This window comes from Bos taurus, chromosome 3, assembly GCF_002263795.3.
Source record: "Bos taurus isolate L1 Dominette 01449 registration number 42190680 breed Hereford chromosome 3, ARS-UCD2.0, whole genome shotgun sequence".
Classification (NCBI taxonomy): Eukaryota; Metazoa; Chordata; class Mammalia; order Artiodactyla; family Bovidae; genus Bos; species Bos taurus.
In genome coordinates this window covers 48,854,262-48,976,157 of record NC_037330.1, presented here as the reverse complement: position 1 = coordinate 48,976,157, position 121,896 = coordinate 48,854,262, and the positions used below count along the sequence as shown (strand labels likewise).

The following is a 121,896-nucleotide window of genomic DNA, read 5'->3' as shown; positions in this document are numbered from 1 at the left end:
GTCTGAGTGAACTCTGGGAGTTGGTGATGGACAGGGAGGCTTGGTGTGCTGCGATTCATGGGGTCGCAAAGAGTCGGACACAACTGAGCAACTGAACTGAACACAATTATTAGTTTTGATACCATACTTGTGTGTGGATGATTCCTACTTTTACTGTATGTTTGCCTTTACTATTGAGCTTTCCCGCTCATAATTTTCTTGTTTGTAGCTGTGGTCGTTTCTTTTCTACTTAGAACAGTTCTTGTAGCATTTGTTGGGAAGCTGGTTTGGTGGTGCTGAATTCTCTTAGATTTTTCCTGTTTGTAAAGCTTTCAATTTCTCTGTTGAATCTGAATGAGAACCTTGCTGGGTAGAGTATTCTTGGTTGTAGGTTTTCTCCTTTTGTCACTATAATAAATATTGTGCTGCTTCCTGGTAGCCTGCAGAGTTTCTGCTGCAAAATCAGCTGATAACCTTATGGGGATTCCCTTATATATTATTTGTTGCTTTTGCCTGTTGCTTTTGATGTTTTTTCTTTAATTTTTGTTGTTTAATTTCTTTAATGTTGTCTTTGATTTTTGTCAAGTTGATTATTACGTGTCTTGGCTTGTTCTTTTTTGGATTTATTGTGTATGGGGCTCTCGGTGCTTCTTGGACTTGGGTGGCTGTTTCCTTTCCCACGCTAGGGAAGTTTTCAGCTACTGTGTCTTTGGGTATTTTTTTCAGGCTCTTTCTCTCTTCTCCTTTGGAACCTCTATTATGTGAATGTTGGTGCATTTAATTGTGTCCCAGAGGTCTCTTAAACTGTCCTCATTGGTTTTCATTCTGTTTTCTGTATTCTGTTCCACAGCAGTAATTTCCATCATTCTGTCTTCCAGCTCACTTATCCATGCTTCTGCCTCATTTATTCTGCTATTGATTCCTTTTTGTGTATTTTTCATTTCAACTATTGTATTGTTCAACTGTTCTTTATATCTTCTAGCTCTTTGTTAAGCATTTCTTCTATCTTCTCCCCCATTCTTTCTCCAAAATCTTGGATCATCTTTACACTCATTACTCTGAGTTCTCTTTCAGGTAATTACTTATCTCTGCTTCACTTAGTTATTCTTCTGGGGTTTTCTCTTGTTCCTTCATCTGGAACATATTCCTCTGCTGTCTCATTTTGTCTAACTTTCTGTGTGTGTGACCTCCGATGCTTGGAATGCAGGGTTGTAGGTCCTTTTGCTTCTGGTGTCTGCCTCTTGGTGGGTGAGGCTGATCTAGAAACTTGTGTAGGCTTCTTAGTAGGAAGGCCTGGTGCCTGCCCACTGGTGGGTGGAGCTGAGTCTTGTCTGTCTGTCTAGTGGGCAGAGCTGTGTCAACAGGTGTGTTTTCAGGTAGCTGTGGGCTCAGGAAGACTAGGCAGCCTGTCCCCTGTGTCACCCTCTTTGTTGTCTGCCTGAGGCGTCCCAGCACTGGCACCTAAGGGCTGTTGGGGGTGCCTCTGCCACTGGTGTCCCTGTCCCCACAATGAGCCATAGCCACACCCTGCCCCTACATCTCCCAGAGTCCCTCCAGGACCACGAGGTGCTTCTGGCCCAGGCTCCTAGGAAGTCACTGCTTTCCCCCTGGGTCCTGTGCACGTGAGATTTGTGTGTACCCTCCAAGAGTAGAGTTTCTGTTTCCCCTTGTCCTGTAAACTTCCTTTGATCAAGCCCCACTGGCCTTCAAAACCAGATGCTCTGAGGGCTCCTCTACCTGATGTCAGACCCCCAGCCTGGGAAGCCTGATGGGGGCTCAGAACTCTAACTCCTGTGAGAGAACCTCTGTGATAAAATTATTTTCCAGTTTGTGGGTCACCCACCTGGAAGATATGGGATTTGATTATATCACAAATCTCTCCTACTGTCTCATTGTGGCTGCTTCTTTGTCTTTAGATGTAAAATATCTTTTTTTTGGTAGGTTCCAATCTTTTTTGTCAATGGTTCTTCAGCAGATAATTGTGATTTTGGTGTTTTTGTGAGAGGAGGTGAGCTCAAATCCTTCTACTCCATCATTTTGTCTCAGAACCCAAAGTATACTTTTAAGGCAGCAAGCATTTCTAAACATTAAAAAGGATGTTGCGTAATGATAAAGGCTTCATCAACCAATAACAAAACAAAACCTCACGTAAATATTGAACACAGCTAACCACCTTGACCTAATTAATGTGTGCACCCAACAACTGCAAAATTCCTGAACATGATAGATTCCTCGTTTATTTAAGACTTTTTCAATTCATCTCACATACTATCAAAGGAAGGCTCAAAATTCTCCAAGCTAGGCTTCAACAGTATGTGAATTGAGAATTTCCAGATGTTCAAGCTGGATTTAGAAAAGGCAGAGGAACCAGAGATCAAATTGCCAATATCCGTTGGATCATAGAAAATGCAAGAGAATTCCAGAAAAATATCTACTTCTGCTTTATTGAGTACTCCAAAACCTTTGACTGTGTGGATCACAACAAACTGTGGAAAATTCTTCAAGAGATGGGAATACCAGACCACCTGACCTGCCTCCTGAGAAATCTGTATGCAGGTCAAGAAGCAACAGTTAGAACTGGGCATATAACAACAAACTGGTTCCAAATTGGGAAAGGAGTACGTCAAGGCTGTATATTGTCACCCTGCTTCTTTTACTTATATGCAGAGTACATCATGCAAAATGCCGAGCTGGATAAGCACAAGCTGGAATCAAGATTCCTGGGAGAAATATCAATAACCTCAGATATGCAGATGACACCACCCTTATGGCAGAAAGTGAAGAGGAACTAAAGAGCCTCTTGATGAAAGTGAGAGAAGAGAGTGAAAAAGCTGGCTTAAAACTCAACATTCAAAAAATGAAGATCATGGCATCTGGTCCCATCACTTCATGGCAAATAGATGGGGAAACAAGGGAAACAATGACAGATTTATTTTCTTGGGCTCCAAATCACTGCAGATGGTGACTGAAGCCATGAAATTAAAAAGATGCTCCTTGGAAGGAAAGCTATGATTAACCTAGACAGCATATTAAAAAACAGAGATACTACTTTGCCAACAAAGTTTCATTTAGTCAAATAGTTTTTTCTGTGTTGTGTATGGATGTGAGAGTTGGACTATAAAGAAAGCTGAGCACCGAAGAATTGATGCTTTTGAATTGTGGTGTTGGAGAAGACTCTTGAGAGTCCCTTGGCCTGCAAGGAGATCCAACCAGTCAATCCTAAAGGAAATCAGTCCTGAATATTCATTGGAAGGACTGATGCTGAAGCTTGAGCTCCAATACTTTGGCCACCTGATGTGAAGAACTGACTCATTTGAAAAGACCCTGATGCTGGGAAAGATTGAGGGCAGGAGGAGAAGGGGACGACAGAGGATGAAATGGTTGGATGGCATCACTGACTCGATGGACGTGTGTTTGGGCAAGTTCTGGGAGTTGGTAATGGACAGAGAACCCTGGCAGGCTGCAGTCCATGGGGTCTCAAAGAGTCAGACACGACTGAGCAACTGAACTGAATGTTTTGTTGTTTTCAGTGTAGAGGTATTACATATTTTCATTAGTTTTATTGCTAGGCATTTGATATTTGTTGATCCTATTTTATTTTCTGATTCTTGTATCTGTCTTATTTCCTAGTTGTTACTTTTTATAAATGTGCCTTTGTGACAGATAGTGTCTTCCAAGGATGGTCCCACCCCACATGTTCTTTGCAGTGTGGGGTCAACATACTGCATCGGGAAGTGAGGTCTCTATTCCCTCCCCTTGTGCCTGTAAACCTTTGTAACTTCTGGTGGTAAGCTCGGGGGCTTGGGAGTTGATCAAGGAGACAAGATCATGGGAGGCAGTAACACATAAACTTTATTTGGCAGCACTTGGACAGGATTGCATGAGAGGAAGCCCTTCAACATGTGAAAACTGACAGAACTAAGAAAAAATTAGTTCCAGTGATGGTGGCGTGAGACCACCGCCTATAAGGCAGTAGGACAAGGGGACTCCAGGGGGGTCGTGGAAATCAGAGAAGGGTTCACATGTCTAGGTGATGTCCCTCAGCAGCAATTGCTCTGTGACAACAGTGGTTTGACAACAGGGTTATCTTACCTATGGTTATCAGATGTTCAGTACAATTTCATGGGATATGTAAAGTAGGTAGGCTCTGATCAGCTAAAACCATGGTTTGGGACTATATTTAAAGCAGTCGATGTGTGAGGGTTTGATTTTGTCACAGGTGGACTTTTAGCTTATCATCCTAACTTCCTGTGAAGAAATAAGCAACACAGGAGCCGTTATAGATGATTACTGAAGAGCTGTCTCTGGCTCATTTATAGAATACTTCTGCAATTGATAGAATACAGCAGAAGTTCCAGTTAAATCATTTAAAATTAATGATCAGCGTTTGTTTCTTTTTTTTCCAGTGTTTTTCTGTAATGAATCTGTAATACTGTTTACTGCAGAACCAAGCAGAAAACTGTGTCCCTTTCTTCCTGTCTTTCCCCTCTAGGTTCTGATTGCCTTCCTTTAAAAAAAAAATTTTGCCCCATCTGCTTTAATTGTTAGATAACAATCTTTAATTATTCCCAGCTGTGCACCATGTCAATGTTTCTATTACTTGCCAGAGATAGTCTTCCTGGGCTCCTCTGTCCCTCTTCACTGTGGTTCTGTAGGCCCACCGAGCTGTCAGCCTGACACTGAGCTCTCTTGCATTGCATCCCACATCTTCCTCTGTTTGGGATTTACTCACTTGCTTAGTGGAATGTGTCCTACAGCAGCATCCTGGGAAAGAAAGCATGGAAGGAAAATTCTGTAAAGTCCCTTATGTGTGAAAATATCCTGTTCTGTTACACTTGGTGGGAAGTTCAGCTATAATAACTGAACTTAAGCTTAAGATCATTTTCCCCTAAATATTTTTTATAGCCACTGTCCTTCCATTTATAGTCACTGAATATAGTCTCAAGAATATCCTCTGCCATATCTGGCAAGTCGGAGTGTCTGAGCCTCTTGAGAGCTCTGTGAAGACAAATTAATTTTCCTCTCCTCCTTTCCTCCTCTGCACACAATAGGGTATGACTCCCCTTTCTGCGTATAAGCTTTTTCTGTGCCTCAGTGCATTATTAACTGAGTGCATTAATTTCCTCTCTCTTTTTTTCTTTGTCCCTATAGATTATAACCTTTTAAGATTACTTAGTATCATGGTAGTGGGGTCTTAGGAAGGAGAAGAGAAGCATGTTTCATCTTTGGAAGTCCATAAAGACTTTTAAGAGTCATTATATTCATTTTTTTTTTTCACAAAAGTTTGCTTATTTTAGCAGTAAAGAGGATAATACATTTAAGAAAACTCAAAATGAAAAATCGGGCAGTGATTCTGTGGTGTTCTTTAGAGTATCATATTTCCAGTGATTATGTAGAGAGACCCATGATATATAACTTTTTTAGAATGTTCTGCTGACTCAGGTAAAGCTCTTTTTGCTAGTTCTTCGAATGAAAGAGCAAGCTCTGTGACCTGGTCATTCTGGTTCTTTGAAAATGCTTCTTAAAATATTAATGATCATCCTAAATTAAAAAAAATAGAGCTAGTACTTTCTAAAACTTTTTTAAAGAAAGATATATTTTTATTTTTTAATTGATAAAGGTCTCTTTGTTGTTTTAAACCTAGATAATAGTCTTCTAATTGGAGGTTGTGTGGGGAAATGGGGAAGCTCTGTTGCAGCTAAGTAACTAAGAATTGACCACACCGTGTAATGATGCTCTTCTAAAGGGGAGGAAACTCCTAATCAGTGCTACTTCTGCACCTGCCCCGTTGAAGAAATCACTGGGTAGATAGAAGCAGGGCGCATGAATCTGTGAAATCGAGGCAGGAAAGCTTTTGGTCTTAAGAAACTTGTGAATTAAAGCAGAGGTCCTCAAAATACTATCCTAGTGAAATGTGTAGTATTTGAGTATTATCATGTCTCTGCTTTTAGTTTTGGCATGGATTAATAACTTGCTGATATTTAAGGTTAATAAATGGCATCTTCTTGTCAGGGCTGTGCACTTCTGTCCATTGCTTAAGTGTCTGTCTCCCTTCTCCACCTTACTTCCCCTACCCTGCCTTTGTGAAATCAGAAGAGTGAGCTAAATGATTGGGGAAAGCACAGAGCTTCCCAGACATCAGTGTGCATACAAAGTGCCTGGAAAATGCAGATTCTGGTAGGACGGGGGTAGGATCCGAAAATTTCTATCTGTGCCTCTCAAATGATGTCCCAAGGCCACACTTTTAAGTATTGAAAGCAGATTCTGGAGTGGAGCTGTCTAGCTTTAGACTAAAGAGACCATCACAGGTAGACTTGTAGCACCTTGGAGAAGGTTCTCTGGTCCAGTGATTCTGACCACTCCAACCCCCATGCTCCTTCATTCTTAACCATTTATAGGTGTTTTATTTACTATGTATGTGTGAAAGTCACTCAGTTGTATCTGATTCTTTGCAACCCCACGGACTATACAGTCCATGGAATTCTCCAGGCCAGAATACTGGAGTGGGTAGCTGTTCCCTTCTCCAGGGGATCTTCCCATCCTAGGGATTGAACCCACGTCTCCCACACTGCAGGCAGACACTTTACCAGCTTAGTCACCAGGGAAGCCCAGTTCATGAATTCTAGTCAAGTTGCAATCTTTCTCAGGAACCGAAGATGGCGCCACAATCTTGGTCTTAAAGGGTACTTCCCACCCAGATGCTGTTATGCAAAGGAAAAGCATCTTCCTGCCCCTCTGAAAGTTTCTTGTTCTCTGACCTTATAAACTTAAAGAAGACGTGTTGCTTCGCAGATGGAACATAGATTGCCAGTGATTTTTGAAATTCAGGCTACATTATGTCAAAAACCTTTCTTAAAGCTTTTTTAGAACCCCGTTCTAAATGTTTGTTGGATTTTGTGTGTTCAAGGTGAATTGCAATTTCTGTTACAAAACTCCTGGATTGTTATAAAGTATTTCCATTTCTGCCAGAGGTACTGTTATCTTTCAGTTGGTAATTATTTGTGCTGTATCTAATAACACATAATCACAGAATTTAAGCTAAAAACTATTGAACTTTCGAACAACTAGCTCACTTGACAAAAAGAGAGAATAGTCCTCCCAATTTTGCTTAAGTTCTCCTGAGTTTCGGCACCTTACAACAGGAAAAGTCCTAACAGACCATGTGTGATAGACCTTCCAGTGCAGCAGCCGCAGACTGAGGATCTTTGCTGCTGCTGCTGCTGCTAAGTCACTCTAGTTGTGTCCGACTCTGTGTGACCCTAGAGACGGCAGCCCACCAGGCTTCCCATCCCTGGGATTCTCCAGGCAAGAACCCTGGAGTGGGTTGCCATTTCCTTCTCCAATGTATGAAAGTGAAAAGTGAAAGTGAAGTCACTCAGTCGTGTCCGACTCTCAGTCATCCCATGGACTGCAGCCTACCAGGCTCCTCCGTCCATGGAATTTTCCAGGCAAGAGTACTGGAGTTGGGTGCCATTGCCTTCTCCGGAGGATCTTATCTAGGCTCTATGTATTCTTCTTTTGATTTAGGCTTCACAGCAGACTGAGTTCTGACATCTCTCAGGGCTCAGAAATGTCCCGTTTGAGAATAAAACTATTCCTAGTCTCTCATGGCAGTATATTAGAGATTAAGCCAATGGTTCTGAAACTTTACTGAGCATTAGATCACTTGAAAGACTTATTAAAATATAAATTTCTAAGTAAGTCTGAGGTCAGGGTTATGAATTTACTTCGCTAATAAGTTCTCAAATGATGCTCATTCTTATTCCATCACCTGCAATATGGGACCACACTTTGAGGACCATTGGATTAAATTGTGGCTAACACATTTTTTCATCATGTTCAGCAAGAGAGAGAGCATCCTGACATTCTCAGAAAGAGCCCCGAGAGTCACCCTTCCTAGACCAGGTTAGCACATGTGCCAATTTCTGCAGCCACGAGGAAGGTATGTGCTGAATGGCAAAGCCAGAATCACCTCTGTCTGCAGCTGAAAAGCAGGGGTATGGGAAAGAACTAGAGTCCCTTGAATGCGTGTGGTATGAACACTGTAACTGTCACAATGCTTCTCAGGTAACTACTGGAGAAAAATCACACATGCTACCACATCAAAACAGGTGAAAACTGCATTTGGAAATGAGTTTATTTACTATGTGGTTGAAGTTTTTCCTTTGTTTATTTGAGACAAGTCCTTAGGTTACTGCCTGTCAGCTGTAACTAAGGTAAAATATCTTTGGATTTCACAAATATTAGTCTCTTATATGTAAGTCAAACTTGGTTAATGATTTAAGATCGTAAAAACCTGTCTTCAAAGCACAAAGGTTTAGTTTACTAGCAGTTCGCTTTTCAGGACACTTTAAGGGGCCAGAATAAATAACGAAGTATGATTTGGCCCACTGGAGGGCAGCAGATCCTGGAGAACAGTCAAAAGTTTATTTTTCTGCCCCAGCACTAACTATGATGTTGATGATGTTCGGAGTAGCTCTTTAGTCTCAGCAGTAGGGACGGGTGTGGAAACCCGAGTCGTGGTTAGAATCTGCAGTGTTGAAGCTTCCCAGTCATTGCACTGTAGCCTTGTTTGGGTCTATAATGAATTCCTTCCCTGTGAACAGCCAGACATCTCATTTCTACCCAAACCAGCTTTCAGTCTACCAGTACTTACTTTAGTGGGACCACTCACATTCCTTAGATTATGAGGCCACGGGATTGCATAACGCGGTGCTAATTCCTGGCAGGGAGAGAGTAGCCAGATGCCCTCTCTGGGAGCTTGTTCTACCCTCGTGCGCTAAGCTCTTTGTCCCAGTTAGCCCCATGGGAGCAGGAATTCAAGATAACAGCCAGCACACACTTCTTTCGGGACATGCCCCCATGCCAACCTCTCTCTGCTGCAGATGCACACCCTCCTTCTCTGGTGTGAATGCCACTTCAGCACTGACACAGATTGACTATGGCAAACAACCCAACCAAACCAGCCCAATGAACCAACCACGGGTCTGATTCCCTTAATTTCTCTAAAATATCTACCTTTTTTTCCCTTCTTTCAGGCTGCCATCTTTATGAAGACGTGAAAGGTTTGTTTGGCCTGTGCTTCCTTAGAATATGGTGTTATATCCAGCATTTCATGTTTAGAATTTTACTGACAATACTTAGAGTTCTTTAGAGCAAAAGAACAAAATGCATTTAAAATTCATGAACAGGTGGGCAGTGAGCTGGGTGTTTGCGGAGGGTCTCCTCTGTGGGACCATGTGCAGGTTGGGGTGCCCTCTGAGACCTTCTCTAGGCAGCACTATAGCTTCCCCCCTGCCCCTCCGCCCCCCCCCCCCCGCCCCCGCCCGCCTCACAGGAAGCAAACAAGACTGTGGCTCACTGGGGTGCCAGGAGTCTCATTTTCATCTCTTCTTAGAATCCTCTTTCAATACAGTTGTGAGATCAGGACCCATCTGTTAGATTTTATTTGCATTTGAATGGAGGACTCACTTTCTACATTCCAGACAGAGGTAGTGAAGTCAGTTCGACCCAGCTGTGTCTAACAGCCCATTGGCAAGGCCACAGGGCTCTCAACCGTGTGTGTGTGTGTGTGTGTGTGTGTGTGTGTGTGTGTGTGTGTGTGTGGCCACAGGGCTCTCAACCGTGTGTGTGTGTGTGTGTGTGTGCGCGCGCGCGTGTGCACACAGTCATGTCTGACTCAGTCATGTCTGACTCTTTGCAACCCCATGGACTGTAGCTCACCAGGCTCCTCTGTCCATGGAATCTTCCAGGCAAGAATAATGGAGTGGGTTGCCATTTTCTACTTCAGGGGATCTTCCCAACTCAGGATCGAAACCATGTCTCCTGTGTCTCCTGCATTGGCAGGGGAATTCTTTACCAACTGTGCCACCTGGGATGCCCCTCAATCTAGTTTGCTTTTAATTAATTCTAGAAACCCCACTCCACTTCTCTCTCTTCCTATCTTACATTGTCCTTTTATCCAATTTTCTTTGAACAATCCAAAAATTTTTCTTCTGTTCTCCTCTCTAACCTTCATGTGCAACTCAAACTAATGCCCATGGGAAGAACTCTCTCCCATTAAGTCGGTGGTAGATGGCAGGCAATTTCCTCCCTTCCCTGGAAACTATACATCCATGCCCATTGCCGTGTGACCTGTGGTGCCTCCCACAGGGTAATGTCAGGCTTTGTCATATGTCCAGCCTGGACCAATGGTACATAAGCAGAAGTGACATATTGTCACTCTGGAGCAGAAGTTTTAGGAGGCAGCTTAAGTCTCCTGCATTGGCAGGTGGGTTCTTTACCACTAGCACCACCTAGGAAGCCCTAGGAGGCAGCTTAAAGCCTGAAGACATGGCTGCCTGTTCTACCTGTTTTTTGCTTTGCCCTCTGTGAGAAAGAAACGGCCACCCACTCCAGTATTCTGGCCTGGAGAATTCCATGGACTGCATAGTCCATGGGGTTGCAAAGAGTCGGACACGACTGAGCCACATTCATTTCACTGTCCTGATCCTAAAAGGGGTTTCACCTTTGATTTGGGTCCTGGAATGAATGAGAAGACATTAAGAAGAGCTGCAGTCAATCCACAGCCACCAAACCATAAGTGTAACATAAAGATAGCATTGTCATAAGCCACTAAAAATTTCAGGGTCACTTGGTACTGCAGTAGAATCAAACAATACAAAGGCCAAACCATAAATAATAACTGGAACATGTAATAGTCATATTTCCCAGTCACCTTTATTATATAAAAGTATATTAAATAAATTATCTCAAAATATACAAACAACAATATTACCTCTATAAATAGAAAATCCCCATATATAAAACCTTTTTTCAAATTATATAAATACATACAATGTGGACCATAAAGTCTGAAGTACCTTAAACCTTAAACTCGATATGATTTGTTGGTAGAGTAGTCTTATAAAAACATAGTTAGCTGTCAAGTGTTTCATCAACAGCGCTTGTCAGTTAAAGTGCTAAACTGTAATGCATATTAAGAATGTGCCCCAAATACAAGTCTTCTGCTTTTAACAGATTCATATAAACGTTTGCTAATTGTTCAAACCACCAAAAGCACTCAAAAAGGAAAAAAAAGACCTTAAACACCATATTACAAAAAGACAGACATACGTTAGAAAGTCCACCCGATTTCCACCTTACTTTCCCACATGGTTTGATGTCAGCCTCTCAAAAGTTCTCCAAAAGTCCATGCAGGAATTTTTAAGGCATTTGTTCATTTGTTTTTCCTTAGATAATCTGGCTTCAACTTGAACGTAGAAAATATACAGTCTGAAAGCAGGATACGTGCAAAAGGTGCCTTAGTGTTAAAATAGCAATTTTAAAAACTTGGAGTTGGTTGTACCGCTCATTACATTCCAAAGTGTCTTAATGCTGATGTTGAAACCAAGATGCTAATCGCAAGAAGAGGTCAGATAAGAACTTTCTTCGAGCCCCAGGCTCTGTATGCTCCAGAACAGTCACTTGTGTTTCCATGTGTGCTACCGCCCTAAGAGCTCTTGGTCACAGTGCAGCACGAGCTCTGCAGCGTTGGCAGAAAGCTCCAAGAGCAGGATCTTTTATGCAGCGTTGAGCGGCGTGTTCTCCTTCCCACTTCGCTCTGCTCTCACCTTCCTGCACTTGTGCAGAGACACAGACAGGACGACGATGAAGATGATGATCACCAGCATCACTGTGCCAATGATGAAGAAAAGTTCTGAAAAATAAAAGGTACCAGGTCAACTCAGAGAGAGAGCCTGAATCTCATTTTTCAGTGAGCAGAACCCCAAATTACACCATCCAGCTTTTGTGTAACTCGAAATCTCTTTTCTCCACCACACATTTCTATTAGGAAAAAATCTCTCAAACCCTAGATGTTTGCAGGCAATTGACAACAATGAAAAAGCATTTAACAAACTGGATAATGCTCACAGTCTAGAAAGATACTTGTAGATGTAACTACATGTAACTGTCAATGTCATTTAACAGGAAAGAATTTTTAAAGTGACTTTAAAATATTTAAACTGCCTCTCAGCAAGGCACTAGGTCATTATTACTATCCTCTCACTCTTCTGTTCCCTTAAAGTACTCAGAGCACCATCCCAATCAAGCCTGGAGGCAGATTCCTGGGTTCTCAGCCTCGTGCACATGTCTGAGCCTCCATGGCACTTCCAGATAAGATCCACTGCTTACCTGGCGTCTGTGCTCTGGTGTGGCACATGTGTGCACACGTGTGTGCCAGTGAGGCACACACATGTACACATGGTATATCTGCTAGCCCCAATCCCTTTGCTTCATGGGTTATGACCCTGGGGTAACAGCAGCCCATGCTAGGTGCTCACAAACGTCTATGGGGTGTTGTTGCATCTGGTTCACCAGGTGAGCTGGTGTATGAACCAGAAGTATGAAAAAACGCCCAGAGAAATCTGTGATTTGATACTAAATCCTAAACGTCTACTGTGGGCCCAGGGCTCGCTCAGCAGAGAGCTTAGCGCATGCTAGGTGCTAAAAAAAAACTAAAAAACACCTGTTAATACAAGGGAACGACACAGAAACTAAATGTCTAAAATCATGAGTATCCCCCGCCCCCCGCAAACCACAAAAAACCCAGGCAGTTTTCCCCCGAAGATAGTACATCTAGTCCTGAGGATGGAGCTAGTCCCATGGAAGGCAGCCCTGCCTCCCAGATCATGGGCAGAGCCTCACCTGTGGACAGAACTTTCTCGTGGCTAGTGCACTTGATGGGACTTTCTGGACTCTTCTGGTTCACCCTTCGTGATAGAATCACTGCTTGAACATGGAAACAATAGTTTTCGCCTTTATCCACATCAATCAAAAACCCATTAGTGTTTGTCGTGGCCTTTTTCTGTTAAAAGATAAGAGTTCTTTATTCATCCAGGCTCAGAGTGAATTCTGTTGCCTTTACTAAGTCACTGTGGTAGTAAAATCAAAGTGTTAGTCGCTCAGTTGTGTCTGAGTCTTTGCGACCCCATGGACTATAGCTCGCCAGGCTCCTCAGTCCATGGAATTCTCCAGTCAAGAATACTGGAGTGGGCAGCCATTCCTTTTTCCAGGGGATCTTTCCAGCTCAGGGATAGAACCTGGGTCTCCTGCATTGCAGGCAGATTCTTTATGGTCTGAGCCACCAGGGAAGCCCAGCCTATGCGGACACATCTGACATAAAGATTGGAAGTCAGCTGGCTCATCAAGCTCCCCCTGATAACTGCTAAGGATTTTTTTCCCCAAGGATGAAGACATCCACTTTCGATATAGTCAACCCAATATTTAGCCCCTTTAGAAGATATCTGCAAGAAAGGAAAAAAGGAAAGAAGTACTAATTGTTGAATGAAAAACAAATTCTGTCTCTGGGATCCTCAATAGAAGAAGAAATGTGGAAGCTGGTAGGAACCTTAGAGATGACTGGTCCTGCCCCTTGGCTGGGAATCTGGGTACCCGAGGCGGACCAGTGCAAAGCAGCTGGAAGTCACAGCAGTCTGCTTGTGACTTGCTTGTGAACCAAGACAGCAGTCTGCTTCCCACTCCACAACACTGCCCTGTCAACCACTTGCTTTGATGTTTGACTTGGAGAAGAAGTGAAATCAAGGATCTGCAATTTAAAACAAGTCATAAAAACAAAAGAATGCTCACCTTTCCTGTACTGGAAGCTTTCCAGTAATAAAGTGTGTAATTCAAGTCCTTGCCAAAAACATCCCGGAGGCTTAGGAATGCGCTGTTCGCTCTGACTAACGTACGTGCATCTTGTACCGTCACATTCAGTTTTGTCCCAACTTGTTCGAAACTCTGAATTGTTGGCTGTCCAAGGTTTGCTGTAACACAGAAAATGAGCTTCGTTGGGACCAAAGAGTTCTATACGAACTAGAACCCCATTGAGTTATCATGGTTAATAACCACCTAGTCATCCCTCACGAAATACCTCAAAGAACCAGCTCCCTGGCACCGGAGCTGAATCACGAGACATTCTACAGCAGAGCTGTCTAGTGGAAATGCACTGGGAGCCACAGATGTCACTTTAAATCTCCTTGTGGTCACGTTAGAAAAAGTAAAAAGGAACGAGTGAAGTGAATCTATTTCATTTAACCCAATATGGCTAAAATATTGTAACTTTAACATTTAATCAATATGAAAACTTTGAGATCTTTCTCAAAATCCAGTGTATATTTTACACATATGGCATTAGCTGACATTTCAAATGCTCAACAGCCACATGTGGTTAACCAAACAGCTGCAAAAGATTCCATATTTTAGACACAATAGAGGCTGTGGGAAAGCCCATGAAACGTTCTTGGTATCTCGAAAAATCACTTTTAACCACCAGGTCTCTTTGATGGCTCAATTAGCTCACGTGCTTTGGTTGAATAATAGTGAAATGAATCCTCATAATTCAATAGGAATTATAGGCAAGGATGTGTGTGTATGAGCACACAGAAATATAAACTATTTTCTCTCTTGCACCAAAAAAGGATTTGAAGTAGCTTACAAAAAGCTCAAGAACAGGGCTTCCCTGTTGGCTCAGTGTTAAAGAATCTGCCAGCCAATGCAGGGGACAGGGACTTGATCCCTGATCTGGGAAGATCCCACATGCCTCAGAGCAACTAAGCCCTTGCGCAGCAACTACGTGCTCTAGAGCCCAGAAACCACAGTTACTGAGGCCATGTGCCCTAGAGCCCATGCTCCGCAAGAGAAGCCATCGAAATGAGAAGCCTGTGCATCACAACTAGAGAGGAGCCCATGCAGCAAGAAGACCCAGCACAGCCAAAAATAAAAATAAATAAAAATTATTTTTAAAAATCCTCAAGAACTATAAAAAGAAATCATGAGGATGCTGCCCATGGAGGGAGAATAAGTATCAATGAACCTGTAGTTACTATAGGTGGTCATGGGTGGGGTCTAAGCTCAGAACTGGGAGAGGCACCCGACTAAAAGCACTAAGGAGTTTGAAGACAGGCTCTGGCAGATGGCTCAGGGTAGGTCGTCCGATTCACCTGGGTGAGGCTGCCCCCTGTTTCTACCCTCAGAGTACACACTAAGGGGAAAGGGGGCTGCCTGTTTCTCTGCCCCCTTCTCTCCACCCCTGCCTGGAGAAGCTCCCCGTGGGGTATCAGCAGGGTAAACATAAAAACACCAATAACACAACACTTTCTTTTTTTTTTTTTTTTTTACAACACAACACTTTCATTCTAAATCTTCTACTAGAGCCGCTGATGTCACTCTTCTCAATGTGCTACATGTTTGTTTATTTAAAATACTTAGTTCAGAACCATAGCCATGATGAAAATTCTGCATCTCCTACTTGGCAGGAATCCTTTGTACTCCCTTAGCAAAGGCTAGGGAGAAAAGCATTCTGTTTTCAAGACCAGCATGAAGGAAGCAGGATGGGAGCTGGCCTGGCAAGTGCCAGCACATCACAGGACTCAAATCCTGGTCAAGCAAGGAAAAAGGTCAGCAGCCCAATGATGGGATGGGAGGGAAACCGAACTTGCCCCGTGGATTTGTAACCTTCTGTGAAAAACCCTAATTGGGACTTCTGGTCTGATGATGGGACACAAAATTCAGAAGATGTATAAAATCTCCTAAATATTGGGTCAGTCAAAAATTTCATTTGGGCTTTTCCATAAGATCTTATGGAACTTTTTGGTCACCAATATATATGGGGAAATACTGGAACTGCCAGCCTTTGTGAATTTCCTACTCTCTGCCCCCTATCCAGCCAGTTACTGGTAGGGTCTGGGGACAGACTGGTGGAGAAAGCTACTTGATGACATTTTTATCAACTCCAAAGTTCACGTCCCATGAGCCTCCTACCACATCCAGAATGAGCGAAGAGGGCTGTGGCACGTACTACTTTCTGAGAAAACAAGATGTGTTTATGGATAAACTTTTTTTTAATGTAATCATTCCTAAGGGTCACAAGCTCACAGAATATTTAGAAGTTTATGAAAACAAGAATGAACAGTTACTACCAATTGAGCTACTTACTCTCTAGGTAGGGTGTGAACTCCGGGGAGTTGGTAAACGGAGGCTCCACTGTGGAACTGCTAGTGTCTGCGGGGTAGGAAAGGACTCTCGCCAAATATGTCTCTCTCACATTTTTCACAATCTCATCAGTGACATCACACTCCGTGTTTGTTGTGTAAAAGCATTTGTTTTTCCAGTTTCCTAATCTAGGGCTGAGGAAAGGAAGGAAGAGAAATGGAACATTGTGATTTGCATCCAACAAGGTAACTGTTTTCTGGCTGGGGTGCTGTGTTCCAACACTGACTTCCACAAGCAATCCTGAGGAGGTCTTTGCTACACTGAGCGCTTCAGGTCCTCTCAGCAACCTTTGGTGGTGGTGGTGGGGGGGGGGGGCGCTCTGTAATTGTCTTTGTTCTTACAGATAAGGCCACTGAGGCAAAGGGAGGTTGGATGACCAGCACAAAGTCACACAGCTGGATTTTTGAGCCAGACAGCAGTTTGACTACTGGGTCTGTGCTCTGAATCATTTTTTTAAATACCTTTCTTAAACTATAGATGATTTGTCATGACTATGTGGGAGAAGTGACAATTTTCCATCAAGACTCAATTATTTACTAGTCTACTTATTATATCATTATATTCTGTTTATCACATTCTGTTCTATGTTGAATATAGTCAATGCAGTCATAGAGTCTATATAATAATACATTCTATTCTATTACATTCTATTGTGACCATTATTGGTGTGGTTACTTAACAGTTATTAAAACTACCATAAGCCAGGCGCTCTACTGGACCCTTAAACATGTTACTTCGTTTGGTATTAATCCTTTCAAGAAAGTACTGGATCTTTCTCACATATGAGGATACTGAAGCTCAGAGCTGCTAGGTAACTTGTATAAGGTCTTACAGCTTATGAGATGAGAGCTGGGTCTGTCCCTCTCATTATACGATCAGTACTTGCCTCCCTCACTTTCACAGGATGAGCCATCAAAAATTATAGAGTAACAATACAGGTAGTGTCTGTCAAAGTCTGAGACTGGGACAGATCTAAGTCTGTCTCTTAAGACAGATTTTTCTTTTGTAAGATCATAGAACAGAAAATGATTTAAAGCACTAAAATGAAAATGAAATTATCCTGAAATGATATAAAGAACTTCTATGAAAAAAGTGAAACTATTCTACAGAACTGAAACAATTAAAATGTCAGTGCCACTTGATGCACGCACAAGTGTCCCACGCAAGTTGACAGCTGCTCTGCTGTTTCCCATCATCAACCCCCAGAGTGTCCTGCCCATCATTCCAGGCCACACTGCAATCCCACCGTCTACAGGCAACTCCAGATCTCCTTGCTCAGAACTGATCTCTCCCTTCCCTGGCCCCAGCACGGATATCTCATTAAAGCACTTAAGTGAGCCTGGTACTTCCACGCCCTTGTGCTCCTCCATCAAACAGTGGGGCTTTAGGGCTTGCACATGGCCAGGATTTGTGGAGCATTAGATGGTTTACATTTAGAGGCTGAACTGGGGAGGAAACGAGCTGCCATAGGGATTTAACTGTCTAGATCCAGGCATAAGAACCATAAATAAGAATCTTTTAAAAGTCTGAACTAAATAACCAGGCTAAGAGGGTGTGGATAAACACACTCTTATTCCTTAAATTCACAAACTAAGATTAAGACAGAAATATGTTTACATACTCTTAGATTTCTCTACTTTTCTGTGATAAAAGTAGAGATGCAGCCTTAATTCCAGAATGACCAGAATGCATTTTTTAAAACTGCATCATTTCTATTTTAAAAAGTGAACAAGAACCTGATGATTCTTCTCCACTGCTATGGCAAACAAGTTGTTCAGATAACAGGAGAAACACTTCTGGGCGCTGTGGCTACATTCCATCTGAGAGATAGCATCTGTGGTTCCTTCAGTTCACAGGAGGAACCACAGACCTCTGGAAAAATTTAGCACAGGTAATAATTACCAAAAGTGATAGAGCTTTTAAGTACTGCAAACCGGTTGGGAAGGGGCAATTCTGCAGTCAGTTCCTCTGACTGCTATTATCAGCATTAACACTATAAACGCCTCCAAGGTTCCTCTGGGTATTGCAAAATCTCCTGATTTGGAAATAATAAAAGTCCCGCCTGAACTAAAAAATCCCAACATAATTCAGACCCACCAATTAAGGAGCAGGTTATTTTCTACAAGCTCTGGAAGTTCCAATTTAGAATTTTTGGAACCAGTATTTCAGGGGATGGTTGGGTGGTAAGGCTTGAGCCAGTAACACTTGGCGACTGAAAACTGTTTCCAAAAGGGAAAAATGCAGTTGGAGCTCCGGGCACAGCTGTGGCTCCCTGTGTCTGGGGACAAGCTGGTGGTGGGGCGGCTGGCTCTGGAGGAGCCAGGTGCTTTCTCTAGGGAGGACGACCGGGAGGGAGAAAGGCGCACTGAGGGGACCAGTGGGAAAGGCTCTCTTTCCTCCTTCCGGCTCTGGAGTCTCACATGAGACTCACGCAACCCACTGAGAAGGTGGGGGTGCGCGCTGCTCCGTAGGCCTTGCTTCCTGACCCTGCTGTGCGCACTCCAAGGTAAGTCCCTTACCTTTCCAGGGCCGGTTTCCTCGTCTATAACATGACTACTATGGTCCCTTTACCTAGGAATCCCATTTACCCGTGGGCTGGTAATGGAAGAGTGTGGGTCCCCGGCAGGGTGTTGGAACCACTCACAGTTCCTCTAGCACACAGGAGAGATGGCCGGCTGGGCCAGAACCAGCCCCACCCAGGGCCTGCGGGCGCCCCCAAGCTGCAGCTCTGCGCTAGGTTGTTTGCACACAGAGGCCATGTCCGCTTAAATAATAGCAGCCTTGCAGCTGAGAACTTGATTTGACACGCTTACATAACAGTAGCTTTGCAGTCTGAGAACTTAGAATTGACAAAGTCTAAATGTTTAAAACTCTGGTAAATCAGAAATATGTTTTCTCACATTCACCAAACTTAAGATTCAATATATTTAGGAGGTAAGCATCCTTCCTAAAATCTTCTTTTCACTACCCAGAAACAAAGTGTCTACTAAGGTAAACTTCAGCCCTGCCTGCATTTGTGGAATTAGTAACTTGCATCGAGTGGAATCTGATTTGACAAGTTTGGCCATAATTGTAATTATTACCTCGACTTCTAAATTCCTCTCAATCTTTCTTTGTATATATACAAGCATGTATGCATGCACACACAAATTTTCTTCCCTGTTGGCTTGGCAATAGTTGTCATGAAGTTGATGTTGGAAAAAAAAAAAAGAACATCCGCTTAAAAGACCCACTCCATACTTAAGAGCTGCATTTCAAATGCTATACAAGACTTGGCACAAGTTAAAACAGCAAAAAACCTTTAATTTTAGTCAGCGACATGACTGTACCTTCTATAAGGAGTCTTAGTTACCATAGCTGCTGTCCTCTACTTAATAAGATCTCTACCAAGCCTCCTAGAATATTTCAGAAACAAAAAACTTGCTAAAACCAAAAACTTGATGGTGTATTCCTTCCCTGCTCAGTGAGTCACGGATTTGACCTCCTCCAAGATCACGTATGCAACGGAATTTTGAATCACGAATCCAAAGATTAATGAATCAAACACTGCTTAAGGGCAACGTATGCGTCCGAACTCCTCCCTACCTCTTCTCTAACATGTTAGATCCAGCTGGCAGTCTAGACAGCACGGAAAAGGCTGTGTGTACTTAGAGAAATGAGGTATCACTGATCCACGACCACATCTATCAGTGCCACCATGGCTTGCTCAAGAAAGTTCACATCTCCACAGCTTATACTCACAAATTTCCCCAATCATCTCCGAAAACAAAACATTCTATCAGTTTAAGGTCTGTCAGTGTTACAGACTTGATGAGTATGACTCAGGCCAGCAAATTACCATGCTGCTACTGCTGCTAAGTCGCTTCAGTCATGTCCGACTCTGTGCGACCCTATGGACTGCAGCCTACCAGGCTTCTCTGTCCATGGGATTCTCCAGGCAAGAACACTGGAGTGGGTTGCCATTTCTTTCTCCAAGAAATTATCATGAATGCCCTCTTATTCTTTGTTATCTGTTAAATAATTTCATCCATCAACCAGCTTTAAAGACATCTGTATTCAGCACAGGAAAGTGGAAACAACAAAAATCTTATTTTTCTTTTTTTGGTACCTAGCTTACCTTATCTGAACAGTGTAGACATGATTGATGGGTTTGGGTTCCCACTCCAAAATGGTCTTGAAATTAGTTGACTTCCAAGTTATATTATATGCTACCACTACATCTGTAGTGCCTTTAAACAACAGAGAAACAGTTATTAATGTTTACATGAACTTCTCAGCATACAATTTTATGTTAATGGTATAAAACATTCCCACTCCGTAACATCATCATAAACCTCACATTAATATTTTCCTAACCACAAAAGCTTTAACTCAATTATCATAAGAAAAAAAATCAGCAATATTTTCCTAAACCCAGAGTTTCCTCATGGCAAGACGACCTGGTGATCTAAGGAAACACACAAGGATCTTGAAGTCCTTGTTTGAAATTATTCATGGGGAAAGCCCTGTGAGAACGACCGAAGCACAGCTCAGGAGCCTTCAGTGGCCCAGGGTATCCACGGACCAACTGGAGAAGGGGGAAGGGCAGGATTCCAGGTTTAACTTAGCAGGGAAAGCTGGCTAGGATGGGTTTCTGTAAAATATGTTAAAGGGCAAAGCCCACACGTGTCAGAAGAGTTAGGACTGCATCCAATAAAAAAAAAAAAAAAAACCAAATCTTGACTTTTTTCACTTTTGTCTAAACCCCATGAATAATTTCAGTCACTATACTGAAACTTCCACAGACACCCAGGAAGACAATAAGCATGTACACTGTCGGCTGTATTCGGTTAGGATACCTTATTGTTAAGGTCTTCTTTGCCAGTTCTCAGGTTAGTCTCTGCCTGCGTCTCACATAGAACAGGCTTACAGGGCATGCAAAATGTGGCGCCTGCTCCAATCCAAACGACATTTTGGAAGGACTGACTAACCCAATCTAAAACACTGACGATCAAGAGAAGACCGAGAGCCGTTTCTCATTAAGGAAAGTTCACATACAATGAAGGATAACATTCAAACATTGCCTGTCGACCCCTGCAGGTGCGGAGCCTTGTCCCATCACTTTCAAGGTGTCGGCTCCCTGGGAAACTAAAGCGAGATTCCCAAAGGCACTTAGGCAACAATGGATGCCCAGAGCAAGCATCTCGAGCAGAAGGGGCGGCGGGTCCCTGGCGAGCCGCACCTCGGGGCGGGGAGAGCCCGCGGTCAGCCAGACCTGTCTTCCCTCCTCCCGGTGGCTCGCCCCAGGGCTCTGCGAGGCGGGTGCCACTCACCGGCGACTCCGGCCCCCTGGATGAGGACTAAGCCGAATAGAAGAGCCCGAGCGACTGCGGCCTGGGGGCAGGGCACCCGGGGCCCGTTGGGGGTCGCCATGTCCCGGAGCTGACGGCGAGGTCTCAAAAATTCCGCTGAGCCCCGGAGGCTGGAGAGGTGAGGATGCTGCGAGGTTGGGCTGGAGGCACCTGGGGCTGCGGGATGAACCGGGAGGGATGCGGGGAGCCCAGAGTTTGTGGGAGCTCGTCCCCGCCGCGCTTTAAAGAGCGGAGCTCACGTTTGCGCCTCCGCCTGCGCTGAGTCCGCCCCCACCTCTCCTCCTGACTCCCCGCCCTCGGCCCGCCTTCGTCGCCTCGGGGGCGGCCCTCAGCGAGTCCACACCCCGCCCCGCCTCCTGCGAGTAGGAAACTCCGGGACCCTGCAAGGACTGATTCACCCGTGATTCAACCCGCCGCCGAGCGTGAGTGTCCTTCGGCTGCTGGCCGGTCCAGGTGCTGAGGGCAACCAGGGTCCCAGCTGCTCAGATCCCCTGACGCCCCAGCTTCCTGACCCCGGGATCACCTATCCAGATGTCCTGCCTGAGTGTGCGGCAGGTCTGTGGGGAAGGAATAAAGGGAGGTTGGATGGAGTTTGGGGAGGAAGAGAGGGATTCCCTCCCTTCCATTTGGCGATGCAATGTCCAGGCCGGTGGGAGCGCAGCACCTACCAAGGTTAATAGAAAGTAGTGGCCGGGGGCTCCTCTCTGGCCCCAGAGAGCATTTCTGGGGCGCTTTGCCCACGTCGGGCGAGCTTAGAATCTGCAGCCAAGTAACAGCATGACGAGGAGCAGAGCCTTCTGCCAGCATCGGCAATTTCGTTGTTCGCACCCAAGGCAATGATACCTGGCCTGCCCACCACCCGGGGCCCTTAGCCTAGGTGTCTTCTATGAGGTGCTGCCAATGCAAGTGTTGCGACCGGTCCGAAGGTCAGTCAGTCCAGGCACAACGCAGACCAATTCGTGTTAGTGAACGAGGAAGGACTCTCTTAAATCTGGCAGTTTGCCTCTGGGAGAATTCCGGCGTGACATATGCCGCCTTGTGGTTCCCGAAAGGATTGTTCTCACGTTGAAGAAGACATTTGTGGGATTGAGTTAGTTCCGCTCAAATTAAAGAAACCATTAAATGAAAAATTTTAATGTAATCAGTCAAGCTTTCTGATTTTTCTGGCTTCCTCTTCTGAGCTTTGCTGTAAAGTTATAAGGCAGGAGAAGGTTAACTCTTATTCCGCTGAGTGGCTCTGTACGGGGTCTTGTCAAACTATTGCCATCAATCATTACTGTTACTCTGTAGTTGCCTCCGAGACAGACTGCTGAGTTTTTAGGAGAATAGAGTCTGTTTTCTCTCCTCTCCCATTTTCCTCCCCGCCAGGGAAATTAGCCCTTCATTTTAGTGCACACTGTATACACATTTTCATATAGCCTCTTGAAGCACAGCATTAAACTCACTTTAAAAGACATACAACTTTGCAAAATTTAATTTTCTCCTATCCTTGAACTGAAATAGCACGTCCAGGTTTAGCAGAGTCCTTCCTTCCTACAAACTGAAAGCTGCACTTGCTGGTTTCCTCTTTGAGCTCTCTTCCAACTCTAAAACCCACAAAGCTTATATTTGCAAAACCAAGCCATGCAAGTCTCCTTTTTGCAGTCTTTGGCCTGAGGCATTTTTCCTAACAGATCTTTGGCCACCTGGGTTGTGATTCTTTGAAAACAGCTGGGAGGAAATGTTGCATTCAACCTAATGCCTTACAACAGTGGTCCCCACCTCCAGGGTCTCATGCCTGATGATCTGAGGTGGAGCTGATGTAATAATAGTAGAAATAAAATGCACAATAAATGCAATGTGCTTGAGTCATCCCGAAAGCACCTACGACCCCAATCAGCGGAAAATTGTCCTCCACAAAATCATCCCCTGGTGCCTAAAAGGCTGGGGACCACTGCCATACAAGATGCAAGGAATTGTTGCTCTGTCTGCACTGTAATTGTATTTGGAGTTGTATTTGGATTGTATTTGGAGCCACCGACTCTCCTGAAATCATGAAAGGCTTTAAACAATGTCAAGATCAGCAATTCGATAAGAAAAATTATGTTCAATGTTATATTGGGATACAAAAGTTGCCATAAAGGTTGGTAAATTAGATGAATATATATTTTGCATATTCACTAAAGTTACTAGGCAGGGAAGAAGAATTTGTTGGGTGTTAGCATGGGTTTTTGAGTGAATATAGAATGACATTTTCTAAGATTCAGAAAATGCTAAAAAAATTTACCATTTTCAAGAAGAAGAGGAAGAAAACTGGCTATGGTAAATTAACATTGCATAGTAAAGTTTTTTTCCTGGTTGATCAGCCTGTGGCCAAATGATTTCCAATGCTGCTCTACACAAAGTACATTCCTAAAATTTCACTGTTGATAATTTTTGCACAGAGACAAATTATTAAAACAATATTTTTATCCCCTTCAATAAAGTGGAGCTCAGCAGTTACCAAAGTTTTCTCCTATATGATACACCTAGGAAATTCAGAAGTTAGAAAAGTTCCTAAGCTATAATGATAGTCAGGCTGGCCTGACCAATCCACTTATTTGAGATTTGGGGGGGGGACCTCACAGACATGCATTCACAGACGAAGATCCCGTGCTTAGCTGGCCTGCGTGAACCTGCTTGTGTCATCTCACAATGCAGATCTGCTCTCTGACCCCAGGAGCTTTCTTTCCACAACCACACTTCCTTCTCTCAAAGCATGGAAGTGAGATTAGGTCGTAAACTAAGGCTCACTTTATTTTATTCATCCATAGGCATCCAATAATGCTCTGCAGTTGGCGTATAAAATATTTGCAGTTTAGGGACCTCATTGTTCTCCAGCAGGAATATTCTGATGGTTTCTCCTTCAAACACACATGCGTGGAGTTAAGTAGAAGAGGTTGCATTTCCTTTGCATAACCAGTGATGAAATGTGGGCAATGAGTCTAAGAGTGGCTGGGGTAATGTTCAGTGCTTCCTCTGTACTTTTATGGCACTTCCCACTGATTTCACAGACCTAATTTCATCAATATTTTACTTGATTTCAACTTGTGTTTGTTGTCTGTCTTTCCCATTACAATCCCTTGGGGGAATAAGGACTAGGTTTTTTCTTTACATTTCTCATACAATTTTAATCACATGGTAGGCTTTTAATATGTTTTGAATCAATAAACACTTTTTGAAACCACTCATTCAGCCAGATATTTTCACTGGCATTCTAGAGATGAAATTTGTCATTGAAATTTTTCTGTCTACTGGCCTGCAGTGGATATTCCATATGAACTCAACTTGGTAAGAAAATACAAATCAACCATGTGTTGTAAAGCATCACTTTACAGTGAGCTCCAGCGATCTAACTAATGAGTAATGGTCCTTGCTACAGCCAGAAAAGCTAATCAGGAGAACCAGCTGAAGACCAGAAAGCAAATGCAAAATTTGTGAACTGGTTTTCATTTTCAGTTTCCTACAAGATTTGATAGTGGAGTGATTCAGAAGATTTTCAGTCATCTGATAGCTTTTCTTGCATAGAAAGGCTTAATAATTCCTTTGAATAAATTGCACAAAATGTATCTCTCCTGGAAAAGGATCAGTTCAGTTCAGTCGCTCAGTCGTGTCCGACTCTTTGCGACCCCATGAATCGAAGCACGCCAGGCCTCCCTGTCCATCACCAACTCCCGGAGTTCACTCAGACTCACATCCATCGAGTCAGTGATGCCATCCAGCCATCTCATCCTCTGTCATCCCCTTCTCCTCCTGCCCCCAATCCCTCCCAGCATCAGACTCTTTTCCAATGAGTCAACTCTTCGCATGAGGTGGCCAAAGTACTGGAGTTTCAGCTTCAGCATCATTCCCTCCAAAGAAATCCCAGGGCTGATCTCCTTCAGAATGGACTGGTTGGATCTCCTTGCAGTCCAAGGGACTCTCAAGAGTCTTCTCCAACACCACAGTTCAAAAGCATCAATTCTTCGGCGCTCAGCCTTCTTCACAGTCCAACTCTCACATCCATACATGACCACAGGAAAAACCATAGCCTTGACTAGACGAACCTTTGTTGGCAAAGTAATGTCTCTGCTTTTGAATATGCTATCTAGGTTGGTCATAACTTTCCTTTCAAGGAGTAAGCGTCTTTTAATTTCATGGCTGCAGTCACCATCTGCAGTGATTTTGGAGCCCAAAAAAATAAAGTCTGACACTGTTTCCACTGTTTCCCCATCTATTTCCCATGAAGTGATGGGACCGGATGCAAAAGGATAGGTTAAACTTTATGACAGAAGATGAAATTGAGAGTAATTTGTGTGAAACTATTATATTCATATGAAATAGTGAAAAGAGCAATAAAACCATTTGGCCCAAAATTCAGGTAAAAGGCAAAATAGGAAAAAGACCAAAGGGAATAAGAGTGGCAACACAGAGTTCTGGGGGGAAAAAAACTGTGACTTAGCAGAACCTAAAAAACATCTGGCAGGGAATAGTCATGGAAAAACTGACAGTCATGATTTTGCATTTTGTGAAAATATATACTAGCCCAACAGTTAACATTTAGACAGAAATTAAAGAGTTGACAGCCCATACAATGGAATATATTATCCTGGTCATTCAAAAATACATCTATTAGCTTACCTTACAAGCAACTTTACCAAATACATTATCCCATAGCACCAGTATTCTGAAAAGCATAATCTTAGAGAAAAAGCTTCCAGTTCAAACCTTGGACTAGATTATTTTTTCAGCACACAACTCTCTTTATAAGCTTAAGGCTTATCAAACTACCTGCCATATTTCATTTTGAGAAACAGTAAATATTCATCATACATTCTCTACATACCATGTTGATAAAATAAATCATAAATGTAAATAGTGGATATTCTTTTAGTAACAAAAAGTCATTTAAAATGTAAACCTTTAACATGTTCTTCTTAATATGACACAGATGATTTAACAGGTTTTATATAGTATCATTTCATGGCAGCATCCCTTAATTCCCCACTTCTGTAAGTCCTTATACCTGACCGTGTGGCTGCACCCTGCGGGCCTGTAAGCCTTGCAGTTGCCCAGCCTGGCGATGCAGACTGATGAAAAAGCCGGGAGACAGTGACAGACACATTAATGGTTTAATGGATGGGGGAATCTTACACGAAGGGTCCTGGAGAGACACCCCACCATGTTCGGCAAACAGTGAGCAGGAAATGGCAGCATTTCCTGTGGGAGGAGGAGGCTACTATTTACAGGGGAAATTGACATCAGGTTGTCTCATCAGTTTCCAGGGACTAATTAAGCCCTATAATTCGGAGGACTGGATAGTCCTGTGGTAAGGCAGGTGCTGGGGGCTTCTCAGGTGGCGCTAGTGGTAAAGAACCCACCTGCCAATGTAGAAGATAGTGAGAGAGGTGGGTTCAATCCCTGGCTCAGGAAGTTCCCCTGGAGGAGGGCATGGCAACCCACTCCAGTATTCTTGCCTGGAGAATTCCATGGACAGAAGAGCCTGGCAGGCTACAGTCCATGGGGTTGCAAAGAGTTGGGCACGACTGAAGTGACTTAGCATGCACACAAGCAAGTGCTGATCAAGCAGAGGATGTACCAAGAGCAAGAGACCTGCCATCCTGAGTGGCCTGGCCTTACACTAACAGATGCACTAACCTGAGGAATAGAAAATCTAGTCAGTCAATAAATGCTTGAGTGTCTTACCTGATGCTGAGTTCCCTGCTAGACTTTGGGTATAAAACAAAAATAATCTTTCTCCTGTTATATAAAAATCACTCCTGTATAATGGCTTTGTATGGTTTTCTGTCAGCATTTTGGATTGGATATGAAAAACCTTAATTATGTTATTTATTAACAAATTTCCTTTCATGCAAATTTTTAAAAAAATAAGCTTTAGGTATATCATAGTCAGTCATTCAAACAGGTGTCTTTAACTCAGAAAATTAGCTGTGGGCTTGAATGAAGTACATATACTTTATCAGGTTGGATGTATTGATGAACTCTCAAAGTTTTGTATGTGGAAGAAAATGAATTGCAATCCAGAAAGGCAATTCTATTAAAAAGGTAAGTCTAATAGTAAAAAATAATTAGATGTGGATTTCCTCAGATGAAAAATGCAAAAAAAAAATTTTGAAATAACCACCTCAGATGAAATATTTTTTTAAATAATGAAATAACCAGTTTAAAATCATTTGCATAGGAAGATTCATTTTTAAAAAATAATTCATTTGCGGACATTTTAGAAAATAGTATAGGTGACAGATGCTCCAAAATTTTAGTCCATACCTCATCCAATCTCTTAGAGAAGGAAATGGCAACCTACTCCAGTATTCTTGCCTAGAGAATCCTGTGGACAGAGGAGCCTAGTGGGTTGCTATCCATGGGGTTGCACAGAGTTGGACACAACTGAAGCGACTTAGCATGCATGTATGCACTGGAGAAGGAAATGGCAACCCACTCCAGTATTCTTGCCTGAAGAGTCCCAGGGACAGAGGAGCCTGGTGGGCTGCTGTCTATGTGGTCGCATAGAGTCGGACATGACTGAAGGGACTTAGCAGAAGCAGCAGCATCCAATCTCTTGCTGACTTTAGTGAATAATGCTCCATCCTCTTCTATCAATTCCTCTTGCAAAACAGAGCTTTCAAGTTGGGAAGTAATTCCTGAATTAGCCAAATTATTTCTACATTGGGAGCATGTTTATAATGTTTGGCTAGTTCTGATTGCCTTCCTAAACCATCACCCTTTAAGTTACAATGTTTCAGCAACTCACAGTTCTAAATCCCGTAGGTGAAAAGTGTGGCCGGAAGCTAGGACAATGGCTCGTGGGCAGCTTTGTGGGTTCTGCTAAGAAGCCTGGACCTGATTCAGCAGACAGAACCTCAGGACGCTTACTCCCCTGGTCACCCTGTGCCAGAAGAATTGAGTCAGGGGGCCACATCAGGAAGCTAAGCCCCTAACCCAAGTGGTGGCTGAGGACTAGGAAGGAAGGGCAGCTGTAGGAATCAGTGTGAAGGAAGAAACTTCAGTGCCTGATTGTGGGTAGGGGCATGAAGGAGAGAGAGGAGGAAGGTCTTAGGGGAGAGAAACGTGGCACCACAGGTTAAGATAGAGTCTGGGAGTTGTTGGCTCAGCAATGAAGAGCTTTACACAAGTTGAAGTTGGGGGGTGGGCAGTGACGTCCAGGAAAAATGCCATGCATGGAGAGTTGGAAATGAGGTACAGGCTTGTGAAGAGATAGAGGTTAGGGATAGAAATTAGGGACCATTTGCTTAGGAGTTTGGTCAAAGCTGTAAAAGTGGACAAGGTCTTGAAGGAGGGTCTATGGTGACAGCAAACCACTTGGCCAGCAGCAGCACCCTGCTCCATCTAGCTCATGTTACAGGGGAATCCACAGGCTTATGAGTCTTGGAAGCAGAAACGAGAGTCTCTAAGACTGTGTCTCTCTCTTGCTCTTGTCTATTCTGTCTCCCATCTCCCACTTGTCAGTTGGTCTCCATTTGTTTCTGCGGGGGAACTCCATGTGGTAGGACCTGGTTGCTGCCAGGGTGACATCCTTTCAGCTTCATCACACCAGGGTCCAGCCATTATGACCGGGAAGGACTTTGTCCCTGCTTGAGGCACATGTCTGCTCCTTGGACCAAGCACTGTTGCCAGAGGAGTACAAGTCTGGCCGCACGTCCACTCCTGGGGTCAAGGGGTGGGTCTGCTTCAAGAGGGAGCAGGCTGATAATGTTAGTGATCTGACAGCAACAATGGCTACCACTAGGCTTAGGACTGAGACTGGGAGGTGATCATGCTATTTTGCTGGGGAGGCTGATGACCTGCGAGCAAGGGGAGATATAAAAGTTTCCAGTGGAATGCAAGAGGACAGGTGGGACCCTAACACTAAAGGAGGAGAGTTTTCGTAAGAAAGAAGAGGCCATGGCAGCTGAGAGTGAACAGAAAACCAGTAAGGTATGTAATTTTAATGGTATGAAAAGATCCAACTCCTGAGAATAACTTGGCTACCAATCTTGTCAAGTCTCTCACTTCTGGATTAAAGCAAGAAAGGCCTCCACAGTTGAACAGGGGGAGAGACGGGAGAGACTCATTAGGCATATTTGTCATTCACATCAATTCAACAAACATTTATCACCCCCATACCCTATGTGTTAGGAGGCTTCCCTAGAGGCACACTTAGTTGGTAAAGAATCCACCTGTAATGCAGGAGACCTGGCTTGATCCCTGGGCTAGGTAGATCCCCTGGAGAAATAAATGGCTTCCCACTCCAGTATTCTTCCCCAGAAAATCCCATGGGCGAGGGGCCGTGGGATCGCAAGAGTCAGACATGACCTAGTGATTAAACCACCACCACCACCCTGTATGCTAGGCATGATGTTAGGTGCTGGGGTCACAAGAATGAAGGAGATTTGCTCTGAAGATTAGGAAATAAAGGACAACATGAGACATACAATACAGCACAGTAAGTGCCGTATCCATTAGTTCCTTGAATGTTTATTGAGCACCTACTATGTATCTGGCCTATGCTGGGCACCAGGGGAGCTGGGTCTGTTCAAGACACAGCCTTCCATCTGGTCGGCAGTCAGAATCCCATACTTAACCTCTTGCGCTGTCACTGACCTGTATTGAGGTTATGAGGATGCTGTTCTCTTCTGCCTTGGTCTAAGCATCATGCAGGTGGGAACATATCTGCCTTGCTCCCTCATTGAAGGCCAGGACCTCCAACGCTTAGACGCACCTATCAAATATTTGCCAGATGAATGGACAACACACTAGACATAGCTCTGACATGATGTCACTTTCTGAGAATCCAGGAAATCTGCAAACTAACTTTGTTCCCTTTATATTTAGCCTTTTATTTCTTCTTAGGTAGTGTCATGGTGCCAGTGGAGAAGCAACTGAGTATTTGGAAATATTCAGTGGCCCTTATCAGCCATCTACTTCTGTTATTTGGAACTAGTAAAAATGTCTGTAAAATATCATTCTAGCATCCTCTAGGTATTAGCTTATTTAATCCTCACAACAACCCTGTAAGAGGTAGGTAGAATTTTATAACTTGAGTTAACTCAAAGCCCAGAGAGGTTTAGGAATGTGTCCATGGTTATGCAGCTGACGAGAGGCAGAGCTGGGACTTGAACACAGGCAGTTGAGCTACAGGATATGTGCTGCCCTCACCAGGGACAGCACTGAAATGTGCACATGGCCCATGAAAGCTCTGTGGAGAACACTTCTTGGATTCAAGTCCTTTTTTCTTTTTTCCTCAATATTTTCTACCTGTGAAAGCTGACCCTCTCTGAGGTTCCAGGCTTAAAAAAAGTTGGGTGGGGGGGGGGCGCGGATTTCCCAAAGAAAGTCAAGCCAAAATCTGGCCTTCTTTGAGAATAAAGGGCTTCTTTTGCTTTATCTCCAACTCACTTTGTCTTTAATGTTTTTCCACATTCAGATATTTTTTTTCCTCTCTAGACCAGTAAAAAAAGAGACTGTACCTTAAAATGGCTTATTTTGCCCTGACAGCATGAATTTAAATGTTCCTCAGCATTTCTGGTGCCAATTAGGAAACATAGGTCATGATTATGATGAATAAATTAAGAGTTTGGGTCAGGAGGCTCCTTCTGACCTACTTTTTGCTTATGGCATAATGGAGCTAATGTGTTTGTTTAATCCATATCACCTCCACTTATCTGCCTTCTACATGCCTTTTCTCATTTACAAATTCATGTCATTGTGATGCAAATACCCAGGCTCAAGATGGAGCTTGTTTGAGTCACCTGTATTTCCACATGTCTCTATCTGATGATGCCTCTTTACTTGAGAGCCCCGGAGGGCTTCTGCAGCTCCATTCCCACCGTGGGGTACAGGGGCTGCCTCCACTATGGAACTGACTCCTCCATGGGGTGTCACTTCCCCAAATGCAGTCCAGGTTGCTTCATAGCAACCTTGCTTGTCCAAGCCTGCCTCTGGGAGCAGGTCATGAGACACCAGTGCCTGGATGTCCAGGCCTTCCTTGCTTATTGAAGTCATTAGCTTTGTGCCCTGCCTATGTGGTCACTTCTGCATCACCTTTAAAGCTGCCTAGAAAAATGTTGATGGTGCCTGAGAACCCCTAACTGAGGCTGATCCTAGGGGAAAAAAATCACCTTGGGTTCTCTTCCTCTCATCAGAAACGTGATTACCCCTTAGGAATAAGGTTCCAATCATCATTAAGGGCAGCCAGAAGAGAAAAACCCCACAGGGGCAACCGGAGTTGAATGAGCTAGTGTGTGTGATGTCAGGGAGCTGTGGGGTCAGATGGAGAGAATTTTCTTTTGATAATGGAGGAGTTTGGAGTTGTCTGTACAGACACAAATCACAAGTTCTTACCAGCTGCACTCACATACCCACACGGAAAGGAGTGCCTTGTCCCTGTACCTGAGAAAGTCACTTTGCCTCCATCTACACAGGGTAGAAATGTCATGCTATAACTGGAGACATTACTCCAGTTCTGCCAGGCAGTACTCATAGACTCTGATTCCCAGCTGCTTGTTAACCTGGTGGGGCATGGATGGTTCCACAGCCTCAAAAGTGGTTGTTGCTGCTGTTCAGCCTCTAAGTCATGTCCGGCTCTGTGACCCCATGGACTACAGCACTCTAGGCTTCCCCGTCCTTCATCAGAGATGGATAGCCATAACAGCAGGCGTGTGAAAGGCACCCTCTCTGTGGTTCTCCTTCATAGAGAAGTCCACCCACTCTTGAGTTACCCAAGAGAGCTGCTGCCATCACTAAAGTCTTGGCTCTGATCGTATCATATCTGATGACTCCCCAGATAACCTCCATTATCCTTGTCTTTGCTTTGATCTCTAACCCTGGTTTGCTGACTCTAACACAGGCGCCCTGACAATCTGGTTCCCAGATCTCCCATCCAAGCACTCTGTGTTGCTGGAAAAGTGTGTGTGCTGGGTCTTTGCTTCATCTGTGCCTGGGGCCTGTTGGGCCAGGCACTAATTCTCTAAGTCAGCATTTCCAAAAGATGATTAAGAACAAGTTAAGCCTTTAGTTCAAATAGCACAGTTAATCCAAGAGCAAAGCAGATTGGATTTTGAGGCCTTGTGAATTAGCCAAGTCTTAAAATCAAAAGTGGTCGTGGAAAAGTGGCACGTGCTCCTTCCAGTGAGGAGCAATGTATGTGTTGTGTGTGCATGGATGCAGCTATGTAAGCCATTTGGTTTCTCTGGATTTTACTTTTTCCCACCTGTAAGACGGGCACAAAAGGCACAGTGATCCAAACCTCACAGTCTATTTTTTGTTATCTTAGAGACTTGGGAACGTGGTCCAGAGCTTATATTCATGGCTGATATACATTGGTTGTATAAAATATTACTATTTCTAAATGACTTTTAAAATTAATATTTATTTTCTAAGGATTATAGTTCAGTTTCTGTGAACATACCTTCTAAACAGACTGGGTTCAAAACACCCAGATATAAACTGGTTATGAGAGTTTGAGACCGAATTCAGACTCACCATTTCTTTGTCACTAGAATTAATTGAGATATTAGGAGCCGTTTGCTGTGGGTCTGCTTATTTTATTTCCTCACTGGCACACACAATGATTCTGGTTATCACAGGCTTAGCAGTGTCTACTATTACTAAGACCCAGCTGTGCAGTTGGCAGACAGTGAATACCCAGGTCCCAGGCAGAATGACGTAAGCAGGTACACTTGAGGAGCACATTACACATAGGAGACAGGTGGACATGTGGGCGATGTCCTAGGGCAAGGCTGGGAGGCCAATGACTGCACAACAGGCTCTGAACCTCCTCGGTATCCATCCCTTTCCAAGTCCAGCAGTGATGTGCTGTCTCGGGAGGGCTTTCAGGAAGACAGAACCTGAGAGGGACAGCTCACAGCCAGGCAAAGAGTGATTTTCAGGGATTCTTTCACTTGCCTGTAAGACTCTCCTGGGCAAGCTCTCTTCAATTAAGAGCTCTTGAGACCTCAATTCTTTAAAGCCTTCTTGATAATACTGGACAAGTAGTGTGTTTTTTCCTGATATCCACCTCCTATCACTCCCATCTGTAGTAAGCACTGGTTGAAATGAGTAGGTTTCCCTTTTCCCCGAACACTTCAAAGATAAGTACTAAAAAAAAAAAGAGAGAGATAGGTACTAATTGTTTTATGAGCATTGATACATTTTTCTGTCTAGGTCATCATGATTTGGTCAAAGGATGTATTGAGTGCTTGCTGTGACCTGGGATTATCTAATCTACTTCTCATGAAATTCCTGAGAAGCAGGTACTATAATTGTCCCTGCTTAGGAGAAGGCGATGGCACCCCACTCCAGTACTTTTGCCTGGAAAATCCCATGGACGGAGGAGCCTGGTGGGCTGCAGTCCATGGGGTTGTGAAGAGTCAGACACGACTGAGCGACTTCCCTTTCACTTTTCACTTTCATGCATTGGAGAAGGAAATGACAAGCCACTCCAGTGTTCTTGCCTGGAGAATCCCAGAGACGGGGGAGCCTGGTGGGCTGCCATCTTTGGGGTCGCACAGAGTCGGACACGACTGAAGTGACTTAGCAGCAGCAGCAGTCTTCTGCAAGGCTAAGGAAACTTGTTCAAGGTCACACATTGGGATGTGTCAGAGCCAGAGTTCAAAGCAGGTACTTTGATTCCGGAGCATGTACACTTCACCATGACCCAGCCTGCTAGCACCCCACCCTCAGCACCCACTATGAGCCAGCTCAGGGCAAGTTACTGGGGTAGTACCAGAAAGATCAAGATGTCCCCTCCGCCCTCAAGGGGGCCCAGAGAGGTGAAGACAGATGTATGTGCTGTAACACAGAAGATGCTGTCCTAGACCTGGTTAGAACAGTAAGTGCTGAAGGTGCTCAAGAGAGGAATGGTCAGTTCTGTGTGTGTGTGTGTGTGTGCGCGCGTGTGCTCTGTTGTGTTCAACTCTTTGTGACCCCATGACTGCAGCTTGCTAGGCTCCTCTGTCCATCAGTTCTTGGTGGGGAGCTATTTTATTTTTTCAATCTCACTTGGCTTTCTTAAATTAATATATATTAAAACAACAACTCGGACTTTGAAAACTAGGGAAAAGTGCTCCTTCAAACAAACAAACAAAGAAGGTGTAGGGCTTTAAATAAAATTCCAGAGGCTGTTTCCTTATTTGCATTCCCTGGTGAGTGGTAGGCAGGGAATGTTTGGATGCCCTTCTGTTCTTTTTTGTTGTTGTTTTCCCTTGTATTGTCTATTCTCTCCAAGGGTGGATTCAGCTTCTATTAACAGCTAAGTTCATTGCTTGCTGCTTGCCGAGGCGTTAACCTTGATATATAACTTTTTAATTAATTCCAGGGAGGAAGAGTAGGCCCTGAAATTGACCCCACCCTCCCATATCTGTTAAACTCTGGTTGCTTTAACTAACACGCCAAAAAATCAAACAAACCAAAAATTCGCCCAACCCTCAAGTTCATCCCCAAACAGTTTTTGGATCAATGTGCAATGTTTTGACTTAGTCACTCCAGCCAATGACGATAGTGACACTGTTTAGACAAAGTCTGAATGTTCACCGATGTCTCCAGGTGTTGAAAGGAACACGAACCTTTAGGTTAGTGTCATGATTAAAATGCTATTTATGAACAGATCCGGCAGGCTTTTTTTTTCTAGACAAATTAACTCAGAATGAGGCAGCAGGAAGCCAGGGGTGAGGTGGGTGAGAAGGTCTGCCCTGGGCTAGAGTAGGTGAGAGGTGCTTCCTAGATGAACCCGCTCAGCTCCAGGCTTAGGGGTAGAGGGTGGGGAAGGCCCCAGCAGGACCCCAGGACCGCTTCTCCTTTCTGGAACACACAGATTGCAAGCTCTGCTCAAGTTGCTATTTACGTGATACTCAATATCCTGTGACTAAGTAAGCAGACACACTTGGCTGGCTATCTACGGCCTTGATTATGCTTACAAATTTAGTTTTCCAAAGCAAATAGATGTTCCAGTAGATGGAGATTCTATACCAAGGATGTCCAGGTTTGGACATGACTTGTTTTATGAAGAAAAAGATTTACAATATAAGAAATTTGTTCAGATATATTTTCCCCCTACTTATTAGTAAATCAAAAAGTAAATGATAATACTGGAGTAAGCTAAATTATTTAGGTTTTTTTGCAAAGCATTAGTATAAGAGGGGGAAATTAGAATATGATATGCCAGCGTCCACCCCCTCCTCCTGCCAGATGGGGAGGCAGAGCTGGCCTGTGTGGTCCTCACGCTGTAGAACTGTTTGAACTTCCTCAGGCCCCTGCAGAGTGGCTCAGGGGCCTGCCTCACCTCTGTCTGGCTGTTCCAGGGAGTTTATTCAGCTGCCTTAACTTCTTTTGTTTATTTTTAGTCATAAAAAAAATTAAGATTGTTTTTTAAAAGAGCCATTTTAGGTTCACAGCAAAGTTGAATCGAAGGTACAGAGATTTTCCCACTATCCCCCCAACCCCCTTGCTGGTCCCTACATGCACAGCCTCCACTGTGATCAACATCCCCGACCAGAGTGGACATTTGTTACCATATATGAACCTGCAATGACATTGTTATCACCCAGAGTCCATGGTTCACATTGTGGTGCTCTCCTGATGGTACACATTCTATGGGATTGGACAAATGTGGTGACATGCATCCATTATTATGGCATCATGCAGAGTATTTCACTGCCCTAAAAATCCTCTGTGTGTTAGTCGCTTCAGACGTGTCCAACTCTTTTCAACCCCATGGGCTATATAGCCCACCAAGCTCCTCTGTCCATGGGATTCTCCAGGCAAGAATACTAGAGTGGGTGGCCATTCCCTTCTCCAAGGGATCTTCCTAACCCAGGAATTGCACCTGTGTCTCCTGCATTGCAGGCAGTTTCTCTACCTTCTAAGCCACCAGGGAAGCCCTGTGCTCCATCTATTTAGAAAAATATGAAATGCTTCATTTGAATTTGTATGTTATTCTTCCTCAGGGACCGTGCTCATCTTCTCCATGTCTCTAATTTTACTGTAGTGCTGCTGAAAAGAGCACTGAACTTCTTTTTAGGAGGCCAAGTCAAAAAACCTTTCCCTTGTTGAGAACCAGCCCTCAGATGGAGTGACTGGAGGGTTGTAGAAGCGGCTCAGGTCAGCTTCACATCGCCCTGCCCACACCACTGCTTTGTGTTGGTGAGGAAGTCACTTTCTACCCTCTGCAAGAACCTGCAGAGGACTCAAGTCTCTGGCAGCAATTTCTGGGTTGAAACCACCTGGATTTTGCTCCTGAGGGCAGGATCCATGCTTTTTTAAGAAAATGTTCATCTCTGTGTCTCTAGTTCTGGGCACAGGATTGATACACCATAAATGTACTCGATGGACATGAGTTTGAGTAAACTCCGGGAGTTGGTGATGGACAGGGAGGCCTGGCATGCTGCGATTCATGGGGTCGCAAAGAGTTGGACACGACTGAGCGACTGAACTGAACTGAACTGAACTGAAATGTTTGTTGGGCTTCCCAGATGGCGCTAGTGGTAAGGAACCCACCTGCCAATGCAGGAGATGTAAGCAATGTGGGTTTGATCTGTGGGTGGGGCAGATTCCCTGGAGGAGGGCATGGAAACCCACTCCAGTATTTTTGCCTGAAGGATCCCACGGACAGAGGAGCCTGGCAGGCTACAGTCCATGGGGTCTCAAAGAGTTGGACACAACTTAAGCCACTTAGCTTGCATGCAAACAGACATTTGCTGAATTAAACTGAATAAACTAGGATCCAGGGGGAAATACTGGACTTTGGAGTATTATCTTTATTAATGACAAAAATGTGTCCCTAGTGCATGTTTAACTGCCATAAATGTGTCTATCAGAACTAGGAGTAACCCAGGAAGTAGGGATTAAATGTTCTCTCCAATCACTCCCTGCCAGGAGCATCCCTCCCTCTCCTCCTCCCAGTGGGATAGATTATACTGTTCTGGCTCCCATGAAGGGTTGAGGCATTCCTATTATTTGCTTGCTTTCTTCTTGGCATTGCTTAGAATAGTTCTCAGTACACTGCAGGGAGTCAACGTGAAATGAGTGACTAAATGATGGTTACTCACCCCAGGGATGGGACAGCCTTGCAAATGTCAGCTGGGATTGCCCTCTGCAATCCTAGAGTGAGACACGTGGGGGTCCAGACCTATAGCCTTCCACTCTCTTCCGGAGCTGGGGCTGACTCTGTCCTGGTTTGGGGCTCCCCCTGAGTCTGTTTTTAATCTCCATCCTTCTAGACCACCTTTATTATAATGAGTTGTATCCATAAGAAGTTAGTTCAGTGCTACTTCTAAACCTTTTATTTTGCAAACCAAGCATGCATTATTCTTTAATACTCCCTACTAGTTCATGCTTCCTGGATTTTTAGCTCATTTTAATGACACTCTCCCTCACTTTCCTAAAAATCCTTTAAAATATTTGATAATCACTTTTGCTCAAGATAAGCAGAAGAAAGTCCTTGTGGGCCACCAAATCCTCTCTTTAATCACTGGCTACAGTAAACTTTCAGTCTCTCTTTTCCCCATCCCCACCCACCCATTGCTATAGTTGTGGCTTACCTACCACTACATTGCTGATTTTTGCATAGTATCTATTTGCTGTTACATTCAAGATTGGCCCTTCTCTGTCTAGCCCTTTAAAGTAGGGAAATGTATTTTCCAGGCTCCCTTGCCTCCTCACTGCTAAATTCAGTCATTGGGAGGAATTGGTAGAAGACTAGAAGGCAGGAGGAAGGGAGAAGCTGAGGTATTTCCACCCATCCCCAGCCCCTACTTTGGTTTGTGCGCCCACTGCTGGCTGCATCTCCTCCATGGACCCAACGAGAGAGTCCTCACCCTGGGACACCACCTGTTGTCTCTCCACCCCAGGGGGAGTAAAAATGTCCACTTTTGTTCCTCTCAAGATTTCTTTCCTGTGTCCTCTTTGGTTTCTAAGCTCTGACATTTACCTTCATAACCAATATGCATATGCATGTGTTCTCAGTTCTGTCTGACTCTTTGCAACCCCATGGACTGTAGTCTGCCTCTGTTCATGGAATTTTCCAGTCAAGAATACTGAAGTGGGCAGCCATTTCCTCCTCTAGGGGATCTTCCCAACCCATCTCAGGTGGATTCTTTACCATCTGTGCCACCAGGGGAAAATAAAATGAAATAAATATTAAAATAATAAAACATTTTAAAAAGAGAAAAAGTTATATGAAACACTTATTCAAAAATAATCAGTATTTTTGAATCAATATTGATTCAAAATCAGTACTGCGGCCAGTATGTAGGAAGGTCAGTCATGTGAGTATGGTGTAGGTGTAGCAGGCACTGTTTGAGCAGAGGATGTACAGAGAGCAAGAGAGCACCCATCTTGAGTGGCCTGACTATACAGCAGGCATGAATAAACTACAACACTGATTTTATATTTTCATACATCAAAATGCTGATAATGGAGACTGACCTTTGAAAAACATCCAAGAGCTGTTTTCAGGTAAATAAACATTCAACTCAGTTTCTTTCTCTTCTCAACACCTTGAGAGTCCCTTGGACTGCAAGGAGATCAAACCAATCAATCCTAAAGGAAATCAATCCTGAATATTCAATGGAAGGACTGATGGTGAAGCTGAAGCTCCAATACTTGGCCATTCCATGTTAAGAGCTGACTCATTAGAAAAGACCCTGATGCTGGGAAAGATGGAAGGCAGGAGAAGAAGGGGACGACAGAGGATGAGATGGATGGATGGCATCACCGATTGGACATGAGTTTGAGCAAACTTTGGGAGACAGGGAAGCCTGGTGTGCTGCAGTCCATGGGGCTGCAAAGAGTCGGGCACAATTGAGAGACTGAACAACAACAACACCTATAGTCCACACAGCTATCCAAAGTGTGGGGCTGTGGTCAGCTGACTGGATTTACAGATTCCAAATTGGCCATCTCAGTCAGACTGGAATGTGATTCTTTGCACTCGCTGCTGAAGACTGCATTGGAAGGCAGTGGAATTCAGTAACACACAGGGGTCTTGATAGGAAGGATGCACTAGCTGGACTTACTGAATCTGCCATTTGAGTAAGTCTCGTGGACTTGAAGACACAATTCATTTAAATGCTTGATTGTGTGAATAAATTCTATGCTCAAAAATGTTGCTATCTTTAACTATTAATTCAATTAACTAACTAGGATAGAAAAATATAACTCTTAGACAGGCTAGATAATCAAATAAATCTCATTAGCACAGTCTCTCACAGTGGAAAGCTGCAGGAAGCCAAATTGTCAGCTGAGTGATCCTGGATTAAGAACCTAGTAGCATATTAATAGTTCTAGGACTCAGATATTGGATGATCTGGGCTCTGACAGCCAGATATGTCCTTCTCCTCAGTTGGGCCCTCTATGTCCTCATTGACCTCTGCTGCTGCTAAGTCGCTTCAGTCGTGTCCGACTCTGTGTGACCCCATAGACGTCTGGCAGCCCACCAGGCTCCCCTGTCCCTGGGACTCTCCAGGCAAGAACACTGGAGTGGGTTGCCATTTCCTTCTCCAGTGCATGAAAGTGAAAAGTGAAAGTGAAGTCGCTCAGTCGTGTCCGACTCTCAGCGACCCCTTGAATGCAGCCTACCAGGCTCCTCCGTCCATGGGATTTTCCAGGCAAGAGTACTGGAGTGGGGTGCCATTGCCTTCTCCACATTGACCTCTAATCCACCTCAAATAAATTCACCCTAGTCTCCTGGGATGATACCAACAGGCACAGTCAAACTTGTTTCTGAAACTCCCTCCTTTCTGTGCTTCTGTGGGTGATTAACTCATTCCTCCATATGTTAATACTTCAGTCGTGTCTTGTTCTGCCCCAGGAATCGTTCTGTCTCACTGACTCTTAGATTGGACATGCACGCAGACCATAAATATCTCTTGAATATTTATTCCAAGATAAGCAATAGAAATGGCTCTTCTTCAACCTACTGGGCGATTTGGCTTTATGATTTAACCCCTCTCACTTTTCCAAATGTTTAGGACACCCTTCTATCTCTCCTACTCACAGTCTTTGCCTACCAAGCAGACTCCAAATACGGATGGATTTGCCCTCCTGAACAATCTCTTCCACAGAGAGCAGAGCGAAGGGATGGTCTAACCCAAATGTTCTGATTCCTGATGATTCCTTTCTTATTAAGTTGCTTTCTGAGTGGGTATGGACACCTTTAGAGAATCTGAACAGTTTAACTTGTTCCTGTAAAGCTTGATTATTCCTGGGAAGTGAGATGTTGGAAAGCTGAGGGGGGACTGGGAGACATACAGCTGAGGTGAGCTCACGTTAGTGGCCGTCTCTGTGAGGTCTGCCCACCCCGTTCCCACACCCAGCCTTGCACGTGTAAAGCCGTTCATCTTTAGCACAGCTTGGCCCCTGCGCAATGGATCCACCCTGTAGCTTGCATTGCCCCACCTGGATTTGGGGCCCAACTCATGGCATAGATACCTTTGGCAGGTAAAAAAATTAATTAGCAAGAAGCCAGATAGAATGACCCAGAAAAGCTTGTCCTTCTGGGAAGTCACTGTTCTCATATGAACTCTTGAGAAATTTGTCCTTAGGAGCTCAGCCAGGAAACCTATGAAGTTCATGTTTTGAACCTGTGAGGCTCAGGTCTCCAGGCCAGGGCCCCTCCAAGGGCAAAGCCAGTGTGGAAGAGCCATTTTACCATCTTTACAAGAACCGGGACACTGAGAGATGTTTAGAACAAAGCTTTGGTGATGCAAAATCACTGACACGCTCAGCTGCTTAATGAAAGTAAGTCCAATTACGTTAGCTATATTTTGCATAACTTTGCCTACTAAAACCAGAAAATGGACAACACATTTTAGAAAAATGTTCAAGTCTTGAAATCACAAAGGATTTCTTTGTATAAGTAAGTCAGTTTATAATACCAGTGATGTCCAACAGAAATATAATGTGAGCCACAAATTTTAATTTTGAATTTCCTAGTAGCTCCATTTTAAAAAGTAAAAAGAAATAGGTGAAGTTAATTTCTAGAGCAGGTTCTTCCAAGTCTAAGAAGGATTTGCTTCCTCCTGGTTGAGGGGATAAATTTTAGCCCTAATGTCTGAATTCCATGAGCCCTAAGGTAAGTCATATTTAGATCCGTTAACGACTGAACTCCACCATAAGGAATGTGATTTGGAGGCCATGGGGTCAGAGGTAGCAGGAAAAAGAGAAAGAGCCTGTAACGGAAGCATTTGACTTCATTTGAAAAATGTGGTCCTATTTTAAATGAGATTACTTCCCTTTGTCATTACTTTGCTAAATTAAATCCTTTGAGAAGAGAGGCCACATTATTCTTTTTATCAAAACTTGTCTACAGCTTGCTCTGTGAATGCCCATGTTAAGACAAACTTGAAAATTCTCAGAGCAGCTTGCCAACAGCTTGGCACTCATGACCTTCCTTTCAATCCAAGATCAAGCATTTAAACTGTGTGGCTAACAGGGTTGTGGTTGTTATCTAGTCACTCAGTCATGTCTGACTCTTTGGCAACCCCATGGACTGTAGCCCACCAGGCTACTCTGTCCATGGGATTTCCCAGGCAAGAATACTGGGGTAGGTTGCCATTTCCTTCTCCAGGGGATCTTCCCAACTCAAGGACTGAACCCGCTTCTCCTGCCTTGGCAGGCAGAGTCTTTACCACTGAGCCACCTGGGAATACAATATATAGTAAAAAGTTAACATGTGACATATGTGCTATTATGTGATAAAAATTCTAAGGAGAGAAAAGAGTATGTTTTATTTAACTCAGTATATTAGGAACATTATCATTTCAACTTTTAATTAGTATAGTATAAAATTTTTAATGAAATGCTTCACATTCTAGTTTCTTTTTTTTTTTCCTTGTTCTTTTCTTTCTTTTTTTTTGGTACCAAGTCTTTGAAACTCAGTGTAATTTACACTCACAGAACATCTCAATTCACACTAATTGCATTTCAAGTTGTCAATATATACATGTGGTTAGCGGCTACTATATAGGACTGTGGCATTTCACAGACTTTCTGATTAACTGAAATTCTATAATTTTGAAATGTGACTCATTCTTAACTCACCTTCACCAGGGCTTCCTGGTATGGCTGGGGAATCTCATGTTAACAACCTGTGAATGATCTAACTCCCTTGTGTCCTCCCTGGGCTATTCCTGCTTCCTCTCTGTTTTGTACACTCAGCCAAAAAGTCTGGAGTAGATACCATCAGTTCTCTGCTCAAAACATTTCCACAGCTCCTATCCCAGTCTTTTCGTGGCTTAACACGGTCCAACCCCTGCCTACATCTCTGATCTCATTCCCTACCATCCTCTCCCTCATTTGCTCAGCCACACAGCTTCTTGCTGTTCCTCGACCATGCCAAGAACACTCCTTGCCCCAGGGTTTGCACTTGCTTCTCCTGTTCTGTGGGAATCCTCTTCCTACATCTTCCCAGACAGTTTACTCTGTACTGTCTACACAGATGTCACTTATCAGAAGGGCCTCCTTGGCCCCTCTAGGCAATATCCCTTAAAGAGGGTTTTTCTGAAGGCCCCCTTGGCATCACCCTGCACCCTCATCCCCTTCTTACCTGCTTTAGTGCTTTTCATAGCACTTGCTTATTTATTAGTCTATTTTCTGTCTCCCCCACTGACTCCACTAGAAAGTGAACTCTGTGAGGGCAGAGACTGTCTCTTTGACTTTGGAGGCACTGATGACAGAGCAGCAATAGTACCTGGCACATAGTAGGAGCTCAACAAATTTTGGTGAATGAATAAAAGGGAGAAACCATCCTTGGTCAGAAATGCTTATGGGAATTATGGGCTCTCATAACAGTGATCAATTTATATCTAAGGTTCTTAATTGAGTTTAGTCTTAGGACTAAGTAAGTGTTCCCCGCACTGGGAACTCATCTGAGGAGAAATGACATGGCCACACATCCGGGTTACTCGGCCTCACACAGGGGTCTCTCCCTTGACTCCCTGATTGCTATTCTTATCTTTCTCCACCTGTTGCAGGCCTGGACTAGAAACACTTTGTTTTATTTGATGAACCACTAACTGATAATCGTCCAACAATCCTAGACATGTTTCTTTGCTGGGGGCTCCTGCTCAGAATACCTCAAATTGTTTAAAACCAGCTCAGGGATCTCACCAAATTCTGTCCTGTGACTTTCTAATTGTCCTTCTCATTATTAGTGTTTCCACATTCCCTTCAGGAATGCAGGGAGGGATGCTCCACATGTGTTTGTTGGTCGCTGGTATTCACAACAATTTCTGTCTGCCCTGGGCATGCACAGACACAGCTCTCCAAGCCTGCTTCATGCTTCTCATGCTCCTGAGAAGACTGGGGCAGCTGCTTCAGAAAAAACCATTTAACTGGACTCATAAGTGCCTTCCTGTATTAACTCTGTGAGGTCCTGAAGTATCGGCCCTAATTCGTCTATGCTCTCCTGTGGGCCTCACAGGACCCACAGCCCAGGGCTGTGAAGTCTCTGGTCAAGGGTGGAATGAGGCCTGTGGCCATGGGACGGACATGGTCACTGGTCTCCAACCCCAGTGTCCCCCAGATGTTCTGTGGACACCACGTTCTAGCCAGGCAAACTGTGTGCCCTGCAAGGCTTCTGCTGGGTGGCTGTGGGACCTGACCACCAGGAGACCACAGCCATCTGCATGCTTGGAACTCCTCAGAGGGATAGATCTCATTGGGAAACACGCTGTCACTCTATCCAGCTCAAATGACTGGTAGAGAATATGCTTCTGGGACACAAAGAACAGAGTGTTGACACAGCTAATACATCCTTTCTGTAAGAATGTACAAAGGTATACTGGCCATGGAAGATCGGAAACTACCTGTCAGTGTTAAGCAAATTATTTAGAATTTAATAAAATTTGTGAAATTCATCCCTTCTGTTTGCATAGCTGAGTCAATGTTTAAAGGTAAGGTGTTCCCTGACCACAAATTGCTATGCAAAATTCTCTCTGTTATTCTCTGTCCTGTATGCTGTTTGTTTCTTTAAAAGAATGTATCATAAGCCAAAATTATGTATTTGTCTCTTTTATTATTTCCTAACCTGTATCCCTGACAAGATTGTAAAGTATAAGGTATAGTAAAGTATAAGGAAAGTAAAGTATAAGCAACAGAATGTGTATATTTTACTCACCCTTGTATGCCCAGGAACATGTGCCATACCTAACACACAGAAGTGCTTCAAGGTAATATTGCATGTGTTCTGAGTCATTTCACTCGTGTCCAACTCTTTGTGACCCTAGCTTGCCAGGCTCCTCTGTCCATGGGATTCTCCAGGCAAGAATACTGGAGTGGGTTGCCATGCCCCCCTCCAGGGGATCTTCCTGACCCAGGGATTGAACCTGTATCTCATTATGTTTCCAGCAATGCAGGCTCTTTACCGCTGAGCCACCAGGGGAAGCGCAAAGGTAATATTAATTATTAATATTAATTCAATGAGTAAAGCAGTGACAGTCTTTCAACAAACATCTTTAAACAAAACTGCTACACCAAGATAAAGCTTTTTCCACAAGTCACTATTGTGAATATCAATGTCAAAAGTTTAAATGCTTTTTCAAAGAGTTGACTAAATCAGTCCAGCAGGGAAAACCTTTTCATTCTTGAGAGGAGATTTATGTAATGAGGCAAAGAATAACTTGTGTTCTGAAATTTTATATTCCTATAATATTGATTTATTAAAGTTTGTATACTTTGCCAAGTTTTACCCAGAGACGGGAGGACAGAGAGGATGCTAGCTTAAAAAGGTTCAGGAATGTGAGTTAAGGTTGGATTGGAGCTCAACACTCTGTGACCCCACTGGCCAGATTAGGACACAGAGCTTGATTCAGTTCAGTTCCCTAGGAGGTCATCAGTGACCCACAGCACTGCAGGTGGTCTGGTAAGAATTAGATAGGGTTCTTGTGCTCTATGGTCTTGTAGTCTGCAGGAGGGTGACAAACGACCATTCTGACAAGCACTCAGATAGAGGATGGACACTTCCCCAAGGAGGTCAGCCCCTGAAGGACCCCATGTTAGGGCTTTGGTACCTGCTGTTCCCACTCTTGGAACAGATTCTACCCCCAGATTTTCCGGACCACCTCAGAACTCTTCAGGTCATCCACTCTGTCACAATTTCTCTGCTTTCTTGTTGGCGCTTACTATTGCCTTGGGCTTCCCTGATGGCTCAGATGTTAAAAATCTGCCTGCAGTGTGGAAGACCTGGGTTCAGTTTCTGGGTCAGGAAGATCCCTTGGAGAAGGGAATGGCTACCCACTCCAGTACTCTTGCCTGGAGAATTCCACAGACAGACTACAGTCCATGGAGTAACAAAGAGCTGGATGTGGCTGAGTGACTAACAACAACACTATTACCTGAAATTATCTTGATATGTGTCTGATGTCTGTCTTGTCCTTCAGGAACGAAAGCCCTGTGAAAGCAGGAAGCTGGTCGTCGTGCTGCACTGGTGGAGGCACAGTGCCCAGAAAAGTGTCCGGTACAAGGTCAGAAACCAGTAAATGCTCTGGGGGAACTGAAGGGCTTGGCCCTTCTTAACTGTGAGGTGACAAGATGAAAGTGTTCTGGAAAATGTTTCTGGCAGTGGAGTGTAGAATAAATTATGTGGGACACAGACTTGGGGCAAAAAGAATAAGAAGATTCTTGAAGTAACTTAGACGTGAGTGCCACAGCTAAGGATTGGATTGTAGTCGGAGGCACAGAAGGCAGGGTGAATGTCGAAAGAAGAGACCCCACTCACGTTGGCCACCTTCCTAATCCTCGCAGGTATAGCTCTTTCTGCCTCAGTTTTTTAAAAAATAATTTTGTGTATTCGTTTACTTATTTGGCTGCGCTGGGTCTTCGTTGCTGCACAGGCTTTTCTCTGGTTGTGGCGAGCATGGTCTGCTCTTTAGTTGTGCTGCATGGGCTTCTCACTGCGGGGGCTTCTCTCGTTGCAGAGCACAGGCTCTAGAGCTTTCAGGCTTCAGGAGTCCCCCTCAGTTTTCATAGTTAGTCCCCTTCCTGAAACACTCCTTCCCCAGATCTTTGCATTTTATTGAGGTTTCTATTCTTTCCTTATCACCTTACCTGAAAGCATCCCCTCCCTATACCTGGGTTTTGACTTTCTTTCCAGCACATTCACCCCTTACCATGTATCACACAACGTGACACGTGACATGGAAGCTCCCTAAGGCCAGGAGGACAAGAATGCCCCCTGCCTTGTTCCCCACTGTATCGCTAACAGATGACACACAGCAGGAATTCAACACATATTTGCTGAGGGAGTAAATGGATTAGATTAGATATGAAGATGGTTAATGAGGGAGACTATCAAGGGAGACCAGCGTTATTAGGAAATTAAAATGACAGAAATAGACACCTTGCTAGAAGTTATGGGTCCATAACTTCATTAAGACAGATTCAGCTAAGCCTCTATTCTACAGCATCATATAGTGCCTGACACATAATAGACCCTCAGTCTAAGGCGAATGAATGAACATCTTGTAGGCTCTTCCAGTTACTGTGTATTGATAAACTAATTGATTAATTGATTAATTAAAATGATGTCCTCAATGAAGAATTTCCTTTCTTTAGAGATTTCACCAATTCATACTGGTTTTACCACTGTTTCGCTAGTACTAGTGAGGCTTTGCTGGATTTAATCATCTGTACCACAGATTATTCCAAAGTTTTCTTAATGGTTGACTCAGAAGTTACAATCATCATCTTAATTTATAACAGTCCAGTTTGAATTAATAGGGTGTGTGCTCAGTCACTGTCATATCCAACTCTTTGTGACCCCATGGACTGTAGCCTGCCAGGTTCCTCTGTCCATGGGATTTTCCAGGCAAGAATACTGGAGTGAGTGGCTATCTCCTCCTCCAGAGGATCTTCCAGACCCAGCAACTGAACCCAAGTCTCTTGTGTCTCCTGCATTGGCAGGTGGATTCTCTGCCACTAGTACCACCTGTGAAGTCCATTTTGAATTAATAACAGCTTAACAATAAGCATACAAACACTTTGCTCCAGTGTAGCTCCATTCTCTCCCATCTCCTTTGCTGTTGCTGTCAAACATATCACATCTTTTTACATTGTTTGCCTGTCAACACAGATTTATAGTTATTGTATGTGGTTGTCTTTCAAATCAAATAGAAGGAAAAAAGAATTAAAAACAAAAAACACAGTTATGCTGCCTTTTATATTTATGACGTAGTTATCTTTTACCTGTGCTCTATGGGTTCATGTTACTGTCTAGAGCTTTCACTTAAGCTTGAAAGTCCTTTTAGTATTGTTTTGTAGGGCAGGTTTGCTAGTAACAGATTTTCTTTTTCAGTTTTTGTTTATCTGGGAATATCTTGCTTTCTGTCTCATTTTTGAAAGGTACTTTTGCTGGACCTAGAATTCTTGATGGACAGTCTTTCTCTCGGTATTTTGAATACATCATCCCACTGCCTTCTGATTTCCATGGCTTCCGATGAGAAATCAGTTTTTAATCTTCTTGAAAGTCTTCTGTACATGATGAACCACTTCTTTCTTGCTGCTTTCAAGATTCTTTCTTTCTCTTAAGCTTTGGTTATGATTTAAGTGTTCTCTTAGATTATGATACGATTATTACCTGTGTTCATTTTTTAATTCATTCTACTTGGAGTTGTTTTTGTTGTTGTTGTTTTCAGCTTCTTGGGTCATTAGTGTTTTCCATCGAATTTGGGAAGTTTCCAGTCATTATTTCTTCATTCTGCTTTTTAATCCTTTCTCTCCTCTTCTTCTGGTACTCTCATTATGCATATTTTGCTATTCTTGTATTGTCCTTCAGCTCTCTGATACTCTGTTCATTTTTCATTTGTTTTTTTCTTTTCCTCAAACTGGATAATGTCAACTGACCTGTCTCAAAGTTCATTGATTTTTTTTTCCTGTTGCCAACTCAAACATGCTGTTGAACTCTAGTGACTTTTTCCATTTCAGTACTGTACTTCTTAACTCCAGAGTTTCTACTTGGTTCTTGTTAATAATTTTCATCTCTTTATTTGGTAAGCCATTTTTCTCATATTTTGCTCTAGTTCTTTAGGCATAGTTTTCCTAAGTTCTTTGAACATATTTCAAATAGCTAATTTAAAGCCGTTGTTCAGCAAGCCCCGCATCTGGGCTCCCACGCAGACAGTTTCTATTGACTGCTTTTTCCTCTGAGTATGGCCAAACTGTCTTGTTTCTTTGCGTGTTTCATATTTTTTGTCGTTGAAAATGGTACATTAAAAAGCATAACACGGTAACTCTGGAAATCAGTGTCTCTCCACTCAGCATCTAGTGTTGTTGGTGCTTTGTTTAGTGATGACCTGTTTTCTGAACTAATTCTGTAGTTTAATTCGGTATATTTTGTCTTGTGTGGCTACTAAAGTCTCCGCTTATTTAGCTTTGTGGTTAATGATTGGACAGAAGCCTGGTTTTTAAAAAATAATTTGATTTAGTTATTTAATATTTGTTTCTGGCTGTGCTGGGTCTTCGCTGCTGTGCGGGCTCTTCTCTTGGGGTGGGCGGGCCGCTCTCCTGTTGCAGCGCGCAGGCTTCTCGGCGTGGAGGCCCCTCTTGCTGTGGAGCGCCGGCTCTAGGGCGCGAGGGCTTCAGTGGCCGCAGCACGCGGTGTCAGTGGTTGTGGCTCCCAAGCTCTCCTGCACAGGCTCAGTGGTTGTATATGGGCTTAGTTTCTCTGCAGCATGTGGGATCTTCTCAGGTCAGGAATCGAACCCATGTCTCCTGCATTGGAATGTAGATTCTGTACCCCGAGCCACCAGGGAAGCCCCAGAAACCTGAGTAAATGCTTGGGACTAGTAAGCCTCACGGTCTTTGCTGAGGAACTCTGTGAGTCTCCGGGAAACACCTTTGACATTCAGACAGGCAGATTCCAAACTCTGTTTTAGCCTTAACTTCCTGCTTGTGTAGAGCCTCAGGGTCAGCCTGGTCCTTCTTGGGTCTTTCCTGAGCATGTGCATAGCCCTGGACATGCATGTAGCACTCTAGATTCCCAGGAGCATGTCAAAGTTTTTCAAGGTTCTCTATAGATATCCCCGGAGAAGGGAATGGCACCCCACTCCAGTACTTTTGCCTGGAAAATCCCGTGGACGGAGGAACCTGGTAGGCTGCAGTCCATGGGGTCACTAAGAGTCAGACACGACTGAACGGCTTCACTTTCACTTTTCACTTTCATGCATTGGAGAAGGAAATGGCAACCCACTCCAGTGTTCTTGCCTGGAGAATTCCAGGGACGGGGGAGCCTGGTGGGCTGCAGTCCATGGGGTCACTAAGAGTCAGACACGACTGAACGACTTCACTTTCACTTTTCACTTTCATGCTTTGGAGAAGGAAATGGCAACCCACTCCAGTGTTCTTGCCTGGAGAATCTCAGGGACGGGGAAGCCTGGTGGGCTGCCGTTTATGGGGTCGCACAGAGTCGGAAATGACTAAAGTGACTTAGCAGCAGCAGCATAGATATCTCATTCCCCAGATGTTTCTTCTAAGATTTTTGGCTAGCCTACTGTTTGACCCAAATATTATTTGCCACCTTAGGCAGCTGTACTGTCTTCAACTAATGCCTCTGGGCAAAGGATTTTTTCACAGTGAGTAAAACTTCAAGTCAATTTAAATAAAGACAACTTTGTGAGTGGGTCTCCCAAGAACCACCAGATAGATCAAATAATAACAATCACCTGGGAATAGGGCTTTGAAGGGGTTCTAGCCCTATTCTGCCTCCTCCTGCAGTTGCCAGGCTGATGATTTTCACTGTACTTGTGGGCTGTTGATTATCAAAGCTACTGTTGAGTTGGGGAGGGGAAACACAGCAAGTTAAAATGTCACAAAACTTGCTGCTCTTTCTGAAATTCAGCCTTGTTTCTTGAGTAAACTCTTCTCAGTTTGCCACAAGTCTTTGGTTAATTTCCAGAGTTCTGAAAAAAGTTGATTCTGACAATTTTTTGCCAGTGTTCTAATTGCTTTATAGAAAAGATTATTCCAGAGATCTTTTCTCTGCTGTTTTTGCTGACATCCCTCTACAGATTCTTCCAATGAAATTCATTCTTGACTGATAATCTGAAGCCCCAAATAGTTTAGGTTTGTTCCGAGTTTTCAAGAAATGAGTTTTCTGAGACAAATATTTGTTCTCGTGAAACCACCAAGGAGACAATGTACATACAAACAGATAAGCCACAGAAAATGATAAATTGATCATGGCTTTCTACAACTTTCATCATTACTCATGTCTTTTTCCTTGTTTGTTTCAGCATGGCACTGAGTAACTTGAAAATACCTGGTGAAGTTTCAGCTGCCTGTGTCAGCTCCCCATCTCCTTTCTGGGCCCAGGCAAGCTTGGAGCAGAAGGAGACTGAGATAGGATTTTCCCCAGAAGCCCCTCACTGTTGTTCATCTTTGCTGTATTAGTTTGCTCAGGCTGCTGTAACAAACTGCCACAGACTCGGTGGCTTAGCCAACTGAAACTGGTTTACTCACAGCTCCAGAGGTTTGAAGTCCAAGATCAAGGTGCCAGCAGGTTTGGTTTCTCCTGAGGCCTTTCTCCTTGGCTTACAGATGGCCACCTTCCTGCTGTGTCTTCACATGGCCTTTTCCCTGTGTACACATTCTCCAGTGGTGTCTTCCTCTTCTTATAAGGACGTCTATCCTGCTGGATTAAGGCTCCATACTGATGATCTGACTTAACCTTAATTACCTCCCTAAAGGCTTTGTCTCCAAATATAGTCACACTGAGGGTTAAGGCTTCAACATATGGATGTGGGAGGGACACAGTTTAGTCCATAATAAGGGCTGACACATAGGAATTAGGTTCTCCATAAACATTTTCACTGATTATATGCATCTTCTTTTGTCCCTTGCCCTTTATGCTTCTGTACCATTCTTTATCCCTATTTAAGTACTTCCCAAACTAGGCACTATGGCTTCTGGTCTATTGGAAGAGTAGCAGCATGTGAAGCTGCCAGACTAATCTTAATGCCAGAGTTCAAATCCCTACTCTGGTACCAAGCGGCTATGTGACCTTGATCAAGACAGTTAAGTCACCAATTTTCTCCTGCTTTTGCATTGCATTCTTGTATGCTTTAGCAACCTTCACTTTCACTTTAGTGACATTCTCTTTACTTTTCTCTATTCTCTATGCCCTAGATTTGTCACCAACTCCTACTACTACAACATTCTTGCATCAGTATCTGTGTGGCATGTCGGGGGGGGGGGGTCAATACATCCTTGTAAATGAACTGGTTAAATAGCTCTGACTGCTCTCCACCTCTGCCCAAGTAATATATATATATATATATATATATATATATATATATCTGTAGGTGCTGTGCTTGCTATTGCTGCTCAGGCAAGAGAGGTATTAGCATTGTTGAATAATTTGGTCCAAGAAGGCAGGGGAGATGCAGCACAGAGATGGCTAATGGGGAGGTAACTGGGATTACACCAGAAGCTGGGAGTCCCCTCACATGTATTTACTCAACCAACTTTCACTAAGAATCTGCCTGTTCCAGTTCAGTTCAGTTCAATCACTCAGTCGTGTCTGACTCTTTGTGACCCCATGGACTGTAGCACACCAGGCTTCCCTGTCCATCACCAACTCCCGGAGTTTACTCAAACTCATGTCCAACTGAGTTGGTGATGCCATCCAAGCATTGTGAAAAAGTGATGGGCCAGAGCACACACTAGGGTCTTTTATGACCTTAGGATTAAATTTGACATGAACCATAGGACTGTAGAAAAAAAAAAAAAAAAAAGATGACCTGGGTTTAAATCTTGGATTTGTTAGTTATTTCTTTCTGAGCATAGGCAAGCCACTTCATTTCTCAAAGTTTCAGTAATTCCATTTTTCAAAGAAGAAATAGGATCAGGTGTCCTACATGGCTACTTCTACTACTTTGGCTCTCACTTTCTAGAGTTCTGTCTCACTGGGATCCTGCCTAACATAAATCTGTTTTTGAGCTTGATTTTAGCACAAGGCTACTCTTCCTGGCAAGATGGAAGGAGAGACTTACATAAATGTGGGAAAAGTTTGTAGGAGAAAATTAAACCTATAGTTCACTCAGAACATTTTCAAATGAACTTTTAAAGGAAAAAAGTCTGCATTCTTATTCGGTCACTTGATGGTGTTATTCATGAATAACTTACATATGGTAGGGAAGAATACACTTTAGCAGTTTAGACAAAGAGATATCTATTATGGATTATTAATCCTTAAGAGATTGACTAGGTATTCATAATAAACGCAGATTTAAGAGGAAAAACAATTTGCCCAGTGTCAAAGATGCAGTGGCCACATGTTTATACGTTTCGATGTAGGAACCAGTTTTGTTCACTTCTCTATTCTTAACACCTAACAGCGCAAAGTAGATATTCAAGGGACATAATACTCCTCACACTCCAGTAGAATTCCCTTCATGTCACCAGCTTAAAAAGAGAGACAAAACCACAACCACATTTTAATGCTGATATTGTCCCCTAAATTGTTGGAGAACTAGTTTTCATTATTTTCAGTAAATTCAGTGGAAGTTGTCTTTACTTTGGAGTTAGCAATTTAAGTCTCTGGCTCTCTCAGGCCTGGCAGTGCCTCTGAGTTCAGCCTTATTTGGCCTCACTGTCAGTCTTCGTGGGCAGCTTCCACGTACAAGAGCAGTGGACGTAGCAGAGGCAGATGCTCAAGCTGCAGGTCAGGGTGGGATTCAAGTTCCAGCTCTGTAACTCATAACTGTGTAATTTCTGCAAGGCACTAACCTCTCTAAGCCCAGTTTCCTCATCTGTAAAAAGGGGAAGGCTCTATTACCTACCTCATAGACTAATTGTGAAGATTAATTTTGAAAGCAAATTAAAGTACACAGTGACTGGCACAACAAGTTAAAAGCACAGAAAGTGTTGGCTTAAAGAACTGACAGTCATGGGTAGGAAGAAGAACTCTCTATATCTTTTATGCTTTCAGGGTCTACACAGAACATTATTGTTATTATTATATTTTTAGATTTCTTTTAAATATTATAGCTATCCTAAGGATTATCATCATGAAACCTAACTGTCCAGTGATGAATGAATAGATAAAGAAGTAGTGGCATATGCACACACACACACACACAGCCTAAAAAATTAGGAAATCCTTCCATTTGCAACAACATGGATGGAACTTGACGGCATTATGCCAAGAGAGGTAAGTCTGACAAAGACAAATACTATATGATCTCAAACTCACAGAATCATGGAAAGAGATGTCAGACTCTTGTGATTACCTGACGTGGAGAGTGGAGGGCGAATTGGAGGAAGGTGGTCATAAGGTGCAAACTTCCAATTGTAAGATCGCTAAGTACTAAGGATGTACTGTACAACACGATGACTACAGCGAACACTGCTGTGAGATACATAGGAAAGAGTTCTCATAACAAGGAGAAACTTTTTTCTCCTTCTTTTCTTTTTATTGAATCTATATAGGGAGATAATGGTGATTATAGCCATGAAATTAAAAAACGCTTACTCCTTGGAAGGAAAGTTATCACCAACCTAGATAGCATATTAAAAAGCAGAGACATTACTTTGCCAACAAAGGTCCATCTAGTCATGGCTATGGTTTCTGTAGTGGTCACGTATGGATGTGAGAGTTGGACTGTGAAGAAGGCTGAGCACCGAAGAATTGATGCTTTTGAACTGTGGTGTTGGAGAAGACTCTTGAGAGTCCCTTGGACTGCAAGGAGATCCAACCAGTCCATTCTAAAGGAGATCAGTTCTGGGTGTTTATTGGAAGGAATGATGCTAAAGCTGAAACTCCAATACTTTGGCCACCTCATGCTAAGAGTTGACTCATTGGAAAAGACTCTGATGCTGGGAGGGATTGGGGGCAGGAGGAGAAGAGGACGATAGAGGATGAGATGGCTGGATGGCATCACCAACTCGATGGACATGAGTTTGAGTGAACTCCGGGAGTTGGTGATGGACAGAGAGGCCTGGCATGCTGTGATTCATGGGGTCACAAAGAGTCAGACATGACTGTGCGACTGAACTGAACTGAATGTTAGCTGAATCTATGGTGGTAATCATTTCACAATATATGTAAATCTAACCATCATGCTGAATACCTTAAACTTACATAGTGATGTATGTAAATAATTTCTCAACAAAACTGGAAAAATGTTATCATCATCGTATTTTTGTACATCAAGCCTTTCCATGAACTTTATCAGGAGACTGATGCTCTTGAACCATAGAATAGGTACTCGTTCAATCTGAGAAATCAGTAATTTGTTTTCCAGATGTCCTTTTAGAAACCACCATCACATTACTGGAATGGGAAATTACAAAGTTTGGGCAAAAAAAACAAGTAAAAAAGCGTATGCAGTAAAGAAAGGCAGAAAAAAGAAAAAATATAATAAAAGCCTTAATTCTTTAAAAGCATCTCATACATTTACATTTATAAACAGTAGCATATTCTTTATGAAATAATGCTTTAAAACTTTGAGGATATACATGTAATTTCTTCAAAGCCTTGGCAAGAAATGAAACATAAATAAGTTCTTGATACTAATATAAATATTTTAAAAATCTTTCTAATGAATCTAAACACTACACTTCCTTGTATTTTCGCAGTCTCCTCCCTCAAATGATTACTCTTGTTTTCTTTAGATCCCAAAGTCACTTGGAAATTATGTACTGGTGATCAGAGAGTAAATTCCAAGAGTTACCTGACTAAAGTATTTAGGAATATATTAAATCACTGCACCCAGACAGACATAAACATTGTGGAAATAAGCTAGCTTTACCTCAAGTTATAGTAAATGAGGTGCGCAGAGAACAGTGAGTTCCCCAAAGAAATCTTCCGCAGGTTAACTGTCGTGTTTCTGAACAAGAGAGAAAAATGTGAGCTGAATGCTAAGGAAGGTTTTGGTCAAATTTATATTGAAAATAGAAAGGTAAATCTATCTCATTAAGCCCCATTGCTTGTTGAATCAAATACACATCTCACGATCTCACTTTCTCTTGAGAGTTTTGGGGTGTGGGAAGTGGCCAGATAGCCTCACTTGTTGAGACACTGGAGACTGAAGTCATAATAACCTTGGGTGGAGCAAGGCATCCCAGCTGCTCCAAGATGTCTGCAGAGGGTTTTCCAGTGACCAGATGGCTTCTCTGAAGTTTCCACACACGTGCAACTTCCTGTGTCTGTTGGAGCAGACCCAAGGGTCCCCTTCATTCTCTGAAATTCCAAATCTCCTCCTTGTAACAGTTATGTTCTCAGAAGCATGACTCACTTTTTTCTCCTGAGACTAGGGGCTGGACGGGGGAAGCAAAACAGAACAAAGCTAGAGATCTAAGCAAGTAAAGTGGTCCCTCTATTATTTTTGTCTATGTTGGCATCAAAATCCTGACTTGTCTCTCTCAAATGTGTGATTACTTTTTTAGAACTTTACCAAATCAACAACAACCATTGGTTCAGAGTATATGGCCCAAATACCCATCAGTAATACACTGAATTCTCCGGGGCGTGTTCCCCACAGTGGAGTGCATTACTGGGGTTGGAAGGAACAGTTCCCACTAGTGCATCACTGTGGTTACTCTCAAACATGGGAGTGAGTGAAGGCAGACAGACACTAAAGGGGAACTCTATGTGCTACCTTTTACAGAAAACAGAAAACCAATCAGTTTGGGATTGCCCTTCATAAAGGAAGTCTACCTGGGTCTTCTGGGTAGTTAGTGATAACCTGGTTTTCTTTGTTCAAAATGCTGGTTACAGAACTATGTTCTTTGTAAAAATTCATCAACCTGTACATTGATAATATGCACCCTTTTTATAATATATGCTTCATTTAATTAAAAAGCAAGCTCTTAAAAAAATGACATATGGAAAGTGAATCTGAATTCATTGGCCAAATTCTTTTCTGCATCCAGTCCAACACCCCCCACTTAAGCTTTCACCCTTTCTGCATTTACAGCTTATATGGAGAGAAAGCCCTTTAGGGCTTCTTAGGTGGCTCAGTGGTAAAGAATCAGCCTTCCAATGCAGCAGATGCAAGAGACGTGAGCTTGATCCCTGGGTGAGGAAGATCCCTTGGAGAAGGAAATGGCAACCCACTCCAGTATTCTTTCCTGGAGAACCCCATAGACAGAGGAGCCTAGTGGGCTACAGTCCCAAGGGGCTGTAAAGAGTCAGACACAGCTGAGTGACTGAGCACACCCAAGCCCTTCAAGACTTTTCAAAATTTTCCATGATGACATCTATGGCAAACACAATCAAGTGTTCATGATTCTTAAAGGCCTAATGATTTATAGCTTTTTATATCAGGAATTTTAGACACTGTTGACAGACAAATTATTATGAACCTTGTTATGAGGTTATGAACCTTTACAGGTACTCTTGCCGGGGTCATGTGGGCTATCAGCTAAACTACTTTTGTTCACAAAGATTTCAGGAAGGCATGGATTCTTTTGGGCAAGATGGCAGTGGTGATTACCAGCTGGCATGGGTTTTATATACTTTACTGTGATCTGAAATTTCTCATAGTCACCTAATCTTAGAGGGTGGCTGAAAAAACTCAGATGCAAGGATGCTGGGACACAGCCCTCAAAAATGCCTCTCGAGCACTGAAGTGCTAGCAGTTCTTTAAGTGTTCTAGTTGTTCTTTATTTTTATACTGATTGGTTGATGATGAAAGTTTTCCCATGGATTTTTAATAAGAATGCAAATAAATTAATTGAATCACCTAGATATTTTCAATGAAAGAACAAAACTGGTTTAATTGGTTTATCTTATGATAGTAATGATGTGGGAATATGGATATATTTTGAGCTTATCAGAAGGAATATCATGAGGTGGTGGAGTCATAAAAAATGTTAAAATGAGGTTAGTTGTGTATTTTTTCATTAAAAATTACATTTAAAAGGAAAATTGAATCCATGTTTTCATTTATTAATATTAAAAGTTATTTAAATATAATTTGAGATACTATTTGACATCCAAGAAACTTAAAGCTGGAAAGAATTGCTGTGGTTGGTTAGTTGCTAAGTTGTGTCCAACTCTTTTGCGACCCCATGGATCATAGTCTGTCAGGCTCCTCTGTCCATGGGATTTCCCAGGCAAGAATACTGGAGTAGGTTGCCATTTTCTGCTCCAGGGGGGATTTTCTTGACCCAGGAATTGAACCCACATTTCCTGCATTGGCAGGTGGGTTCTCTACCCCTGAGCCACCAGGGAAACCCAAAGTTGGAAAGAATGCCTTCTCAAAATTCTTTCAAATAAGAAACTATATTTTGCTATTCGTGTGGGGGATCACTGTGATGTCAGGAACTCTCGGTACCCCCAACACTAATGATCCATTACCACTTACTGATTCCCTCCTTTGCTAAGAAGCATGTGCTGCTGCGATTGATTAGAGTGATACAGGAATCTTTTGATTTTTGCCTTCAGTTCCTGAAATAGCTTCAAAATTACAAGCATGAAATTGATATGTTATTCATAACAAACTCCTTTCAACCACATCTGAGTTTATGTTAATGGGGTGAATTTTGGAAAGCCTCTAGATGATCACAGGATAAGAGCTGGTTTCTAAGAGAACCAACCACACAGTTAGAGGGTTGGAATATTCAGTTCCTCCCCTCCCACTTCTGGGGAAGAGAGAGGGGCTGGAGGTTGACTTAATTGCTAATGACTAATAATTTAATCAATTGGACCTTGGAATGAAGCCTCCATAAAAACCCAAGAGGGCATAGTTTGGAGAGTTTCCTGTCCATAGAGACTCTGGGAGGGTAGGGCACCTGGAGAGGGCTTGGAAGCTTCCTGCCTCCTTCCCACACCTTGCCCTAGGCATCTCTTTCATCTGGCTGTTCTGGAGTTACACCCTTTTATTGTTTAGTAGCTAAGTCATGTCCAACTCTTGTGACCCCATGAACTGTAGCCAGCCAGTCTCCTCTGTCCATAGGATTCTTCAGGAAAAAATACTGGAGTGGGCTGCCATTTCCTTCTCCAGGGGATCTTCCTGACCAAGGAATCAAACCCGGGTCTCCTGCATTTCAGGCAGATTCTTTACCGACTGAGCTACAAGAGAAGACTATATCCTATAGTACACTGTTAATACAGTAGGTAAATTGTTTTCCTGAGTTCTGTGACCAGCTCTAGGATATGACTGAACCCAAAGAGGGGGGCCATGGGAACCTCCACAGTGTGAGAAAATAGAAAAAAAGATATATATTGGCTTCTGTCCTGGGTTCCTCGCACAGAGTTCCTAAAACCCTTTTGATTTCTTAAGTGAGAAAAACATTAGGGACCTCTTTTGATCCCATATTTTGTCTTTGATCCCAGTTCCTAACACAGAGCTCTTAAATCCTTTGGAATTTCCTGGGTGAGAGGAACATTTTTTTTTCAAATGAGGTGATTCTTGGTGGGCTTCTGGATGGGGGCTGGTCATCAGAAAGACCAACTGATGATTAGAAGCTTGGAATTTTCAGCTCTACCCCCCATTCTCCAGAGAGGGGAGAGAGACTAAAAACAGAGTTAATAATCAAGCATGCCTATGGGATGAGGCTTCCACAAAAATCCCAAATGTACAAGGGTTGGAGAGCTTCTGGGGTGAACACACGGAGGTGCCGGGAGAGTGGGGTGCCCAGAGAAGATATGGAAGTGCCACAGCCTTTCCCACATAACTTGTTCTATGAACATTCCATCTGGATGTTCATCTGTACCCTTTATGAATGTATCCTTTTCCAATAAACTGGTAAGCAGTAAGTAAACTGTTTTCTTGAATTCTGAGCCACTCTAGCAAATTACTTGAGCCCAAAGAGGGGGTCATGGGAGCCTCTGATTTGTAGCTTATTGGTCACAAACACAGGTAACAATCTGGACTTGCAATTGGCATTTGAAGTCGGGGACTGAGCCCTTCATGTGTGTGATCTAATGTTATCTCTAGGTAGAGAGTGTCAGAATTGAATACATTGTAGAGGACACCCACTGATGCCTGAAAATCTCTTGGTATGGGAGAAAAACTCACACACATTTGGTGACCAGAGGGGAAGTGCTCTGAGTGTCAGAAGTGAAGTACTGAAAGCAGAGTTTTGAGAGGAGAAACATAGGAGCTTTTCTCCTTTGTGAAGCACAAAGAGCCCCTTTATGGGGTCAGAATGAGGAGCATGAGAGCATAACTTTTACAGGGAGGCTAGGACTTACAGCCCCTAATGGTGATTTTTCTAAAAGAACAAACTGCCACAGTCAAACCTTCCTTTAAGCATAGATGAAGTCATCTGATGAGAGTGTGGGGCGTGTGGGAGTGAGAGAAGGGGCAAGATGGTAAGAGACCCAGCTGTCTGGGGATGGGTGAAGTTCTCCTTCATCTGGACCCTTAGCTTTGACAGTTTCTCTCCCTTGACCCTAGCCCAGAGCTCTTCTTATTTCTCCCAAGTTCCTTGGATCCAAAGTAGAGCTGAGGCCCAAAGTAGAGCTGTAGGACCAAGGCTTTTGCACCAAAGGCTGAGACACTCTAGACACGCTAACCTTTTAGTTCTGTGTGACTGTGCCTCACTTAGGTTCGGTCTTCTCCAAAGACCGGCAATTCACTGAACACTGAAAGCACTTCACAATTTGTTCATGTCTGTACCCTTGAATGTGAAAGTTTTCATGCAAAATGAAATAATCACCCGGATGCTTGCCTACTATCCAATACAGACTGCTGAAAACTGGTGCTATGTTATTCAGCCAGAACTGAAGGGTTGTCTACATTAAACACCAGAAAACTGGGGTCATCTGCTGAAGGGTCTGCCTTAGCCATATCTGATACACAAGATCGTTTTTCTATCTCCCTCCCCAAGGCTGTCCTCCAGCCACAGGAAATGGCCTTGGATAAGTTGCTAACCCAAGGTCATATATATAGTCTGTTCACCAACCTCGGACATGACCTAGCTCAAGATGATGGGCTCACCCAGGAGTTTCAGCTAAAAATATCTAGAGGACGAGTTAACATCAGGAGCAAAACCCAGAAGGGCACATTCAGAAGCAGATGAAGCTGGCACCACGCAGGGTCCATGGTCTTGGCATCCAAAGTTAAGGGGAGTAGAGGGTGGGGAGGTGTGGTAACACCCAAAGCATGAGCCAGGAGACAAAAATAAGACTGAACAGAGGACGAGAACATGATAGAGGTAGAAGAGCAGGAGAAGAGTAGTTGAGAACATTCCATAAATATTCTTTTTCAGGGCTATTGTGCAATTCTCTTCTTTTGATTTGACCTGGATAAATATCTATGTCTTGCACCCCAAACTGGAAAAGTCAGAGTAGACGTCCAACTCTCTCCCCCACCCTTCCTTTCTTCCAGTGACTGGCATGGGCAGGGGCGGGTAAGGGCAGGGATGAGGATCTCAGGTTATTCTTGTAATGGATACTCATGCTAATAGGGTTTGCTAACTCATCAGTGACCCTACAAATCTTCCAAGCCTCACACTGATTCCATCCCTGAATTATAGGGCTCAATAATTACACTCCACTCTCCTTATCTCTGGTTCTCTTAGCAGTTTGTACACAGGGTTCTCCTTCCTACTGAGAAAGGACTAATGGGCACTTCTAAGTGGTTGCTTCCCATGTTTTTTTCTCCCTGGGATTTTTAAGAAAGGAGAGGAGGGAATTCCTCAAGAAGGCATTTTGGATTTTCAGACTATAGGAGACGGAAACTAGAAAAGGCTCATCACCCCATGACACAGACTAGTCTTTGATTTGTATATCAGGCTGTTGGACATTATTAAAAAAAATAAAAGGTTCAGGTAGCAGCTGTGAACTGTAGGGCAGTTTCAGCTCATCTGGTGCTTACTGATCAGAGTGTTATCCATGAGGGACAGTCCCAGCTGAATGGGTGTAAATTCTGCCCCTGTGCAGGGGGAGTGGAGAGCCATGCCTGCTGAGGGCAGGACCCTGTTACTACCGGACATGTCCCAGTGGGATCGGCATACTTCTGTCTTCAAGGAGGGGTTTTGCTGGACAATTGAGTGATTTACGGAATTTTTTTCATTTAGAAGTTCACTGAAAGTTGATTTCTTCAGTTAGTTGCCCTTAGGATGAGTCCTCTAATTGTAAACTTGCATTATGAAATGAATTTAAAACAAGCCAGGCTACTCTAACTGCTTTTTTCAATGTTTTCCTCCTTGCATTTGAAGCAACTGACCCAGGAAATCATGTTTTCTTAAAATGTTGTAACTCATTCCTTTTAATCTTATGGAAAATCGGACAGTTACAGGCTCACCCCTTAGTGTTCTCAACTTTCAAAAGCAGTTGGAATCCAGGCTGTGGGCTGATAGAGTGACCGGTGTTTGCCCTCCCCAGCGTGGAGGGGCCCTGACAGTTCTGGGACGCCAGCTCAGTGGGAACAATCCAGAAACTCCGAGCTCACAGCCCAGGGCAGGTGCCCGCAGGCGCTCTGACTCATCTCCTTCAGCCCCACTTCGGAATGGCTTAGGAGCCTTCGAGTCCGAGGGCAGCGCAGCACTGGGCCGGGACTCAGACTTGAAAAGAGGATTCCAGCACTCTCCCTGCCAAGCCTGAAACAAAGGCCCATTTGTAGAGCTTCTCTTTAGTCACAGTGCTGTTCCGGAATAATCTGCTTCATGAAAAGGGTGGGCAGGAACCCTAAGTTGCAGCTCCCGTCCCCCCACCCCCATCTCCCAGCCCTTCTTTTATCCCGCGGTAATTCCTATCAGAGGAATGTCCCCAGTTTACCTCAGGATAGAACCCCCTTCAGCAAAAACTGTCAAAATAATCCTCACAAATGAAAGCTCAGACTGGCACCGAGGCATTTGGCATTCCTTCCCTGGTGGGAACCGGGGGCCTTGGCGTGATGGCCCCAAGGATGAATTAGCGGCGTCGCTAAGCAACCATCTCTAAACCCAGCCCAGGACCAGCAAGAGGAGAAAAACCAAGGCTGCTTGTTTCCCATTTCTGCTCGTTACCAGTCCTGGGTTTGTCTGAGCAGATCGCTTACATAACTATGTCCTCGGGCTTGCTCTGGCCCTAATGGTGTCTTGGTGACAGAGCAGCCAAGCTCCGCGGTGGCCTTAAAGCAGGCGGGTGCACTTCCTGCAGCCCAGTGAGCTGTTGAGGGCTGCAGAGCAGTACCATGGCCCACCATGTAATATAGTATCATCTTTAAGCCACAGCACCCAGTAAGAAGGTATTAGCTCTGCTTTACAGATAATAGATCCCAAGAGGTGAAGCGACTGGACTAAGATCACACAGAACCAGCTGCTCAGTCTGGGGTGCGGGGCCCATTCCTCCCTGTCCACTGCAGGCGGTGGACTTCAGCCCCACTGTCAGGGAGGAACAGACTGTGTTTATTAACAGACTAAATATTTGCCGATTGAAAGATCCTGTTGAGTTTATCAGCCAGTCATGATTTGATTATCTTTCTGGCCACAGGGGTTTAATATTTATCCACATACTTATGCTCATCGAGTGTATATGGAACAAGTTGAGGCTACCCTGCTTGACACGGAAGGGATGAAGTCAGGTCTCCATGGTGGGTAAGGAGAGAATTACCCTCTCACCTCCTCTCAACACACCGTCCCCAGTCCACCAGGCAACAATAATCCGTGGGCACTATATCTTGTGTTTCTGCCCTTCTTTGTCTGCCTGAAAAGTGGTCCTCATCATCTGGGACTCTTCTCAGTGAAGCCTTCACAATTCTTCTGGGTAGAAGACTAAAAGCCCCTCTGATCCTCACCTCGCTGCTCTCTGAACAATCTGGGTGCTGTGGTGGGCGCTACGATACATCACCCCAGTCCCTCGAATCCCAGGGCTTGTTGCCCCATCTGCTGGATGAGCTGTCAGTAGACCCTGTCCAGCTCCCCAGTGTTTGCCCCAGCTGCCCAAGTCATGCCCCTTTCTGGTGGCCAGATGGTTGATCAGTGCAGATTGTGAAGTAATCTCCGTCTAACTCTGAAGGGCCTTTTAGCACCAGAGCGCCCGTGGGTCACTGACACCATCACCAGGCATGCATTGCCACTGGGCCTCTCCTCTGCCCACTCTGCTTCCTCTCCTGCCCTTCCACAGATGAGACTCCAGGGGCACCCTTCACGCTCAGCTCTGTCTCAGAGTCTGCTGAGGGGTGGGGGTGGGATGAACAGCTGCCAATTCTCCCTTAGACGCTGTCTGTACAGGAGTGTCTTGCCCTTTCTTTTTTTGTTTTTCTTTTGTGTGTCCTCATTCATATCACATTGTACTAGAAGCCTATTATACAGAGTGAAGTAAGCCAGAAAGAAAAACACCAATACAGTATACTAACGCATATTTATGGAATTTAGAAAGATGGTAACGATAACCCTGTAAGCGAGACAGCAAAAGAGACACTGATGTATAGAACAGTCTTTTGGACTCTGTGGGAGAGGGAGAGGGTGGGATGATTTGGGAGAATGGCATTGAAACGTGTATAATATCATATATGAAACAAATCGCCAGTCCAGGTTCAATGCATGATACTGGATGTTTGGGGTGGGTGCACTGGGATGACCCAGAGGGATGGTTCGGGGAGGGAGGATGGAGGGGGGTTCAGGATGGGGAACACGTGTATACCTGTGGCAAATTCATGTTGATGTATGGCAAAACCAATACAATATTGTAAAGTAATTAACCTCCAATTAAAATAAATAAATTTATATTAAAAAATAAAATAAACAGAATATGTAGAATATTAGACCATGATGAATGACATAAGGAGCAAAGTTAGGATGTGATGTAGAAATTAAAATTGCAGCCTGAGCTAATTAATATAGGGTAGGAGAGTATATTAATTAGCTCAGGCTGCGATTAGAAAATACCAGAAACTGGGTGGCTTAAACAACAGAAATGCATTTTCTTACAGTACTGGAGCCAGCAGTCTGGATTAGCAGCATGGTCAGGGTTTGGTGAGGGCTCTCTTTCTGGCTTGCAGATGGCTGCCTTCTTTCTGTGTTCTCATGTGGTAGGGAAAGCGCTCTGATGTCTCTACCTCTACTTATAAGGGGACCAGCTCTGTCAAATCAGAGCTCTACTCTCATAATTTCACTTATCCTTAATCACCTCCTTAAAGACCCTCCCTCCAGTGTAGTCACATCACCATATGAATTTTGAGGGATCACAGTTCAGTCCAACATAGTTCAGTCCATTGCAGGGATTTACGGAAGTTCTGCCTGAAAAGATAGCTTTCAAGGGCGTATCTGAAGTATGCAGCAGAATGATCCAGGGATTATGTGGGAGAGGATAATTCAAGGAAGAGCAAAGTGTAAGAGCAAAGATCCGGAGGCAGGACATGCTGGGCGGCTGTAATGGATGAGAGGAAGAGAAGCAAGAAGTGGGATGAGAGGCAACAGGGAGGTCAGAGTATATTCAGCTGTTAGGCCATTATAAAGATGCTGGGTTTATTATGAGCAAGATGGGAAGCTGTGGGAGCAAATATGTAACAAGATGTGATTAAGTTTTAATGAAATTCCCATGATTACTAAACTGAGGATGGATTGAAGGGGGAACGTTGGGAAGCAGGGAGACAGCTAGAAAGCTAGTAAAATGTTCTAGAGATTACAATGACTTGCCCTTTAGATCTGAGCTTCTCAAAGGCAGGAGCCGAACCTTATTTATTAATATTTCCATCAACACTTAACCCAGCACCTAACCCAGGCCCAGGCATTCAGTAGGTGCTCAAGAGATGTTTGTGGCATGAATGAATTCACGTGAAAGCCATTATGAGACAAGAGGAACTGAGAGGCTGGTTGCCAGTGGGTGTGACATTATGTCTATGTCTTCCGTTTATCACTGTCCACCTAGAAGAGTGTGTGTTCCTGTTATCCCCTCCAGCAACTCCACTGTCCAAACTGGGACTTGAGTGGACTCCTTCCTCTTCCCCCAAACTCTGTGTATATAATCTTTCTGGACTGAAAGCTGGCTTTGGGATGTGGTCTTTCAGGGGCTACTAAAGTAAGGGAAGAAGCAGCCAGGACCAGAAGCTGTGTCAGCAGCCCAGACAAGGTGTGGCTAGAGCTGGTTATCCCAGAGCAACCCCGTGCTTGGTAGATCTCACCATTTGTATTTTTTTTTCTCTTACTTGATTTATATTTATTTTAATCTTTGTAATTAAAAAAAAAAAAAACAAACCCTGTTTCAGGTGTGATGAACATGTTGTTCACACCTGGTCAGGTAAGTCCTGGGAAGCCCTGGTGGTGATGGCCGTAGTGCCAGCCCATTTGAAAGACTGATAGAGTTGGGGCAGAGTTAGCCATGAAGGTGAGGAACCTGGGAGGAACAGCAATTCCTTTCCAGGATCTTTCCTTGAAGGCAGCTCAGAGGCAAGGGTTCCCACCTCCATGACACCCAACAGAGTAAGGAAGAATGAGCAGTCCTCCAAGGTGAAACACTCTCATAAGCTTGACATGAGGAACCCCAGTGGGTGCTTTGAAGCTCCACAGGTCTCAAGTCATAACCCTTCGTGATCTCAGGAATACTATGTCTGGGCCAGCTTCAACCAGCTGTAGAGGCCCCTTGCTGGACCTCCTTGTGGATTAGAAGAAACTGGCCCAAAGAAAAAATCGCCAGAGTCTTGTCCCCTCACAGAGGATCTGCCTCCTCCCCTAGTTGGCCAGGCACATCACCTGTGTCCTCTGAAGCTCAAAGTGGCTCCCTCTGATGTGACACCTGAGGCCTTCCTCAGAAGGGCAGGTCTCTCCAACTTCTTGCAGGGCATCTGTGTTTGTGTGAATATCAATGTATCAACAGGAGTAGCCTGTGTCTTACACAGCAGACTCATAAAGTAATCAAAATGCATTTTTATTTGTAGTCTGTCTGCATTCTGTATGATCTGTTTACTATTGCTAACCCTTCCTGCCCCTGGAGAACTCCAGCAGGCCCCAAGAACATGTTACTTATTCTTAATAATGGACAATCCTAGAGTCATTTTAGGCAGTATCGACTTGACTCAGCAACAAGCATGTCCGGTCCAGGAGAGCAGTCAAAAACTCTGCACTTGATAAGATGTCAAACCCTGTCTCCTTCCCCAGTAGGCCTTTGCGGCCTGGCAGGCAGCCATGGGGATCTGGGCGTTGGTCTGTTGATTTCTCTCTTAGAGCTCTAAGAATTGCAAATATATCTGAAACATATTTACTGCAGAAAACGTTTATTTCTATGAAATTCACTGAAAATATGGTGCACAAAAATGAAAAAGAATAAAATGTTGCACTGAATACCATGAAGGCGATATGTCACATCAATATTTTAATTCCTTGCCAACAATTTGAGAATTTTGGAGGCTTACTGGGTAAAAGAAGACTTTATTTTCATTTTAATAGAATAAAAGACTTTAAGCTTATGGGGGAACTTTTTAAATTTTTTCATTGTTTAGCAGCAACTTTGGACAGATTTTAAAAAAATATTGTGCTAGAACTTAGGTTTGGAAGAGTAGTGGGCATGTGTGGTAACCCCTCATTAATCTGGGGTCATCAGGGGACAAGACATTTCAGAGAAATCATATACTCAATTACTTAAGTCCTATCCTTTGAAAAATTCAGTGCCTACGTTAAACATTTTTGATGGGAAGATTCTCTTGACTTCCTTGTATACTCACTGCTTTCTGAAACACGAGTGCAATGGAAATTGGGTCCCATTTGCCCATAAGAGCATTATGAAAATCAGTTATGGGGTCATTCTGAATTTGCCCTCGAGGCTACTGGAGTGTTTTGGTGTCTGCCCCTGCCCTCAATGGGCTTGTAGCTGTGGTCCAGTAAGCCCCAGTGTCATTTCCTGGACAAGAGCCTGGGGATGTTCTGTTAACTCTAAAGTGTGGCACCCTGTCTGGCAGTGGCAGTGGGGTCTCTGCCCAGAGAGAGCCAGGCTTACTTAGGCTTGCTCTCATGACTCCTAAAGTGAAGTCGCTCAGTCGTGTCCGACTCTTTGCGACCCCATGGTCTGCAGCCTACCATGCTCCTCCGTCCATGGGATTTTCTAGGCAAGAGTACTGGAGTGGGTTGCCATTTCCTTCTCCAGGGGATCTTCCTGACCCAGGGGTCGAACCTGGGTCTCCCGCATTGTAGGCAGATGCTTTACCACCTGCGCCACCAGGGAAGTCTCTTTACTCCTACTTGCTTGTAATATGATATCAAAAGAAAGAAAGTGAAGTTGTTCAGTCGTGTCCAACTCTTTGTGACCCCGTGGACTGTAGCCCTCCAGGCTCCTCTGTCCATGGGATTTTCCAGCCAAGAATACTGGAGTTGGTTGCTGTTTCCTTCTCCAGGGGATCTTCCCAACCCAGGAACTGAACACAGGTCTATAGGCAGACTCTTGACCATCTGAGCCACCAGGAAACCTATGGTCAAAAGTGATTGAAACTCAAACTGCAGTCTTCATCTCTCTTTATGGTCTCAGCTTTGGGTTTCCCACTGTCAAAAGGTAGTTAGAATATCCAGGGTTAAGGATTGAACCCTGTTGTAAGCCATAAGGTGCTGTGTCATGTTTGCTGGTTTAACTAAAAAAATGCCTTCTGAGGCTCACATCCCACCTTTAGCAGATATTTAATCAGAAGTAAGTTTTGAAGAGGAGTTGTTTACAGGAAGGGATAATTCTGGTAGATATAGGAGGAGTGTTCGAAGGAGAAGGGGTCTCCCCAAATTTCCTCCTGTGAAGCTTAGTGTGATGGATGAGAATTGGGGCTCAACAGCATACACAAATTTCTCTTCATCAGGACACAAAGAAGGGGATGAGCACCCAAAAATCTCTCTGAAGTTACACTGGTTTACCGTTTCCATCTCCCTGACATTGTTCAGGGGTTAAGTGTCTATTATTTCAGCATAACTATTCCTTTAAGAGGGCTTCCCTCCTGGCTCAGACAATAAAGAATCTGCCTGCAATGCAGGAGACCTGCATCTATCCCTAGGTCGGGAAGATCCCTTGGAGAAGGGAATGGCTACTCACTCCATTCTTGCCTGGAGAATCCCATGGACAGAGGAGCCTGGCAGGCTACAAGGTCATGGGGTCACAAAGAGTCAGACATGACTGGGCAACTAAGCACTTTCCTTGAAGAGCTCCTGGCACCTCTGGAAAGCAGGCTGTGGGCTGCTGCAACACTAAGTACGTCTGAGCCATAATAGGGTGACCTCTGACCCTAATCCTAGCCACCGCTTGGAATTATGGGCTCCCACTGGTGCAGAGAGGGTGGAGTGGAGGGACCAGTCAAGTTCACCAGATGGCAGATAGGCCTAGGGAGCTGTCAGATTGGGGCTTGTTACATAAACTGGGATCCTGCTCAAAGCTCAGAGCCCATCAGATTCCCCCATTTTGCACAACCCCTGTAATGGTAGCCACACCCTCAGTGCATAAGTTTAGTTGAGACCATGGACCAGCCAAAGGGAACAAGGAGAGGCCAAACCCACTGAAGAATTCTTCATTTTAATAAGGGGGAGGATTTTGTGTGTGGGGGTGGGGGGTGGGGGGTGTTAGAGGCTCCCAGGATTTCAGACTAGGATCCTGCAAGATTTTGTCAGGTCAGACTGTTCTAACATGTAATTAAAATGCTGTTTTAATGCTATTATAAAATGAAATTTTAGTTTGGACACATCTTTAGAAAAACTCAGCCTCCTTTTCCATAAAAGTTGACGAAACAGTTTATAGAGGAAATGCACAGGCATCCAGAGAATTGAATCAATATACGTAAACTATGGAAGCGATTCTGCAAGCTGAGTTGAGGGAAGGGTGGAGGTTAGTAATAAATCTTTGTCTTGAAGTTATAGTAAAAGTAAACATAGTAAATTAAATAGCCTGTGGGTTTTATGAAGCTGAATCATAAAAAAATAAACACAAAATCCTGTGGTTTGGGCTACACAAAGATAAGCAATTGGGAATCTGTTTTTTTTTTTTAATATAAAAGCCTCTTTCCTGTTATGGATAAAGAGTTTATCAAGGAATTGGTGTCAGTGTGTTTCTGCTCTCTATTCTTATATTTCCCCCTTTCCCCTATAATTGCCTACTACACAGGATATGAGAATTGAAAGAGACACTGTGAGTCACTAAGTTTGATACATAAGGAAAACTAAACAAATGTAGTTAAATTCAAATCTGAAGAGAGCTTTTCTGCTGCCTCCTCCTTTCTTCTCCTTTTTCCACCCCCCTCTGCTTTGTTGGGTCTTTTTTTTTTCTGGCTGTGCTGTGTCTTCGTTGCTGGGCCTTGGCTTTCCCTAGTTACAGTGCCTGTGTTTCTTGCTGCAGTGGCTTCTCTTGTGGAGCGAAAGCTCTAGGAAGGCGAACAGGCTTCAGCAGTTGCAGCTCACAGGCTCTAAAGCGCAGACTCAGTAGTTTGGCCCATGGTCTTTAGTTGCTCCTCTGCATGTGGCATCTTCCCAGACCAGGGATCTAACCTGTGTTCTCTGCATTGGCAGGTGGATTTTTATCACTGTACCCACCAGGGAAGTCCTGCTTTGTTGGTTCTCATTGAGAATTGTGTGCTCTGAGCAGCTGTTGATGCGGCCCTGCTCTCCAGGGACTGTATTTATTCATTTACCCAACCAATATTTATTGAGCTCCTACTATGTGCCAAGCTCTCTTCAAGATCCTGGAGACAGTGTAAGTAAGAAAAAGTCCTTGTTTCACTCATCAAGTGATGAATAAATCTTTGGTATAATTTTGAGTACTATTAAATGCTATGAAGAAAGACAAGGAAACCAATGAGACAGAGAACAACAGGTGGGAGTTGGGGTCTATTTCATGGGGGAAGATCAGGGAAGCCTCTTTGGAGAAGGTGGCATTTGAGCAGAGGCCTGAGAGGTAAGAAGTAAACCCAGAGGAGGATCTGGGCAAAGTGCATGGCTGAGACAGAAGAAACAGCCTGTGCAAAGACCCTGAGGTGGGAAACAAGCTTGACGTGATCTTTGGAAAACAAAGCCCAGTGTGGCTGGAACACAGCGAGCTGAATTTTTCAGCATCTTCCACACACTATATTTCCCACATAAAGCAATGAATGCATGTAGTAAGTATAGAGTTGAGAATTGTATGTATAATTGCAAAGATCAATCAAGATTGCACATATAAATCTCCCAGCTTAGTGCCTAGTACATTATGTTGTTGTTTAGTTGCTAAGTTATGTCTGACTCTTTGTGACCCCATGGACTGTAGCCTGCCAGGCTCCTCTGTCCATGGGATTTCCCAGGCAAAAATACTGGAGGGGGTTGCTACTTCATTCTCCTGGGGATCTTCTTGACCCATAGATCAAACCCGTGTCTCCTGCACTGGCAGGAGGATTCTTTACCACTGATCCACCAGGGAAGCCCCCTAGTGCATTTTAAGTTTTAGTAAATGTAAGCTATAATCATTATCTTTATCACTTGGGCAGCTCAATGTTCCTGCCTAACCAATGCACATAACTAGGACTCCACAGGAGAAAACAGGAGACCTAGGATGCTGTGGGTAGCTGCTCTGCACCCTCAGGCCTTAGGTCCAAGTCCTGTTTGTGGTCTGGTTACTTATGTGCCCTAAGGCAATTTCCCTACTTGTCTTGGATGTGTGAGCCATGTAATTCCTTCTTCAAAAGTTATAAAGATGAGACTCCAGCCAATAATTTGACATGAGAAGAGGCTATTTTCTCATCCTCAGGCTTGGTAAAGATTCCTGCCATAAGCCAGTCATTATAGAAATGACTCAGCCTTTCTCTCGCGTGTTAATAAGATTTTACTGGTTTTGGTCCTGACTCAAACTGGCTTGGAGTGATGAGATCACGGATGCTGTACCCGTGTGTCATCATGTAACTGCTTACTTGACTACCCAGATGAGCGTAAGGCCACTGCAACCTGTCACCTTCCCTCCAGGTCTGCTACGGTCCTTGCCCAACGCACACAAAGGGTACCTACCTGTTCCCTCCATCCTCATCTGCCAGGAAGCGGGGATGCAGTTCTCTTTCCTCTCTAAGGGCCAATCAGGCTGTGAAAGAGGGTTAGTGAGCTGAACTCAAAGTAAGGCATCTGAGCTCTCTTTGCACCCTAATATCAACAATGCTTGGTGTCTTTTTGGGAGACCTCACTGTGAGAACTGATCCAGGCCCAGGTCTCAAATTAAACCTTTTGTTAGGGTTACGAGGGGGACCCTCTGGTCTCTTTTGGTTAAAATTATCCTGGTAGTTTAGAAGCAAACCAGAATCCATTTATTTATTTGACAGACATTACGGATCACTGGGTACCCAGTGCCCCAGCAGGGCTTAGGCACCAAGGACAGAGACACAGAAGACAGTCTCTAATGCCTCAAGGTCTAGTGTAAGGAGACCGATGAGAAAATAAACAGTTGTAGATTAGCGTGATTGGTATTGTAACAGATCCTTGGGTGCTACAGAGGCCTTTGGGGGTACCTGGCCCACACTGATAGTCAAGAAAGACTTTCTAAAGGATGGAATGCTTAAATGACTCTGGAAGGATGCATAGGTGTCATATAATCAGGAAAGGTCCAGGAAGAGGGCAGAGGGATGTTCCTAGAGATGAAACAGCCTGAAAAGCCAGCTAGCCGTGACCACAAACATCTATTTTCTCCTTCTTTCTGGGTACACAGTTCGACTATACCACCCAGTCCCCCTTACAGGTGAGTGTGGCCCTGTGACTGAGTTCTGGCCAGAGGCAGGTGTGCAGAGGTGATGGGGGGGCCCTGCACAGGGTCCTCTCCTGTGCGCCCTTCCCTTCGCCTTCCCAGTTCAGCTACTCAGGAGCAGGGAGGAGTTAGGCCCCAAAGTGCCCTGTGTGCGGCTTGAGGGAAGTCCAGAGTTAAGGGGCAGGTAATAAGCACAGGGAAGCAATCACATTTAGCTTTTAGAATAATGGAGCTAGGGTGGTATTTGTAACAAGGTTGAACTTAACCTGAGGAAAACAGCCACGCAAAATCCTCTACCCTTTGGAGTTTTCACCACCCAACCACCATCCTTTTGTGATCCACAGGTGAAACTTCAAATGACCATCACCCTCAAATATTCTGAGATAGACCCATCTTCATCCTTCCTCAAGGCTCCTGTAAGATTCAGGATGACTCCCTTGTTCACCTGCCTGTATGAAGCCCCAGGTCCCTTCCCTTTATTTGATATTCCTCCTTAATGAACATTCTCCCTGTTGCAATAGACTGAATAAAAGCATCTCCTTCAGTGTCTGAGGTGTTTTGTCTTTTGCATGAACACAACAGCACTGGACTAGGAGTCAGAACCTTCTATTTGAGAGTAGACTGCTGCTGCTGCTAAGTCTCTTCAGTCGAGTCCGACTCTGTGCGACCCCGTAGACAGCAGCCCACTAGACTCCTCTGTCCCTGGGATTCTCCAGGCAAGAACACTGGAGTGGGTTGCCATTTCCTTCTCCAATGCATGAAAGTGAAAAGTGAAAGGGAAGTCGCCCAGTCGTGCCTGACTCTTAGCGACCCCATGGACTGCAGCCCACCAGGCTCCTCCGTCCATGGGACTTTCCAGGCAAGAGTACTGGCACCTGTTTTATTTTTCTTCAACAACTTTTATTATATACTGATTTATTTGTCATCAGTCATCCATGGGAATATAAACACCTTGAGCAAAGAGCTTGTCTTTTTAAAATTTTGTTTCTTTATTTTTAGTTGAAGGATTGGTTTCTGCCATACATCAACATGGCTTAGCCATAGTTATACATATATCCCCTCTCTCTTGAGCCTCCTTCCCACCTCACACCCAATCCCACCCCTCTAGGTTGTCACAGAGTCTTCTTGACCACTGTATCCCTGAGGGTCTGCAACAGATCCTGGCCCATAGCAGGCACTCAAGAATCAGGACAAATTGTGGCGCGACAACCCCCAGCCCGCCTGAGACATCTGCCATTCCCCCCTGGTTCCCTTGCCTTTCTCTGTCCTCTTTGCCTTCCTCCCTGCTTCTCTGTGTGTCTCTCTGTCTCCTCTGCTCCAGTCACTCTCCTCTCTGCCTGCCTCCCTCCTCTTCCTCTTTTTGGAATCTCTTTCCTATTCTCTCCCTTCCTCTTGCTTCCCTCGGTTTCTTCCGTGGGTCTTGGACCTAGCAGGTCCCTCTTATCCATTCAGCCCTTACCTTCTGCTTGGATGTTTATTGGGGAGGATGTAGGGCCCAGGGAGAGAGCTCCAGATAAGAAGGACTGAGCCAATGACATCTGTGGATCTGTCAGATGGGTACAGCTCTAACTTTGGACACGCATTTGGTCAAGGGATCCTTGAAAGTAAAGATTCACTTGGAGTTGGTCGAGTCGGCATTTTGGAAACAATCAAGTAGATCTGAAGCCTTGCTCCAAGTGGGGAGACGAGAGCTGGGGAGGGAGAAAACCAGACCAGAGCCCTGCCTTCCAGAACTTCCTGGTCTCATTAGCCAAGGACGTAAGGGGCATACAAGGTCTTCTAGGAAGTAGTAGGGGAACAAAGATAGGCAGAAGGAGAGGTGCAGGCAGAGAGCTCTAGAAGGGATCAGTCATTGTTAACTTTGGGGCGAGCGGTCTGTGTGTGAACAGTAGCAGCCAGATAGAAGAGGAGATCCAGGCTCCAGCTGCAAAAGGGGAAAGCAGTTCATCTGTGACGCAGGCCACCAGGGCCACCGGGGCCGTGCTTGGCTGGGGAGCCTCTCCTGTCAAACCCTGTCCTGGCTCCCTCCCTGTCTCCACCAGGACTGAGGGAAGAGCCTGATTCAAAGCCTGCAGGTCCCCCAGAGCACAGAACTGGAGCTGAAAATCTTGATGAGTAAAACCTGCAGCATCTCACCACTTGCCCTGCTGCTTGGGAAATCATTCATATTAGCATGCGAGGTTCTGGGAGCTGAGTGGGAGGCAGGAGCCAACTGAGGCTTGGAGAGAAATAAGACGGTTCTTTTGTGCCCCTGAGGACACCCCAGGCAGATGCTGATCTATCAGCATTTATACTGAATGCAACACAGAATTCCTTTTGTGACTGCTTTTATAAATAGAATGGGCCAGACTCTTTCTGGGAAATGCCTGGGTGATTCACGTGACCTTCTAAGATAGGTGCTTGTAGTTCTGTAACACTGGAGGGGCAGAGAAGGGAGAGGCTCTTTTCCTGAGCCCTGGCATTTAGAAGTGTGGTTTAGAGAAGAAAAAAAGGAGAGTGGCAGTAATGAGTAAAGTAGTAAATGTTTCCCCAAGAGGATGATTCTTGGAGCAAAAAAGGATCTGAGAGCGGAAGGGGCTGGCAGAGAGGGGTGCACGGGTGTTTGCTGGAGCACCTCCCGAGTTCCTTCAGGAAGAAAGCTCCTACTTCATGGTCCTGATGACTTCTGTCCCTTCTCCCCAACAACTCGGCACAGCATACCCACCTACATGGAGTTTCGTTCAGGTGTATGTGTGTGTGTGTGGGGCGGGGGGGGGGGGGGGCGGTGCGTGCTCAGCCGTGTCGGAATCTGCAACCCCATGGACTGTAGCTCACCAGGCTCCTCTGTCCATGGAATTCTCCAGGCAAGAACACTGGAGTAAGTTGCCATTTCCTCCTTCAGGGGATCTTCCCGACCCAGGGATCAAACCCACGTCTCCGGTGTCTTCTGCATTGGCAGACAGATTCTTTACCACTGAGCCACCTTTGTTCAGGTAGTCATACTTAATTGAAGACTCGTTTGTTGAGTCATCTGTTCCTTATCAGTGACGGTCTCGCTACTCATACCTCACTACTGGTGCTGACTCACGGTTGTCTCCAAAGCTGCAGTCTTTGGACCTTGGGAAGATAATTTTATAACAGCACAGATGCTGCCTGGCCTGTGTGCTCTGAGGGTCACAACAGCATCTGAAACCGAAGCTCAAGGCCCAGGCTTATGAATATTTAGGGCAAAGTCCCTGATTCCTTTTCTGGATCTTCCTTCCCCATTAATCAGGATATTTAGAAAATGTGTAAATAGCCATGCAAAAAAGATTAACTCGATTTACTTCTGTCTCTATAAACATACAGTATTTTCCAGGTTCCACATTTCAATATTAAGATATCTTCAGCTACTGAAATTTCAGCAGCAATAAGGCAACACAATGAGGGCAGGAGGCAGGGGAGAGAGAAGGAATCAATATTTCTAGTATTTCGTGACTCAGCACTGTGCCAAATACCACACATTCTAACTTTGCACATGTTTTACCCCTCACAGGAACAGGGTATTAAGAAGTATGATTAACTTCAGATCACAGTTGAAGAAAGTGAGGCCCAGAAAGTCAGAGTGCCACGTGCCAGTTTCTTCTGCAGCTTCCTCACCTCTCTCAGACTTCCTTGAACTGAAGAGAGTTAGGGCTTTGTTCTGGATTAGGCTTTGGCTCAAGGGAGTGTTGTGACTGGTTTGATCTTCTTTCCAAACCACTAACATTTTCTCCACATCATCAATAAGGCGGTTTCGCTTTCTTACCATTCATGTGTTCACTGGAGTAGCACTTTTAATTTCCTTCAAGAAGTTCTTCTTTTCATTCACAACTTGACTAAGAGTTTGATGCAAGAAACTAGATTTTGGCCAGTCTTCCTTGGACATGCCTTCCTCACTAAGCTGAATCATACATTTCTAGCTTTTGATTTGAAGCGAGAGACAGGTAACTCTTTCACTTGAATACATAGAGGCCAGTGTCGGGTTATTAATTGGCCTAAATTCAATGTTGTCATGTTTCAGGGAATAAGGGAGGCTTAAGGAGAGGGAGAGGGGGAATGGCTAATGGAGCAGTCAGAACACACACCACATTTATGGATTAAGTGCCCCATTTTACATGACCATCTTATTATACATTCACAGTAATAACATCAAAGGCCACTGATCACAGGTCACCATAACAAATAAAGTAAAAATGAAAAAACTTGAAATATTGAGAAAATTACTAGAATGTAACACAGAGACACAAAATAAGCAAATGCTGTTGGGAAAATGGCATCCAGAGAATTCTCAATGCAGGGTTGCCACAAATCTTCAATTTGTAAAAAACACAAAATCTATAAAGTGCAAAAAAGGAAACTGCAATAAAAGTTCTGCCTATAAAGCTTTTGTGGGAGAGAGAAGTAAAAACCTTTTCTACAATTAGTAGTTTATTAATCCCTGCTGCCCTCCCCCCCAACCCCTGCAATATGGTTATGGTTTCAGAGAAAAATAGGAGCTCAGGAAAAGAGCAAAAAAAAAAAAATCTGATGTGCATGGAATTAATGAAGGGAATAGCCTGAAGAAATAAGAATTTGAAAACCTTTGAATTTGGATGCTAGAATTTGTAGCAGGTTTCTTCACTCACCAAGAAGCCTTGTTAATCCATTCTTTAGGGATCAAAGGGATTCCATACATTCTTCTGGGGCAGTGGCCTGGTCCTACCTGCCTCAGCCCCACTTAAGGGAGAGTCTCCAAAGCCACCCAGTTTGAACTGTGGAAGATAATAAAGCTGCTTTCTGGATCCACACACAGACCAGGGTTACCTCTTTCAAAGACCAGGGAGGGATCCAATCAAAAGACAGTGTGGGTTTACAGTTCAGTTCAGTTCAGTCGCTCAGTCATGTCCGACTCTTTGTGACCCTATGGACTGCAGCATGCCAGGCCTCCCTGTCCATCACCAACTCCCAGAGTTTACTCAAACTCATGTCCATTGAATCGGTGATGCCATCCAACCATTTCATCCTCTGTTGTCCCCTTCTTCTCCCAGCATCAGGGTCTTTTCAAATGAGTCAGTTGTTCACATCAGGTGGCCAAAGTATTGGAGTTTCAGCTTCAGCGTCAGTCCTTCCAATGAATATTCAGGACTGATTTCCTTTAGGATTGACTGGTTTGATCTCCTTCCAGTCCAAGGGACTCTCAAGAGTCTTCTTCAACACCACAGTTCAAAAGTATTGATTCTTTGGTGTTCAGCTTTCTTTATAGTCCAACTCTCACATCCATACACGACTAATGGAAAAACCATATCTTTGACTAAACAAAACTTTGTTGGCAAAATAATAGCTCTGCTTTTTAATATGCTGCCTAGGTTGATCATAGCTTTCCTTCCAAGGAGTGTCTTTTAATTTCATGGCTGCAGTCACCATCTGCAGTGATTTTTGAGCCCAAGAAAATAAATCTGTCATTGTTTCCATTGTTTCCCCATCTACTTGCCATGAAGTGATGGGACTGGATGCCATGATCTTCAGTTTTAGATGTTGAGTTTTAAGCCAACTTTTTCACTCTCCTCTTTCACTTTCATCAAGAGGCTCTTTGCTTTCTGCCATAAGGGTGGTGTCGTCTGCATATCAGAGATTATTGTTATTTCTCCCAGCAATTTTGATTCCAGCTTGTGCTTGATCCAGCCCAGAGTTTTTCATGATGTACTCTGCATATAAGTTAAATAAGCAGGGTGACAATATACAGCTTTGACATACTCCTTTCCTGATTTGGAACCAGTCTGTTGTTCCGTGTCCAGTTCTAACTGTTGCTTCCTGACCTGCATACAGATTTTTCAGGAGGCAGGTCAGGAGGTCTGGTATTCCCATCTTTTTATGAATTTTCCACAGTTTATTGTGATCCACATAGTCAAAGGCTTTGGCATAGTCAATAAAGCAGAAATAGATGTTTTTCTGGAACTCTCTTGCTTTCTCGATGATCCAACGGATGTTGGCAATTTGACCTCTGGTTCCTCTGTCTTTTCTAAATCCTGCTTGAAGATCCGGAAGTTCACGGTTCACGTACTATTGAAGCCTGGCTTGGAGAATTTTGAGCATTACTTTACTAGCATGTGAGATGAGTGCAATTGTGGGGTAGTTTGAGCATTCTTTGGCATTGCGTTTTTCTGGGATTGGAATGAGAACTGATCTTTTCCAGTCCTGTAGCCACGCTGCGTTTTCCAAATTTGCTGGCATATTGAGTGCAGCACTTTTACAGCATCATCTTTTAGGATTTGAAATAGCTCAACTGGAATTCCATCACCTCCCCTAGCTTTGTTCATAGTGATGCTTCCTAAGGCTCAGTTGACTTCGAATTCCAGGATGTCTGGCTCTAGGTGAGTGATCACACTGTCGTGATTATCTGGGTCATGAAGGTCTTTTTTGTACAGTTCTTCTGTGTATTCTTGCCACCTCTTCTTCTTAATACTTGATTTTAACTTAAAAAAAAGAAATCTGCTGACAGTTGTATTTCCTGTTAGAAAGACCTGTGGAAGGGTGAGTGAAAGGGTTCTGGAGAATGAATGACAAGCATGTGAGTAGCTTCTTAGGAACGAAGGTGGGGGTGTGATGGCTATAGGTGGTGCGTCTGGTAAACAAAGAGCTCTCGGCTGGAGCTTCCGTCCACTGAGCCCTCCCCTCCTTTGGGGCCTCTCAGGTCTCCTCGCTTCAGAAAGTATTATTATCTTTGGCCCATGCTAAGAAAATGATAAGAGCCTATTAACAGCAGCTACAGCAATTACTGTAGGGAAGGAAAAACATTCCCTTCTTCCAGTGTATGTTCTTCTGCTGGTCTAATTATTAAATTGCCGTGAGACACATAGAAAGACAAACAAAAGTTTAATAATATGTCTATGTCCTGTATACTTGGGAGAGACCCAGGAAAACCAAGTAGTTCCTTGAAATGGTAGAAACCCTCATCCAAAATACCATTCTCAGCTGAAGATAAAAGAAGATACTGGAGGAGAGGGGAGTTATGAGAGGATATCAGGAAAAGCACAGTAATAAGAGTAAGGTATCATGCAGATCTAAGTCCTTGCCTTCTCCACAGATAAGAGTTTCAAGAAATTGAGTCACCTCCCTCTGCAAGGGAGACACCCCTACAAGTCGAGATTCCCTTATACAGGTAAGTGTCTCCTACAAGGTGTAAATTCTTGATTTTCAGAGCTTCTTCTATGTCTTCAGTTTTTTAAAAAATAAACAGACAATACCAAAGGGGAAAGAGAGAAGGGATAAATTAGGAGTTTGGGATTAACATATACACGCTACTATATATAAATTAGATTACCAACAAGGCCCTACTGTATTGCACGCAGTAAACTATATTCAGTATTTTATAATAACTTATAAGGGGAAAGAATCTGAAAAAGAATATATAGAGAGACCTGAATCACTGCTATACAGCTGCAACTAATACATTATAAATCAACTGTATTTTAATTTAAAAAAAGGGAAAAAAATCAAAATATAAAATAACCAGCCTAAAATAATCTTTATGCTAAAGAGACCTATTTTTGGGGTGGCAAATTCTGCTTCCCCACATTACCAATTACTTAATACCTACCAAGTGCTAGGCACTGTCTGGAAACTCAACATGTAATATCTATTTCTTAACAGCAATCCAGTCCTAGAAGCAGTCCAACAAGCTGTACATATATTAATATTATCTCTCATTTTCCTAACAACTAAAATTGCTTTGATTTTCCTTGTTTCACAGATGAGGAAATAGAGAGGTTGTTGTGTGTGCAGGGACACACAGCCTGCTGCAGATGGAGCTGGCACTTGGGCCCAACCTCCTTGAGGGCAAGGGTCTTGACATGCTCACCTTTTGTATCCCTCACAACCCAGCCCCTCAGTCCATTGTTTGCAGGAGGTTCTCAGCAAATACTAATTCGTTAAATTATTTAAATCAGTATTTGCCTATACACCCAGAGATAATACCTTGGGATGTGATTTGTGTGTACATCCTGGTGGTGGCAAAAAGGGAATGCGGACTTGGTCTCTGAAGAACCCTGGGCCCCAGCACCCACCTGCCCTACTGGCCAGCAGCCGGTCGCCTCCCTCTGACCACACTCTTCCACACTCATGATTTGGAGCCAGAACTGGCCTCACAGACTGGCCCAACCTGCTTCATTTTATAGATGGTCCCATCTATAAATCGAGATCAAAATCTGTACCAAGTTTCATGAATTCACCACTTGTTCTTTCCTGCAGGAAATCGTCTTACACAACAGGAGATCAAAGTAGATCAATATACTCTTGAGCACATGCATGAAAGGACCTGTAGGTCAGGTGTCCCCAACCTCTGGGATCTAATGCCTGATGATCTGAAGTGGAGCTGATGTAAAAATAATAGAAATAAAGTGCACATAAATGTAATACCCTTGAATCATCCTGAAACCATCCCTCTGCCCTGGTCCCTGGAAAAATTGTCTTCTATGAAGTCCATTTCTGGTGCCAAAAATGTTGGGGACCACTGCATAGGAGATGAGCAGTGAAAATCAGCCGCTGTTTTCAAGGAGGTCTAGTTTGGTTGTAGAAAAACACAGCAGTCAGCGATATTAAATACTTTCCAGGGGCCATATCCAGTGGGGACTGTGTTCCCTCTGGAATGTATCATTTGTAATATTTAAAGCCATCAGAAGTGTGTCCCAGCAAACTTTTAATTCCTAAGCAGAGTAGACTGGGAAAATATTCCTGTCCAGCCTTCCCTCCACCTCCACTTTTACTCGGATGCTTTTTTTTCTTCTAAAAGTACAAGAGTGCTACCTGTGTGAGCTGGCCAGGTCGCTCTGCAACCAGAGAATCTGGGGGCTGGCTGGGTCCCAGCAACACCACACCCAGATATGTGTGCTTTCCTCATTTTTCCGCATTTCTTGGGAAGTAGAGGTGAGCTTGCCTGGCATGACTCAGGCCAAGGAAGTGAAAAGCCCAGACATGGTGGTTCACCAATTCCTCCCAAGCTTACTAACCCAGCAGTGTTTGCAGACACTGAGATCTCAAGGCAGTAACTGGGAGTCTCTGGGGACCAGTTGTGTAAGACCTGAAGGTGACAAATACTACTTGATGATCTGGTCTTCACTGCAAGTGCCAATGCCATTTTTTTCTCCTTTTTCCTTCTTTAACTTTTTAGGGAATTTTTCAGCAGGGTTATAGAAAATGGACTCCTCAATCCTCTTCCCAAGCTCAGATTCTAATCAGGATTTTTCCACACCCTCCCAGTTCCCTGTGCGATAATAAATTATGCATAATAAGTAAATGCTATGACCAAATATTATTATACCATGGATCAGTGTTCAGAGTGGGCCTTGTAGAAACAGCACATAAAAGAGCCCTGGACATCCTGGTTGCCATTCCGGGCACAGGGCAATACTCAGTTTAGGCCTTGGCCTTCTGCCCTGGAGGGAGGCTGGGCTCTAAGTTTCCCTGTTGTGAAGATGATCCCAGAGTCCTCACACAAGGGCCCTACATCCACTCATGAACCTGCATGCGGACTGCTCCTGTAATGGAGATGAATGAGATGTTGAGATGCCTCAACTATTGTTCATTGGTGGCTTCAGTTGGACAGAAAGTCCGAGAGCCATTCTCTCTCACGTGGGTGTCTCTGGAAAGCTGCTTCCAAACTTCCCTGGAGTGAGGGAACTCCACTGAGTTTAATGTTTACTGAGAACCTACTTGTACCGAGCCTATGCCAGGCACCTTAGGAAAAGGATAACTGTGCCACGGTTTCTGTTGTTGGTGGCCTCAGATGACATGCAGCCCAGCGAGGTCATTATTGACCCAAAGACACGATAACCCAAACCCACTGCTCAAATAAAGTCCTCACCCAGGTCTGCTCTTGGATTTGGGCTTGATGAGGTCCTAAAGGAGACACTTTTTCTCTGATGTTCCCTCTTTCTAACACTTTCTACCCATTGTGGATTTAAATGGGCTCATGATGAAGGGGATAAAATTCCAAGTGCATGGACCAGACAGGGTGCTGTGTGGACAGATGCTCCGTTCCCACCGGGGACCTCTAGGAGACGGTCTAGACCTGTCCTGGTGTTGACTCCCCCTAGCCTGGGTGAGGAAGCTGAAGGACTCGTCGGTCAGTTCCCTCTGCCACTCACTGGTGGAGGGCACCAGCCCCTGGTAAGTCTGCCCCACCTGTAGGCCAGAGCTCCTGCAGACAGAGAGATCCAGAGTTGCAGAATGTGCAGGGGTATGGAAAGGGGAGTGGGAGTTGAGCTGAACAAGGCCTCATAGCTTCTGTCTGCCTCATCCCCCGCAGCCCCAGCTGAGCAGGGGTGTGCACACTCAGAGGAAAGCCAGCAGGATGTGTGGGAACGGTGAAATGGATACCCAGCCCCCGGGAGAGGAATGTGACCCCAGGGGTGTGGGCCTCTGTCTCCACCAGGCAGTAGGGAGGTGGGAGCCGGGGGAATGGAGGTGTTGTTTCATACAGCTCTCCCTGGAGAGCAGTTCCCTTCTGAAAACACACAAGGGCTCAGGGAAACAGGTTTGAATTAAGCTTACACACGGAGCCTTCACGGCCTGAGGATGGGCTCAGCGTGTCCCCTGTACAATTTCCACAGCATCTCCCCATGTAAGGGGCAGGCCCTGGGGAGAAATGTCTTGTGATTCTTGTTTTCCATCCTCACATAAATGTTCTCTGAGATCAGGATCTGACCTCAGGCTTTCTTGAACCTGCTCCATATTCCAAGTATCAGGGAGGGGCCGGGGTTCACACCTACCTGGCAGGTGGAAGTTTCTGTGACCCAGAAATGGGTCTGTGTGAGGCCCGTTTGGCTCTAATGAGCCAGCCTTCTGGGAACGTCATGAGCCTTTCTGCTTGTCCCACGCCACCAGGCTCCACGGGGCCTAGGAAACCCCTGAGACTGCACTGGGGCCGGGACTTGGCCCAGCTTCACATTGGAAGTGATGCTGCCTGGATTCCAGGTGCCAAGGCACTTGTTAGTATTTCTGAGCTGTTCATTAGCATTGGGGGAGGTCAGCCCAAACTCTGGCAGGAAGGAAGGGCTGGGGAAGGAGTCTGCCTTCACCCTGAGTGTGTGTTCGTCTAAACATTTGGCCTGTGGTCAGCCACCCTACAGTTGGTGGAGTCTGTGATGCTGCTCAGCATGACCCGGGGCTGCCGGGTCAAAGTAGCCTAGGGTAGAAGTGGCCTTAGGACAAGCAGGCAGCCATCCCCTTCCCACTTCTCCCAGGTTCTGAATGCAGCAAAGAGAACTTCCCAGTGTAAACCCCCTTCATCCTCACACTAGAACAGACTGAAGCTCCCTGAGGTGTACTGTCAGCTCCCTCTTTTCAACAGCATCATAGCTGAACTGTCTAATCAGGAGACAGTGGAGGGCAGGAAAGGGTACATATCCCTTCCTGACCTAGTGCTCACTCTGCGTTGGGCTCCCCTCCTGAGCAGGCAGAGCCCAGGGACTTTTCTGAAGTGAGTCTCCTTGAGCTTGGAGATAGGGAGGGGGTACTTCCAGCCTGGCCTGTGGAGCCCATGGTGCTCCTCCTCACTGGTCTTTTGCAGGCCAACGAAGGGTCATTCCCCAAAGATCCTGCCTGAGAAGAAAGCAGTTAAGCTAGACCCCAAATCCTGTATCAGATCAAAGGGTCCACACTCGCCTCAACAGAGCCAGTTTCTTCCTCCTCTGTGGGGAGCTCGGGCCTCTCAGCCTGCTTGGACTGCCTGCCAGCAGTTGGCTTTTAAGGGGTTGAGAACCTTCTGGAGAACCTGTTCCAAGGAGAGAGCCAGGGAGAGTGAGCCACACCTGGAACACAGCTTCAGGTGTTGGAGATCGGGTGTGGTTCCTACTTCAGCCCAGTGGAATCTAACCTCAGTCTGGCCCCTTGGATGTATTATCTGGGTCACAGGAAGAGGAAGGGCATTATTATTTTAATTCCAGTTTTGTTTCACTCACTTAGTGGCTTTGGGCGAGCTACCTAAGCCCCTCTGTGCTGGGCTCCTTGGCTGTCCACTGGTGATATGTAGTTCCTGGCTCAGAGGTTGCTATGAAGTCAAATGAGTGAAGGCTTTCATACTGCTTAGAACACCGTACATGTTAAGTGTTTGTCAAAGTGAGGAAACCCAAGGGCACAAGAGCACTACTTGGGGACCCTTAAGCTTGGGGCGCATGGAGGGGAAAGGACCACGTCCTTTCCACAGACCACCTGAGGCTCCAGCTTAGCAGAGAGCAGGGCGTAGCACAGTGACTGCTGCGCCCAGGGATCTCCACAGGCAGGCGGGGGTTGTCTTGGGACGCAGAGGCCTCTGGGACTGGGCGGTGGGCGCCAGGAGAGAGTGTTGTACAGGAGGGTAAGAGGCAGGTACAAGTGGATTCACATTACCGTTAATGTGGCTTCATCTACACTCACAGTGCTGACTGGTAAGGCACCGGTATAAGCCCCAGCAGGGCTCCTCCCAGAGTCAAAGTCAGTTTCTTAGCAGCTGGAAGTGTGGAGAAGGTAAGGGCTGTGTCCTGGGAGGTGCCTAGAGCTCAAAGGTCTGGTTTCTCCCCACCAGCTGTTCTTTCATATTTAGAAAAACTCTCCAGTTCTTTCCCATTTCTACTTTGATAGGGCTGGGTTTTTTCATCTCATTACACCCAAAACCTAAAGACTTTGCTCACAGAGAACTTTGTTTCAAGTCCTCTGTCTTAGTAGTTAGGGTGGTTGTTAAAATTAACCCAGGCTTCTAGAAAAGGCATCACCAAAAGATGGGAGTTTTTGAAAAGCTGCTGGTTTGGAAAGTTGAATGGGAAAGGGAGGTCCACACTATACTTGACAACATGAGCCTTAGGAACCTCCTTCTAAGGAGGGTCCAGACCACTCACTCAAGGCTTCATAAGAGGCTTCAGAACTGGCCCTGCCAGCTCCCCCAGCCTCTCTGGGCTCTCCTGTACATCATAAGTGGAGAACCGGGGGAAGGAGGGAGAGGACAAGTTTTCACCAGGGCAGTGTTCATGGGAAAATGTTACTTCCTCCCCAAAGCTACATGGAGAGTTGGACGTGTTGGAAGACTGAAGGGGCCATCAGAGTGAAGCAGAATGTCGTGAGACTGGGGAATTTCTTGAGGGGGCCAGCACATGTCCCTGGAGTGTGGAGACCAAAAGCTGAAGGTTTCTGCAGGCAGAGGCCTGCAGGCTCAGCTTGGGTAGAGGTGGGAGGGGCCTGTCTGGTAGCTGCTTGGCCATGAGCCAATAGGCCAAGTGAGCACGGAAAAGGCACAGAACAATGTTAGCCAAAAGGAAATACAGCTGCTCCAAGGCGGGACTCAGTCCACGGATGTGGCTGGAATGGGCCAGAGAAAATCTTACCCCCACCCATGCTGAGATCAGAGCACCAGCCAAAATATCCAGTATCATGTGGACCATGACTAAGCCAAGGCGAGACTAGCAACATCTTCCCAGCACAGACAGGTGACCTGTCATTTTAGATCACCTGATTCCCCCTTCCTCCTCTTCCCTGTCCCCCTCTAGCTTATAGCAACTTGACCTTGAAAGGGATGGTGAAGAGAGGACGTACCACACACCAAACTACTTCAAGTCCCGAGCTGAAGCCTGACTTCCCCATCGAGACAGGAAAGGGGAGATTTAAACTCATCTGAGGTTGGAGTTTTGACCCAGACTGGGTTAGATACTGAGTGTGATCAGTGGGTTATGGAACCTCCATCAATACAGGATGGGCAGAGACAGGGACTGGAGAAAAGAACACCTTCTTAGACTCGCTCTCCACTTAGTTGAGATTCCTCGCTGTTTTTGCAGCCAGGAATTCTAGGAACTTTAAGAATATATTTTCTTCTTGAAACACAAGATCTGGAGAAACCTAGAAAATGAAGCAAGAGTGATCTCCTTGTTTGAAGCAGAGATCTGAAAACTCTGAAGCATTCATCAATGCTTAGAGAGCTGTTTCTTGAAGATTTGTAACTACACAGTGTATTAGTTTCCTCTGGCTGCTGTAACTAATTACCACAGTCTTGATGCTAGCCTAGGGTGACCCATGTCAGACCTCTTACCTACAGAACTTCAGGATGATAAAGTTGTGCTGTGTCAACCTCTATGCATGCGTGCTAAGTCATTTCAGTTGTGTCCAACTCTCTGTGACTCTATGGACCCATAGCCCACCAGGCTCCTCTGTCCATGGGATTCTTATGGCAACCCACTCCAGTATTCTTGCCTGGAGAATCCCATGGACAGAGGAGACTGGCAGGCTACAGTCCATAGAGTCACAGAGAGTTGGACACAACTGAAATGACTTAGCATGCATGCGTAGAGGCTGATACAGCACAACCTTATCATCTTACAGTTCTGTAAGTAAGAGGTCAGACACGGGTCACCCTGGGCTAGAATCAAGGTTTCGGCAGGGGTACACTGAGCACTCACATTTCACCACTTCAACTTCCTCTCGCCCCCTCTTCCCCCACATTTGAGGACCTAGTTACCGTATTGGGCTCACTTGAATAATCTGGGACTCTTCCAATCTTAAAGTTGTTTGGCTCAGTTCAATTCAGTTCAGTTTAGTTGCTCAGTCATATCCGACTCTTTGTGACCCCATGGACTGCAACATGCCAGGCCTCCTGGCCCATCATCGACTCCCAGAATTTATTCCAACTCATGTCCATTGAGTCCGTGATGCCACCCAACCATCTCATCCTCTGTTGTCCCCTTCTCCTCCCGCCTTCAATCTTTCCCAGAATCAAGGTCTTTTAAATGAGTCAGCTCTTCACAGCAGGTGGCCAAAGTATTGGAGTTTCAGTTTCAGCATCAGTCCTTCCAATGAATATTCAGGACTGATTTCCTTTAGGATGAACTGGTTGGATCTCCTTGCTGTCCAAGGGACTCTCAAGAGTCTTCTCCAACACCACAGTTCAAAAACAACAATTCTTTGGTGCTCAGCTTTCTTTATAGTCCAACTCTCACATCCATACATGACTACTGGAAAAGCCATAGCTTTGGCTAGATGGACCTTTGTTGGCAAAGTAATGTCTCTGCTTTTTGATATGCTATCTATGTTGGTCATAACTTTTCTTCCAAGGAGAAAGAATCTTTAACTTCATGGCTGCAGTCACCATCTTCAGGGATTTTGGAGTCCCCCAAAATAAAATCTGTCACTGTTTCCACTGTTTCCCCATCTATTTGCCATGAAGTGATGGGACCAGATGCCATGATCTTAGTTTTCTGAATGTTGAGTTTTAAGCCAACTTTTTCACTCTCCTCTTTCACTTTCATCAAGAGGCTCTTTAGTTCTTCATTTTCTGTCATAAGAGTGGTATCATCTGCATATCTGAGATTATTGATATTTCTCCTGGCAATCTTGATTCCAGCTTATGCTTCATCTAGTCCAGCATTTCTCATGATGTAGTTTGCATATAAGTTAAATAAGCAGGGTGACAATATACAGCCTTGACGAACTCCTTTTCCTATTTGGAACCAGTCTGTTGTTCCATGTCCAGTTCTAACTGTTGCTTCCTGACCTGCATACAGATTTCTCAAGAGGCAGGTCAGGTGGTCTGGTATTCCCATCTCTTTCAGAATTTTCCACAGTTTGTTGCAGTTCACACAGTCAAAGGCTTTGGCATAGTCAATAAAGCAGAAGTAGATGTTTTTCTGGAACTCGCACTTTTTCGATGGTCCAACAGATGTTGGCAATTTGATCTCTGGTTCCTCTGCCTTTTCTAAGTCCAGCTTGAACATCTGGAAGTTCACTGTTCACATACTGATGAAGTCTGGCTTGGAGAATTTTGAGCATTACTTCACTAGCCTGTGAGATGAGTGCAATAGTGTGGTAGTTTGAGTATTCTTTGGCATTGCCTTTCTTTGGGATTGGAATGAAAACTGACCTTTTCCAGTCCTGTGGCCACTGCTGAGTTTTCCAAATTTGCTGGTATATTGAGCGGAGCACTTTCACAGCATCATCTTTTAGTATTTGGAATAGCTCAACTGGAATTCCATCACCTCCATTAGCTTTATTTGTAGTGATGCTTCCTAAGGCCCAGCAGCTTAAATTTTATCTGTAATCTTGATTCTCCTTTACCATGCAACCTACCAGAGTCACAAGTTCTGGGGATCAAGACATAAACAACAATGGAGGGGGCCGTTATTCCCCTCCCCCATGTGGCTTACACATTACTGAATTCAATTTAAACAAAAATGTATGTGATCCTTACAATATGCAAGCCAAGATTCAGTCACATTCCATCACCTGCCTCATAGGGGTTCTGGGAACTAGAGAGGCAGTAGACAGAGATGGTTGGACTTTTGTCAAGTTTGAAGGGTCACCCCAAAGTTGCTCCATCCCACTGAGACCCCAAGCAGGGGAAACAGCAGGATCACAGGCCCTGCATGCACCCTGGAGCTAAGAGGCTCGGAACCTCTTACTACACTCACTGCTCTACTGACGTTGGGGCTTACCCTTTCCACTGATAAGTGCCTTCTGTTGCAAGGATCTGGATTGCCAAATCCCAGGCAGCTTTGATCAGTTTGAGGTGCTGCAAGAGGCTGCTGACTTAGAGAAGAAGGAAGGTGGTGAAAGGCGCTGTCACCTGTACTCCTGAGTGTTGGGACTTGCCTTTTTCCTAGGGTGGAACATTCTGGCTAAAGGCTGCATCTGCACAGGTGCTGCAGCCCGTGTTGGAGAAAGAGTTGGAGCCAGCTCCTCCTGATCTCCAGGGAGGATCACCAGTGGAAGGCTCTCCAGAGCCTGGGACTGTTAACTGAGCTTGCTGGGAGGGGCAAGTGTGTGGAATTGCAACTTTCTGTATGTTTCAACACTGGCCTCTCTTCCCCTCCCTTCCCAGCTCAGGCTGCCCTAGGTGTTCTTGTCTGACCTCCAAATACAGAAGAAGGAATCCACCCCTCAAATTAGGACCAGGTTGCCAGGCCTTATAGGTGTCCTAGGCTGGGAGGTGTGATGGGCAGGCTTCTGTGAAGCTTCATATTGATCAGTCAGTCATGTACTCTGGGGTCAGGAGGGTGGTCTTCTCTCCCTTACTAATGGGTCCGGCAGCTTCTGGTCCAGCACAGCCCCTGGATGTCAGAACATTCCCCCTACTGCTCTCCCCCCTGTCCTGTCACTGGGCACTTTGAGGACACGAGCCCAGCTTCAGACCACCCTCATTGATGCAGTGTGGCTGCTGAGCCATCCATTACCGATCTTTGTCCCCCTGGAGCAATGCCCACCACCCCCAGCTTCGTTACACAAAAGCTCTTTCTTATCTTACGCAATAAGTCTTAACAGCTTGTTAGAAAGAACAGGATGGTCTGTTAAGCCCTTAAGAACATAAGTACTTATTTACTTAATTACCCTCCTGAAGAGTAAGATGGGCCTGGTGGGTCCTTCCTTAGAAATACAAAACCCCTGAACCGGACCCGCCCTCCCCTGGAGCATTCATTCAAGATGAGGTCACCTTCCCCAAAAAACAGTCCGAAAGTTTTCCTCCTGAAGCACAGAAATCTACTCTCTAATCACATTTTCTGTAATGAGCTCTATTACTACTATCATCATGGAAAAAATAATCACATGTATTTGTGAATGTTTAAACAGCAAGGCCGAATAGACAGCAGCCAAATGCAAACCAGTTTCTCTTGTTTGGATGTGGAACCACAGCCTCACACGGCAATTTTGTCACAGTTATTTTAGAGATACGAATACAAGGATGTTTCTGACCCCAGAAACAGTTCTGCACTAAGACAGAAGGCCTGGTGGCTGACCTGCTGTTTCACTCACTTGACCTTGAGCCCCAGTTCCTTCTTCTCCAGGGAGAACAGCATGATACTACCTGCCTGCCTGCTCGGGGCGCGGCGAGCCCCTGGTGAGGGCAGTGGCGCACGCATGTTGGGGTCTGCACAGTGCCCGGCATCACATGCTGGCATCAGTGGCCCCGGGGAGAAGTGATGGAGCAGCCCTGCGGTTTCGGTGATCCTGCCAGGCTAGGGTAGTGGAGAGAGTCCTGCCCAGAGTTCCGGCCACCCCCAGGAACGCCCCCACAGAGAACAGGACAGTCGCCACAATGGCAGGATGAGTCAGGGAGAATCAGGGGCTGGGAGGGGTTGCTGAGGGAAGCCTGGCTTGCTGTGACTTCCTTTCTGGACCCAGTGAGAGAGTTGCCCAACCTAGCAGTCAGGCAGGCAGGACCCGCTGCAGGGGCACCTCTCCACCAGAGGAGTCATTTAGGGTAGCAGTCCTCAACCTTGTTGGCACCAGCAACTGGTTTCGAGGAAGACAATTTTTCCATGGACGGTAGTGGTGGTGGTGATGGGGGGTTTAGGATGATTCAAACACATTATATTCATTGTGCACTTTATTTCTATTATTATTACATCAGCTCCACCTTAGATCAGCAGGCATTAGGTCCTTGAAGTTGGGGACCCCCTGATTGAGGAAACATTAAAAGGGCTCTTAGGCTCTCAGTCTATCCCACAGGCCCAGGGTCACAAGCCTGCTGACACCCACAGAGGCTGTCACACACCTGCATCCTGATTTCCGCTTTAATCCTACCCCTCCTTGAAGATGGAATGTGTGCACGTTTTTATCCCTTTATTTAGCAAGAATTGTGGGCACCTGGGCTGCGTGTGGCTGACTTCTAGGGAACTACTTTCATTATGTTTTACCGTGTGATGTCATAAGCTGGGGCTGAAGCTATGAACAGAAATCATTTTTGCCCACATGGCTTACTGCAGCAACAGCACTGCTTCCCCATCCCACAAAACACTGGCTCAGGAGGATTAACCTTGCAAATCACTCTGCTCACCTCAGGAACTGCTGCCTCAAAACCATTAAATGAACTCATGACTGTCCAACTTTTTAGTAAGTAACACCCAACAAGACTTTTGGAAACTCTTAGCTCAAAATCCTTGCCTTTCCCATCAGAACCATCACCTTTCCATGTTGGCCAGTCTTCTCTATATTGGATTCCTTAGTTCTAAGCATGCTCCTGCAAGAAAGGCTTAACATTTAACTAAATCTCCAACCCACCAAACCTCTCACTTGTGAGATGCCACTGAGACTGTTACAAGTTTGTGATAAGCAGGCAACTCAGTTTTGCCTTTTCAAAAGGCAGTTTGGTGTTGTATTTTTGGAGAGCCAGAGTTTAAAGGATATGCTAAGAAATAGCATCTGTTTTTTGAGCCCACTAGGATCATGTGGCTCAATGTAAAAGAATCCTCCTGCAATGCAGAAGACCCGGGTTCGATCCCTGAGTCTGGATGACACCCCCTGGAGAAAAGAATGGCAACCCACTCCAATATTATTGCCTGGAAAATTCCAAGGACAGATGAACCTGGCAGGCTATATATGGGGTCACAGAGAGTCAGACACGGCTGAGCAAATGAGCACAGAACAGGATCTTTGCCTTCACCGGAAAGGCTAATTTTTCTTTATATCTTCTTTTCTCTTCATCTTTACCTAATTCATGGCATTCTGTGTATTCCCGTACACCATCTCCTGTGTGCGGAAGGAGGAAGGTATTCTAGCTGATGCTGTCAGCGTCCCATCTGTATCCCCTAGACCACAGGTCCCATCAAACACCGATTGCCAGAATCTGCATACGTGCCTGAGGGTTCTCCCATCGTCCGATTTAGATCTGGGGAAGGCTGAATAGTCCTTGCTTCCTTCAGTAGCCAGGGACGCTAGGATGTAACATACATGCAGCGTGAGTGCTCAGCCAGGGACTCTGGAATTAATGCATAAATATCCCAGCTCCTTGGCTCTTGGATGAAATCCTTTTTCAGGAGAGTGTTTTACACCTTGTCTCAGAGTTTTCCCTCTGGATTAAGCTTCTGTGGCTTACTGTGGTAGCTGATCTCTTGGCTTCCTTTCCTTCCCTGGATCCCTTTCTCACTTCTCTACCAGTGTTACTGTACTCCCCAAATAAACAATTTTCACTTGAATCTTTGCCTCATGATCTTCCTCTGGTAGAATCCAAACTAAAATGGATATCAATAAACAAAAAGGAATAGAAACAAAACATCTTACACATTACAATATTCAAATAAATGTTTATTACATTAGAGACAACATTGCAAAGTATATTCTCAGTGCTTAGCCCAGAGCTGAGCCCATAGTACGCATTCAACAGAGGCGTGGAGAGAAAGAAAAAGAGCCTAGTCAAGGATAGGCTAGATGATTAACCGGCGGGACTATTGCAGAGGTGGTTGAAGAATCATTAACTAAGTAGACAAGACAACCTCTGAGGATCCATGCAGATTTAGTTCTGTGGGTGCGACTTGCCCCGGTAGTTGTGGGGAGCCTCCTGGGTGCTAAGAATGGTGGTTAGCCAGGGCTCTGTTAGTGTCTCATTTTCCTATTGAATTTCTTCAACTCTACAAAATTTTATTGAGATATAATGTATATTTGTAATATATATGTAATAGTCACCCCTTTATAGTGCAAAACTCAGTGCTTTATAGTATACTCACTATACTCTATTCTCTTTCCTGTTTCTATGGATTTGCCTATTCTGTACAGCATAAGTGAAATCATATAACATGTGGGCTTTTCTGAGTGTGTTCTTTCACGCGACATGTTTTCATGGTTTATCTATGTTGTAGCAGGAATCAGTACTTCATCCTTTTATTGCCAAATAATATTCCATTGCATGGCTATACCATATTTTGTTTATCCATTTATCAGTTAATTGAAATTTTGGCAATTTTTACTTTCTGGCTATAATATTGAACATTCATATATAAGAGTTTGTGTGCAAAAATGTTTTCCTGTTTATACACACTAGGAGAGGAATTGCTGGGTCATATGGCAGCTCTATGTTGATCTTTCTGAGGAATTGCTAAACTACTTTTCAAAGACCTGCACTATTTTCCATTTGCACAATCAGTGAAGGAAGGTTCACATTGTCCTCATCCTATTTTGGTTTTTGTCTGTATTTTTACTTTTGTCATCCTAGTGTTTATGAGGTGGCGTCTTATTACAGTTTTGATTTATATTTTCCTAATGACAAATGATGTCGAGCATCTTTTTATGCACTTATCTTATTGAACATTTGTCTATCTTCTTATGAGAATTGACTATTTAAACCATTGGCCTACTTTTTTGGCTGTGTAGCACAGCTTGTGGGATCTTAGTTCCGTGACCAGGGATTGAACCTTGGTCCCGGCAGTCAGAGCACTGAGTCCTAACCATGGACTGCCAGGGAATTCCTCCTTGGCTTATTTTTAAATTGTGGTTTTATATATTCTGTATAGCAGACCCTTATCAGATATATGATTTGCAAATACTTTCACTCCTTTTGTGGCTTGTCTTTTTACTTTCTTCATAGTGCCCTCTGAAGCATAAACATTTTCAATTTTTATGAAGTCCAATTTACCTGTTTTTTGCCTTTGGTTGCTTATGTCTTTGGTGTCACATATCAGAAACGATCACCCAATCCAAGATCGTGAAAATTTACACCTATCTTTTCTTCTAAGAGTTTTATCATGGTAGTTCTTATATTTAGGTCTTTGGTCATTTTGAGTTAATTTTTGTACATGATGTGAGCTAGGAGTCCAACTTCATTGTTTTGTATGTGGAAATGCATTTATCCCAGCACCATTGGTTAAGAAGATTATCTTTCCCATATTGAATTGCCTTGGCATCTTCTCAAAACTGACTAGCTCTAAATTTAAGAGTTTGCTTCTATAGTCTCAATTCCATTCCACGGATCTATATGTCTACCCTTATTCTCATGCTATACTGTCCTGATTATTTTGGCTTTGCAGTTTTGAAATCAGGAAGTATAAGTCTTCTAAGTTTGTTCTTTTTAAGGATTGTTTTGACTCTTCTGGGTCTCTTGCACTTCCATATGGGTTTTAGTATTAGTTTGTCAAATTCCAAAAAGAAAAAAGCCATGTGGGATATTGATGCGGATCGTGTTGCATGTGTGAATTACTTTGGGGAGAGTGGTCATCTTAAGAATATTAACCCAGTCCACAAACACAGAATGTCTTTCTATGTATTTAGATCTTCAGTTTTCTTCAACAAGGTTTTAAAATTTTTGTCTTGCACTTCTTTTGCTAATATGTTTCTACATATTGTATTCTTTTTGATGCTATTGTAAATAGAATTGCTTTTTCTTTTTAAAATTTATTTTTTTTTTTTTTTTAATTTTATTTTATTTTTAAACTTTACATAATTGTATTAGTTTTGCCAAATATCAAAATGAATCCGCCACAGGTATACATGTGTTCCCCATCCTGAACCCTCCTCCCTCCTCCCTCCCCATACCATCCCTCTGGGTCGTCCCAGTGCACTAGCCCCAAGCATCCAGTATCGTGCATCGAACCTGGACTGGCAACTCGTTTCTTACATGATATTTTACATGTTTCAATGCCATTCTCCCAAATCTTCCCACCCTCTCCCTCTCCCACAGAGTCCATAAGACTGTACACCGGGTTATTGTTACCATCTTTCTAAATTCCATATATATGTGTTATTATACTGTATTGGTGTTTTTCCTTCTGGCTTACTTCACTCTGTATAATAGGCTCCAGTTTCATCCACCTCATTAGAACTGATTCAAATGTTTTCTTTTTAATGGCTGAGTAATATTCCATTGTGTATATGTACCACTGCTTTCTTATCCATTCATCTGCTGATGGACATCTAGGTTGCTTCCATGTCCTGGCTATTATAAACAGTGCTGCAATTAACAGTGGGATACACGTGTCTCTTTCCCTTCTGGTTTCCTCAGTGGGTATGCCCAGCAGTGGGATTGCTGGATCATAAGGCAGTTCTATTTCCAGTTTTTTAGGGAATCTCCACACTGTTTTCCATAGTGGCTGTACTAGTTTGCATTCCCACCAACAGTGTAAGAGAGTTCCCTTTTCTCCACACCCTCTCCAGCATTTATTATTTGTAGACTTTTGGATCGCAGCCATTCTGACTGGTGTGAAATGGTACCTCATAGTGGTTTTGATTTGCATTTCTCTGATAATGAGTGATATTGAGCATCTTTTCACGTGTTTGTTAGCCATCTGTATGTCTTCTTTGGAGAAATGTCTGTTTAGTTCTTTGGCCCATTTTTTGATTGGGTCATTTATTTTTCTGGAGTTGAGCTGTAGGAGTTGCTTGTATATTTTTGAGATTAGTTGTTTGTCAGTTGCTTCATTTGCTATTATTTTCTCCCATTCTGAAGGCTGTCTTTTCACCTTGCTAATAGTTTCCTTTGATGTGCAGAAGCTTTTAAGGTTAATTAGGTCCCATTTGTTTATTTTTGCTTTTATTTCCAATATTCTGGGAGGTGGGTCATAGAGGATCCTGCTGTGATGTAAAACTCCTAGAGGAGAACATAGGCAAAACACTCTCTGAAATTTATTTATTTTTAATTGAAGGATAATTACTTTACAATAATTGCTTTGCTTTATAGAATACAATGTTGTGTCATTTTCTGCCATACATATAATTGTTTCTTAACCTCATTTTTCACTTTTTCATTGTTAGTGTATGAAATGGAATTTTTATGATCCCACAAAATTTTGAAGTCTGTGTTTTTCCTTTCAAAATTAAGAATCGTTATTTTCAATAAATATTTTCTGTATCCTATGACATGAGAACCTTTGATGCCTGCCAAAGAGCACTCAAATCATGCTGCCATTTTTGAGAGAAAATAGGAAAAAAATCTGGTTTGGGGAAGTGAAGTGTGTATGACTTACTTAGCATAAATAAAGCATGTTTATAGAGAGTCATGAACTATAAAAAATGAGAAGTCTTTGAGCATAGAACACAGATCTGAGGGTGCTACAAATGAGTTACAAAATGAAATATTAAGCTCCAAGAGCTGGTGGTGTAATAAGGGTAACAGAAATGCAGGTTAAAAATAACAACATATAAAAATCCTTCCAGAGAAAATGGGTATATGCATTCTAACATCAACTTTGGAGATTGGCTATGAAATTCAGAACTTGAAGGGATAGTCCAGGATCATCCAGAATTGTCTAGAGCATCCAGAATCATTCAGTCTGATCCCCTGAATTTACAGGTGAGAAAACCGGGCCTAGAAGGTGAAGAAGTGCTACAAGGGAGGAAAAAACCAAGGGCTTGGAAACAAAGGACCAAAGTCATCACTACTAGGAAACCTTAGGAGAGGCTACTTAGTCTCTGTCAACCTCAGTTCTTCATCTGTAAAGAAGAAAAAGGTGCCTACCTTTCAGGGAGGTTTTAAGCAATCAGTTATTCTCTGAGTCACAGCTTTTCCCAGGACCATGGCATTGTGCTTGGTGCTGAGGATAACGTGGAGAAAAGAGACACAGCCTTGACCCCTAGAAGAGCAGATTTAGGGTGAAGATTAAATGAGATAACAGGGCACAAGGCTAAGCACTGTGGTTCTCTGTCTCAAGTTCCAGTTAAATTTCTCAAGGGCCGAGGGTTTAGTGCATTCATTTCTGAGTCCTGAGTACTGAGCACGGAGGCTGACACACTGAAGGTACTTCAGTAAGTGTTTGTTGAACTAAATATATTTTCTTCTTATCCCAAGGCAAAGGAGAACTTTAGACACGAAAGGGAAGAATGGCTTCTGCCTGGCGAGAAAGCGGAGCATTTCAGGAGGAGGTGATGACCAGCATGGAGCTTAGCATGAGACCAGGTCCTGGGCCAAAAGAAAGGGCAAATATTCTCAGTTGAGCCAGGGATTATTTTATTTTATTTTTAAAGAAAAGTTTTCTCATGATAAGTTAAAATGAAATTTAAAAAGGAAAAAACCTCTCTGTCCCTTTGCCCTTCTAGTGACATCCACATACATAAGTCTTTTCTTACCAAATAAATCAGTTATTCTTAGACAAGAAGGCTATGTTTTAAAATAGAAGTAAATGCAATTTATGTCAACATGACTCTGAGTAAAAAGTAAAAGCTTCTCTGTGCATACCATCACAAGTTTGAGCACACCCAAGCTGGGATGGTAAGAATGATGGGTGGGTGCTTCATTGCTAAGTGGTGCCCGACTCTTGGATGATGGCAATATAATTACAGGGAGGAGGGAATAAAGTCAGGCTCTGGATCAGGAATTCAGGCCCCCGGGCATCACCGTGGATTTCTGCATGGGGAGGATCCCTCATTCTTCCTGCTGGGTCCACAACAGCTTGAAGATGCAGCCCGCTGGCACTGGTGGGGGTGGGTAAGCAGGAACCAAGCTGGACCGCTCATTCCCTTGAGCCTCGTGTTAGGTGTTAGAGCCAGCCAGCTCCCTGATCTTCCCTTGCCTCACTAAATCAGCCCTCTCCAGACCTTACGAACAGAAGCAAATGAGTTGGTGTTAAAAACAATGCTCAGGTGAAAAGTTAGAGGGCTGGATTTGAGGTCCCGTTCTGCTTCTCACTGGGGGGATGATCTTGATGGGGGCACTCCAACTCTGAATTTCAGTTCAATCATTTGTAAAATGAGAGGTTGGATCCAGATCAGGCATGGTAAATACCCAAGAGGCGGCCCTTTGCTACCTCTCATCCATGGCAGACATTGCCAATCAATCACTCACTGCTTCCCTTCCCACCCAGCTGCCTGAGATGCTGTCACAGACATGCTACCTGGAGCCAACAGCAAGCACTGGAACAAGCAGGACACAACCTACTTTCCATTCTTCACCAGACAGTTCGGTAAAGCCTTTTTACCCTGATATTATGTGATTCTAAATCACTTGCCCAGACTTCCTGATAAACTTGTCATGAGGCAGAAACTGATGATTCCCTGAAGTCAAGAAGCAGTCCATGGCGGCTTTCCACAAATTCAAGTGTTGTAAGTACTAATACTTATGTGAGTCCTCTCAACAAAGCTATCACATAGTCAGGGCTTTCAAGTTGCTGAAGAATGGGAATCCCTGGCTGAGCTTGGTCCAAGATGGTCCCTGGGGGTGGAGATTGAGTAGCAGGGCAGGCGGGGAGAAGGAATTATGAGTTGTTTTCTTTCTTTTTTATTTTTTTTCTGAATATAAACCTCTATTTCTGTGCCAGGATTAATTCCATTCCATGCAAGAATGGCTAGGGCAGTGTTGCTAGGAAATTAGCAGCTGTTTGTCTGGATGACTTTGGACAGGAATGTGTCATTCGTGCAATGCAAACAGGGAAGGGCTTTGAAGTGCATGAAGCCAGTCTCCATCCATTGCTATTTAAGGAAACACAGTATGGGGCATTTTAGACAGAACCAAGGTGGGAGAATCTTTCCCAAAATGAGCTAATTGCCAGGGTTGGGTATCCTGGAGCACGGCCCCAGGGTCTCCTTCCATCTGCCTGTCTGCTTCCCTCACAACTGCTGCCTGGCTTTTGACCCTGCGCCTGTCCGCCCGGCGCCTGGGACCAGTCGAATGACCACTGAGCTGGAAGATGACGCCTCTTTAGAAATGAGCCCTGGGACACTAACTCACTCCCAAAGAATCTAGCCTTTGAAACTATAAAGTGGAGCCCTTAAAAACATCTCGACCTTCTGATGATTCCACTATAGAGAGTTTGTTTTTGTTGTTTAGTAGCTCAGTCATGTCCAACTCTTTGCGACTCCCTGGACTGTAGCCCGTCAGGTTCCTCTGCCCATGGAAAAAATACTGGAGAGGGTTGCCGTGGCCTCCTCCATGGGATTTTCCCAACCCAGGGACTGAATCCATCTCCTGCATCGCCTGCATTGGCAGGCGGATTCTTTACTGCTGAGCCACCAGGGGATAGAGTTTAAAGACAGGCAAAGCTTATCTTTTTCATTAGTGATCAAAGTAGCACTGACCTTAGGGAAGGGGAAGGGACCGGTGATTGGAAAGTATCTCAAGGGACATTTCTGAGCTTTGGGTTACGTTGTTTATATTGGGTACATTGATGTTTTACCTTTGCAGTAACTCACTGAACTGTACACTCATGACTGGTCTACTTTTCTTTGTGTATGCTATACTTCAATAAATTTTAAGTATCTAAAAAAAAAAAAGAGTACCCTGACCCATCTCTAGCCTCATCTCCCCATTGCCACTCTGCATTCTCCTACTCTGCTTTATTTTTGATCAAAACACTCTTCTCGAAGTAATATCCATTTTGTTTTCAAGATTTATTTATTTAGAGTCTCTCTCATTCCTTTCTAGCATGGAAGCTCCATGAGGGCATGGGTTTTTGTCTGTTTTGTTCACAGCTGTCTCTTCAGTACTAGAACAGTCTCCAGAACATAAGAGGCACCCAATAAATATTTGTTAAATGACAAAATGCCTCATCTATTCAATATTTTATCCAACCAGAAAACTGGATTTGTTTCATCTAAGAAAATTGTTGTAGAATACTTTCTGAATGCCTGGAATTATTCCCTGGGTTTGGGGCTGGGGTCTGGGAGGAGTTTGAGGAGAAAAACAAAGCAAAACAAATCCAAGTGCTCCCTTCATTTTTTATATATGCTTCAAATTAACCTTTTGAGGCAAGCAGCCTTATCATGGTGTTCCAGAGGAAGAAATGGAGGTTCACAGAAAGTAATTTGCCCAAAACCACATGGCCACTAAGTGGTAAGGGCCAGACCTTTTATGAGATATACAAATATCACCTACAGCAGCCGTCACTGGCCCTTCTTTCTCTGTAATTGTCTCTCCAAGTTAGCCGGCTTCCCAGACGGAAAAGCTGTTCTAACACTCAGGTTCTGATACAAGTCCCTCATTGAATAGAATATTGTGTAAACAACTGCAAACTTTTTTTTTTTTTTAATCTGCCTTGGTTTGAGATTTCTACACTATAAGCTCTTAAAAAGCAGAGTAATTCATCATGACACTCACAGGATGAGAGAACGTGCCTGGAGAGGAGACATCCAAATTTAGAATTTTCTGAACAACGACAAAAGTTCTGGAACCTCTCAGAATGTCCTAGGTAGGAGTCCCACTAGATTTGCTGTCTCATTTGTAGAGAATTCCTGGTTTGCACTATAAGTGAAAATAAAATCCATTTCCCATCAAATTTAGGCTTAGATTTTTTTGTGTGATATATTCCCCTTTCCAGGCCCCCAGGAATTTAGCCTTCTAATCCCCAGACGGCAGACTGGGAACACTTTGAAATTCTTAGGATTGAGCAACTGAGGACTCCAATAAACGCCTCGGCAGTCAGGAAACATCCCGTTGGGTGAGTTAGTTGTCATGAGATCTCTCTGAAAGAAGTTTAACTCCTAGTTCCAAGAAAATGCCTGTTTATCTTTGTATATTACAGGATCACTGTAAGTCCGGGATGTCAACTGAAAAAAAATGTCTAACCTAAAAGTTGACAATTACCTTTTATCTGGGGCGTTACTGAGAACTATAGCCCAAGATGGCAGATAGCCCTGAGGGACTGTTCCAACGAGCTATGGGAGGAGCTAGGATATATAGGAGTTTTTGCTGGAGGAAGAGACAACAAGCAAAACTCCCTGCACAGTCGAACATTAAAAGATAACTGCTAATCACACACACACAAACCCAGACATCTCAAGTTAATGATTTTAATCTTTTCTGTGTATGAGAAGGTATAAAAGTCTGTGTTCATTGAAATTATTCCTTCGATATGTATCTTACTTAGGCCTGGAATCCAGTTTTTCTCCATCCTAAATTCCCCTTGAATGCACTATTGGGGCAGCTGCAGTGGCTGATACTTTTACGGCTGCAGCATCCTTTGTTTACTGAAACGGCAGTGATATTTTTTTTGTCCACAGGAGCAGTGGTGCCCCTCACCAAGTATAGGCGGGTAAGCCAGCTCAGCAGGTTTCACTGCAAATAAATACCTTTCTAGCAAGTATTTTAATAATAAAATTTATTCCAACAGAGTTTCTCTTAAACCTTATTTATGTTAGTTTATTTTCTTTAACTACTCATTTGGTTTGTGAAATGATTTTTTTAAAGTTTTTGGTTAATTTCTTTTGCTATGCTCTCAGGTAAAAACCACATTTGTTGCAGAAAAAGCCTAAATATTTGCTCCTACCCTGATAAAATATGTACCTCTTTAGGCTTGATGGGAAGGAGTCAACAGCAGTGTTGTAAATACTATCACGTCCTGGTATCCCAGCTTGGGCACCCCAAACCTGGCAGGGCCAGAAACTGACAGATGAAAAGATGCTCAACATCTTTAGTCACTAGAAAAATACAAATCAAACCACAGTCAGATAACATTTCACACACACTCAGATCAGATCAGATCAGATCAGTCGCTCAGTCGTGTCCAACTCTTTGCAACCCCAGAATCGCAGCACGCCAGGCCTCCCTGTCCATCACCAACTCCCGGAGTTCACTGAGACTCACGTCCATCGAGTCAGTGATGCCATCCAGCCACTAGGATGGCTGAAATAAAAAAGACAGAGTGTACAAACAAGTGTTGGTAAGGATGTGGAGAAATTGAGACTCGTACATTGCTACTAAGACTATAAAATAGTGAAATTCCTTTGGACAACAGTACTTTAAAAAAAAAATTGACATTGAATAACCACATGGGCACTTTTACTCCTAGGCATATACTCAAGAGAAGTGAAAACATCTGTCCACACATATGCTGTGTTTTTAGTCGCTCAGTCAGGCCCAACTCTTTGCAACCCATGGACTGTAGCCCACCAGGTTCCTCTGTCCATGGATACTGGAGTGGTTGCCATTTCCTTCTCCAGGGGATCTTCCCAACCCAGGGATCAAACCTACATCTCCTGCATTGGCAAGCAGATTCTTTTACCACTGAGCCACTTGGGAAGCCCCCATCTACATATACATGTGTACACAAATGTTACTGCAGAATGATTCATAATAGCCAAACAAGTGAAACAACCTAAATGCCTATCAACTTGTGAATGGATAAATTATACGTCATATACCCTTACAATAGAATATTATTTGGCTAGGGAAAAAACATTGATACATGCTTCAAAATGGATGAACCTTGAAAGCAGGCTAAATAAAAGAACCCAATCACAAAAGTCCATAATTGTGAGATTTTTTCTATATGAAATGACCAGAAGAGGCAAATTCATAGGAACAGAAAGGAGATTAGTGGTTGCCAGGGCCTGGGGGGAGGAGAGAATGGGGAGTGCTAATGGGTGTGTATATATATATATATAATTTTTTTCTCAGTGGATAGTGATGAAAATATTCTGCAATTCAATAGTGGAGATGATTGTACAACTTTGCCAATATACTAAAAAAAAATTGAATTCCATACTTTAAAATGTTGAATTTTATGGTATGTGAATTATATCTCAAATAATCTAGTGGAGAGAGATATATATAAAAATAAAATAATATGAAAAAAATCATTATTACAATTAAATTATTCTCTTTGAAAACCACTTTCCATCTATTGCAAGAGCTCAATGGATTCCTTTGTAAACACAGAGCATTGAAGTATATGAAATTGTGAATCGGGGAAGAGTACATTAATCTTGGCTTCCCCCGATGGCTCAGTGGTTAAGAATCCGCCTGCAATGCCGGAGATGTGGGTTCAATCCCTGGGTTGGGAAGATCCCCTGGAGGAGGGCATGGCAACCCACTCCAGTATTCTTGCCTGGAGAATCCCATGGATGGAGGAACATGGCAGGCTACAGTCCATAGGGTTGCAAAGAGTCAGACATGACTGAAGTAACTTAGCACGCACGCACATTTTTCTTTACTTCCATTTTTCTCTGTGGTACATCACACCTTGCCCTGTTCCTGGATGCCTATTTTTGCCTTATAATCCAGGGCTTTCTCAAAGCATCGCATTGTTGCAATTGCATAAAAAATCTCTTGTAGTGCTTGTGAAAAATTCAGTGGGACCCACCGAAACAGAAACTCTATGTGTATGACTCTGAAGTTTGCCTCTTTAATAAGCTTCTAGCAGTAAAGCAGAGACATTACTTTGCCAACAAAGATCCATCTAGTCAAGGCTATGGTTTTTCCTGTGGTCATGTATGGATGTGAGAGTTGGACTGTGAAGAAGGCTGAGCGCTAAAGAATTGATGCTTTTGAACTGTGGTATTGGAGAAGACTCTTGAAAGTCCCTTGGACTGCAAGGAGATCCAACCAGTCCATTCTGAAGGAGATCAGCCCTGGGATTTCTTTGGAAGGAATGATGCTAAAGCTGAAACTCCAGTACTTTGGCCACCTCATTCAAAGAGTTGACTCATTGGAAAAGACTCTGATGCTGGGAGGGACTGGGGGCAGGAGGAGAAGGGGACGACAGAGGATGAGATGTCTAGAAGGCATCACTGACTCGATGGACGTGAGTCTGAGTGATCTCCAGGAGTTGGTGATGGACAGGGAGGCCTGGCGTGCTGCGATGCATGGGGTCGCAAAGAGTCAGACACGACCGAGCGACTGAACTGAGCAATAAAAACAATACTATTTTAATAGTAGCTTTACCTATAGAATACTATGTGCAGGCACTATCCCAAGTATCTAACATTATTTAACTCATTTAATCTTCTGTACAATCTATGATAGGGTGCTACTATTATCCCCATCTTACAGATGAATAAACTGAGGTACTAAGAGATGAAGAAACTTTCCCAAAGGCATGTAACTAGTAAGTAATAGAGCCTGGAGTCATATGCAGGCATTCTGGCTTTAGATTTTGAATTCTTGATCACTTCACAATACTATCTTCTATGGATACAATGTTTGTGTCTCCCCAAATTCATATGCTGAAATCTTAAGCCCCAACTGTGATGGTATTAGGATGTGGGGCTTTGGGGGAAGTGCTTAGGTCATGAGTGGGGAGCCTCATGAATGATTAGTGCCTTTATATAAAAGAGGTTCCTGCTTCTCAGGTGGCTCAGTGGTAAAGAATCCACCTGCCAGTGCAGGAGATGTGGGTTCGATCCCTGGGTCAGGAAGATTCCCTGGAGAAGGAAATGGCAAACCAATCCACTATTGTTGCCTGGGAAAACTCATGGACAGAGGAGCCTGCTGGGCTACAGTCCATGTAGTCATAAGAATCAGACACAACTGAGTGAGTAAACAATAAAAGAGCTTCCAGAAGTTCCATCATGTGAACACAGAGAGAAGGTCCCAGCTATGATCGAGGAGGAGAGCTCTCAAGGGAACATGGCCATGCTGATGCCTTGATCTTGGACTTCCCAGCCACCAGAGTTGTGAGAAATAAATTTATGGTGTTTATAAGCCACCAGATATGTGGTATGTTGTTATTGCAGTCCAAATGGACTAAGACATCATCTTTTCTCCCCATTAATTCTTACACTTGAGACTCATTGTTACAGTTACTATTTAATTCATTACTTTGATCTGCAAAATAAATATCTAGATTTTTAACTTTGATGTGAACATTTACCAAAATAAATTTTCTGAAAGTGTTCAGTTCAGTTCAATTGCTCAGTCATGCCTGACTCTTTGTGACCCAATGGAATGCAGCACACCAGACTTCCCTGTTCATCACCAACTCCCGGAGCCTGCTCAAACTCATGTCCAAGTCGGTGATGCCATCTAACCATCTCATCCTCTGTCATCCCCTTCTCCTCCCACCTTCAATCTTTCACGAAGAGTCAATTCTTCGTATCAGGTGGCCAAAGTATTGGAGTTTCAGCTTCAACATCAGTCCTCCAATGAATATTCAGGACTGATTTCCTTTAGGATGAACTGGTTGGATGTCCTTGCAGTCCAAGGGACTCTCAAGAGTCTTCTCCAACACCACAGTTCAAAAGCATCAATTCTTCGGTGCTCAGCTTTCTTTGTGGTCCAACTCTCACACCCATACATGACCACTGGAAAAACTATAGCTTTGACTAGATGGACTTTTGCTGGCAAAGTAATGTCTCTGCTTTTTAATATGCTCTCTAGGTTTGTCATCACCTTTCTTTAAAGGAGCAAGCGTCTTTTAACTTCATGGCTGCAGTCACCATCTGCAATGATTTTAGAGCCCAAGAAAATAAAATCTCTCACTGTTTCTCTGATTTCCCCATCTATTTCACATGAAGTGATGGGACTGGATGCCATGAAATTCATTTTTTGAATGTTCAAGCCAGATTTTTCTCTCTTCTCTTTCGCTTTCATCAAGAGACTCTTCAGTTCCTTCTGAAAGAGTTGTAAGATTGTAGACTTGAAGACAGGGACGTGAGAGGCTATAGCTTTGGCCAGGGACCACACCCACCCTTCCTTCCCCCTCATTAATTAGCTCTAGTGAAGTCAACTGCCCAGAGAAGAGGCCTGGCTCCTGCAGAAGAAACCTGGCCTGGATTCCATTCCTGAAGCCAGAGCTAACCTTCCCCCCAAGGTATTTCTGATTCACAGGGCTTGGAGAGGAGCCTTGCCTGAGGGTGTTATCACTTTTGTCACTGAGCTGGGTCAGGCCTGTTTGGAAGCTCTGGCCAGCTTTGGGCTGCCTACTAAAGGCTGATGGCCCCAGCCATTTCTGGCTGGCATTGGGTCCCAAGCTTCTGTCTGGCCAGAGTCACCCATCATGTCCCCAAGGGCCACACTTGTTTCCCCATCATGTGGGACATCCTGTGGCGGCTTTTTCAGCAGCCGGCAGTGTAGGATAGTGGAATAAGCACAGGTACAGGGTCTGGATCTGCCCCCAGGGGCAGGCGCATTGGTCCTGCAGTGTCTCCCTGACATAAACCCTTCACCTATAAAGACAGATCACTGTTTCCAGATGATGACAATAACATCATGGACATGACTTCCCACTGTGTCACATTAGCATCATCACTCTGAATCGCCAGTCTTTAACTCCTAGTCTGGCCTCCCTCATCTAAAAAGGGCCTGCGTCTACTCACTCATTCAACAATTATTAATTGAATGTATATGTGACTTCCTTTGTAGATAACACACAGAATTGCAAAGTGGCTAACAGACATCTCAAATTTAACATCATCTTATAGTCATAGTCATTGTGGACCTCTTCATTTCTCCCCCACACCTGGCCCTCTTCCAGTCTGCCCCTGTCTTGTAACCAGCACCAGCAGCCATTCCATTACTTAAGCCAAAACCTAGAAGTCATCCTAGACTTTCCTCTTCATTCATTCAGTCCATCAGCAAGGTCTTCAAAGATCACCTGAGCCCCTCCCTCACGTGACCATTTCTGCTCTCATCACTTAGGACATCCCTCATGCCTGTTTCCCTGTTCGTTCACAGGCCGTGCCACACTCAGCCGTCAGGATAAACCGAAGCCCACCACCACTCCCCCCACTGGGAAATGAAACCCAGTGTTCTTGCCAAGTTAGCAAGGCTCAACCTGGACCACACCACCTCTTGCCCACCTCTCTAACATTGTCCCCCACACAGCTCCCCTTTCACTGTGTCCCTGCCACACCAGCTGTCTACTTTCTGTCATCCTGACACAGCCAAGCACGTTCCCATCTCAGACCTCCACACTGGCTGCTCCCTTGGCCTGGAACGCTCCCTCCTTCCCCAAATACCATATGCCTCCTTCTCATCACCTTGGTTTCAGTTCAAATAGTATGTCTTCAGAGAAACCACCGCTCCTGTCCTGAATTGCCCTCTCTTCCTTTATCTGTTCTAGTTTCTTCACAGCATCCATTGCAATTTGAATTTATGTTTCTTGTGTATTTATCTACATGTCAGGTAGTGTAATTTTCCTCAACTGCAATAGAAGCTTCTTGGGGGTGGAGGCTGGCTGGTTATCCCCAGCTCCAAAAGCCCACACATAACAGGCTCTCAATAAAGATTTTCTTAAATGACATGATGTCATTGACGTGATGACTTGATGTCACTGCTGTAGCTCTGGTTTCAACTATACTTGACTTGTTCTTGGTGTTGTTTAGTTGCTAAGTTGTGTCCAACTCTTTGTGACCCCATGGACTGTAGCCTACCAGGATCCTCTGTCCATAGGATTTTCTAGGCAAGAATAATGGAGTGGGTTTCCATGCCCTCCTCCAGGGATCTTCCTGACCCCAGGGACTGAACCTGAGACTCTTATGTCTACTGTATTGGCAGATGGGTTCTTTACCACTAGCACTATCTTGGAAGCCCCAACCTTACCTGGTGTCTAACCAGCCCCTCACACCCAAATCTACTGTCCCATATTGTACTTCCTGGGAAGTACAATATAGCGTGTTGTACTTTGAAAAGCTCCAGCCTGCCAAAACCCTCATAGTCAACCTTAACTCTTCCCTTTCTTTCATACCAGTATTGCATCTGTCAACAAGTCCTGTTAGCACTACCTACAAAATATATTCAGAACAAGACCCTTGCTCACCTGCTCCTACTACCAAGCTGCCTCATGGCACCGTCACCTCCTTGCAATTCTCTCCTAATTGCTCTCTGGCTTCTACTTTTGTCTCCTTTGTCTGATCTCAACTTATTAGAGTGATTTTTTTAAACTTTCACCTCCCCCGTGGTCAGAACCCTTGGATGACCTCTCATCTGATATAGCACATTGTCTGAGTAGATCACAGCCTTCCAAACCCTACACGGTCTGGCTTCCAGACCTGTCTGACCACATCACTACTCCCCAATCACTCTGCTCCACCAGCAGAGCCACACCAGCCTCCTTGCTGTCCTTCTCCATTTCCTTCTTCAGGGGATCTTCCCAATGCAGGGACTGAACCCACATCTCCCATGTCTCCTGAGTTGCAGGCAGATTCTTTACCACTGGGCCACTGGGGAAGCCCGGGATTAGCCATAAACCAGTTAAATAGGGGCAGTTATCACAACTAACCACTGCAGCAAGTTTTTCCACTATGAAATTTGATTCTATAAACTTCCCATAGAGTGAAAATATTCACTCCACTGGGCACCACAGTCAACTCGGCCACCCAAAGGCTCTTAACTTACACACGACAGGAGAATCCATATTTCCATGTTCAAGTGTAGGACATTTCTTGAAATTTCGTGGTGAGTCGGGGATTTTTATGAGTTAATATTCACACACTCTCAACACACATTTTTTTCTTTCATTTATTGGAAGATATGAAGAAACTGCATGGTAATTAATCTGAAAAATATGTAGCGGTGATGACTAAGCAAACACCTCAGCTTTCATGATTGTGGCTGGCTGAAGTTCTCAGGAATGCTTTTCCCCACCCCCGCCCCCGGGGCAAACCCTCCCAGAAAGCTTACCACATGCTAGCATCATGAGGACAAATGTCAAGAAGACATGACCCTTGACCTCAAGGGGTTCCCAGTCTGGTGGGAGAGATAAAGCTTTCTCACCTGCAGAGTTATCCAGCCCTGTGAGGCAGTGAGTGCAGTGTCTGCTGAGGAGAACTGACTACATGTGATCCTTGTGGACAAGAGGGACCCAGGGCCTCCGAGAGAGATGGGCTCTGAGCTGGTCTCGAAAAAGAGCAGGGTGTGGAAAATCAAAGTTTCACAGAGCAGAGTTGCTCAGCAACCTCCTACCTCTAGCTATGACCTCTGTTAATAAGAAAGAAATTAAATTTGAACACATTTGGACCACTGTATTTCGAAGTCTCTTTGTTACAGCAGCTTAGCCAATAGCCTAACTGATACATCTGTGAAGCACTTTCGGAATTTACCTTCTCCTAACACATTCAGTCCACTATGACTCCATCAGCAAGACTGAAGGAAGGGAGCCAATAACTCCTTGGCTGCCTTGTGATGAGCCAAGCATTATTCTAAAAAAAGAAAGAAAGAAATCCATCAACTCTAATCTCCCACTGACTTGACCAGGCAGGGGCTTTCGCTTTCTTCTAGCGATAAAGAAGCTGAAGTACAAAGGTTTCCCAAGGTCACACACAGCTAGGAAGCTTCAAAGACTAGGAATGCAGATAGCTCTGATGTGCTTGAGGACCCATGCATGATCGATTGTAGAGGTTCAAAGGACTACATCGGGTGTGCCCTGTGACTCTTCACTGGGGAGGGCAACAGACAGAATCACCGATGCTCTACTGAATCCAAACAGGACCAGTTGACCTGGGGAGTGGAGCAGTCTTTTAGAACTAGAAAAGAACTTGGAAATTTTCCAGTTTAACCACCTCACTTTATAGATGAGGAGACTGAGGCTTAGAGAGGTCAGGTGGTTTCTCCGAAGTTCCATGTGCCTACATAGTTCATGTCCCTGTTCAGCACAGCGAACCATGAACCTATGTCCTGGGCCTCACGGACAAAAGGCTAAAAATCAGGGCATATGTTTTCTTGGAGACCTTCTTTGAATCTCTCTGAGGTCAAGAAGCAGACAGTGATGGAAGGTGTTCTGTGTGGATGGGTGAGATGGACATGGGCAAAAAAGTGCCTCAGTTACTGTGGTCCAGAGCTGATGCTTGACCAAATTCTAAAGCAGGTCAAACTTGTTCTTGTTCCTAAGTCTCCCTTTCTGGGTCCCTTGCTCTTCTTCAGATTCTGACAGGGGACCGCCTGGTAGGAATGTAAGCTGTGTTCTGGGGTATGTATGTTCATGTAGGCTCTCTCTCCAACCATCAGTGAAAAACCGTGTTTTCCTCAAAGAGACTTCAGGCCCAGCCAGCAAGCAGGGGCAAAGGTGGGAGGAGAGGAGACGGGAAATCTGATATGCATAAGAGTGCGGCCATCTCTGCAAGCAGCCTTGGGCCCTGTGGATGCAGGGTGTCCAAGCTGGTCTGTGTGCTGGGGCTCAGCCCTGCTTCTCAGAAGACGTGTTTCAGTGATGACAGAAGAGCTCTAATGTCTGTTTAGGAAGCTCGCTGCGTTCCCGAAAGGCTCCTGACTAGAGCAAGCTGAGTCAGGAGCGGGCGCGTTTGTTAGATAAACCTAGAGAGTTATTGATTTCTCAAGACTTTGTAAACTGATTCTGTGTGGGAGTATTTCCCTTTCCTTATATGGATCATTAGGGAAGGTTGGCCACAGACCAGGAATTCAATTTCTAACCAAACAAATTTCCACCCACACACACACAACTCCACTCATTTTAGTACAGGCAACTTCTAATAAATAAAAGGTTTTTTTTTTTTCACCTTTGAGACTGACTAGTTAGTGGAACCTAGCTGAGGGTCTACAAGGGTCTTTTAAGGGTTCCTTTCTGGGCTGCTGTATTCCAACGGTACAGGATAACTTAAAAAGGTTTTCTTAAAAACAACAAGGTATCCTTAAAAAGCACCATAGGACAGACTTTTAAAATTGTTTTTATTTTTATTTTTGGTTACGCTGGATCTCCATTGCTTCTCAGGCTTTTCTCTACTTGTGGTGAGCAGGGGCTTACTCTTTGTTGCTTTGTGAGGGCTTCTCATTGTGGTGGCTTCTCTTGTTACAGAGCACAGGCTCTAGGCTCACGGGCTTCAGTTCAGTTCAGTCGCTCAGTCGTGTCCGATTCTTTGCGACCCCATGAATCGCAGCATGCCAGGCCTCCCTGTTGATCACCAACTCCTGGAGTTCACCCAAACCCATGTCCATCGAGTTGGTGATGCCATCCAGCCATCTCATCCTCTGTCATCCCCTTCTCCTCCTGCCCCCAATCCCTCCCAGCATCAGAGTCTTTTCCAATGAGTCAACTCTTCGCATGAGGTGGCCAAAGTACTGGTGTTTGAACTTAAGCATCATTCCTTCCAAACAACACCCAGCACTGATCTCCTTTAGAATGGACTGGTTGGATCTCCTTGCAGTCCAAGGGACTCTCAAGAGTCTTCTCCAACACCACAGTTCAAAAGCATCAATTCTTCAGTGCTCAGCTTTCTTCACAGTTCAACTTTCACATCCATACATGACTACTGGAAAAACCATAGCCTTGACTAGACGGACCTTTGTTGGCAAAGTAATATCTCTGCTTTTTAATATGCTACCTAGGTTGGTTATAACTTTCCTTCCAAGGAGTAAGCACCTTTTAATTTCATGGCTGCAATCACCATCTGCAGTGATTCTGGAGCCCAAAAAAATAAAGTCTGACACTGTTTCCACTGTTTCCCCATCTATTTCCCATGAAGTTATGGGACCAGATGCCATGATCTTCATTTTCTGAATGTTGAACTTTAAGCCAACTTTTTCACTCTCCTCTTTCACTTTCATCAAGAGGCTTTTTAGTTCCTCTTCACTTTCTGCCATAAGAGTGGTGTCATCTGCATATCTGAGGTTATTGATATTTTGTTCCAAAGCATGTGGGATCTTCCCAGACCAGGGATCCATCCCATGTCTCCTGCATTGGCAGGCAGATTCTTTACCACTGAGCCACCAGGGAAGCCCCAGGAAAGCCTTTAAACCTAAGTGCTCTCATTTGCTATTATCACTACCCCTGGGATGAAGATTGTGGGTCATATTATCATTTCCATTTGCTAGATGTGGAAACTGAGGCCCAGAGTGATGAAAAACTAGCCCAAATTCACACAGCAAGAAACAAACCATTCTCTTCCAGTACCTTTTCCCACTTTTCCACAGCATCTGCTTTCTTGGGGGATAAGTCTGAAATGCCACAGGTCAAAAGAGAGAATGGAGAAACCACCAAGACCCCATAGACAGTGCCTTCATTTGTTCATTCATTTGAAAAACTTTTACTGAGCACCAGCCATGTGTCAGGCACCATTCTCGGTGCTGGGGATGCAGCCGTGAGTAAAGCAGACAAGAACCACACAGTTTTTCTGGTCTTATTCTTTGACTCATGTCCCTTTCTGGGTAACAACACCTGGCATTTACTTAGAGCTGAACAATTTACAATGTGCTTTCCTGTATCGGCTCCTAAAACCTTCACGGCCATCCTTACGCTGGGAGTGTTGCCTGCAGGCACAGGCAGATCCGGGATTCCATCCACCTCTTTTGATGGCCATGCCAGCAGTGCCCTTGCAGTCCACTTGCACTTTCTTCTTAAACAGCTAGCCAAGGGTCACAGCTGCTGGAGGAGGCGCTGAGGAGCCTCAGAGCTGCTGCACCCCTCCCCTCCCTGCACCGGTTAGTGGGTTTCCCCAGTGAAACAATGGTGGGAAAGAGAGTCCCCACCAGCAATTTGTCAGTTCACAGCTTGCGAAGCCACAGATCTGACCAAAGGTGGAGAAAGGATACAGGAGTTCATGCCCTTGTGACCTGTATGGCAGGTGGGGAAAGACCTGGAAGGGGTGGACTGGGAAGAGCGACCACAGGAGACAGAGATGGGGACTTTGCAGGAATAGGCTGGGGCATGTGTGCATCCGTGGTTCACATGTGTTTGCCCTGAAAGCCGCACTGGGCCTCCCGATGGCAGTGAGCATTCAGGAAGGCAGGGTCCTTCTGGAGCCAGGGTGGCCTCAGTCTAACGGAGGCAGGAAGGGGGAAGTGAAAACCACACCTTTTTTTGAGGTACCTCCATACTGTTTTCCATAGTGGGCTGCACAGCCTGCATTCCCACCAAAAGTGAATGAGGGTTCCATTTTCTTCACATTCTTGTCCACACTTGTTATTGCTTGTCTTTTTGATAATAGACATTCTAACAAGTGTGAGGTGACATTTCATCATGGTTTTAAATTGCATTTCCCTGATGATGAACAATATTGAGGATCTTTCCATGTGTCTGTTGGCATCTTTACGTCTTTTTTGAAAAGATGTCTTTTCAGGTCCTCTGCCCATTTTTCAGTTGGATTGTTTGGATTTTTGATGTTGAGTTGTATGAGATTTTTTGTATATTTCAAATATTAGTCCCTTATCAGATATATTATTTGCTCAAATATATTCTCCCATTCAGTAGGCTGCCTATCTATTTTGTTGATAGTTTCCTTTGCTGTGCAAACGCTTTTTAGTTTGATCTAGTTCCATTTGTTTATTTTTGCTTTTAGTTTCCCTTGCCTGAGAATACACATCCAAAATATTATTACTAAGACCAAGGTCAAAGAGCTTACTGCCTATGTTCTCTTACAGGAGTTTCATGATTTCAGGTCTTACATCTAAGTCTTTAATCCATTTTGAGTTTATTTTTACATTTGGTTGTATGTGATCTTTTAAAGGCAATATTGCCAACTTCCTGTTCAGAAAAGTTGCACCAAATTTACCTTCCTTAAGCAGAAGTTTAAAGTAATGATTTGGGTCTGAATTTTTCCAACAAGAAATAAATAATCTTTTTGTCCTTATATATCCTATTTTTGTATTTTTGTTCTGATCCTTACTTCAGCTTACATTGTAAGCTTGTTTGTGTGTGTATGTGTGTCAATATCCTGTATCTGCTCAGATTATAAAGTTCATTTAATTGATTGAACAAAAAAAGTAACAATTTAGGGAACATTGTAACCTCCCATGCCTGTTACTCTGATTTGCTCCTATGATGATTAACAATAAAATCCATAAAAAACCAAGGAGGTCCGTGAAGGATGTCAGAGAACCACAAAGGGAACATTGAGAAGTTGGTCCATGTTCTCAGGCTGTGGAAAGGAACAGCAGGAAATTGGATAAGATGATAAAAGCTTTGTAAACATCCCTCAGGGATGGAAGAAAGGCTGATGTTGAAGGGGGGAGCCCGTGTAGATACTGTCCAGGGTGCGTCTTCATGCCTGAATTACACAGAAGGTTCCTGGGGAGGACAGTAGCTCTGCTTCCTTTACACTGGAGTCTGTGCACAGGCCTGGGTGCCCTTTGGCACTCAGTCACATGGGACTGGAGGAGCAACTGGGAAGTAGACCTTACCACTGGACACCTGCAAGAGGGAGGGAGAGCAGAACTGCTAGGCCTGGCGAGCTCCAGGGGCAGCTAGGAGAAGTGTCAGGTGGAGGAGACTTACATGCCTTCAGATAGCTAGCCAGTTCTCAACCATGTCGGGGTCCTTCTCAGCAAAGCATAGAAAGGTGAGCATCCAGGCTTTCTTTCATGGCACCTAATTCACTTTCCCTCAAGCCATCAACCATCTTTCACTGAGCAGCCACTTAATACCCGGCACTAAGGCAGGCCCACAGAAGAAGGAGAAGACACACTTGCCTGTGAGGAACCTGTGGGCTTGGTGAGGAGCTAAGACCCACGTGACCAGGAAAGCACCCCAATCCATTCAAAAGACTGGCAGGTGAATGTCAGACTTGGGCGTGAGGAGGTGTGGCGGGCATCCTAAAGACTGAGGAGGGGTCAGCAGGATAGGGGCTTCAGGGAGGAGGGGAGGCTCAAACTTCAGTGATTCTGGAGTGGGGGCCTCACATCTTTGCTTCTGTACAGGTGTGAAGAGCGGGTCTTTTTGAGAGGAAAAGTACCACCTGGCACTTCCTGGGTCCCCTGCACTTCCCAGCAGCCTCTTACTTCATCATCAGTGCAGAGGGCTACCGTAGAGGGAGGAAAGGAACAAGCAGCTGTGGGAAGGTAAAAATCTTTTGTGTCTGCCCCCTGGCTGCAAAACAAGTCTCCCCAGTCTGACTCATCTTTAGGGGAAGGGGAGGCTTCCAATATCCGTCTTTCTAGAGTCCTTAGGATCAAAAAAAAAAAAAAAAAAGCTGACTACAGGGCCTATTAACATCCCATAGTTGGATAGCTGAAGCACTGGCATATTTACCTTGTTTAATCACCACCCCACCCCTCTGAGGAAAAAATAAAAAATAAAACTTATTTCAGCCGCTTGAGGAGACAGACAGAAAGAAAGAAATAGCAGTGACCTTTCTGCAGGACTGATGATAACTCGCTCCTTATAAGGAGCAGACAAAGAGCTCAGCTCATCGTTCAAGAATGTGTGGGCTTCCTGATGTGTTCCTCATGTTACCTGGCGATGGGGCTTCACACCTGAGCACAGCTTTTCTAAGAGAGCAGAACGGGGAGCTCTCTTCTCACCAAGCCAAGAGAGTCCTGATTGCTGGAGATAACCCCAACCACAGAGCCTCAGAGTCAGTGCTACACTTGGATTTAATGGGGCCAAAGAGTTAGTTAGAGAAAAAGCAACTTTCTTATTATTTGAAAAACAAACTTTCAACAGCTATATAAGGGCTTCCCAGGTGGCTCAATGGTGAAGAATCTGCCAACAAATGCAGGAGACACAGGTTTGATCCTTGGGTACGGAAGATCCCCTGGAGGGGAAAATGGCAAACCTTTCTAATTAATATTCTTTCCTGCATAATCCCACAGACAGAGGGGCCTGGCAGGTTATATTTCATGGGGTCACAAAGACTCAGACATGACTGAGTTACTGAGCACACACACAACAGATATATAAACACCCGTCACACAATGAGTTATTATTTAACTCCCAGTAACAGAAGGGTCAAAGTTCACAGAAATAAATATCCACATTCCTCCAGGAGCTAATAGAGTAAACAAGCCATCATAATCTTTATTTACAGTGTCTCCTCTATGTCATATGCCTCATCTATGATTTATTAGTTACAACAGTAATCCAGGAATCATGTCCATTTTACCAAAAAACATGCTGAAGCTGGAGAAGAGGTTATGTCACTTGGCTGAGTTCACACAGCCAGCATATAGAAACAGGGAGATTTGAACCTGAGTCTTTCTGACTCCAGAGCCCACAGTCAACAGGAACCACAAACACCTAAAGCCTATGGAACACCAGGGCCCTCTGGGGTTGCAGTGTGAGGGAATTTGGTCACACCAACTTGTCCTGTTCCTTGTAATCCCCAGGCCTTCAAGGAACACATTAAGGTTGTGTTGTTTTTCCTTCTAGTTCTGTTTTGCTCAGAAAAACAAGGAACATGAGGTCACATCCCTGGGTTCTATCTCTGCTCAACACTGGAGGAGCCAGATCAGCAGGGCAGTGCAGGCCTTTCTGTGAGATGCTCCAAGGCTGAGCCTCCCTCTCCCTGGCCCCTGGTTGCCTGCCCCACCCACCCAGGCTGCATCTTTCTGGCTCCCAGAGCCAATCAGCTGGGCCAAACTCATTGCATTTTCAGTGTGGCTGTCCAGACATTTCCAACCTCCCACCCCTACAACTCATTCAAACAAATGTTTCACACCCACTATGTACCAAAGCACAGTCCTAAGGTTTTGAGGGATAAGACAGAGATGTCCCTGCCCTCTGGGAGCTGGCATTCAGGACTGTGGAGTCAATAACCAGCTAGTTACTCAATTACTTGCTTAAATATAATTGTATAAATTCTACAAAGATTGAAAAGTTGCTAAGACAGTGGATACCTGGGGTGGGGTCGGGGGTCCAGACTGGAAGTGGGGAATCAGAAAAAGCATCCCCCAGGAAGAAGACAAGATGGCTGGATGCAGAGAAAGGGCCAGAGGTCCAGCATGAGGCCAGAGAGGTAAGCAAGGTCCCATCTCGAGGGCCCTTTACAGACCTGGAATCTCCTTGGAATGATGAGACTCCTTTGTAGGGTGAGGGTGGTGAATTATATGTGTGTATAAGTCAGGGAAGAAGGGAATGACGCTTATGCCAACAACTTTTATAAATCAAGTTGAGAATTAACAACTTCCTTTTTGGTTCTTCATCTTTCTGAAACAGTAAATTTGCCATATCTTTAGAGGCTGCCGGTTAAAGGCTCACGGTGTGACTTCCCTAGTAGACCAGTGGTTAAGAATTGACCTTCCAATGCAGGGGACAAGGGTTTGATTTTTGGATGGGGAAATAAAAATCCCACATGCTGCGGGGCAACTAGGCTCAACTACAGAAAGCCTGCATGTCAAAACCAAGACCCAGCACAGTCAGAATAGGCAAATAAAGCACTCACAGTAAATATTTGTTCTTGACAAGGATGGTTTAAGCCTGGGTAATCCTCTCAAGAGGGCCTCCCTGATGTCTCAGTGGTAAAGAATCAGCCTGCCAACACAGGAGACTCAGGTTTGATCCCTGGGTCAGGAATATCCCCTGGAGAAGGAAATGGCAACCCACTCCAGTAGTCTTCCTGGGAAATCCCATGGACAGAGGAGCCTGGTGGGCTACAGTCCATGGCAACAGAAGAAAGTCAGACACGACTTAGTGACTAAACAACAATCCTCTCAAGAGGAAGTATTCACTCTCCTGCTCTGCCAGCGGTCTGAATCTGGAAGGGTCTTCCTGCAGTTGTATTCAGAGGTATGACCCTCAAGGCCTATTCAAAGACAGAGATTTGGGGGCAGGGGTGTGGGAGGAGAGAGACAAGGCCAAGAATAGACTGGTGCTGGTATCTCAAGGATGGTCCCCTCCATCAGAATCCAGCTGTCCTGGGTTCTGGGGAAGCACTAAGGAACCCCCAAACATCGTTATCAGAGTCCACCCTCATGTCCCCACTGACAATTCAGGCCTTGTTCCTTAAGCCTTTTTCCATGAGTACAATGAAGGCCTTGCCTCAGAGGATTCCCTGAGGTCTCTCTCACCCTCATGGTCTGGGATCTAATCACTTAATTGAGGTGTGCCATCCCCAGCTGCCTCCCTAGGAGAGTGTTTCATGGGGGACGACCCTGAGAGCCAGCCAGGGCCTAGAGAGGGATGGAAGAGAATGGGGGAGAGGTGGGACATTAACAAGGACTTTTTGATCCACTGACTCGGGGGAAGGCAGCAAGATAGGAAACAGCCTATGGCAATGGCATGATTCCACCCAGAGACGGTTCTGCCTGTGAAAGCTTGACTTGTCCCCTTCTCCAGAAGTCAGGGAGATTTAAACATGTGCATGTTCATACCCACATGCACGAGCGCACACGTGCACACACACACACACACACACACACACACACACACACACTTCCTATTTAGGAGAATGGTAGCATTCCTTTAAAGTGTTTTTTTTAAATTAATGAACTAATTCGGCTGCGTTGAGTCTTAGTTGAGGTATGCAGGATCTTCCTTGTGTCATGTATGATGTTTTGATGTGGCACGTGGACTCTTTAGTTATGGTGCGCCAGCTTAGTATTTGCTCCAAGGCACGAGGGATCTTAGTTCCCAACCAGGATTCGAACCATGTCCCCAGCATTGCAACGTGGATTCTTTACCACTGGATCACCAGAAGTGTCTAAAGTGTTGTTTTTAAAACTATGTTTGGAGACTACATTTTTTCAACTCGTGAGAATATATTTCCAAAATCTGAAAAAACTGATTTAAAAAATCTTCTTTATTCCATAATTAAATTTACTGTTGGCAATCAAACCACACCAGCTTGCAGCATGACCAACCTTGCTGCAATTCCTGTTGTGTCAAAGCCCTTTTCCTCACATTCCGTACATTCCCATACATCTGCAAATTTTCCACTGAGCTTGTCCACTCTGAAAAGTGAGTCCCAGGGATGTGCTCGCCCCACAAGCACATTGCTGGCCACAGAGAATGTTACTATCATGTGTTGAAAAGAATGTGAAAATAAAAGAGATAATGTCTGAAATGAAAAAAAAAATGCAACTTTCTAAACCAAATAATCAAATGTTGCCAATTTTGGTTCCCAGCTATCATAATTGATAACAAATTATCCAAAGGCCAGAATTACGTGTGGCCTGGGCAACGGTCATATCCAAGAAAAACACATCTCCAGATATCTCCAGCTCTGTGGCTTCCAATCCAAGGCTCTGCAGAATCTGTGCCTCATTATGGGGCTCTGTTCCCAAAGGCGTAGGAGGAATGAGTCCTTGCCTGGTAGAGTGGCTTGTGCCCTGGCTGGGATGCTGGAAACTATTCTAGAATCAGCCACCTCTGTTCATTAATGGCTGTGTGCTTTGGCTCCTTCTAACCCTTTGGAGTTGCCATTTCTTATCTCTAAAATAACAGCAACAACTCAACAACCTTTGACTGAGGACAGACTGTTACATTGCGCTGGACAGTGTGTGTGGAGATACAGCTACCACTTCCAGGAGAGTGAAGCAGTGGACACAAAACACTGGGTAAGTAACAAGGATGAGGTAACTCTGAATATTAGAGCATCTCCATTTATCCAGGGAGCATTTAAGGTTTTGTTGCTGTGAATATACAAATGTGTTAGGATATAAATGAAACAGACACATCTGTGTATAATAGTTAATGTGTTGTTTTAATTACATATACATACTTAAAATCACTTATTATTTAGGCAGTGTTAGTGTTAATCATTTAGTTGTATCCAACTCTTCATGACCCAGTGGACTGTAGCCTGCCAGGCTCTGCTGTCCATGGGATTGTCCAGGCAATAATACTGCAGTGGGTTGCCATTTCCTACTCCAGGGTACCTTCTTGACCCAGGGATCGAATCCACGTCTCCGGCCTCTCCTGCATTGGCAGGTGAATTCTTTGCCGTCTGAGTTACCAGGGAAGTCCCAAATCACATATAATGTGTGTTAATTTATAAATATTGATTGAGAGGTTAATAGTTTAAAGCATATATTTAAAAACCACAGCATGGTTATGATGTAGAAATATTGCTTTTACCGAGCCACAATGTGATACGTTTGAACAAACTATTCCAATGCACCTTTTACGTCAGCGTCTTGGTCTTTACCAGTTGTGGAGGGGAGTGGAGAGAGAAGAAAGATGACCAGCCTAATTGCTGAGAGGCCAATGAACCCCTACAAACAAGGAAATCTACTTCAGAATCTTCAGTCAGTCGCTCTGCTCCAAAGTAACCACCTCCACAGCTTCCTTGTGCCTTCAGAAGAGTCTATACCACAAGTGTTTACACAAGCTGGTGGATCCAGCTTTTTTACTGGAAACCAAGGGAAGGGAATGAGTTCTACAAAGGTCACTGTGATGCAAAACCAGGATAGCAGCTCTAGAACAGGGAGCAGAGTCAGACATGGAGCCAATTCGAGGCTGACAATGAATAAGCCTTCTTAGAATCTGCAGATATCTGTGGGTTGATTTGTACTTTCCAGGGTCTTTGATTGGGTATTTGAGTCAACCCTGGTGAGTATCAAAGGATAAGGTGGGATTCTGTGTGTGTCTTGCACAGGACACATACTGGACAAACTCAAACAGTTTGTCCCAGAATCCTCAGGGCAGCCCTGCTGGAATCTCAGGACTGTCTGCCCTCAAAGCAGTGCGCTCTATGCTGTGTATGCCTCGAGATAACCAGCACCTTCCCCGGTAGCTGTGGTGTCATAAGGGTGGTGTCATCTGCATATCTGAGGTTATTAATATTTATCCTGGCAATCTTGATTGTAGTTTGTGCTTCATCCAGTCCAGCGTTTCTCATGATGTACTCTGCATATAAGTTAAATAAGCAGGGTGACAATATACAGCCTTGATGTACTTCTTTCCCGATTTGGAACTAGTCTATAGTTCCATGTCCAATTTTAACTGTTGCTTCCTGACCTGCATACAGATTTCTCAAGAGGCAGGTCAGGTGGTCTGGTATTCCCATCTCTTTAAGAATTTTCCACAGTTTGTGGTGATCCACACAAGTCAAAGACTTTGGCATAGTCAATAAAGCAGAAATAGATGTTTTTCTGGAACTCTCTTACTTTTTTGATAATTCAGGAAAAATAATCCCGGAGTAAACTCCCGGAGTTGGTGATGGACAGGGAGGCCTGGCGTGCTACAGTCCATGGGGTTACAAAGAGTCAGACATGACTGAGCAACTGAACTGAACTGAACGCCCTGGTAGCCTGGCTTTCTCCCAGAGCAGATCCACCATTAGCAGGCGGAATTTTCCAGTAATCCTCTTTCCTTTGCCCTGGGTCTCCAGTCTTCCTCGGGCTTTGCCTTGATCCTGTCCCTCTGACGTGGAGGCAGCCAGATGGTGGGCCTCACTGCCATCGGCAGGGGGTGTCCAGAGACCTACCCTCTATCTTCAAGATATACAGAAAGAGTCCCAGAGAAGTTGAATTGCAGGTCGCAGGATCAGAGAGAGTCTTCTCCTACTCATCATGGCATCCTCCCCTCTCCCGACCCTAACTCCCATTTTCCAGAGACCAGGTGGGATTTCTTTAGGGTGTTTACCATTCTTCTCCGCCAGAGACAGTATCTGGCTTCTCTGTATCACCAGATGTGTGATACTAAACCAGGGTCTCTCCTTTCTCCAGACATTCAGGTGGGATTATAGAAGTCACTGTTAGTCTGATCCTGGGCTTTGTCTCTCCTTTAACTCTCCTCTTTATCACTGCTTCCTTGGGGAATATTTAATAGAAAAGAGCCAGGGCCCCGCAGGCTCTCAGGCTCTGATGTGTCTTGTCTCTCAAAGTCTCTGCAGGCTCCCCTGGCTGTCAGTTTGCCCTTTTTAGGATCCTGCAAGGTTTCTGCCTCGTAGGTCTTCTGATCTTTTCCTCTGATCTTCTGGGAACATTCTCCATTCCCTGGCTTTCCCCACCAGAATGCTTTTTGACAGAACTGTTGGCTTCAGTTGTTGCTAGGTCTCTTCCATGAAGACAAACATATTGGGGGAAAAAAAGCCCCAGGTTTTAACTCCCCTCTACCCCACCATCAGCTTCCTCTCTCCATGACCAGAGGCTGGGGCATTGGAAAGTGTCCCCAGAGCTTGGTTGTGGCCTTTGACACATTTTTCTGCATTTTGGAAAATTCCCCTTTCTCACTACCTCTTTAGACACTGCAGAATTTACTGTGGTTCTGTTCAAATTCCTACTTTGAACATCACTGGTTAAGTTGCATTGAGCACATTATATGTGTCAGGCACTGTGATTAGCATTTTACATTCATAGTCTCATCTTAGCCTTACAATAGTCCTGTAGGGTAGGAACTATTATTATTTTTCAATTTATAGAGTGGAACTGAGACACTGAGAGGTTAGATAACTTTTCTGCATGGCTAGAAAGTGACAGAATCATGATTAAAACACAGCTAACTCCAGTGACTATGCTCTTTATGTCTATGCTATACTGCATCTTGGGGCTTCCCTGTTGGCTTAGTGGTAAAGAATCTGCCTTCACTGCAGGAGACTCCGATTTGGTCCCTGGGTTGGGAAGATCCTCTGGAGTAGGAAATGGCAACCCACTCCAGTATCCTTGCCTGAAAAATCCCATGGACAGAGGAGCCTGGCAGGCTGCAGTCAATAGAGCCGCAAAGAGTTGGACACAGCATGGTGAATAAACAACAACAATATACTGCATCATACTGGGCCTTAGTATATCTGCCAGCTATCTCCTTTACCAAAGAAAAGAGCTATCTAGTTTCTACCCACCCACTGAGTAGATGCGTATATGTGGCTGACTGTCCTTGGACTGACACACGTACTAGGTATCAAGTATCATTTGGTGGATAGAGGGATGGATGGATGGAGGGATGAATGAATGGATGGTGGGCAGGTGAATGGATAGGCAGACAGATGGGTGGGTAAGTGCATGATGGGTGGATGACGGGTGGATGATTTAAGATCTTTTGTGCAGAAAAACACTTTGGAACACAAGGAACTCAGGTAATTCAAAGTTATAAACACTCTGGATGTTTTGTTGCTTCT

General features: G+C 44.2%; 1 protein-coding gene, 1 long non-coding RNA gene and 1 other non-coding gene across 4 annotated transcripts; 1 reads left to right on the top strand and 2 right to left on the bottom strand.

Annotated features, from left to right (window-relative positions):
* Positions 1–10,689: 10,689 nt before the first annotated feature.
* On the bottom strand, positions 10,690–21,573 carry F3 (coagulation factor III, tissue factor). Its single transcript, NM_173878.2, has 6 exons — positions 21,327–21,573; positions 20,132–20,243; positions 15,958–16,148; positions 13,609–13,787; positions 12,667–12,826; positions 10,690–11,677 (listed from the first exon to the last, which is right to left on the bottom strand). The coding sequence occupies exons 1-6, from the start codon at positions 21,424–21,426 to the stop codon at positions 11,541–11,543; spliced, it is 879 nt and encodes a 292-aa protein (NP_776303.1). The 5' UTR covers positions 21,427–21,573; the 3' UTR covers positions 10,690–11,540.
* Positions 21,574–21,726: 153 nt separating this feature from the next.
* LOC132344873 (uncharacterized) lies at positions 21,727–72,447 on the top strand. Of its 2 annotated transcripts, none has more exons than XR_009493913.1 (4): positions 21,727–21,920; positions 45,758–45,841; positions 69,711–69,894; positions 72,243–72,447. It is a non-coding gene; the product is annotated as an uncharacterized lncRNA (long non-coding RNA). The 2 variants fall into 2 exon arrangements; XR_009493914.1 differs by having other exon boundaries at positions 45,758–46,121.
* On the bottom strand, positions 36,279–36,383 carry LOC112446089 (U6 spliceosomal RNA). Its single transcript, XR_003034164.1, has one exon. It is a non-coding gene; the product is annotated as a U6 spliceosomal RNA (small nuclear RNA).
* Positions 72,448–121,896: the final 49,449 nt, after the last annotated feature.

Bases quoted from the DNA above. Each gene is read 5' to 3' on its own strand.
- F3 (NM_173878.2), bottom strand. From the start codon at position 21,426: ATGGCGACCCCCAACGGGCCCCGGGTGCCCTGCCCCCAGGCCGCAGTC. The intron at 16,149-20,131 runs GTAAGCTAGGTA...TCCTTTCCTCAG, and splicing joins GTCTACACTGTTCAGATAAG to CCCTAGATTAGGAAACTGGA. The intron at 11,678-12,666 runs GTGAGGCTCTGC...TTTATTTTTCAG, and splicing joins CGAGAAAGTTCTGTCCACAG to AACTTTTCTTCATCATTGGC.